General features: G+C 41.9%; 1 protein-coding gene and 2 long non-coding RNA genes across 4 annotated transcripts; 2 read left to right on the forward strand and 1 right to left on the reverse strand.

The window, feature by feature from the left end:
• Positions 1 to 29,376: 29,376 nt before the first annotated feature.
• LOC117528134 lies at positions 29,377 to 52,635 on the forward strand. Its single transcript, XR_004565679.1, has 3 exons — positions 29,377 to 29,458; positions 44,469 to 44,473; positions 52,622 to 52,635. It is a non-coding gene; the product is annotated as an uncharacterized LOC117528134 (long non-coding RNA).
• On the reverse strand, positions 30,111 to 86,758 carry nptx2a (neuronal pentraxin 2a). 2 transcript variants are annotated; one of them, XM_034190707.1, is made up of 6 exons: positions 86,601 to 86,758; positions 86,028 to 86,520; positions 74,613 to 74,856; positions 63,193 to 63,437; positions 50,440 to 50,619; positions 30,111 to 30,550 (listed from the first exon to the last, which is right to left on the reverse strand). In XM_034190707.1, the coding sequence occupies exons 1-6, from the start codon at positions 86,648 to 86,650 to the stop codon at positions 30,323 to 30,325; spliced, it is 1,440 nt and encodes a 479-aa protein (XP_034046598.1). In that variant the 5' UTR covers positions 86,651 to 86,758; the 3' UTR covers positions 30,111 to 30,322. The 2 variants fall into 2 exon arrangements, with proteins under 2 accessions (XP_034046598.1, XP_034046597.1); XM_034190706.1 differs by having other exon boundaries at positions 74,613 to 74,859.
• LOC117528133 lies at positions 84,586 to 101,536 on the forward strand. The gene is made up of 3 exons (XR_004565678.1): positions 84,586 to 84,599; positions 90,079 to 90,088; positions 101,460 to 101,536. It is a non-coding gene; the product is annotated as an uncharacterized LOC117528133 (long non-coding RNA).
• The last annotated feature ends 42,643 nt before the right edge of the window (positions 101,537 to 144,179 follow it).

Consider the following 144,179-nt stretch of genomic DNA (forward strand, 5'->3'; position numbering starts at 1 on the left):
GCCTTATTAAAGAGAACAACTGATCACAATCTGATCGGTTTGCTTCATGTTACACCCAAACACACCCATAAGAAAATAAGTGACAAAGTTAGGGTGATCAAACATCCTGTTTTCCCAGGACATGTCCTGGTTTCTCTGAGAAGCCAATCTGAATGTGTCTTTGGTATTTTGTAATATGACAATTTTCTATCAATACAGAGGAAGTATACTTTAAATGTACTGAAAATATAAGGAATGTTTGAGTAAACTTCGAGTATCTCATTGTCTTGGTTTTTCGTTAGTCAAAATATGGTCACCCTAGACCAGGGTTCACCAACCCTGTTCCTGGAGGACACTTGACCTGCATGTTTTCTAACTCTCCCCATTCCACTCCCAGGCAATTAACTCTATCAGGTATGCTCAGCCAATGAAGTGCTGGAAAACACCACTTTTAAAAAAATCTGGTGTGACTTGAGTAGGTAGATGTGGAAAACATGCATGAGTAGGGAGAGTTCCCATGGGATAAAAAAAAGCTTTTAAGCCTACCATCCCTGGTTCTCAAGACCAGGCACCTAGGTAGCTCTGTCTCTTCTTCTTTCTTCCTCTTTTTTCTCTTTCTCTTTTTTCTCTTTTTAAAAATATTTAGGAGTACCTTAGTATACACTAGTACAGTTCCACCTTAGATTTGGAATGTATAATAGAAGATATACCTTACAGAATTTTCATGCAGGGCAGGTGTTCTCCAGGAACAGGGTTGGTGACTCTTGCTCTAGGTAAAGTACAACTCCTTTGTGCACATATTATACGTTGTCTAAATAGCTCAGTGGAGTTGGTCATGGTCCAAATGCTCTTTCACTTTTTGCTTTAGACCATGCCCCACTGATCATCAAAATAGGATTAAATGGTAAATGGACTGCATTTATATAGCACTTTCACATCTGCATCAGATGCTCAAAGAGCTTTACAAATAATGCCTCACATTCACCCTGATGTGAGGGTGCTGCCATACAAGGTACTCACTACACACCGGGTGCAACTAGATTAAGATTAAGGACCTTGCCCAAGGGCCCTTAGTGATTTTCCGGTCAGGCTGGGATTTGAACCGAGGATCCTCTGGTCTCAAGCCCAATGCTTAACCACTAGACCATCACCTCCCCCATGGGTTCACCACTGTCTTTTTGCTGCAGGAAGGTATTTTCATTTTCCGTTTCTTCATGACACTATTCTCACAATTTGATTGCTTTTGTAGTTATTCTGCCTCTGTGGTGAACATAGGCATTGCTAATTCTGGCAACCTCTAAGCTACTTTGGAGAACCCACACAATGAAAAGATGTAAATTAATTCAGGATATACAGTACCAGTCAACAGTTTGGACACACTTTCCAAAGCCCAAATGTATGTCCAAACGATTGAGTAGTGTAGGTTGCACACTGTGGGTAATCCTGATCACCTCAAAGTAACTGGCGAACTGCTGTAATCCAGATGTTAAGTGGGTTTTGTCTTGACCTTGACCGGTTGCCAAGATCCTCAACAATGATACACCGACAAATATGATCCATTGCAAAATACCTGAATCAGCCCTGAGACGAAAAACATGGTCGAAACATCTTGAGGTATTTTATTATTTGTTTATGCAAATGGACCCATGTGAGGACAAAACTTCACAAATAGCCCTGAAAACAGTTGAGTTTGAAACTGCTGGTCCAACTGATAAAGAGAGAATCCTGAATTAGTACAAAATGTCATAATGTCTGAAGCAGTCATGACAATCATATCTCCTACTCAAACCCTCCAGGATTTTATCAGTACTAAAATCCCTCTTGGAAATTCTGCTGCAGTGGGAGTAAATTTCAATAAATGGAGCAAATCCCATCTTCAAACCCGGTGCACCAACAAAGTGTTGCTTTCTTCAGACACCCATGTACGTACGCACACTCTGTTTATCCTGTTGCATCATATGGTTGTCAGAGAGAGACAGATGATATCAGTAACACTCAAACACGATGCCGTTCTGTTAGATTTTATTAGCACGGTGCAACACCTTCGGCGTGGTAATTTGTCTTCAACATAATATAAAACAAACACGAAGAAGATTTGGTGAAATTAAGGCAAATGGAACTACATGACAGCAACAAGCTGATTATCACCCCCCCACTGCCACCCTCACCTCGCCCCATGCAAATCTACTGTTAAGCTTTGATCACAACATAAACAGATAGACACAATCCTGCTTTTGCATATTGCTGGAGGCTGCATATGTCACATGAACAAACAGACCTGAATGACCACAGAAGAATGTGAAGTCACAGTGAATTCACAAAAAACAAACAAGAGCAATTGAAGATTTATGACTGGTGTTAGGCCTTGGAAGACTCAAAATAACAGATATGTGATTCACATCATGACCTGGACTTTACCTGGCTATGGATTCCACAACACAATGCAATAATTGCATACTGGTCCAGAATGGTCCCACTGATCAAGCTGGTGCAAGGTGATATTTAATTCACAAGCTGAAACAAAATTCTCAGAACCAGTGGTACAGAATGGCTGGACACAAGTGCAGGGCTCAGACTCAGATGGGATTTGGCAAAAGGGTTTCACTGGTACACAAAGCAGGGTTGGGTATATGGAAAGGCAGTCAAAAATAGCAACAGTGTCAGAAACATTAGTCTAGGGTGTGGTACAATAAACAGGCAGGCAGTCCAAAAAACACAGCTAGAAAAACATAACAGGGCTATGAAACGATGATGTAAAGCACAACGATCTGGCGAATAAACAGTGCAACCCATGAAACTTATATACACCCTGGTGAGGAGCTACAGATTAGGAACAGGTGTGTGGGTTAGGGTGTGGCCCAACATTGTGCCCTGCCCACCACCAAGAGAGGCAGACAAGAGAGATAGGGACAGACAAAGGCCAAGAAAAAAACCAGCACGAGAAATTACATACATACATCAAAAAACCTAACTAAACAGAACAAACATAAAGCAACAAAGTCCAAGCCCTGACAAAATAGTGTCTTCCTGATCTTGGTTTTACATTGTGACGTTGTATCCATGAAGTAGTGATGTAATCCTTAAAAGTCTACAAAGTGAAATCCTGATCCAGAATCCAAGGCCTAACACCAATGTGTGGTGAAAATTTAGTGAAAATCTGTGAAGTAGTTTTGAAGTAGTCCTCAAAATCTGACAAAGTGAAATTGAAATACTGATCCAGAATCCGGATCACCTCCAAAATTCAATGGAGTCTCCATGCTCTAATATCTATCTGTGGTGAGAGTCCTTGCAGTGGTTTTGACATAATCCTTCAAAGCCTATAGAAAGTGACATCTTGATCTAGAATCCGGATCCAGATCATGTCCAACGTTCCGTGGAGTCTTCCATGGCCTAATACTTATCTGTGGTGAAAATGTGGTGAGAACCCGTGATGTAGTTTTGACGTAATCCTTAAAAGCCTACATAAAGCGCAATCTTGATCCTGAATCTGGATCCGGATCTGGATCACTTCCAAAACTGAATGGGTTCTTCCATGGCCTAATATCTATCTGAGGTGAAAATTTCATCAAAATCTGTGCAGTAGTTTGACATAATCCTGCTAACAGTCAGACAGACAGACAAACAGGCAGACATAAATAAACGTCAGTGATTTTCTTACGTCCTCGGCGGACATAATATACAAACTAAAATGTATAAATACTTTCTATGGGGACTTCAATGCCAAGGGGCTCTAACCATGGGTTTTGTGAAAAGACTGATTTACTTATTGGGAAAGTAGTAGAAGTAGAGAAAAATCAAGATAATGACAACTGGCCTCACAGATAGTTGGAGCATCAGTATACTCCGAAAAATGACCAGTTTCTCAAAATGTGGCTCTTTGAACCCTTTGGCAAATCAGCAAAAGCTGATATAGTAAGGAAAATACACATGCAAGGGCCTTCTTTCAACAACAGCTGATATAACCACATGGGCAAGTGATTACTTTGGGAAACCTTTGTCAAGCACTACAATATAGACTTACATTCCCAAATGGCACTTAAAATTTTACAGTACAAACAAAGGCAGCATTAACTTCTCTGGGCTTGGAGGCATCTGGGTTGGATCAACACACACAGTGGAAATGTGCACTGTGGTCAGATGAGTCAGTTTTCCAGATCTTTCATGAAAGAAATGGTCACTGTGTGCTCCAGACCAAACATGAAAAGGACCATCCAAACTGTTATTGGCAACAAGTCCAAAAGCCACGGTCTCTCATGTTATGAAGTTGTCAGTCCCCTTGGCAAAGGTAATTTGCATTCATGTAATGGCAACATTAATGGAGAAAAGTGCACTGAAATTCTAAAGAAACATATGATGCCTTCAAGATGACAACTTTTTCAGGCACCTCCATGCACTTTTCAGCACGACAATGCAAATCCCACATTCTGCACACATTACAAAGGTATGGCTGTGGGAGAGGAAGATGTGGGTACTGGATTGGCCTGCCTACAGTCCTGTCCCCAATAGAGAATGTGTTCAGAATTTTGGAACGACAAATGCAACAATGACACCGTACTCTTACACACCTTGAACGGGACAAAGTAACACCTGAAACACTTTATCGCTTGGTATTCTCAATGGCGAAATGTTTTTTAAGTGTTGTGAAAATGAATGGAAACATTATAAAAGTGGTAAATGCTTCAATGTCCCACTTTTCCTATTGGTACGTGCTGCAGGCCTTAAATGCAGGAAGGGATGTATCACAACAAATTAAATGGAGTTGTCTTGGGTCCATACTTTCTGCAATGAAATAAAATTCCAACTAAATTTAAGAATCACTGTGTTTTTGTAATTTGCATGTTCCATACTGTCTCAGCTTTCTCTGATTTGGGGTTGTACAAAACTAAAGGTGCATCCGTGCTTCAATTCTGCATGTCTCTTCCTATGGAAGTGTTGCAATGTTGTACATGTCACTTCCAATTTTGCCTGCGACTATATCCAACGTGATCTGACTCCGGTGTGGCTCCTTTGCACAGCCACAGCCGATGCAGAGTCTGCAGGAGATGTCTGGGAAAGAGAATTACTGCAGGCAGACTTTCCAGTGTTAGATTCTTTTTTAAATTATTGAAGCCTGTCCTGGAAGACCTCTCTGTGTGTCACCTATCCCCCAAGTATGTTTCCACTCACACTCAGTTTTGGGGTTGTAAGGAAAATCCAAACTATGTAGTGTATCTACACACACACACACACACACACACACACACACACACACACACACACACACACACACACACACACACACACACACACACACACACACACACACACACACACACACACACACACATATATATAATGGTCAGTGAGAATTCCATGTCTAACTGGTGTGCATTATTTTCATGTATACGCACACATAGTTCGGCGAGTTACGTCACTGTAATATCACTCTGCTCTGGTCGTCACCACAGCACCGCGCAAATCAGTTGGCACAGATCAGCTGTGTTTTGACAGGTGAATGACAGAAACGCGATAAAACATGGATTTCCAAATGAATTCTAATATTTTTGAGGAATGGGAAGAGGAGCAGAGCAAACGAGAAGAACAGCAAAAGCAACGGCATAAAGATTTAACATCGGACGAACTGGACAAAATTGAAGAGGGGAAAGAAGAAGAGAACACAAAAAGTTAACTTAAGTAAATATTTGTGTGTTAGCTCACTGTGTGGGACCATGGTATAAGTGGATTAAACAACTCGAAGCCGTGCATTATACAGTTTGAATGCACTTCGTGGAGTAACACTTTGTGTTTTAGACTCCGCATCGTGCATTCAAAACATTTAATGAATGGCTTCGAGTTGCTTAATCCTTACACACACACACACACACACACACACACACACACACACACACACACACACACACACACACACACACACACACACACACACACACATATATATATATATAAATTTGTGGCACAAACTGAATAAATTAAGCATGAATCTACCATCAAACTTTGGGTAATATCCCACTGACTGTTGCAGAGTTAGAGACACAAATTTGTGACAAAACGTGTGCATTGGTGACAGTTTTACAGTTGCAATTTCATTGAATTGGTACTTATGACATGCTAGTGCATGTTGCCTGAATGTGGGGTTAATGTCACATGGACTGGCAATGAAAATAGGGACAAAAATTGCAAGTAGTGTGCATGCATACAGTGCGAGTGCCGCTCGAATGTCACGCAATACTCTTGTGCCACTTGCGCAGCCTTCGCAGGTGCAAGGAATTGTGCACAAATGTTGCACGTCACTCTTACGCATATCAAGCACCACTCACGAGGCTGAAGCGATAATACTTTTGAGAACAAAGTGCTCAGGATGGCTCTGGGCTGTTATTTGAAAAGAGGCTGTGGAAATATCCCAGACTGTAGCCATGGAAGGCAAATCTCTGTGAATAATAAAAATAAAATAACAAATAAATAACATAGTAAAAAAGCATAGTGTGCTTTCCTCAACCCCCCCCCCAAAAAAACCCCCCAAAAACAGAATAACTCTGAATTATGTTTCCCCAACAAATTCCGTTTGCACTCTGTAGCAGCCCTGTGAGATACTACACTTAGGGTTGTATGGGCTGACATACAAAACGAGCGACAATTTTGTTGTTGGTATCTCACTGAAGTGGCCACTCGCAGCTGAAATGATGACACACTGTCACACAAAGTGTTCAGCTCTTATTATCATGCTATTATCCATGTGAATAGACTGGAAATTCCCCCGACTGTACCCAGTACCAGCAAAATAAAAATAAATAATAATAAAATAATAAATAAATAAAGTGATATTAATAAAGCCCAGTAATGCCATGGGGGTGCTGGAATTAAAGTATTTGTAGTGCAATGAACGACTTGCAGAATGATGTCCCTGCTGGATCTACTGTCCTCACTTCCATGTCCAGTATATTATCCTCTGCTTTCATGATCCTTTTGTCCTCAGCTCCAAATCTGCATGCACCACTGATCCACACGCTGGACCAGCCTCTTCTCTGAGATGCGACGATGTCCAGTGCGTGTGTCTCCTTTGATTTGATTTATTTGACAACAACATTGTAAGCTCCTTTGGCTGTTCCTTTCCTTTCACCCGGGGTCTCCATAGCAGATCCAAGGTGGATCAGCACATTGATATGGCACAGATACGTCCTCCTCCATCCTCCTGTGTTTTGGGGATTTTCATGTTATGCCATTTAGCAGAAAGATTTTCCTAGGACTTCCCAGGACAGAGCTGGCCTTCCTAATCACTTTCTCAAGTTTCCTCCTCTTGGCACTTGTGATACTGATGCTCCAGCAGACCACTCTGTAAAAAATGGCTGATGCCACTACAGAGTCAAAGAAGGTCCTCAGGAGCGCCCCTTGCACTCCAAAGGACCTGAGTCGCCTCAGCAGGTAGAGTCTGCTCTGGCCTTTTTTGTAAAATGCAGTAGTGCAGGAGTGTGCGATTTAATGAAAGTATGTCGTCATCTTCACAGTGAGCACATCAAGCAACTCCCAAAGTGACATGAAACGGACACAAAAAATTTAACATGTTTAACCCCTTAACGCCTGAATTTATATAGCTGTATATAAAAAATTGCATGTGTTTTTGCCTTTAAGTAGATGGTAAATAATGTTGAGATTATTAATTTCACTTTTGCACAAAGAATAAATAGTCATTTTGGTATTTTGGTAATAATTTATGTTATAATGTTATAATAATAATAATGGTATGTTGCAAATTTGTGACAACAGGCATACTGGTCAGTTTGGTATGTTGCATATTTGAGTCAAATATTGTAGCATATATGCGACAATAGGCGTTAAGGGGTTAAACATGTTTAATTTTTTTTGCAGATTTTCAGTGCAGAAAGGAAATAGTTTTGATGCAAGTTGAGGCAACTTAACAACACTTAACGTGACTGGATGCCACACCCACACAATATAACACTACCCAATGCCGATTTATGATTCTTGTTGTGCTCCATTGTTGTTGAGCTATAAATCATGCAGCCTGGCTGCAGCTCCTCGGCGCTCTTACATCCTCATGAGTTGTCTCACAATTGTGTTAAATAAAGTCCATGAACTCCTGCTCACAGACCGAGCGCCAGGTAGAGGACATGTCTACATCCAGTGTCCTCATGGAGGACATCTCCACGTTCACTCACGGACAGGTCACCCGCCAGCTGCAGCCCCGCGGTCACAGGAAGAAACTAGAAGAGAAATCAGAGTGCACACCTGCTCCTCTGCGCCCTCACCTCGTCAAGCTTCTCAACCCCTGCTCTGCGCAACTGATGCAGACATTCCTGCATTATTAGATACGCAGCACATGCAACTTAAAGCAGGCCCGGTGTGAAAGGGGCTTTAGAGAGAAAGAGAGAGAGTTCCAGATAAAAACAGATTAAAAACAACACAGTGCTGTGTGCTCTGCTCCTGCAGACTTGTGCTCCTCAATAAATAGAACATTAAATGCATAAGTCTAGAATGCTTAATCGGGAGTCCTGATGTCTGCTGCAGCTGTAGCCAGGCTGACCAGAAGTGACTGTTCCTCTCCAATCATCTCTGTTATTTTGGCGTGTTCCCCAGCAGCTCGTGCATGTACCTCCACCCCTCCCACATGAAGCTCTCATGTTAGGAGTTACAGCAACTACATTCAGAGGGTCGCATGATGGAGGAGCCTTGTCGCTTCACCAGTTTTGAACCGTTCCACATCCAGGCAAAACATTTGTGACATCCTTCGAGGGAAGAGCTCCACCAAGCAAATGTTGCGTGACAATCAAGTTATTTCCTTCACAATTGCTGTTTGCAGGCTCTCACAGCTCAGTGAGATACCACCCTTACAGCTGTTGCTTGAGATGAGCAGAATAAAGAACAATACAGAAACGTGAACATGAGAGATTAGTCACATTAAAAATAAAAGTCTTTGACCAGTCAGAAAACCCATTTTCACATGCACTGCACATGGTGGGTCTGTATGTAACAAACTCAAAGGCTGAAATGTGGTGAATGATACAGATTAAAGACAAACATACACACATTTCCTGTTATGATAGAATGCAGGGGGCTTCTAATGCATCACAGAGGTGATATCACATCAGCACACAGCAAAGGAGAGAAAAGACTCAGAATCACAGTGTCCTACATTTTGTAGCAGCTCATCTAATCCTCATAGGCTGATCCCCCCATTCCCACCTGGATGTGTGCCAATCCGAAGGATTTCTCCTCTGCTGACAGCATCACACTGGGCAGAAGAGAGTGGATGTCTTCTGTAATACATGCGGAATAATAAGGTTTAAATGTGATAAATCACCTGCTTTTTTATTCTGATGAATGTGACCAAAAATGTTTCAATAGTGAGGTAATCTTCATCCTCGTCAATGGTGGTTTCCATAAAAGATACATTTATGATGCACAACCTTCTCAATGTTTTACACAAACCACTTCACCACTAAAGCAACACTGAGCCAAATATAAGACAACCCTGATTACAGATGTGGAGTTGCAAAAGGCTGCACATATTATGGTATGGAAGCATCTGGTTCTTAGAATTCAAATAAAAAAGCAAATTTGAAAATTGAAAAGCATTAGCAGAAAGGCTTTTTAATTTTCAGTTTTGCCTTTGGCTCTGTCCAGGGCGGCACCTTGTTACGAATCCTGTTTGTAATATTCATGGACAGGATATCGAGGCGTAGTCGGGGGGAGGAGGGTTTCCAGTTTGGTGGGCTCTGAGTCTCATCACTGCTTTTTGCAGATGATGTGGTCCTGTTGGCTTCATCGGTCTGTGACCTCCAACACTCACTGAATCGGTTCGCAGCTGAGTGTGAAGCAGCTGGGATGAGGGTCAGCACCTCTAAATCTGAGGCCATGATTCTCAGCAGGAAACCGATGGATTGCCTACTCCGGGTAGGGAATAGGGCCTTGCCCCAAGTGAAGGAATTCAAGTACCTCGGGGTCTTGTTCACGAGTGAGGGGACAATGGACCATAAGATTGGCTGGACAATCAGCACAGCAGGGGTGGTGTTGCATTCACTCTACTGTACTGTTGTGATGAAAATGGAGCTGAGCCAAAAGGCGAAGCTCTCGATCTACTGGTCAGTCTTCGTTCCTGCTCTCACCTATGAGACACTCATGAGGGTTGGGCCATGACCGAAAGAACTAGATCACATGTACAAGCTGCCAAAATGGGCTTCCTTAGGAGGGTGGCTGGTGTCTCCCTTAAAGATAAGGTGAGAAGTTCGGTCATCTGTGGGGAGATCAGAGTAGAGTCGCTGCTCCTTCACGTTGAAAGGAGCCAACTGACGTGGTTCGGGCATCTTGTAAGGATGCCTCCTGGGCACCTCCCAAGGGAGGTGTTCCAGGCACGTCCATCTGGGAGGAGAACCCGGGGAAGACCCAGGACTAGGTTGAGAGATTATATCTCCACACTGGCCTGAGAACACCTTGGGATCACCCAGTCAGAGGTTGTCAATGTGGCCCAGGAAAGGGAGGTCTGGGGTCCCCTGCTGGAGCTGTTGCCCCCAAGACTTGACCCCGGATAAGCGGTTGAAGATGAGATGAGATGAATTTGCGTTTTGATTTGAATTGTGAGCACTGCTTGGTGCTGCTTTTTTAAATTAAAAAGCAGATGCCCTTTTCTTTTTGATTATGTCATAGAATGTGTGCACTTGAATATGAAAATGAAAATCCAAATAAGATGACTGAATTTAAATTGTATTTATGAGTCCTGGCATAGTTGTTTGAACTGATTAACTGACTTGATTTCTTAATGGTTTAACTATGTAATTGGGCCCATACACACACACACACACACACACACACACACACACACACACACACACACACACACACACACACACACACACACACACACACACACACACACACACACACACACACACACACACACACACACACACACACACACACACACACACACACACACACATATATATATATATATACAGAAACACAGTGTTCCTCTAATTATTGTGAGCAGTATATATACATGGGTAGAAATGATACTCGGTGAAGCCGGTGTAACCCAATTTTGTCCACAGGTGCAATTTTCTTTTCTGTGCTTACCACTTACAGAATGATGCAAGATTAGTGATGTACTCTGGGGGCTTTATGGACCAGTGAATACTTGAGAGCAGTGTTGGGAAGGTACTTTTAAAAAGTAATTAGTTGTTGTTACTAGTTAATTCCTACATAAAGTAACTGAGTCAGTAACTGAGTTACAGCATTATAAAAGTAATTAGTTACTAGGGGAAGTCACAATTGCACTCAAAAAACTGAAGCATTGGATTGGATTTCCATCTAATAAATATATGTAATCGCAACTAAATTAAATTATCTTGCATGGAGGTGCTTTTTTGAGTTGGAGCTTATTAGATGGAAATGCTGCACATAACTGAACTGAGTTCATCCTATGAGTCATTTTTTTTTAATGATGCTCACTCAACGGGGTCTGGAGGCTATTTCAGCAGTCATAGGGTGTGAGGCGGGGTACACCCTGGACAGAATGCCATGTCTGCCGCAGGGCCACATATAGACAAACAAGCACATTCACACCCACACACACACCTACAATTTAAACTTTCCAATCCCCTGAACCTGCATGTCTTTGGATGTGGAAGGAAGCCGAGCACCCGGAGTGAACCCACACAAACACGGGCAGAACATGCAAACTCCACACAGAAAGGCCACAGGTGGGAATTGATCGTGAGGCAACAGTGATAACCACTAAGCCATCGTGCTGCCCACTATTGCGTTACTTTTCAAAAAAATGTTCCAATATGTCAATGAATTTGGACTCTTCCTCCTTCACATGAACTTTATTTATTAAACTTTCTTCTTTTGACAAACAAAACCCGACATGCAGTAAAGCAAAATAGATGATAAGTTATACATTTAGTCCACATTCTTCATATTCCAACTGCATGTCAACGACCACCCCAACCACCTCCCAACCCAAAGGCCAAACAAAAACACGTACACACTCCTACAAACAAAATGTCGTATTACAGTAATAACAATATGGAAATTCAAAGACAAGGGAGAGAAGAAGAAGAAAACAACAGTAATAAAATCTAATAATCTTCCATAAAAGTTATGTGGAAAAAGTTACCTTAACTTTATCAATTAAACCCTATATTTTATTTCTTAGAGTGTAGGCTCTACTCAAAACATTAAAAATATATTTCCAGAAAGACCCTAGTTTGTGACACAGCCAACACACAGAGAGTATCTAGTAAAGCTTCTGGAGGTCGATTTGGGAAATGAGGAAACAATTGTTTTAACAAAGTCCCTAACCTGAAAAAAAAATGGAAAAGATGATGATTTGGGAGATTATATGTGGAAGAGAGTTGCTCGAATGAAGAAAATACACTGTCTGTGTATAAATCATTAATAGAATTTATGCCCTTATTTTGCCAGACTCGGAATGCTGAATCAGTTCTAGATGGTTCAAAAGCGCAATTTCTGTAAACAGAGGCCAAAGTAGAAGGGCCTAATTCAATTTAATCAATTTTATTAATTTAAATAGCGCCATCTCACGACAGAGTCTCCTTAAGGCGCTTCACAACACACAATTCATAGCAGCAGATGAATTAAAATCGAAAAGGGCACAATAAAAAGGTAAAACATAGTTGAATAAAAAGAAATTACAAAGCAAACATAAAAACATAATAAATTAACGATAAGACAGTCTAAAAAAGTGGGTCTTCAATCTTGATTTAAAAGTCTCCACCGTGTCGGACTCCCTTATAGATGCAGGTAGATCGTTCCAGAGAGCAGGGCCAGGCTCTATACGCCACAGACTTTTTATTCACCCTTGAAACACACAAAAGTCCTGCGCCTTGCGAACGCAAGGGCCACGCTGGTACGTAGGGCTTGACCAAGTCCGCCAGGTAGGAAAGAGCCAGTCAATGAACAATTTTATAGACCAGCAACAGGACTTTAAAATCTGATCTGGCAGAAACTGGAAGCCAATGAAGGGACACCAGAATGGGTGTAGGTTGGTCAAACTTTCTACTCTGAGTCAAAAGTCTGGCAGCAGCATTCTGCACTAATTGAAGTCCCCTAATGCTGGACTGCGGCAGACCAGAAAATAAAGCATTGCAGTAATCTAATCTAGAAGAGATAAATACATGTATCAGACTCTCAGCATCAGCCATAGACAGGATAGTACGAATCTTCGCTATGTTTCGCAGATGGAAGAAGGCAGTCCTCATATCTCTAATGTGGAGGTCAAAGGACAACGTAGGATCAAAAAGTACCCCTTTGGGCCTAAAAGCCCAAGTTGCTTTCTAAACTGATTCCAGATCTTTAAAGAAATTCGTACCACTGGACAACATGTCAAGCGTGAGAGAGGAAGTGGAAGCTGAGAGCACAAAACTGAACACAGCGAAAATGGGGATAAGCTCTTTTCCAGATGCACCCAACCAGGCAGCATACCCTTCTCTTCATACATCCAAAACAGAAGCCCTCAAGGGCGCAATTTAGAACTAGAAATTGAGGGGGACAAAGTGCAAGGCCTGCAGGGCCGAAGCCCATAGGCTGGGGGTCTGGGGGGCCGCCTTAGGCCCCCAGAAGCCAACGGTTTCTAGATAAGCTCAGATGCATTCTGAGCATCCAGAACAGTAATTTTAATGTTTGAGAAGACCATAAAGTGGACACCATTTGACTTATGCAATTTGAAACTGTGGATATAAGTACTTTATTCTGAGAATAGCCAGCATTGATTTTCTTAACATCCTGGTGTAAATAAGGTATCACCACATGTGTAGAACTCAAAAAGAATGATAAGTTGAGTTTTCATTAAAAAAAAAAACAACTGCAATGTGGCAAAATGAACTCATAAATATGAAAGAACAGGCTCTTGATAATTATTAACTATCGCATACTGTATTTTTTTTTCTCAAGATTTGTTTTTGCATAAGTTTGAAAAAACAACAGATCATAAGTTTAGGATAAATTACTTATCATGAATTTAATTTTCAAAGTGACACTAATGACAACACTCATACTGAACATAATTTTGCTTGCATAGACTGATTTTGGAGATCAAGGAATAATTGCAGATGGGCTTTCTGAGGTCCCAGACAGCTTTTCCTATTTCCTTTTCTAACTTTGAGAATTTAGTAAAATAGCATATGGTCCATTGATACTTATGTGTAGACACTAGTCCCTAGAGACAACTATTTTTGGTTTCAAATCTGGGCAAATGCAGTCCCAGAAAATTCCGAATGTAACAAACAAGAAACAGGTGTTGTCAATGTCAATTCAATGCTGCTAAAAATACAAACTTGCAGAAACAAAGATACTATTCTGACATGGTTTTGCACATAAGACTGACATGGTTTGCACATAAGACTGGCATAGCATGGTTCAAGTACACACATATATGTCAGAAGGTGGGGGGGAACATACCATATTCTGTCCCCCCGGTTGAAAAGGTGTGTGTGTGTGTGTGGGGGGGGGACGTGTCCTCCCTATCCCCCACCAAATTGCGCCCATGGAAGCCCTTGCATATTGGCTGCCCAGTAGTAATACCTAAATAATGGTAGGGCAAACCCTCCATTATCCTTAGGAGATTGCAGAAGTGATAATCAGATTCTCGCTGGTTTGCCAGCCCATAGAAAAATAGAAATGAGTCTGTCCAAGTTATCAAAAAGGATTTATTAAGAAAGTCTGGAAGGTGCTGAAACAAATAAAGAAACTTTGGAAGAATTCCCATCTTAACCAGATTTATCCCACAAGTGAGAGAGGCAAAGTCGACCAGCATGCAAAGTTCCCCTCAGTCTTGTTGATCAGAAGAGCAAAATTAATGCGATACAAATCCGATAGAGATGTGGAAATTTGAATGCCCTAGTATCGTACACCACCAGTTGTCCACTCAAACTGCACTATAGAGGGAGGAATAGCTTTAGCAGAATCATATTAATAAATCATATTATAAATTGTAGGAAAAGAATTAACGGGGTCAGAGACATAAAGTATAAAGTAATCCACATATAAAGAAACCTTATGAACAGTATCTGAACTTGTTATACCTTTAAAATTACCCTCTGAATGAATTCAGAGGGCTAAAGGCTCAATTGCCACAATAAATAACAGTGGGGCAACCTTGAAAGAGAAAGAGGAAGAGAAAGTATCATTTATCCAAATCGAAGCCCTCAAAGAAGAATAGAGTAGCTTGACCCAGTCCACAAAAGCTGCACCCAGCCCAAATCTACTCAACACACTGTACAAGAAACCCCATTCAACCCTGTCAAAGGCCTTCTCGGCATCAAGGGATACCACAACCTCTGGTACTGAAGAATTGGTGGACGTAATAATATTAAAAAGGCATCTATTATTAAATCTGTTTGATCCAGTTCAATAATGGCTGGTAAGACATGTTGTAGAGGACATGCAAGAACCTTACAAAGAATTTTAAAATCAACATTTAAAAGTGAAATTGGCCTATAACTACCACAAAGAAAAGAGTCCTTATCTTTTTAAGAAGCAGAGAAATATTGGCCTGCGACAGGGTGTCTGGGAGACGACCACAAACTGAAGCTTCATTGTACATATCTTTTAATATGGGACTGAGTGAAGGAGAAAATCCTTATAGTATTCGGCAGTGAAGCCATCAGGTCCAGGAGACTTGCCACTCTGGAGTGCACTAATAGCCTGATGGACCTCTGCCACGGTGATGGGGGCACCCAGTCTTTCTGCAGCCTCATTATCAATATGAGGAAAGTCCATATTATTTACTATCACGTCAGAAGAATAAGGACAATCTGAAATATAAAGAGCTACATCAAATAAGAATATGATTTACCTCTATTGGATGGGTGAGGGTATCCCCTGAGGGAGACTTTATCGCTGGAATAAATCTTGAAGACACCTCAGCTCTCAGCTTGATGTGAAAGGAGCTTTCCGGCTTTGTCACCAAACACATAAAAGCGGGCTCTAGTTGTTAAAAACAAAGTTTTGACCTTAGTAGTAGAGGCAAGATCAATCTCAGTCTGCAAAGAAACACACCTCATATACAAAGTAGCATCCAAATCCGTAGCATATTATTCATCAATTTCTTTAATGTTCCTAAGAAGCCCAGTAATATAGGAGGTTTCAACCTTTTTCCTACTGGAAATAAAGGAAATGAGTTGATCCCTAATACAAGCTTTTGATGCCTCCCAAAGAATACTTCTTCTTATACCAGGTAAATCATTCAATTCAAAGTATAAAGAAATCTGAGATTGTATGAATTGTTTGTAACACTCTTTTGCCAGAAGAACAAATTTAAACAGCCATATTCTCAACCGACCAGGTCGAGCAAATAAAGCTAGATCAAATAAAATTGGAACATGATCTGATATCACAGTGCTGTGGTAATCAACTTTTGACAGTAGTCTAAGATCCAAAAGCAAAAAAGTCTATACGGAAACACATATGGTGGACATGAGAAGAAAAGAAAAAGCTCTAGCCCCGATGAACAAGATCGTGTTGTTGGGAGAAGGTGAGCCAAGTCCTAGCACAGGAGTGGCAACTTGTTCCAGAAAGGGCCAAGAGAGTGCAGGTTTTCTTTGCAGCCACTGACTCCACAGCTGGAAGCTCCTGTTTACTACATAGCATGCAGCAGTGAAACAGTTGAGAAGAGCAGCAAAGCTTAACTATCTACTCAATAGCTGTGCCACCGTGAGGCAGAGGTCTTGGAATATAAAGCAGTGCTGACTTATGGTTTGTGATTTATAAATAAAATTAATACGGATAAAAATAACTCCATTAATATAATTTCTGTCATTTGTACAAAGTTAAAATATAACACACATCTTTTAATTTTAAATAATGCACTAATTCTGAAGTTTTGTAACAAACACAAACACATGCGAAAGGGATTATGGGTAAATGAGCCTCCACTAACACTGATTGGTTGACTCATTCATTCTATGTAAAAACCAACACGTTAATGTGAGGTGACTTGTGTGCTGGTATTTAAATATGCTTTTGTAAAATATGCCATTTTATTTATATGTTAAAAAAAAGCCATTTGCAAAAGCCAACTAAGTCAAGTTGTGATTTGAAAACATCTGATGTAACCGGGGTCAAAATGCATAGAACACTGCCATCTACTGGCGCCCAGATGCTCAGCCAGTTACCCATAATCCTTTGCGTACCAGTTTTTTTTAAACAACAAAATCCACAACGACAATTGTAAATGAACATTATACAACCAAAATGTATACTTTTATTTCTTTAGCTGCAGTAAGAGGCTGCAACAACTCTCAGGTGCCCCAACCAATTATAATTTATGGGATATCTCATATTAGGGCGAATACTGCCATGAACAATACTGGCCAGTAGATGGCAGTAGAGACACAACAGACAGAAAAATATTGGAAAAGGAACCTGAGCTGCTTCTGACATTTAAAACAAACACAATAACAAGTAACGACATCTATAAACCCAGAGAATACGAGGTCTGTTAGAAAAGTATCTGACCTTTTTTTTTTTCAAAAACCATATGGATTTGAATCACGTGTGATTGCATCAGCCAAGCTTGAACCTTCGTGCGCATGCGTGAGTTTTTTCATGCCTGTTGGTTGCGTCATTCGCCTGTGAGCAGGCTGTGTGTGAGCAGTGGTCCACCCCTCTCGTCGGATTTTTATTGCGAATAATAAACGATTTGGAGCTTTGCTGCATCAAATTTTTCCAGAAACTGTGAGAGACCTCCAGGTGGACACCATTCGGAAAATTCATATGGCTTTCAGCGACGATTTTATGGGGATTACACAGATTAAGGAGTGCTCCAGCCGGTTTAAAGACCGCCCACAGCATCTGAGAGCACGGCGCACTCCGAGCGCTGATCGACAGGCTGACACCATGCTGAAACAACCAGATCATTTCCAACGTGAAGGCTTTGTTGATCCGGGATGTCGTCTGACTTTCACAAAAAAAGGCAGAAGGCGCGGACATCAGCACTTTTTCGGCACATTCCACTGTTACAGGAGTTTTTTCATGGAAAGAGGAGTGGAGGGATGCGCCACCGTGCCGCTCATGGCGCGGCACAAAACCACCTCTGTGTTGGTCTCACAGGACGGCTTTCAGATGGCTCAGATGGTTTTCGGTGGCTTTTCAGTTGTGTGACTATCCGAGAAATTGTGCATGAGCTGGACATGCCCCAACATGTCCTGTGAGGCTTCATCACGGCGTTGCTTTCCGCCATGCGGCTCTGCCGCGACACGCAGAATTCCTCCGCTCCTCTTTCCATGACAAAAACTCCTGTAACAGTGGAATGTGCCGTTCAGTTCTAAACTGGACGCTGTGTTGATCCGGGACGTCGTCTGACTAGCACAGAAATTGCGGAAGATGTGGACATCAGCACTTTTTCGGCACATTGAGACAGACGTGCGGAGGAATTCCGCGCATCGGGACGTTTACGCATGGTGCAAAGCAACGCCGTGATGAAGCCTCATGGGACATATTGGGGCATGTCCAGCTCATCCACAATTTCTCGGATATTCACACGACTGAAAAGCAACCGAAAGCCGTCTGAGCCATCTGAAAGCCGTCCTGTGAGACCAACACGGAGGTGGTTTTGTGCCGCGGCATGGTAGTGCATCCCTCCACTCCTCTTTCCATGAAAAAAACTCCTGTAACAGTGGAATGTGCTGAAAAAGTGCTGATGTCCATGCCTTCTGCCTTTTTGTGTGGAAGTCAGACGACGTCCCGGATCAACAAAGCCTTCACGTTGGAAATGATCTGGTTGTTTCAGCGGGGTGTCAGCCTGTCGATCAGCGCTCGGAGTGCGCTGCGCTCTCAGACGCTGTGGGCGGTCTTTAAACCGGCTGGAGCACTCCTTAATCTGTGTAATCCCCATAAAATCGTCACTGAAAGCCATATGAATTTTCCGAATGGTGTCCACCTGGAGGTCTCTCACAGTTTCTGGAAAAATTTGATGCAGCAAAGCTCCAAATCGTTCAGACATTTATTTGCAATAAAAATCGGATGAGAGGGGTGGACCACTGCTCACACAAAGCCTGCTCACAGGTGAATGACGCAACCGACAGGCGTGAAAAAACTCACACATGCGCACGAAGGTTCAAGCTTGGCTGATGCAATCACACATGATTCAAATCCATATGGTTTTTGCAAACAATAAAATGGTTGGATACTTTTCTAACAGACCTCGTATATTCATGAGAGTTTTAGGCATAATATATAATATAGTCCGTGTGGAGCCTGATCAGAGCGTCCCAAATGCATTTCTCCTGTCATGACTGTACCCATAATGCACTGGGCAGCAGAGCATCTCCACACTAAAACCTTCAAAATTACTGCAAAATTAAAATATTAACCATAAGTTAAAACTGTATGCCTCTGGATGACTTGGGTGATATTGCCGGTGAATTAATATAGTGTCAAGAGCAATGATATTGTGACCAGTTTACCTCTGACTGCAGAAGATAAAGTGGTTTCTCCCTAAACCAGCTATCCTCTGTTTACAGAGAACAGAGCTGTTTATCTGCTACAAAACAAGTAAGTACTTAAAATCTTTGATATCAGATTTAACAAAGGTTTTTATCTGTTAAAGCTTTATTTACTTCGCCTGCAAAAATATGTTTAAAAATTATCGGACCAAAATTTATCAGAAGATAATTGGTCTGATGACAGTTTTCAAAGTTATCTGAAAAGCTAATCCGATAATGAAAACAATATCTTTGATGATTAGCGATTAGTGGAACTGTGCCCACCACTGTTCATAACACTGGAAGCCTTAAACAGTCACAGACTCACAGTTCACAGAAGGGTTGTTGTTCACAACCCTTCACAGTTGTTCACATTTCAGGGAATAATGTTCTCCTCTTAGGAAATAAGGTTTACTGTTCAGAGAGAGTTCACAGTTCATTAATTGTCTCCAGAGGTCAAGTGCTGCGTTTTTGTGATGCAGTTCCAATTAAGAAGGACTTAGACAGCTGGGCTCTTAACAGTTCAATATCAAAGTTCATGCAGTTCTTAGGAAGAGTTCTTGGAACAGTTCTTAATCATAGCACAGTCACTGACAGGGACAAGTGAGAACGGAATCCAACTGAAACGAGAAGGAACTTAACTGGCGTGAAGCAGAGCCTCGCTCCGAGCTGAGAGCCAAGGAGTTCAAAGGTGACGTTGCTGTGCAGGCAGCCAGGAGCCAAGAACCAGAGTAGCATGGGAGCCACTCAGGAAGGTGTCTGGAACACCAGGAAACACAGTTCTCCCTAATACAGGAATTAGAGAGTTGGCCAGGTAACCTTGAGTTTAGTTGTGGGAAGCTCTGATGTCGTAGGCGCATGGGAGCAGCAGGAAGACGGGGTCAAGGTCACAGAGAAGCAATCAGTTTTGGTCCTTAAGAATGGTCTGGATCATGGGTCATGGATCATGGAAGAGTCCGTCACAAACCTGGCTCCAGGAAAGGTACACCAACCAAGAATCCACCTCTACTAATCAGAAAGTTTGAGTTTATATAGTTTGCTGCTCATACACTCCAGGTGTGCGGCAGAGCTGAGTGGTAAGGAGCAGCCGGTGTAGAATTCAACAGAGGGCGCCATCTAGGGGAAAAACTCACACCCGACAACAGGTTTAAAAACAGAATAAAAACCAGGGATCAGGGAGAACCATGACATCAATAGTTCTTAAAGGAAAACAAAAGCCAGTAAACAGAAAAACACCCTATATTAAGAAGAAATTTAACATAGCAGCCAAAACATAGCAGCCAGGCCGCAACTACTAGCTACAATGCTAACATATTCACGGTAACCCCCCAAAAGTTAATTCATCATGACGATCCCGTGTCACGTCGCTCCCAAGAACCAGCAAAGTCCATGGCTTCCTTGACCGAAGAGAGAAACGTCCTCGCACCGTCATCAAGCACAATAAATAGCTTAGCAGGGTATCGCAATGCAGGCTTGAGGCCCATATCGTACAGCCTTTTCATGACGCCTCGGTATGGGGTGCGTTGCTCCAAAACCTCGGGCTATAGTCTTCAACAATATGGATAGGTAAATCATTATACTTCAGCTTACCCCAGAGTTTACGGGCCAAACACACCACCATTTCCCGGGTTTTTAAAATCATGAAAACAAACCACAATGAGCCGCAGCCTGTCAGAAGGGCCTGTCTTAGGAGCTAGCATACGGTGCTCCCTGTCCAGCTCCAGGAGAGAGGTGAAACCAACCATGAAAACAAGACAGTTGGCATAGAACCTCCAATAGTTTCTGGAAGACCAATCATTCAAATGTTGTTTCTGTGACTTCTGCTTTCGAGATCCATCACCTTAGCCTTTAGTTAGCAACACTTTGAATACATTGGTAAGGCTGGCCGATTCTTCTCGTTCTTGGTCTTCTTTTCTGCTCTTTTTTGCCATTGTTCAAAAAAGAAAAAAAAAATAACAAGAAGCACTCAGAGAGTGCAAACCTCCGCCAAGGCCATGGGGTCACTGACGCCATAACATCTACACGCCGTGGAATCATTGAACCTAAAAAAGTCTAACAATGATGTTTGCTCAGTAGTAAAAAAAGTTTCATCTGCTGTGACTGGATAGCATGTATCCTTAGCGCTTGGCATCACAGTTTATTGCAACTTGCACCTTTCCCAGAAGCTACTGTCATCTGAGCACTGATATTGATATTGCATGTGCTTATAGACAAAAACAAATAAGAGACAAAATTCAATTTATTATTCAACTAAACTGCAAATACTCGTATATGAATTTTTAAACATTTATGAAACACTTCTCTAAGCAAGGCCATAGGGTCACTGACCCTAAAGAGATTCCCTCCTTGGCACAGTGATGTATTTCTTTTTGTCTCTTTCTCTAAAATTGCATATAATAATCATTAGACTATTAATATATAAACAAAAATAAATTTAAGAAATATTACAATTTGAAAACAAATGCACCCGAACGTGATGACAGCTGCAACTGCTTAATGCTAACTTTTAACATTGAAAATGCCATAGACATGCTAACACATTAGCATTGGGATCCGGATCGTGATCCGGATCACCACTAAAATTTAATCACTTGTTCCTCTTGTCATTTCCAACCACTCCACAAAATTTCAACAAAAATAAATTTAAGAAATATTACAATTTGAAACAAATGCACCCGAACATGATGACAGCTGCAACTGCTTAATGCTACCTTTTAACATTGAAAATGCCATAGACATGCTAACACATTAGCATCAGGATCCAGATCGTGATCCGGATCACCACTAAAATTTAATCACTTGTTCCTCTTGTCATTTCCAACCACTCCACAAAATTTCATCAAAATCCGTTTCAGACTTTTTGAGTTATCCTGCTGACAGACAGACAAACAAACAAACGCGACCGAAAACATAACCTCCTTGGCAGAGGTAAAAAGAGGTACAAATCAGTCCAAAATAGAAAACTCTACCCAAAAATATGATCAAAATAGGTGAACAACCAAGCAGAAGTTATAAAAGTTCAGGAGCACTAACAAACACATTTACTCCATTAGCTTAAATTCAACTGTATGTTCAATTATTTATAATAAAACTGAGTATTAAATATGTTTAGTGAATTAAATGGACACTTAATATAATAAATTATTAATAGTAAACATTGTACACTAATCCACACTATTTTAATGTTGCTGTGAGACAATGTGAGACAAGACGCCAATCAAATTTAATGCATTATTGTAGATATTATCATTACTATGTTTATAATAGTAGAACAATCAAACATAATAGATATTTTAGAACATTTGACATTTATTGCATGTCATCAATAGGCCATAACCCATCAAATAAATCTAAAATGATATTATGCTCCTTCACATGTACATTCTTGCCTTTTGTCTCAGTGAAGGGAAAGTCTGCAGTCTGTAGTTCCAGTTGAAAAACACCTCTGGTTGGCTTACCATGAAATTTTACTCTTCCTTAGCCAATCACCATCACTTATGCAGCTGCCCCGCCCCTCCCTCACCAAGGAAAAGCAAAAGAAACAACTTTGCAGCTTAGCTGTGGCTGAGAGAGATGAAAATGGCTCCAGCAAGCTTAATTTTAGTAACTCGCCACAATTTATTGTCAGTAACAATAACGGTGTTGCAATGATGGAAACAGTAATTAGTTAGATTACCAGTTACTGAAAAAATAACACCATTTGTAACATCAAGAAGAACACATCCAGGCTGGACAAACTGATCAGGTGGGTTGGCGCCATGGTTGGCATGAAGCTGGACTCTCTGGTGACAGTGGCAGAGAACACTAGACAAACTGCTGGACATTATGGATGATGCCAATCACTCTCTGCACACCGTCATGAGCAACCAGAGGAGCCTCTTCAGCCACAGACTGCTCCTTCCCAAGTGCAGGACCAACAGACTGAAAAACTCCTTTGTCCCTCAGACCATCAAACTGTACAAATCTTTACTCAGGGGGAGGAGGAGTAACACGAAGACAGAGGATGGGAAGGACAGGAACAGTAGTAGCCAGTAAACCAGTAGCAAGCAGTATTTCTGGTATTTATATTATTTATATTTGCATTTTCTTTTTTTTTAACTTTCACTTTTGATACTCTGCATGCTTCTTACCCTGTGTGCTGCTATACAATGCTGGTGGAACCCCAATTTCTCTGAGGGAGTCTTCCCAAGGGATTAACAAAGTTCTATCTAATCTAACCTAATCTAATCTAGTCATTTATTTTAATGGCATTATACCCATCAGCACTTAGAAGTCTGCAGAGATTTTCCCATGAAGGTCTCTGCTGAAGTCGAAGTGATTAAAGAGATTTTAAGCACATTTAAGAAATATTTAACTGTTTTTGATGGTCAGAAACAAGTAGAATGAGGAGTTATTTTATAAACCACCGCTCCCTGTTACACAGTCTGATCCAGGAAGTCAAAGATGACAAAATAAAAAGTTAACTACGTGGTGTGATTCTGCTTCTCTTTTTATCAAACTAAAATCTTTCCTGATGCAGTTTGAGTAGCAAAAATAACATAGACCCATTGTTAAAATAAAATTGGGACAATAGGCGCTACTTTCTGCATTTCAAATAGCCTGAGAGGACAACTATATGGCTATCATGGCTTATGACTATTATCTGTGGATGTATATAACATGTAAAAGTCAAAACTATTAAGTGTAAGGCAACACCATTTTCACATGTACTTCAAGGAGGGAAAACACTGTTTTGTATTCAAACCAATATGGCATTTACATGCTAAAAACATTCTACTAAATTACTTACTGAGACACTGGAACTTATTCAGCCTTTTATTGGACGGGAAAAGGACATTCAAATACATGGAAGAAAGGTGCAAAATGTAAATAGGCAGTACACACGATGGCGAGTGAAAAACAATAATTGCAAAACATTTTTTCCCTGTCCAATCTCTTGCCATCTTTGCCGCTGCAGCTTTTGAAAACTTAAACAATTTGAACTGCCCACAAGCAAAAGCACACAAAGGTCTCACAAAAGGCCATTCGCTATTTTTGATTCTTGCCGATGGACAAATATCATGAGCACATAAAATCAAGAAAAATACACTTTCTACAGGAAGGAAATTTTGATTTTTCTTTCCACACTGGTTTTAAAAAGGACACTCAAGTAAAGAACAATCACATGTTGGTGACACATTCAAGTCATGACAATGTGGAATGCTTTGACATTCTGATCTATCCAGTAACCTACTGCATCATGGTTTTTCAAATATTTTTTAAAAAGTTTGAATGGAACATAAACCAGGACAGGAGGACGTCTTTGTTGAAATATTTAATAGTGGCAAGGCACACTGCCATAACTACAATGAATGAATTCCCCGTTTATCAAAAACAACACCAAAGTCCACCATTAAAGAAAGTATTAAGAACATGTATTTATTTAATGGTGGAACAATGAATGTATTAACTGCATTATCTGTAGTTTTCCTGATTCCAAAATCTATTAATTGATTCTTTCAGATTAAAAAATAGTAATAAAACTTTATGTTCCTGTGTCAAAATAACTTTTGTGATGGTTGGTTAAGACCACAGTCAGTCTGACAGCAGTTTTCGTGATGTCCCTAGAGGTCAGAAGTGTGACACCAAATATCTACAGCAATGTTGAAACTGGTTCTGTACTATCTTTATAAATACAGTGGGGCAAAAAAGTATTTAGTCAGCCCCTGATGGTGCAAGTTCTCCAACTTAGAAAGATGAGAGAGGCCTGTAATTTTCATCATAGGTACACTTCAACTATGAGAGACAAAATGAGGAAAAAAAAAAAAAAACAGGAAATCACAATGTAGGATTTTTAAAGAATTTATTTGTAAATTATGGTTGAAAATAACTATTTGGTCACCCACAAACAAGCAAGATTTCTGGCTCTCACAGACCTGTAACTTCTTTAAGAAGCTCTTCTGTCCTGCACCTGTTACCTGTATTAATGGCACCTGTTTGAACTCGTTATCTGTACAAAAGACACCTATCCACAGCCTCAAACAGTCAGACTCCAAACTCAACCATGACCAAGACCAAAGAGCTGTTGAAGAACACCAGGAAGACAATTGTAGACCTGCACCAGGCTGGGAAGAGTGAGTCTACAATAGTCAAGCAGGTTGGTGTGAATAAATCAACTGTGGGAGCAATTGTAAGAAAATGGAAGACATACAAGACCACTGATAATCTCCCTCGATCTGGGGCTCCATGCAAGATGTCATCCCATGGGGTCAAAATGATCATGAGAACTGTGAACAAAAATCCCAGAACTACACGAAGGGACCTGATGAATGACCCGGAGAGAGCTGGGACCAAAGTAACAAAGGCTACACACTACGCACAGAGGGACTCAAATCCTACAGTGCCAGGCGTGTCCCCCTGCTTAAGCCAGTATGTGTCCAGGCCCGTCTGAGGTTTTCCAGAGAGCATATGGATAATCCAGAAGAGGATTGGGAGAATATCATGTGGTCAGATGAAACCAAAATAGAACATTTTGGTAAAAACTCAACTTCTCGTGTTTGGAGGAAGAAGAATGCTGAGTTGCATTCCAAGAACACCATACCTACTATGAAGCATGGGGGTGGAAACATCATGCTTTGGGGCTGTTTTTCTGCAAAGGGGACAGGGCAACTGATCTGTATTAAGGGAAGAATGAACGTGGCCATGTATCATGAGATTTTAAGCCAAAACCTCCTTCCATCAGTGACAGCATTGAAGATGCAACATGGCTGGGTGTTCCAGCATGACAATGATCCCAAACACACCGCTCAGGCAATGAAGGAGTGGCTCTGTAAAAAGCATTTCAAGGTCTTGGAGTGGCCAAGCCAGTCTCCAGACCTCAAACCCATAGAAAATTTGTAGAGGGAGTTGAAAGTCCATGTTGCCCAGTGACAGCCCCAAAACATCACTACTCTAGAGGACATCTGCATGGAGGAATGGGCCAAAATACCAGCTACAGTGTGTGCAAACCTGTTGAGGACTTACAGGACAGGTTTGACCTCTGTCATTGCCAACAAAGGACATGTTACAAAGTATTGAGTTGAACTTTTGTTACTGACCAAATACTTATTTTCCAACATAATTTACAAATAAATTCTTTAAAAATCCTACAATGTTATTTCCTGGATTTTTTTTTCATTTTGTCTCTCATAGTTGAAGTGTACCTATGATGAAAATTACAGACCTCCATCTTTCTAAGTAGGAGAACTTACACAATCAGGAGCTGACTAAATATGTTTTTACCCCACTGTACAACTTTCCACATGATCAGATTTGTAGCGATTTTCCCCTTGATGTTGTGGTTTTACCTCATCAGAAAAGTAGAATGTCGACGAGGCTCTTGTGAATAATTTCATATTCCCCCTAGCAAAGGTTTGTGTAGAACCAGCCAAGCAGTTGTCAAGAAGCTGTGACGTCATCACTTTGGAGCTTTCTGCATTCTGTGTATGCAGGAGTGAACAAAAAATGAGGAAATTTTAAAGCTATGTGTGGAATTTAGTGTCAGTTATTGGTCAGGTTGCAGACTGCACTGTCGTTACCAGTCAGTTTTATTTTCCTTCACATTTAAATTGTGTAGGCAAGTGTTGATCCTCCATTTCACAAAAACAAGGCTTCTCAAACTTGTTAGCATGCACGAGTAACCACTGATCCCTCTCCTGTTTTTCCTTCAGTCCTCCGGCCATGTTGCAAATGCAAAATACAGAGTATGTCCCTTTGGGGCTACTGTAACAACATGGTGCTGCAACATGGCAGCCTCCAAGAGGGGGGCTACTCCCATGCAGACACCAAAAGGCTCATTCTGTGCTCATGAAAATGCATTGATTCATTGTTGCAAGTAATTTAATGAACTGATGGTCAAGAATGCAATATTTAATTTCTGCTAATGAGCGTCCTAAAATCCTGCACACTGTAGCTTTAAGGATTTGGTTGAGTTTAAATGCATTTACCTGTTAGGTAAAAGTATAATACTTTAATTCCTGAGAAATGAAAACACCAAAAAGCATCAAATCTGAGTAAAGTCAGTATCAAATCACAGCTCAATTTAAGTGTCAAAAAGGAGACATCCACTGACACCCATAAGATGGAGATAAAAGGGATGTTCGGAGAGTTTTACAAGTTGTACGAGTTTGAGAGGAGCAGTAAAGCTGTGAATTAGTGAGCCAGAGAGGATGGAGAACATATATTTTAGGAAGCAGATGAACAAAAAAAAAAGAAAAGAAAAAGAAAAGAAACGGAAAACAGATGAGGAATAGCAATCAGAGTGTCATAAAATGTGTACCACCTGAAAGTTCGAGAACTGACCGTAAAAAAATATGTGAACCCCTGGGTACTGTGGATTATCATTTCACTTTCAGAAACCATTCCATAATATATACTCAACAAAAATATAAACGCAACACTTTTGGTTTTGCTCCCATTTTGTATGAGATGAACTCAAAGATCTAAAACTTTTTCCACATACACAATATCACCATTTCCCTCAAATATTGTTCACAAACCAGTCTAAATCTGTGATAGTAAGCACTTCTCCTTTGCTGAGATAATCCATCCCACCTCACAGGTGTGCCATACCAAGATGCTGATTAGACACCATGATTAGTGCACAGGTGTGCCTTAGACTGCCCACAATAAAAGGCCACTCTGAAAGGTGCAGTTTTGTTTTATTGGGGGGGGGGGATACCAGTCAGTATCTGATGTGACCACCATTTGCCTCATGCAGTGCAACACATCTCCTTCGCACAGAGTTGATCAGGTTGTCAATTGTGGCCTGTGGAATGTTGATCCACTCCTCTTCAATGGCTGTGCGAAGTTGCTGGATATTGGCAGGAACTGGTACACGCTGTCGTATACGTCGGTCCAGAGCATCCCAAACATGCTCAATGGGTGACATGTCCGGTGAGTATGCTGGCCATGCAAGAACTGGGACATTTTCAGCTTCCAAGAATTATGTACAGATCCTTGCAACATGGGGCCGTGCATTATCCTGCTGCAACATGAGGTGATGTTCTTGGATGTATGGCACAACAATGGGCCTCAGGATCTCGTCACGGTATCTCTGTGCATTCAAAATGCCATCAATGACATTGACATCAGAAAACCGCTCACCCACACGCCGCCACACACGCTGTCTGCCATCTGCCCTGAACAGTGTGAACCGGGATTCATCCGTGAAGAGAACACCTCTCCAACGTGCCAAACGCCAGCGAATGTGAGCATTTGCCCACTCAAGTCGGTTACGACGACGAACTGGAGTCAGGTCGAGACCCCGATGAGGATGACGAGCATGCAGATGAGCTTCCCTGAGACGGTTTCTGACAGTTTGTGCAGAAATCTTTGGTTATGCAAACTGATTGTTTCAGCAGCTGTCCAAGTGGCTGGTCTCAGACGATCTTGGAGGTGAACATGCTGGATGTGGAGGTCCTGGGCTGGTGTGGTTACACGTGGTCTGCGGTTGTGAGGCTGGTTGGATGTACTGCCAAATTCTCTGAAACACCTTTGGAGACGGCTTATGGTAGAGAAATGAACAGTCAATACATGAGCAACAGCTCTGGTTGACATTCCTGCTGTCAGCATGCCAATTGCACGCTCCCTCAAATCTTGCGACATCTGTGGCATTGTGCTGTGTGATAAAACTGCACCTTTCAGAGTGGCCTTTTATTGTGGGCAGTCTAAGGCACACCTGTGCACTAATCATGGTGTCTAATCAGCATCTTGATATGGCACACCTGTGAGGTGGGATGGATTATCTCAGCAAAGGAGAAGTGCTCACTATCACAGATTTAGACTGGTTTGTGAACAATATTTGAGGGAAATGGTGATATTGTGTATGTGGAAAAAGATTTAGATCTTTGAGTTCATCTCATACAAAATGGGAGCAAAACCAAAAGTGTTGCGTTTATATTTTTGTTGAGTGTAAATATTTGAGCAACCAGTGCTGCACTCATTCATAAACACAGATGACTGCTGCTACAGGGATGCAGAACTAAAGATTGTTCTTGAAGGTCAAACCCAGTCTGAGTCTTCACCGGGTTCTCGGCCGATGTTTATAGCTCCTTTTATGTCGGTCCCGGGCAGCTGAGCGATGCTGCTATTAGCCTAAAGCAGAGCCAACCCATCCACAAAGCTGTGGACGGGTTGGGATGTGGCAGCTGTTCAAGAGGCAAAGAGGTATTAAACATAGATTTACAATAACGACAATATCTCCAACCCCTGTCATAATCTGTGACAAGACAAACCCTGGCATAAACAAACAAAACACGAACACATGCAAGCACACACACATTTACATAATTTCATCACATTGCATTTGTTGGCGGCACTCCATGTGTGTTTTTTCTGACAAGAACCTTCACTGTCATTTGTGTTTTTCGGTTCGCTGCTCAAGCAATAATCGGCCATGTCAGGATGTCTGAAAATTACCAGTGGTCACAGTTTTTCTGGTCCATTTGCTTCACATTTGATGAGGAAGTTACACATCAGTCCACAGCACAGCAAAAGCCTGTTGAACCTTACAAATACAGTGCAGCATCATCAGCATACAGAATGCAACCAACAAAGCTGTTTTCAAGGAGACGTTAAATGAAAGCACATCTAGTGAAGAGAACACAGACTGGCCGGCTCACAGTAAACAGCATCTTCAGATGAGTAAAGTGTCCCGTAGTGGTTTGAGGATCAAAATCAAATGATGTGCAAAGCGTTGACTTTGAGTCCACTAAACATGGGGTCTTCCAGAAAATGTACTCAGGCCTTATAGATATGTCATAATGGTGCAGTGGTAATGCTTTCTTTGGGATTTGATAGAAGCAACAGTGGAACAGCTTCTTGATCCCAGTGACTGTATTACTGGTCACCTTCAATCACGTCCTTTAGGAATCAAATGCACGATCTTCACAAATCTCCAGTGCAGCTTTACTGGCGCCGCCAAACACTTCAACGTTAGCGTCGATCCAAGGAACTACGTTTCCAGGCATGTAAGCCGAACAGTTGGCTAGGCCCACGATGTCCACAGGTCGCAGCACTCTGTCCCACATGTTGAACTGGCTCAGCTCGCCTACAAAGGCCTGCGTGGCATCAAAGCGACCTCCAACTATGTCCTTAATAGAGACACAGCAGCTTAACATCAGTAAGGCAAGAATGTGAAGTCACAATTTGAACTGATGACAATCAATATTGTTTGATGTGTTTTGATATTACAGTTTTTCTTCATTGGTTTGGCTCATTTCTTAGAAACTGAGATGACATGGACAAATCCCCAAACTAACGTGCGGTTTCTCAAAACAGAATGGCATTTCTCATTGCTTTCATCGCATTTCAAATGCCTTGTACATGTTCCAAGCACTTAGTACATCTTTGCAAATGGTTATGTACAAGTGGCCTACATTTAACACAATCAGCCTACATTTAGAACATTTTTCAAAAAAGTGCATCTTGCTGATCTGTCCCAATTGGTTGGTTCTCAGTGTAATGGTTGTTCTTTCCAAAACATGTCAGCACAATTTCATTGTATAAGTCATCATCTGCAGAATAGTCTGCTCAATTGTCAAAATTAGTTAAGAAATTGGAATACAATACAGCACACATATTTTGGAACATTTCATACATTCATGACAATCAGGTGAGTAGGTAACAGGTGAAAGCAGGTTTTGACGAGGAGGAGTGTCCCACATTACAGGTGACCAATCCATCAGTTTGTTGAGTTACCTGACAGGTGTTGTCTATGATTTTGAATGCTGGCATTGCTGTATATATACAGCTTGGCCTGGTGCTATTACTTTTTCCAATGTCAACATGGAGAGACCGCAAGTACAAGGCCAACCTCCACCTGGAGGAAGGGAAGGAGAAGGAAGAGCAAGAGGAGGAGGATTGAGGGTGTGTGGTGGAATAGGAGGAAGAGGAGTTCGCAGACATCATTCTGTCCCGGATGAAATTCGGGCCACCATTATTGACCATGTAGTCAACCATCGCCTCACAATGGCAGAGGCAGGGCGCCGAGTGCAGCCTAATGTGCCACGCTCCACAGTCTCCTCCATCATACAAACCGTTCACCGGGAAAACAGGTATGCACTCAGGCAATGACGGAACTACAGAATTCTCTAAGAAACTTACTGTACTGTTACCGTGTTTGATTCAGTGTGTGTGTGTGTGTGTGTGTATGTGTACGTGTGGGCCCATAGGCTACTGCAAAATCTCACCTCAATGTCACAGTATGATACAGCACACTATTGTAGCATGACAAACAAAATATGGTTGTACTGTAAATTAGACAAAATACAGCGTTGCAGTTTACAGTAGTATTGCAGTGCATTTGTAAGTACAGTAGCCTACAAAAGCTATAGAATGATAGCAGAATGAAGCAGTACGCAATACAGTCATTACAGTGATTGACAATATGTAACAAAGACATAAGACAAACACTACAAATAGTCATGTTGTCTGTGTCTATGAGCAGGATTGGGCGACAGCATCATATAGGTGGGAGAAGACGACTGCACACCGATCCCCAAGAAGGAGAGATCTGCAACATGGTCATTGCAAATAATGCAATCATACTAACACAGATCCGTGACACAATCTTCCAAAACAACACAGTCTTCCAAAACATCAACTCCATCAGCATATCCACAATAGACCGGGTACTGAAGAACAACCTCATGACCATGAAGCAGATCTAGAGTACCATTTGAACGGAACACATACAGAGTGAAAGAGCTGCGGTACCAGTATGTGCAGGTAAGCCAATTATTCATGGTCTATCAGTTTGTATAGCCTACACTATGCAGAGGTTCCAATTTCTGAGGGTTACCAGTATCCTCTTTACCTTTGGAATCCAGCTTTACAATACAGTATCTGACCACAGCATTTTTCCAAACCGCAGAACCTCTGCATATGCCTGCACTCTAGGTTTGGAACCACAGTGGGTTATATTGACTTTGTGAAGAGTATTACTGCTGTGACCGTGTGACCCATCTATATGACTGATTTGGTTTATTTTTCTCTTTTGTAGAGAATCCTGGCACTAGAGGGGAATGAAACCCCCCATATCCTAGTATTTGTTGATGAGGCAGGGTTCAACCTGGCCAAGGGCCGCAGGCGTGGCCGAAACATCATTGGCCAGCGGGCCACAATGGATGTCCCCGGCCAGCGGGGGGGAAATATTACCATGTGTGCGGCTATATCTGAAAATGGTGTGGCCACACACATGGCAAGCTTGGGCCCATACAACACTGAGAAACTCCTCCATTTCCTGGACCGTTTGTATCTGGATTTAGTTCCAGAAAATGAGAGGGATCTCGAAGGGCCCCACCCACCCCAGTTTGTCGTTGTGTGGGACAATGTCAGCTTTCACCGTGGCCCACGCATCAGGGCATGGTTCGACACGCATCCAGGGATGCATAATGTCCCACTACCTCCATATTCTCCATTCCTTAACCCTATTGAGGAATTTTTCTCCGCTTGGAGATGGAGAGTGTATAAACATCATGCTCAGAACCAGAGGTCCCTCCTCAATGCGATGGATGCTGCCTGTGATGATATAACAGGCGATCAGTGTAGAGGATGGCTCAGGCATTCACGGCGCTTCTTCCCACGGTGCATTGCTAGAGAGCACATCAGATGCGATGTTGATGAGAATTTATGGCCATACAGACTGCAGTGGATGGATGGCCAGGAAGATGAGGAGGGTGACCAGGAGAGAGAGGGGAGTGACACAGAGTAGTCAGAATGTTACTGTATTTTATTTGTGATGCTTGACTGTTTTTTTTTATATACTGTAATGTATTTTGTTTTGTTTTTGCAGGTTTTTGTATTTTGTATACTTAGTATATTGTATACATTTTTCTTTGTATTTTTTTTCTTTCCTACCTACAGTAATGTGTAGAAATTTACTTGTGAATAAAAATAGTTACAATTTCCTCAGCAGAATGAGTGCAGTGTGTGTGGTGTGAAAATTGTATTCCTTTAGCTAGACCTCTGCCATAAAGACAAAACATCTAAGCATTTTGACTTGCAGTACTTACACAATGCCAAAGGGACAATGCATTTTGGGGGCACTGATGATTTGTGTGAGAAAGGTATTTAGTTTTGACACATGGGTAAACTGTTTTTGGAGCGATATGAGCATGTGATGAGGATCCATGTAGTTGTGCTGCACCGTCCAGTTTATTTTGACAGGAGGACGACATGAATGAAAATGTGCCAAAGCAATTGAGAAGGATCTATGCCATTTTTATGATACTGACTATTTATATGGGAGAGGGACTTCATTTTGAAGCAAGAATGAACGTTTTGGGAGACATATGACATTTTGCTGGTTATCTGAAGTGTTGCGAAGAACTGTAAGTCTGTTTGGCCAATTTACCTTATAGTTATAGGAATGTCATCTCACTTTCAAGAAATGAGCCAAATCAATGGAGAAAAACTGTAAATATTTTTCAATGGGGCCACTTTGAATCAATGTCTGTGGTTCCACCAGTAGTGCAATGACACATTTCAGGTGGGTAGGTAACTACATAGACCAGTGTGGACCACAGCTCCCTGGGAAGCCATGAGGACACTGAAAGGGGACTGTAAGATCTTATACAAAAAAATAACAAAAACAAAACAAAACAAATGTTTATATATATATATATATATATATATATATATATATATATATATATATATATATATATATATATATACAGTATATCACATATTACAACAAAAATCTGCCCAGTTTTACTGCCCTGGAAAGTGTGGCAATAAAATCAGGGTGATACAAATATTAAAACAGGGTGATAAAAAAAAAAAAAATTAAAATACCAGGATTTGTATCTCCCCCCCTTTTCATCCAATCAGGAACCCCCATTTTTCGGCCCCACCAATGACACCCCCCCATTTTATGTTACCCTGGTGACAAGTGTACGATCCTGATACAGAATCCAGATCATTTCATTCAACCAAGATGTCTGATCAAGGTGAGAGAGTTTTAGCCTCCCCAACAGGGAGAATTCTACAGCTTGTCTCATACTGAAATTGTGAGACATCAGTGAAGAGGACATGCATGACTTTATAGAGAGACATAAGAACAAGAACATCACCAGGAAAACAGAGAGTGATGTGAACTTCTTCACTGAATGGCCGAGTGGAACCAAGAAGGAGAAGAGAGGGCTCCTTGTTCTTTCTTGACAAATGGTGTTGACGATAATTACACTCAACAAAAATATAAACGCAACACTTTTGGTTTTGCTCCCATTTTGTATGAGATGAACTCAAAGATCTAAAACTTTTTCCACATACACAATATCACCATTTCCCTCAAATATTGTTCACAAACCAGTCTAAATCTGTGATAGTGAGCACTTATCCTTTGCTGAGATAATCCATCCCACCTCACAGGTGTGCCATATCAAGATGCTGATTAGACACCATGATTAGTGCACAGGTGTGCCTTAGACTGTCCACAATAAAAGGCCACTCTGAAAGGTGCAGTTTTGTTTTATTGGGGGGGGATACCAGTCAGTATCTGGTGTGACCACCATTTGCCTCATGCAGTGCAACACATCTCCTTCGCATAGAGTTGATCAGGTTGTCAATTGTGGCCTGTGGAATGTTGGTCCACTCCTCTTCAATGGCTGTGCGAAGTTGCTGGATATTGGCAGGAACTGGTACACGCTGTCGTATACACCGGTCCAGAGCATCCCAAACATGCTCAATGGGTGACATGTCCGGTCAGTATGCCGGCCATGCAAGAACTGGGACATTTTCAGCTTCCAAGAATTGTGTACAGATCCTTGCAACATGGGGCCGTGCATTATCCTGCTGCAACATGTGGTGATGTTCTTGGATGTATGGCACAACAATGGGCCTCAGGATCTCGTCACGGTATCTCTGTGCATTCAAAATGCCATCAATAAAATGCACCTGTGTTCTTCATCCATAACAGACGCCTACCCATACCATAACCCCACCGCCACCATGGGCCACTCGATCCACAACACTGACATCAGAGAACCGCTCACCCACACGACGCCACACACGCTGTCTGCCATCTGCCCTGGACAGTGTGAACCGGGATTCATCCGTGAAGAGAACACCTCTCCAACGTGCCAAACGCCAGCGAATGTGAGCATTTGCCCACTCAAGTCGGTTACGACGACGAAATGGAGTCAGGTCGAGACCCCGATGAGGACGACGAGCATGCAGATGAGCTTCCCTGAGACGGTTTCTGACAGTTTGTGCAGAAATTCTTTGGTTATGCAAACCGATTGTTGTAGAGAAATGAACATTCAATACACGAGCAACAGCTCTGGTTGACATTCCTGCTGTCAGCATGCCAATTGCACGCTCCCTCAAATCTTGCAACATCTGTGGCATTGTGCTGTGTGATAAAACTGCACCTTTCAGAGTGGCCTTTTATTGTGGGCAGTCTAAGGCACACCTGTGCACTAATCATGGTGTCTAATCAGCATCTTGATATGGCACACCTGTGAGGTGGGATGGATTATCTCAGCAAAGGAGACGTGCTCACTATCACAGATTTAGACTGGTTTGTGAACAATATTTGAGGGAAATGGTGATATTGTGTATGTGGAAAAAGTTTTAGATCTTTGAGTTCATCTCATACAAAATGGGAGCAAAACCAAAAGTGTTGCGTTTATTTTTTTGTTGAGTGTATATGGTCCTTGTTCTTTATTTTTGTTGTAATATGTGATAAATATCTTTTTACATCTGTTTACGTATCACACCCTGTATCATGCCCAGATGTATCTGTATAAGCCTGAGTCCAAAGCTGATGTGATAAGACATGTGATAAGGTATACATATAAACTTGCATGTAATGGATTCAGGTGGACCAGTGAATTTTGTCCATTTATAATCAAAATCTGCTATATGTATAAAACAGACAAAATGGACAAACTCTGCTATGTGTATGTAAAGGATTAGTTACAGTTAGGAGGCACCGAACGATCTACAAGAAATCCTCAGCATCAATTAGGCTTACATATTTCCCTGCTTAAACGCCTGACCTTGAATCGGGACCTGCCTCATTTAATGACCGGGTCAAAACTTCATCTGAAAAAAATAAAGGCGTGCCTTAAATAAGCACCAGGCATTATGTGCATTAAAAACATTTAGTCAAGTCACTCTTTTTTCTAAGTCCACTGCGGAGTGGTACCTTAAAATCCTAAAGCCTGATTTATGCTTCTCCAGCTCTGTGGCCATGCAATGACGTTGACATGCCCATGACCCCTTTAAAGTTCTCCATCATGTCTTTATGTAATTTACCACAGGAAAAGTGGCCTTTTCTGGATTATTTTGTCCCTCAATGAGCTCCACATCTTTATACAAATATCAACCTCCAAATCAATGGTATTGACCAGGCCCAGATTCAGACCAGTTTGGACCGATGCAGTTGCAGATTTTTTTACACATTGTTCATCATTGGGAAAAAAAAACCCCTCAAATAATCCAGAATAGTGCCAAACGTGTCCCTGCGGTGAACACAGCTCTTGATTTGATTCCACAATGCATCATGCAGGTGTACACAAGAAAATTCAAACCGGATCAAACAAACATAGCATCAGTCCAGTCGAGTCGATGATCATGGCATCCAGGAAAAAAGTTTTGCAAGGAAAATTGGGTGCTTATTTCAGCAAGAAACGGTGAGTGGTTTATAAATAGTTTTCAGACAATAGTGTGAAAGGCATTCTATGATGAGTGAAATTACATTTTTGGTGGTTTTCCGACCACATGTCAACCTATACGGATTGTCCGCAAATTATATGGATTTTTCCGAGTTTCAGAGTCATACGTACGTACAAATAAGGTTGGATATTCAGGGTTTGGTCTGCAGCGGGTCTGTAATCAACCGTTTCTGCAGCGCGACTCCACTTTGAAGCCGTGAACCACTGAAGCAATGCTTCGATCCACTAGCTCATTGGTTCTTTGATTCGCTGCTCTTCAGAAATGGCAAGTCCACTTCTTAACCCCTCTCAAAGCCATTAAAATATAGTGAGTCACTTTTGTGTGTATTAAAGTCACTAACTGGGACTCTTGTCTTGTTGCAGTCAAGAAACGAGAATCGTCCTCCGTTACGTTCACACAGCTCGAAATGCTGCGTGGCCGGTCGGTATTAATGACTTCAAAACGAATTGCTGCTTTAAATAAAATGACACCTCTAACAAACATTGTAATACAGACAAGAAACTACAATCGACTAAAACGTTTTTTTCCTCCCAAAATGAGACGTGCTGTATTTCTTTACAAATTCCTGACGTGCAGCACAGCCAGCTGCAAGAGCTCAGTTCAGATATATGGAAAGACATTCATGCCAATAATGCCTGAAAGGATTCAATTTAATCGGCTTATAAAGCACCAAATCACAACAAAATCTATCTCAAGGCACCTCATATAGAACAGTTCAACATAAAACAATTAAAATAAATAAATATAAAAAAATTCAAATACATAATTAAAAACAGAAGTAAAAGAATAAAACAGATAAAAAAAATAAAAACTATTCATAAGAAAGAGAATAAAAATAGGCTTTAAGTCTTGACTTAAAAATGTTCATGGACTCTGACTGTCTCACGGTCGCAGGAAGACCATTCCATAGAACAGGTGCACAATAAGAAAAGCTGAATAAATATTGAAGATTACTGAATAACAACATGCGTACAATTTTTATTTTGTCATTGGGCAAAAATGCATCTGTCAGATTTTCACTCTGGATCCAGCCCTGTGTACATGTAATTTCTCTCCATGAATTGCGGGCCATTTGAGCGTCGTTTTCTGACTCTGTGTTGTAAAGTTGGTCATATCTACAAACTTTACTGCCAAATGTATTTGATCCATGATTGAAATGTAATCTGAGGGCGCACTGCAAAAACGTGATGGAAGAGGAAGGAATGAAACTGGAAAATTGACAAAGCACAGCCTTTTCAGTCTCCGTCATTTGGTGAGTGCGCATCATGCTATGGAGAGGGTTCAACAGAGGGCTCTGATCGAAAGTGGTTTTCTTTGGTTCAATACATTCCACCCACGGGATTCGAACCTACCAATTTACAAAAGCTCTGATTGCCAGCCACAAACTGTACCACTGCGTTACCATTGCTGGCCTGTAAATGGTGTGGAAAAATGCCTAAAAAAAACAAGGACATAGAAGTGGTGTGCTGTGTGCAGCCACTGAAACCTGGTGCAAAGCCTAAAGATGTTTTATGTATTTCCACGTGAGACAAGCAGGCAGAGACACGCATCATGGAGGAATGTTGTAAGTTCACCATACATGTTTGCCAGCTGGGACGTCCGGGAGCACACATTACAACAGCAGCCTCTGTGAGCAGACATGCCCCCCTGTCCATTCAGTGCCCAGATCAACGTGTCACTCTCTGTGTTATGTTATTATTCATTTTTGTTATTTGTTATGTAATTGTGTATGCAGGTATTGTCGTAATTATTTATATAACTGTCCCAGCGGTGGTTTCTGTGTTGTAATGTGTGCACTGAGCCATCATCCAGCTGTCAGTGTGCTGTGATCAGCTGACAGGCACCTCCCCATGCTGTGTGTGCTTAGACCTCGCTGTCCGGCCCCCATGTGATCAGATCTATAAATACATATAAGTATTTTATGCATGTGTGCTCCCCCCGGCATGCCACGTGTTGGAGGGCGTGGAGGAGGGGGGCGCGAGACACATGCACCACATGTGCGTTGCTGTTTTGCAACTCCATAGTCGTGGGGGCACTTAGACAAATTTCACATTCAGCTCGAAAGTGATCGTCTGCTGACTGATTTCATGTTAATGAATGGCCACACATTGTCTAAGTGCCAAGTCAGTGGTGTTAGATGTTCGTGTGTATCACCTGGAATTTGGCCGACACCTGCCGTGAGAGGGATGAAATGAGCTCTCACAGGGCACACTCTGTCTTTTAGCCAATTTTACACGTATTGCATATGATTCTTGTTTCATGCACAGTTCATGTGCAATTCGACCACATTCTTACTATGTGTGGAGGGGCCCTTAAGAAATCACACATACATAAGCACAGTGGTGGGCACAGTTCCGATAAGCCGATAACCGATAATTATTGTTGTGTGGGCCGCTGAAGAGGAGGTACTGCTGGCCCACCACCACCAGAGGGCGCCCTGCCTGGAGTGCGGGCTCCAGGCACCAGAGGGCGCCGCCGCCTCGCGTGAGCAGCTACGGTGACAGCTGTCACCCATCACCTGAGACAGCTGACGGCAATCATCTGTGGGGTATATCAGCAGGACGGCACCTCCACCTCATTGCCGAGATATCGTTTCTACCTATGAGGTAACGTATCAAAGCTGACGGAGTGTATCCTTTTGGATTAGTGCATAGCTTGTGGATTACTGTTCCAACGAGAGGTGGAGGTAACTTCCCTGCTGTTCGGAGTCTTGGGTGCAAACGCGCCCCCATCTAACTGTTCTTTGTTTCTCGCCAGCAGTACCAGGTCCGACACGCGGAGGCAGTGGCCACCTGGGAGTTCGGGACTTGGCGGCTCCAGTATTTCCGGGGTCCTGTGGCGGAGGAAGCCGTGTGGTTCAGGTCTTACCTTGGAGAGGCGTCTCCTATCTTCGAGCCTGCCCACACGACACTTTTGTGAATTGACTGTTGTCCATTTCGTGATTGGTTGTATTCGTTGTGCACGTTCACAACAGTAAAGCCTTGTTATTTGACTTACTCCATTGTCCGTTCATTTGCGCCCCCTGTTGTGGGTCCGTGTACTGACACTTTCCCAACAATTATAATAAGATAATTATTAAGATAATGTTTTCATTATCGGCTCATCTTTTTAGATAACTTTAAAAACCATTATCGGACAAATTATCTTGCGATAAATTTTTGTCCGATAATTTTTAGACCGATAACCTGGTAAATAAAGCTGAACAGCTACAAATATTTATTAAACTTAAAATCTGCAAAACAGAGAAGAGCTGCTTTGAGAAGGAACCGCTCTATCCTCTGAAGACAAAGGAGAAGTGTTTAGCAGAGGCACATTTTACCCAGAATCCTTTGCGATCTGTCTGTGTTTGTTACAAAACCTCAGAATTAGTGCATAATTCAACATTAAAAGATATATGCTATATTTTAACTTTGTACAAATGACAGAATTGACACTAATGGAGTTATTCTATCGGTATTAATGTTATTTATAAATCAAAACCATAAGTCAGCACTTCTTTATTTTCCAAGACCTCCGCCTGACCAGAGCATTGTCATTGGGTAGAGAGCTGAGCTTTGGTTGCTCTCAGCTTGCTTCTGTGCTGGAAGCCTTGTAGTAAGCAAGAGCTTCCAGCAGGGGGCAAGTGGGCTCATTGTTTGGGTCTGTTGTCGCTTTTGATGCTACCAGAAGCGATCGTGGTGTTAAAACTCAAATTGTTTGTTAGTACGTAGTTGCAAATGTATCAGAGACAATACTGGAATTCATCGGTTATTTGTAACTTCCGATACATTTTTGGGTGGTTTATTGTTTTATCTTTATCAAAGATAACTTTTCAGTTATCTGATTGTCTGTTATCGAAGTTAATTTTTTACTTATCTGTGCCCACCACTGCATACGTATTCACAGCCTTTGCTCAAAACTTTGTTGATACACATTTGGCTGCAATTACAGCCTCAAATCTTCTTGATTATGATGCCACAAGCTTGGCGCACCTATCTTTGGGCAGTTTTGTCCATTCCTCTTTGCAGCATCTCTCAAGCTCCATCAGGTTGGATGGGGAGTATCGGTGCACAGCCATTTTCAGATCTCTCCAGAGATGTTCAATTGGATTCAGGTTTGGGCTCTGGCTTGGCCACTCAAGGACATTCACAGAGTTGTCCTGAAGTCAGTCATTTGATATTGTGGCTAGGGTCATTGTCCTGCTGAATGATGAACTATCGCCCCAGTCTGAGGTTAAGGGTGCTCTGGAGCAGGTTTTCATCCAGGATGTCTCTGTACATTGCTTCATTCATCTTTCCCTCAATCCTACATAGTCTCCCAGTTTCTGCTGCTAAAAAACATCCCCACAGCCATGATGCTGCCACCACCATGCTTCACTGTAGGGATGGTCTCAACAGACCAAAGAATTTTTAAAGAGTCTTTTAGGTGCCATTTGGCAAATTCCAGGTGGGCTGCCATGTGCCTTTTACTAAGGAGTAGCTTCTGTCTGGCTACCCTACCATACAGGCCTGATTGGTGGATTGCAATAGAGATGGTTGTCCTTCTGGAAGGTTCTCCTCCCTCTACAGAGGAATTCTGGAGTTCTGACAGAGGGACCATCGTGTTCTTGGTCACCTCCCTGACTAAGGCCCTTCTCTCCTGATCGTTCAGTTTAGACGGGTGGCCAACTCCAGAAACAGTCCTGGTGGATCAAAACTTCTTCCATTTACAGATGATGGAGGCCACTGTGCTCACTGGGAACTTCAAAACAGCAGAAGTGTGCCTCATGACAATCCTGTCTCTGAGGTCTACAGACAATTCCTTTGACTTGGTTTGTGCTCTGACATGCACCATCAACTGTGGGACATTATATGTAGACTGGTGTTTGTCTTTCCAAATTCTCTTCAATCACTTGAATTTACCCCAGGTGGACTCCAATTAAGCTGTAGAAACATCTTAAGGGTGATCAGTGGAAACAGGATGCACTTGACCTCAATTTTGAGCTTTATGGTAAAGTCTGTGAATACTTATGTACATGTGATTTCTTAGGTTTTTATTTTTAATAAATTTTCAAAAATCTAAAAACAAGTTTTTGACATTGTTATTATTTTGAGGAAAAAAATTATCTATTTTGGAATAAGATAACAAAAGTGCTGTGAATACTTTCTGGATGCACTATATATATAGCAATACAAATATTGCACAATATGTATACACATTATATATATATATATATATATATCGTCCGATACAGGTTAATTGGGGCATGATACATGGTGCGATATATAAACAGAGATGTAATAAGATATTTATCACATATTACAACAAAAATAAAGAACAATAATCATACACATGAATCATGTAGAACAAATAATGCAGGTAAAGCATGTAAATATTTTCCTTCTCACTGTCGCCAAGTGCTTGCTCACAGGGGGTCGTTTTGACCGTTGGGGTGTTTCTGTAATTATTGTATGGCTTTTGCCTTACAATATAAAGCGCCTTGGGGCAACTGTTTGTTGTGATTTGGTGCTATAAAAAAAGAAGAAAGGAAGAAGAAATATGTAAATTATGGAATGTTCTTATGTCTCTCTATAAAGTCATGAGTGTCCTCTTCACTGATGTTTCACAACTTCAGTATGAAACTCAAGTTGTAGAATTCTCCCTGCTGGGGAGGCCAAAACTCTCTCACTTTGATCAGACATCTGGGTTGAATGAAATGATCTGGATTCTGTATCAGGATCCTGCACTCGTCACCAGGGTAACACAAAATGGGGGTGTGTCATTGGTGGGACCGAGAAATGGCGGCTCCTGATTGGATGAAAAGCGGGGTGTTACAAAGCCTGGTATTTTCAATGTCTTTTCTTTGTATTGCCGTTTTAAGATTGGTATCAAACTGATTTTATTGCCACAGTTTCCAGGGCAGTAAAATTGATAGGAAAAGTGTATTATTGATCAGCTCTGTTTTTTTCTTGTATCTTATGAGGGCTGTTTTTTGAGTATAGGGCAGATTTTTGTTGTAACATGTGATATTAAAGGATTATTAAATGACTGTGAGGTCTGTATGGGGAATTATCAGACCGACATGTTGTCAGTACAGACCAAGCAAGTGAGGTTAATAATTCATTTATTATATGGCTATTATATACATAGACACGCAATCTTACATTATCGCCCGAATATGAAAGTTGCTGACGGCTTGTAGTCTGACTTGTTCGCTTCACCTCCATGAAGAGCTAGCTAACACGTGGTTCGGTCGTTAAGCTTCAATCTGTGTGTTTTTTCAGATACTCTTTAGATATTTATGGAGTACGTTCATGTCCGACATGCTTTTTCTAACTGCATTTTAAGCTTCTGGTTTGTAAAGAAAATATGCGTTTCGGACTGAGTGTCATGGAAACTGGTCCGATGTGGTAAAAATCTGCCCAGTAATCAGCCAATCAGTGCGCGCATAGCATCGCAGCCATATATCCATCCAAAGACGTGTTATATTTTAACTTAGTACAAATGACAGAATAGACATTAATGGAGTTATTTTCCATCCATCCATCCATCCATTTTCTTCCGCTTTATCCGGGGTTGGGTCGTGAGGGCAGCAGCTCAAGCAAAGCCGGCCAGACCTCCCGATCCACACATACCTCCCCCAGCTCCTCCGGGGGAACCCTGAGGCATTCCCAAGCCAGCTGAGAGACATAGTCCCTCCAGCATGTCCTGGGTCTTCCCCGGGGCCTCCTCCCGATGGGACGTGCCCGGAACACCTCTCCAGCGAGGCGTCCAGGAGGCATCTGGAAAAGATGCCTGAGCCACCTCAGCTGGCTCCTTTCAATGTGGAGGAGCAGCGGCTCAACTCCGAGCTCCTCCCGAGTGATCGAGCTCCTCACCCTATCTCTAAGGGAGTGCCCAGCCACCCTCCAAAAGAAACTCATCTCAGCCGCTTGTACTCGTGATCTTGTTGTTTTGGTCATGAGCCAAATTTCATGACCATAGGTGAGGGTCGGAATGTAGATCAATCAGTAAATCAAGAGCTTTGCCCCCCTGCTCAGCTGTCTCTTCACCACGGCGGTCTGATACAGCGACTGCATCACTGCAGATGCTGCACCGATCCATCTGTCGATCTCACGCTCCATCTGTCCCTCACTCGTGAACAAGACTCGAAGATACTTAAACTCCTCCTCTTAAGGCAAGGACACTCCATCGACCTGAAGAGGGCAAGGCACTTTTTTCCGGTTGAGAACCATGGCCTCGGATTTGGAGGTGCTGATTTTCATCCCGGACGCTTCACACTGGGCTGCAAACCACCCCAGTGCACGCTGAAGGTCCTGATTTGACGAAGCCAACAGAACCACGTCATCCGCAAACAGCAGAGATGAGATTCTGTGGTTCCCAAACCAGACCTCCTCTACACCCTGGCTGCACCTAGAAATTCTGTCCATAAAGGTAATGAACAGAACCGATGACAAAGGGCAGCCCTGGCGGAGGCCAACGTGCACTGGAAACAGGTTTGACTTACTTCCGGCAATGCAAACCAAGCTCCTGCTGCGGTTGTACAGGGACCGGATAGCCCTTAGCAAAGGACCCCGGATCCCATACTCCTGGAGCACCCCGCCCTCAGGGTGCCTCGAGGGACCTGGTCAAACGCCTTCTACAGATCCACAAAGCACATGTGGACTGGTTGGGTGAACTCCTATGAACCCTCGAGCACCCGATGGAGGTTGTAGAGCTGGTCCAGTTTGCCGTGACCAGGACGAAAACCACACTGCTCCTCCTGAATCCGAGGTTCGACTATCGGCCGAATTCTCCTCTCCGGTAAGGAATAGACCTTACCGGGGAGACTGAGGAGTGTGATCCCCCTATAGTTAGAACACACCCTCCAGTCCCCCTTCTTAAACGGAGGGACCACAACCCCGGTCTGCCAATCCAGAGGCACTGTCCCCGACCACCACACGATGTTGCAGAGGTGTGTCAACCAAGACAGTCCCACAACATCCAGAGACTTAAGCTACTCAGGATGGATTTCATTGCTGGGGAGCAATGAGCAATGCGACCCCAGCTCGCCACCTCTCTCTGTGGGCAACGCCAGAGAAGTGGAGCACCCAGCCCCTCTCCAGGAGTTGGGTACCAGAGCCCGAGCGTGTGCATGGAGGTGAGCCCAACTATCTCTAGTCGGTACCTCTCAAACTCCCGCACAAGCTCAGGCTCCTTCCTCCCCCAGGGAGGTGACGTTCCACATCCCAACAGCCAGAGGCTGTGAGTACAGACCGGTCCGCTGGGCCACCCACCCTCGATTGCCACCCAGTCCTCTCTGCACCCGACCCCTATGGCTTCCTCTGCAGGTGCTGAACCCACAGGAGGGCAGGCCCATGTCACTTTCGGGCTGAGCCCGGCCGGACACCGTGGGCTAAGGCTTGACCACCAGGCACTCGCGCGCGAGCCCCAACCTCAGGCCTGGCTCCAGGGTGGGGCCCCGGCTCTGCCATACCGGGCAACGTCTCGGTCCTTGATATCACACTGTTCATAGGAGCTTCTGAACTGCCCTTAGTCTGACCCGTCACCTAGGACCTGTTTGCCATTGGAGACCCTACCAGGGGCGTGAAGCCCCCGACAACATAGCTCCTAGGATCATCCGGGTACGCAAACTCCCCCACCATGATAAGGTGGCAGTTCAAGGGGGAACGCAGCCATATCACTCAACAAAAATATAAACGCAACACTTTTGGTTTTGCTCCCATTTTGTATGAGATGAACTAAAAGATCTAAAACTTTTTCCACATACACAATATCACCATTTCCCTCAAATATTGTTCACAAACCAGTCTAAATCTGTGATAGTGAGCACTTCTCCTTTGCTGAGATAATCCATCCCACCTCACAGGTGTGCCATATCAAGATGCTGATTAGACACCATGATTAGTGCACAGGTGTGCCTTAGACTGTCCACAATAAAAGGCCACTCTGAAAGGTGCAGTTTTGTTTTATTGGGGGGGGGGATACCAGTCAGTATCTGGTGTGACCACCATTTGCCTCATGCAGTGCAACACATCTCCTTCGCATAGAGTTGATCAGGTTGTCAATTGTGGCCTGTGGAATGTTGGTCCACTCCTCTTCAATGGCTGTGCGAAGTTGCTGGATACTGGCAGGAACTGGTACACGCTGTCGTATACGCTGGTCCAGAGCATCCCAAACATGCTCAATGGGTGACATGTCCGGTGAGTATGCCGGCCATGCAAGAACTGGGACATTTTCAGCTTCCAAGAATTGTGTACAGATCCTTGCAACATGGGGCCGTGCATTTTCCTGCTGCAACATGAGGTGATGTTCTTGGATGTATGGCACAACAATGGGCCTCAGGATCTCGTCACGGTATCTCTGTGCATTCAAAATGCCATCAATAAAATGCACCTGTGTTCTTCATCCATAACAGACGCCTGCCCATACCATAACCACACCGCCACCATGGGCCACTCGATCCACAACACTGACATCAGAAAACCGCTCACCCACATGACGCCACACACGCTGTCTGCCATCTGCCCTGGACAGTGTGAACCGGGATTCATCCGTGAAGAGAACACCTCTCCAACATGCCAAATGCCAGCGAATGTGAGCATTTGCCCACTCAAGTCGGTTACGACGACGAACTGGAGTCAGGTCGAGACCCCGATGAGGACGACGAGCATGCAGACGAGCTTCCCTGAGACGGTTTCTGACAGTTTGTGCAGAAATTCTTTGGTTATGCAAACCGATTGTTTCAGCAGCTGTCCGAGTGGCTGGTCTCAGACGATCTTGGAGGTGAACATGCTGGATGTGGAGGTCCTGGGCTGGTGTGGTTACACGTGGTCTGCGGTTGTGAGGCTGGTTGGATGTACTGCCAAATTCTCTGAAATGCCTTTGGAGACGGCTTATGGTAGAGAAATGAACATTCAATACACGAGCAACAGCTCTGGTTGACATTCCTGCTGTCAACATGCCAACTGCACGCTCCCTCAAATCTTGCGACATCTGTGGCATTGTGCTGTGTGATAAAACTGCACCTTTCAGAGTGGCCTTTTATTGTTGGCAGTCTAAGGCACACCTGTGCACTAATCATGGTGTCTAATCAGCACCTTGATATGGCACACCTGTGAGGTGGGATGGATTATCTCAGCAAAGTGCTCACTATCACAGATTTAGACTGGTTTGTGAACAATATTTGAGGGAAATGGTGATATTGTGTAAGTGGAAAAAGTTTTAGATCTTTGAGTTCATCTCATACAAAATTGGAGCAAAACCAAAAGTGTTGCATTTCTATTTTTGTTGAGTATATATATATACACACATATATATATATATATATATATATATATATATATATATATATATACACACACACAGTGGGGAAAATAAGTATTTGACCCCCTGTCAGTTTTGCAGGTTTTCCCACCTACAAAGAATGGAGAGGTCTGTAATTTTTATCATAGGTATACTTCAACTGTGAGAGACAGAATCTAAAAAAGAAATCCAGTAAATCACATTGTATGATATTTAAATAATTAATTTGCATTTTATTGCATAAAATAAGCATTTGACCCCCTAGAAAAACAGAGCTTAAGAATTGGTACAGAAACATTTGTCTGCCATTACAGAGGTCAGACGTTTCCTGTAGTTCTTGACTAAGTTTTCACACACTGCAACAGGGATTTTGGTCCACTCCTCCATATAGATCTTCTCCAAATCTAGATCTTTGAGGTTTGGAGTTTCAGCTCCTTCCAAAGATTTTCTATTGAGTTCAGGTCTGGAGACTGACCAGGCCACTCCAGGACCTTGAAATGCTTCTTACGGAGCCCCTCCTTAGTTGCCCTGGCTGTGTGTTTGGGGTCATTGTCATGCTGGAAGACCCAGCCATGACCCATCTTCAATGCTCTTACTGAGGGAAGGAGGTTGTTTGCCAAAATCTCGCAATACATGACCTCATCCACTCTCCCTTCAATACAGTCCAGTCGTCCTGTCCCCTTTGCAGAAGAGCACCCCCAGCGTATGATGTTTCCACCCCCATGCTTCACGGTTGGGATGGTTTTCCTGGGGTTGTTCTCATCCTCTAAACATGGTAAGTGGAGTTGATTCCAAAAAGCTCTATTTTGGTTTCATCTGACCACATGACCTTCTCCCATGCCTCCTCTGGATCATCCAGATGGTCAATGGTGAACTTCAAACGGGCCTGGACATGTGCTGGCTTGAGCAGGGTGACCTTGCTGCCCTTTAGGATTTTAAACCATGACAGCATCATGTGTTACTAATGTAATCTTTGTGACTGTGGTCCCAGCTCTCTTCAGGTCATTGACCAGGTCCTCCTGTGTAGTTCTGAGCTTTCTCAGAATCATCCTTACCCCACAAAGTGAGATCTTGCATGGAATTCCAGACCGAGGGAGACTGACAGTCATCTTGTGTTTCTTCCACTTCCTAATAAATAATCATAACAGTTGTTGTCTTCTACCAAGCTGCTTGCCTGTTGTCCTGTAGTCCATCCCAGCCTTGTGCAGGTCTACAGTTTTGTCCCTGGTGTCCTTAGACAGCTCTTTGGTCTTGGCTATGGTGGACAGCTTGGAGTGTGATTGATTGAATGTGTGAACAGGTGTCTTTTATACAGGTAGCAAGTTCAAACAGGTGCAATTAATACAGGTAAAGAGTGCAGAATAAGAGGGCTTCTTAAAGAAAAATTAACAGGTCTGTGAGAGCCAGAATTCTTGCTGGTTGGTAGGGGCTCAAATGCTTATTTTATGCAATAAAATGCAAATTAATGATTTAAAAATCATACAATGTGATTTTCTGGATTTTTTTTTTTTTAGATTCTGTCTCTCACAGTTGAAATATATATATATATATATATATATATATATATATATATATATATATATATATATATATATATATATATATATATATATATATATATGGCGTCGTCTCGCTGTTTCAAGCTGAAAACTTCCTAATTTCAGGCTCTGTGGACCCAAGACCTCGTGAGATAACAGAGAACTTTCAGAAAAATTCGGGATCAGGAGTTTATGCGGACATTCCACTGTTAAAGGAGATTTTGTAATGAAAGAACGTGCGGGCAGATTCGCATGTCGGGCCGGACCCAACCGCGGGGGGTTGCGACAGGAAAAACACCTCCATTGGAAACCTTAACAGACAAGTTGGAACATGCCCAGCTGTTAAACAATTTCTCAGATACTCACTTGTTGAAAGCCATCAAAAGCCGCCTGAATTTTACAAATGGTTTTCAACACGGAGGTGTTTTTTATGTCGTGGTGCAGACGGATTTGCATCGTCGTCATGGAACCGACTCGGCGAATTTGCCCGCACGTTCTTTCATTACAAAATCTCCTTTAACAGTGGAATGTCCGCATAAACTCCTCATGTCGACTTCTTCTGAAACTTCTCTGTTCTCTGACGATGTCCTGGGTGAACAGAGACTTAAATTAGGATGTTTTCAGCTCGAAACAGCCAGACGGACGCCACCTCCGACCCCGCCGCGCCGATCTGCTTTGTGAGCTGTCCTTAAAGCGAAAGAAACTCCACAACCTCTCATCAGCCGTTAAACTTTTCACCGAAAACCAGCAGAATTTCTCGAATAGTGTCCACTCGGATATCCCTCACAGGTCCTGAAAAACTTTTGATAAAGCAACGCGCGCCGTCTGCAACAGCGTCTCAGACAAAGGATTTCAGCCAAGAGGGCTGGACCAGTGCTCACTCAAAGCCTGCCCACAGGCGAATGACGTCACCGACACACATGAAAAAAACTCACGCATGCGCACGATGGTTCTAGCATGTCTGGTGTAATCACACGTGATTCAAATCCGTATAGTTTTTTTTTATCTTTATCCATCTTATTTTTAATCCATCTTCTTTTTTTTTTCGTATACATATTATTATAGTATATATTCAAGTATTTTAGTGGTTGTACAATCATCAGAAACTAACTGAAAAACAAAGTTACATGTATTTAATCTTCATACAACTCGTACAATGACAAATGTACTAGTTTGACTTCATCTCAGTGCGAATTAGTCATTCTCCACTGTGTATTTCTTAAGTCTATACTTGATGGTGTAATGGAGTTAATGGGTAGAATGGTGCGCTCAAGGGCATCGCAGTGTTGTTTAGACCAAAATGAATGAGCTCATTGTAAAAGAGCTGTGGTAGCGTGAGAAGAGCTCCTCTGCTTCCTCTCCCCTGTTCCCTGATCTGCGCTGCTGGCTGAATACACACGAGGATCTCAATGAAATCAGGAAAACACACACACACTCACACACAAGTGCAACAGCGAACACCATCGCTACCTGTACCATCTCTCTACTGCTCTTACCTGCTCCTGGCCCAGGATGATCACCCCACCGGGTTTAATTGGGTGCCAAGGGGCCAGGTTGTCCCCAGTGCCGAGACGCTCGCCATCCTGGTACGCCTCCCAGAAGCCGTCTCTGGTTGTCCAGGTGATGCAGATATGGTGCCATCGACTGTCGCTCACGGACAGAGGAAGCTGGGCCACCTATGTGGAAAATGATCGCAAAGGGGGAGTACATCGGGTGAGGGAGGCCGATTGAAGAAGAAGGAGCAGGGAAGAGGTGAACAAAGAGGAAAGATCAGCCAAGATGACTCAAGAGAGATTTGAGATTAATTGCACTGCATTAGAAATGAGGACAGCAATTAGATGTCCTCTACATGTCGAGAATTCTCCAGAGGAGCCGAAGCAACTAAAATTTAAATTACCCAGGTGACAACAAGAAAAAGAACATCCTTCAAAGCCGTTGGGCAGCCGAGAGCAGCGTCCTCTCCTGCTTCTGCGCTTTGTTCACAGATTAAAAAAAACAAAAAAACAAAAAACAACCGGTGTTATTACAAAGCCAACACAATGACACTTTGTCCACAGGGGATGTTGCACAACACATGAACAGCAAGTGTGTAACTCATTAGTGCCCTGCTCTAGAGCGCACAAAACTACATCACACATTCATTTGTTAGAGGCTACAACGAAACTTGAAAAGTTTAACGGCTCAGTGGAAACATGGGGAATTACAGATGCGATTGACCTGGTAGGGGGGCAATGATTTCTTCATCTGGTGGTGGATTGGGATCTTTTTCTCCTTCGGCTGCTGTGTGTCAGCGATGAGGGCTTTGTCAGTGTGGACAATTCCTGATGATTCAAAATTTTTGGACGTGACCTTCCTCTTTAGATCCTGACTGCCAGTTCAGATTGGACCAGAATTTGTACATGCACCCACAACACACGCACCCGCCACACACATCCAAAACTTTGAATCTTCCAGAATTGTCCGCACGACGATCCCTCCCAAAAACGGTCAAATCAGAATTGACTTTTGCAGGTAGTCTAAATTTTTGGAGTCCACAACTTGACCACGATTAAAACTGAATCGCGACTTACACGTAGGTGAGTTAGGGCCACTTCACACATAGTGCGAATACGTACAACTCAGAGTGACTCACAGTGGTAGAGTTCGTACCAGCGCACCACGAAACATTGCGCCAACTGGCAGGCATGCACAATGCCGGTACGACGGTTTGTGCACGTGACGGTGTCTTTCGAGCAGAAACACAGCTGCACAGCAGCTGCAGCTGCTCGCACTGTGTTCCTGTGTTCCATGGGACGAGGTGCACCACATCGTGCCGCTGATGTGGAGAAAATAAAATAAAAACCAGCTGTATAATTAGTGAATATCACTGGGTTGATATAAATAATACATAAAAGGGGATGAAATACAAAAAGCCCACGGTTAAATAACCCTCGTTAAAAAAATAAATAAAAAATACCATTCACAGGATTTGAACCCACACCCTCTGATTACCAGATGGAAACGTCACCACTGCACCACAATTACTGTCTTGTAACAGGAGCGTGAAATGGCTAAAATCAACAAGCAGATAAATGTATTTTCTAAAAACAGAAAAAAGCGCTGTGATAACTGACCAAACGGTGTTTGGTATGACGCATTTCTGCTGGTACGTGACTGAAAGTGGCGTATTTGTCATGCTGTTGGTTTGTCCTGGTCCTGCGGCACGCTGCTCACAGCCCTCATGGCCCGACATGCGTGTCCCGTCAGACATGACATTCAGATCGCCTGCTGCAGTCTATTTTTTTATATTTTTATTTATTTCCACACAAACACACAGATGCACGCATCTGTCAAAACACGGGATGTGTGCTGCACAGTGCTTAATTTGTAAAGTGGGAGGTCCCGGAGCACAGAGGATGGGTGGCTCCGGTGCAGAAAAACAAGAAGGGTGGGGGGGGCTTGCGAACAATTCTGTGCGCCACACTTAAAATAAACTGCACACCCACACAAACGCACACACACCTTCACAAATGACACTAACACCCTGCCTTTTCCTCAAAAATTACTACATTTATGTTTGCTGTCTGTCTCTGTACGTTTCTGTCACTTTTGCGCTCTTTTTCATACTTTTCCCTCGTTTCAAAAGTCATGAACGCACTTTACCATAATATATGCAACATATAGCATACTGTTGGAAAGCACCGGTTCTTGGCTTGCTGTCAGTGTTGAAATTTTTCAGAGTGAGGGCTTACATGAGAACTTACGGTAATGAGAATCAGCGGCGCACTAGTGTGAAACTTCCGTGTTTTTCCTCTGCGTTATGACATCACAGGCTTACGTTTACCGTAATACACTATATATCATTGGAAAGCCCTTGGTGTTAGCTTAACAATGCACTTTGATACATATGGAAAATATGGCGTGGTTGCCATCGCCGTAGATAAAGGGATAAATAGCTGGCGGAGCCAACGTCAGAGGTTCCGGAGTGCGCGTCCGAGGTTCTGGAGCGTGCTCCGGCTTGCTCCCCCTTAAATTAAGCCCTGGTGCTGCAGCTCTGATGTCCAGAACCGGAAATGTCTCAACAGCTGTGGGCAGCCAGCCACGCCCCCAGTCCTGTCAGCGCAGAGACCAAGATGTCACTCTGTGATTAGATAAGAGATGCCTCACCTGCGGGGGGGCACACGAACCACACGCACGTTTGTGGGGCATATTTTCTATGTGCCAAATAAGCAGTGCTAGATGTTCGTGCGTGTCACCTGGAATTTGGCTGACACGTGCAACAAGAGGGTTCGATGGGCTCGCACAGTGCACACTCTGTATTTCAGCCGCTGGTGTGCGCAAATATACTCAACAAAAATATAACCGCAACACTTTTGGTTTTGCTCCCATTTTGTATGAGATGAACTCAAAGATCTAAAACTTTTTCCACATACACAATATCACCATTTCTCTCAAATATTGTTCACAAACCAGTCTAAATCTGTGATAGTGAGCACTTCTCCTTTGCTGAGATAATCCATCCCACCTCACAGGTGTGCCATACCAAGATGCTGATTAGACACCATGATTAGTGCACAGGTGTGCCTTAGACTGCCTACAATAAAAGGCCACTCTGAAAGGTGCAGTTTTATCACACAGCACAATGCCACAGATGTCGCAAGATTTGAGGGAGCGTGCAGTTGGCATGCTGACAGCAGGAATGTCAACCAGAGCTGTTGCTCGTGTATTGAATGTTCATGTCTCTACCATAAGCCGTCACCAAAGTCGTTTCAGAGAATTTGGCAGTACATCCAACCAGCCTCACAACCGCAGACCACGTGTAACCACACCAGCCCACGACCTCCACATCCAGCATGTTCACCTCCAAGATCGTCTGAGACCAGCCACTCGGACAGCTGCTGGAACAATCGGTTTGCATAACCAAAGAATTTTTGCACAAACTGTCAGAAACCGTCTCAGGGAAGCTCATCTGCATGCTCGTCGTCCTCATCGGGGTCTCGACCTGACTCCAGTTCGTCGTCGTAACCGACTTGAGTGGGCACATGCTCACATTCGCTGGCGGTGGCACGTTGGAGATGAGTTCTCTTCACGGATGATGCGAAGGAGATGTGTTGCACTGCATGAGGCAAATGGTGGTCACACCAGATACTGACTGGTATCCCCCCCCCCAATAAAACAAAACTGCACCTTTCAGAGTGGCCTTTTATTGTGGGCAGTCTAAGGCACACCTGTGCACTAATCATGGTGTCTAATCAGCATCCTGATATGGCACACCTGTGAGGTGGGATGGATTATCTCAGCAAAGGAGAAGTGCTCACTATCACAGATTTAGACTGGTTTGTGAACAATATTTGAGGGAAATGGTGACATTGTGTATGTGGAAAAAGTTTTAGATCTTTGAGTTCATCTCATACAAAATGGGAGCAAAACCAAAAGTGTTGCGTTTATATTTTTGTTGAGTATAGTTGTAGCAAAAGGTGTACGAGGCAGCAACGATTTTACATGTTTTGCCCACGATTCCTGCTTCATGCGCACTTTAAGCACAAATTGACCAAATTTGCACTATGTGTGAAGGGGCCCTTAATGGGGCTCACTTGTACACAGGGGCACTGCCAGAGATTTTGGGCCACATGAAAAAAAATCTTACTGGGCCCCCCGCAGTTTTTGATCCCATATTACATAAAAGTATGCATTTTAATGACATTTTTGACTATCATTCCCATATTTGTGAAAAGAAAAACGTGATTTGACAGTTACTCGGTAGGTGAAACACTGAAAATACAATGAAATTCATTTAGATTCAATTATTTGCTGTGAGACTGATAAGACTGACAAAAATACATATATGAGGCTGGTTGTTGGTACTTAATCTTCTGATTTCAAGAAAATGTAAACATTTCTCTGATTGGATTGAGAGCAATCACCCAGTCTGCACGCACTAGAAATGTTCTCTATTCGTACTGCAATGCAGGGGGTGACAGTCTCAAACTACTGACCAAACATTATATTTCAGTGACAGCTGATGCTTTTTAAACCATTAAAATCATTCTGAAATTAATACAGACTATAGGCTTTTTATTTCAGAACAATATTCTTTCATTTTTTTTTTTGTCATAATAATCTATTAATTCAACACACAGCTGCTCACCTCACGGGTTCCTGGGCTTGTTCAGATGGGTGGGGGGGGGCTGACGGACGTGCTACTCTTCCCAACATGTCTGTGTGGAACATGAGTCTTTTTTTTAGCAGTACAGCTTGCTAAGTATTTGCCTGCATTAATTAACTAAAACAACAGCGAAATGTATAAATCCAGAGTTTACTGCAGAGATATGAGCTAACATGGGGAGCTAAGTGAGCTAGCTTATGGTCAAAGTTAGGAACAGACAACAGGCAAAAATTCCAGAACTTTCCATCACAGACCCACCTTGCCCATGAAAGAACTGGGTGATACAGTGTCAACCCTTCGCTTCTTTCTCCTGTTGAAGCTTTTTATCTTTTGTTTTTTCTCTCTGAGCTCTTTGAGCCGTCTTGCGTCTCCTCCTGCACTCACTGCAAAAGTTTCTGAAGCAATCTGAGGGAGCAGGTGGACTGAACCATTTTATGTAAATACGGGTGGCAGCGGGGGGAATGAGCATTGAGAAATGTTTCCCAAACAAGTAAACTTAGTGTTACCAATACATTGCAAATAAAATCTATATGTGATTTTAAGTTTATAACTGAGTCTCATATTATTTTGTCAGTATTATAATTGCATTAGGGGCCTCTCTGGGCCCCTACCAATAATCGGCCCCTAGAATCTTTCTCCTTATTCTCCATTTTTCTTCTTCCATTTTTTACCAACAAACATCATCAACCGGTCACCGGGTCTTCATCTTCTATTCTTTCATTTTCTTCTCCTCCTTTTTATTTTCTATTCCTTCTTCATCATCTTCTTCTTGTTCTTCAGCTTCTTCATTTTTGTTATCTTCTCTTTTTCAGGCATTTCACATGCAGCTTAAAGGGGCACTGCCACCACCTGTAAAGAATTCTCAAGGAGGCAACAAATGCTGTTTATCTGAAGTCATGTGGGCTGGACTCTGTTGCCTTGGTAACTGGCAAAGAACTGAAAACATGAGTAAATTCTGCACACCAAGTGTATTACAATGAACTCCAGAAAAGTATAAATTCATCACTTAATTTGTACTTAAACTAATATAGATATGTGATGAACACAAATTCCTTCAGCTTGAGTCATGACTACTCAATAATGCAAGGAAAGACACGTTTCACGTTTACACTGCAATGATGGGGGAAAGAAAAAAAAACAGAAAAAAATCCCATGAAGGCCACTTTGTGGCTTCCTGCAAGTTTACAGTCTAATGTACGTACAACATAAAAAAATCACGTCTCAGTGGATTCTGTTCTGACGACTCCGGTGTTGGGATGATGCTCCTGCACATATGGTAATCACACTCATTCATCTTTCTCTTACGCTACTGCACTTCGGTTCTTCTCGCTTTTGCTATGTTTCTCCATCCGGCTCCATCTCCGGTACATTATGGCTCCACTTTTTTTTCCCTTCAGCATCCTCTGATCTTTAATGTGCTCTCCTCGCTCTTCTCGGCACTATCACCTCCAAAGCTCTGTGCTTTTTTTATTTCCTACCTTTTCCCTCACTTATGTTGCTCCTGTCCACGGTATTCTCATCTGCCTCACTTCGACACATGTATAATGCATGGTGAAGGGATCACAGTGAGGAGACCTGCCTGTGCCAATAACAGCCAACATAAACACACTGGGATAAAAAAAAATAAAATTCCACCGATCCATCATTACCGCGTTCCAGATGCCACATCAATCCTACACACCGGGTTCTGCTAACATAACAACCACAATTATTTTATTCCTTTTCAGACTCAATGAAATTAAAAAAAAATCATGCTTGGTTCCTGCAGGTTATTTTTCTCTTGTGCTAATGAAGTACAGTGGATTGACTGAATGGCTGCGCCTACAGAAAAGCAGGCATGGCCTTCAAATAGGCACACGTGGCACTTTTCTAATGAATTAATGAATTAATGTTATTCAGCATAGTGCGGGAAATGTGGGTCACTGGTATTAAATGTTTATGAGGTTCAAAATGAACTATTCAGAGTTCATGGTCAGTGTAGCTCCTATCATTTGCATGGTAACTGTTCTGTTCTCTATCACAACACATACCATCTTCTCAAACATTTTCTTTCTGTCAAAGCATTTCTTTTAAAATCATTATACATTTTGGCTGAAATACATAAAGGCCCATAAGTATTTGGACACTGAAAAATACTACTCCTGTATAGACAGTCCAAGTGTTTTAACATTAAAAAAAGGATTTTTTTTGCAGAATAAGCTGAAATTTTCAGGATAAAAAATGTGTAGAATCACTATCAGTCCTTGAAAATCCCCCATGTGGCTTTTTCAAAATCCAAGATGGCGTCCAAATGGCCACATTTTAAAAAATGCATGTTTCTGGAAAGGTTAAAACCTAATTTAAGTGTCTAAATGCCTGTGTTAATGCATCAGAACCTCTTTGCAATAATTATGAAGAGGTTTTGAGTACTGGAAATGCCAGAAACTAAGATGGTAACCATACTGGAATCCAAAGTGTCTGACATTGTTTATACATTTGTTTATTTATTTTAACATATTTTTTTATTTCTGGAAAGGCGAGACAGATGACTTAAGTGTCTTAATACATGTTTTAAAGCATGAGAAACTCTTTGTCGTCATTACGTGAGGTTTCAATTTTTGGAAAGGTCAGAAACTAACTAGATGATTCCAAATTTTAATCAAGATCACCACAATTTCATTTCATTTTATTTTTTGATAAACCTGACTATGATATCAGAAACATGGCCATTGAGGATGAATTTCAACAACACACTCCACATACCATTCCCCTCACTTTTCATCTTGAACCAAAGCAAATAAATGCAGTACAGTGCATCATGTTAAAGAATTACTCATGTCTAAAAACATATATTTAGACATTTTAATCACAATCATAACTTTTCCAAAAGCAGTGGATACATAAAAACAAAACAAGAGTGCTCTGAGAGCATAATATCCCCCACTGGCAAATGCTGCTTTGGTACAAGTGCTTGCTACATTTTGATATTTCAAGGTATGTGATATTTGATTTCGGAATGCAGATACCCACTCATGAAAATGGCAGTGTCTAGGTTTGTGAATCAAAGGCCATAACTCTGTCAAAATGTGTCAATCTTGTACAATATTACAATATGTGTACTACCAACCTAAAACAAGGTATGATACCACTTTTAATAAAATTCCTCCTAATAATGTGAAAGGAGTTGATTTCAGAATGCAGACACCCACTCATGAAACTGGCAGTGTCTAGGCTTGTTAATTAAAGGTCATACCTCTGCCAAAATGTGTCAGTCTTGTACAATAATATGTGTATTATCAACCTATAACAATGTCTTGTACCAAGTTTAATGAAATTCCTCCTAAAAATGTGAGAGGAGTTGATTTCAGAATGCAGGCATCCATTCATGAAACTGGGAGTGTCTAGGTTTCTTAATCAAGAGCCATAACTCTGGTAAAACTTGTACCATGTTTCATGAAAATCCTCCTAAAAATGTGAGAGGAGTTGATTTCCAAACTGACGGACAGACAGACAGATGGAAATTGCCACAACATAATCCCCCTTCAGGCCTTCAGCCAGCAGGGGATAAAAAAACGGCAGCAAAACGGTAGGCATTTGGACACCATCTTTGGATCAAACATCAATATATGATGAGTTCAGCAGCCCCATTGCATCACTAAGTGGCATGCAGAGCGTGCAGTTACCATGCAGGCTACCCTAACCCTAACCTTAACCAGAATGAAAGCATAGATGAATATTCCCCAATGACACGGAAGTGAAGCAAGTAGTTCTGTCGGCTGTCAGAGAAAAGTGATGCTGCTGTCACTAAATGATGCAATGATGCTACTGAACTCATCACATAGTGATGGAAAGGGGCACTGATCCGGCACAGAAATGTGACAAGTTGAATGTGACAACACGTTACAACTGCTTCACCTCAGGGAGCTTTTGTGGATTCTGTACCCATCATTGATGTACTGCACGCTTTGACCCTTTGCATGTATAGATCAGATATGTTGCCAGAAAACATCTCACTTCTTTCACCTAGTGAGTTCACCAGTAAAACAGCCAGATTCAATGGCACATGACTCTTAAAGGCAATGTAGGTGACAATCTGATTAGGAAAAAAACAAAAAACAAACAAACCCTTGATTATTTCATGGACTAAATACAATGCCCTACAACTCCATAAGTCTTACATTGTGCTCAGATTAGATGTCATGCCAAAAGCAAAGTGGAGTTAAACATTCCCCAAATGCACTTACACTGTGCACTTTTGTATGCTTTAGATGATCAAGAATGGGTCATACCAACAAACCAGGTCGTGGAACAACTGACCAGCTCTTCACTCTCACAAGGATCCTGGAGGGTGCCTGGGAGCATGCCCATCCAGTCTACATGTGTTTTGTGGACTTGGAGAAAGCGTATGATCGGTTACCCTGTGAGATAGTCTATGAAGGCTGCAGGAGTATGGAGTGAGGGGGGTCCCTTCTGAGGGCCATCCAATCTCTGTACTCACAAAGTGGGAGCTGTGTTTGGGTGCTCGGCAGTAAGCTGGACTTGTTTCCAGTTGGGGTTGGCCTCCGCCAGGGCTGCAGCAGACACTGCAGCGGCTGCATGGACAGGATATTGAGGAGTAGTCAGGAGGAGGAGGGTTTCCAGTTTGGTGGGCTCAGGGTCTCATCGCTGCTTTTTGCAAATTATGTGGTCCTGTTGGCTTCATCGGCCTGTGACCTCCAACACTTACTGGATTGGTTCGCAGCCGAGTGTGAAGTGGCTGGGATGAGGATCAGCACCTCTAAATCTGAGGCCATGGTTCTCAGCAGGAAACTGATGGATTGCCTACTCCGGGTAGGGAATATGGTCTTGCCCTAAGTGAAAGAGTTCAAGTACCTCGGGGTCTTGTTCATAAGTGAGGGGACGATGGAGCATGAGATTGCCTGGAGAAATGGCACAGCAGGGGCGGTGTTGCATTTGCTCTACCGTACTGTTGTGACAAGAAGGGAGTTGAGCCAGAAGGCGAAGCTATCGATCTATTGGTCAATCTTTATTCCTATTCTTACCTATGGTCATGAGGGTTGGGTCATGACCAAAAGAACTAGATTGCGGGTACAAGTGGCCAAAATGGGCTTCCTTAGGAGGGTGGCTGGTTTCTCCCTTAGAGATAGGGTGAGAAGTTCGGTCATCGGTGAGGAGCTTGGAGTAGAGCCACTGTTCCTTCATGTTTAATGGATCCAGCAGAGGTGGCTTGGGCATCTGGTAAGGATGCCCCTTCGGCGCCTCCACAGGGAGTTGTTCCAGGCACTTCCATCTGGGAATAGACCCTGGGGAAGACCCAGGACTTGGTGGAGAGATTATATCTCCACACTGGCATGGGAAAACCTCAGTATCCACCAGTCAGAGGTTGTCAATGTGGCCCAGGAAAGGGAAGTCTGGGGTACCCTGCTGGAGCTGTTGCCCCTGTGACTCGATCCTGGATAAGCAGTTGAAGATGAGTGATGAGTGAGTCGGATGTGTGTTGCTCCATTAATAAGTACTAAAAGTGACTGGAAAATTGGCTGTCAAATTCTTTCACAGCCATGAATGCATTATTACTTTATTGATAGGTCAACAGATTAAAAATGCACTGTGTTGCATATTAAGACTAGAAGGGACTCTGAGAGCACATACTTCCACCAAGGCCACATATTGCTTAAAATCTCTTCTGGATCCAAAATATTTCCATTTCAATTTATTTCATTTATACACAGCTGAGCTCAAACGTTTACATACCCTGGCGGAATTTTAGTTTTTTTGGCCATTTGTCTGAGAATATGAATGATAACACAAAAACTTTTTTTTCACTCATAGTTAGTGGTTGGATGAAGCCATTTATTGTCAAACAACTGTGTTTACTCTTTTGAAATCATAATGACAACACAAACTACCCAAATGACCCTGGTCAAAAGTTCACATACCTCTGTTCTTAATACTGTGTGTTGCCCCCTTTAACATCAATGAAAGCTTGGAGTCTTTTGTGGTAGTTTGTGGACGAGGCTCTCTGATGGTAAAGCTGCCACTGAATATGTCTTGGACTTTATTTACATAAATTATGAAGAAATACAAACACTAAGGCACTCTATGGTAAATCTGCATGGAGTAGACAGTTCTCAAAAACCGAGTGACTGTGCAAGAAGGAGAAGAGTGAGGAAAGCCACCAAGACACCCAGACAATCCAGGAGAAGTTATGGGCTTATGTGGCTGTGATTGGAGAAACTGTGCACAGTGCAAGCTTTGCATTTTGTATCACTACTCTTAGCTTCATAGTGGAGTAGAGCAGAGAAGGATTTTCTTTCACCAAAACAGATCAAATCCAGGCTTGCATCTCAGATGTACCTTCTGATAATTTGTAGCTAAACTTTCAGGTCTTCTTTTTAAGAAAATCCTCCTCTATACTACTTCATCATGAAGATGGATAACTGGTGATACAAAATGCAAAGCTTGCACTGTGCATAATTTCTCCAATCACAGCCACATAAGCCTATAACTTCTTCTGAGATGTCTGGGTGTCTTGGTGGCTTTCCTCACTTTTCTCCTTCTTCCACAGTCACTCAGTTTTTGAGAACTGTCTACTCCATGCAGATTTACCACAGAGTGCCATATTGTTTGTATTTCTTTGTAACTGATGTCAATAAAGTCCGAAACATATTCAGTGGCAGCTTTACCATCAGAGAACCTCGTCCACAAACTACCACAAAAGACTCCAAGCTGTCGTTGATGTTAAAGGGGTCAACACACGGTATTAAGAAAAGGAGTATGTAAACTTTTGATCAGGGTCATTTGGGTAGTTTGTGTTGTCATTATGATTTCAAAAGAGTAAACCTGGTTGTTTGACAATAAATGGCTTCACCCAACCACTAACCATGAGTGAAAAAAAGTTTTTGTGTTATCATTCATATTCTCTGAAAAATGGCCAAAAAACAAAAATTCCGCAAGAGTATGTAAACTTCTGAGCTCAACTGTAGCGCCAAATCACAACAAAGCTGCCTCAAGGCGCTTCACACGAGTAAGGTCTAACCTTACCAATTTACCAAAATATGTTCAGAATCAAATTCAGAATAAAATCCATCATTCTCTAGGTCATTATCCATCTGCTCATCAAATTTCATCAACATCACACACACACACACACACACACACACACACACACACACACACACACACACACACACACACACACACACACACACACACACATCTTCAACTGCTTAGTCCAGTTAAGGGTTACTACAGGTTAAGGGTTGGAGCCTATCCCAGAAGTTATAGAGCACGAGGCGGGGAACACCCTGGACTGGACGCCAGTCTGTCGCCAGGCCACATAAAATATTTGAGTTACATGTTGCTATGTGCCAAACATTCTTCTGGATCTCAGTTCCACACAATATTCTAGATCACCTCTGAAACTGACTCACTTATTTCCTGGAACATTAAATTTCAGCTCACCAAATTTCATTGAAAACTATTCTTTACATTTTGAGGTATCTTGTAAGAAGACAAATAAACAGACAAACACAACTGAAAACATTACTTACTCTGTAGCAGTAAAAAGGACAGAATTTAGCACATTATATTCAATCTGCAGACAAAGTGAGTGGGAAGATGAGTGTCTCAGTGATTTATTTTAACTCAACTCTCAGGGATACACTTGTCAGCAGTAACACTTGAAATCAACTGTCGCCCTTTTATCTGCTAACTTATCAATGAAAGAAACAACAGCATAACACACACACACACACACACACACACACACACACACACACACACACACACACACACACACACACACACACACACACACACACACACACACACACACACACACACACACCTGGTTGTGAAAGAACAAATACCCAATCATACACAACATGCACTGTAATTCCTGCAAATTTTGGATGTGAAAACTCTTGAATTAAGGCTTACATTCATTATTTAGTTTACATTTCATTGTGTTGTTATTGACAGTTGTTTTTTTAACAAATGAATAAAAAAAGACCCTATTTTTTTGATGTGGCAAAGCAAATAATAAATTAAACAAGTTTAATTGTACAACCTCATCTTTGGCTCCTGTCTGAGGTTCTTGTGCTGAAGACAGACATTTTGGACCCACCTTATCATTAACTAGTAGCTCAATGGGGTTGGTCCCCCATTCGATGAGGACTATCTCATTGGCTTGGCCAGGGACGCCGTACGAGAATGGTGTTCCGATGCCAGGGCTAGCGCTGGACTTGAGCCACATGCACACGGTGAAGGCGTACATTTCTGGGACACTCTTCTTAATCCGCCCATATAAGTAGTTGGTGCGCAGAGGGAGAGACACCTTAAAATCCTCAGGTGATTTGAATGCGTTATTACCTGTTGATTAAAAACTTGTGGTTATAAATTCATCGATAACCTATGATTAAAACTGATGAAGAAGGGCTTTTAATCTTAATTCTGATCATTGCAGAAAGCTTGAAATGCAGTTCGCCAATAGATGGACGAGTCCACTTCATCCACCTGGTTACACAGAAACTCAAAACAATAAAAAATATCATCTTATAAATTAACAAGAGCAATCTGAGATTTCTGACATCTGCCGAGGGTTGACGAGGACTCAAAATATAACAGATATGTGATTCACATTGTGATCTGGACTTTACCTGGATCCGGATTCCACAACACAGTGCAGTAATTGCATATTGATCCAGAACGGTCCGACTGATCAACATGTTGCAATCTGATATTTAATTCACAAGCTGAAACAAAATAGTATCTTCCTGATCTTGGTTTTATACCATAATGTTGTATCTGTAAAGTTTAATTTGATGGAAACACCAAAGAAGCTTGGTTGAGAATTAAGAAAGATGGAAGGTTTTGTAAAGAGAAAGGAATCCAATTACACATGAATAAACAACACGCACGTCATGCTATAAATCTGAGAAATGTTTGTGTGTTTGCTCATTCTACTACTCCTCTGAGGTGTTTGGGTCAGTTGTATTTTACCAAAATTGCTGTGTGCATGTAGGTTGGCCCCAGAATTACCCTTAAGGGGTTTGTATTGGCAATGGTCAAGGTCAGTTTGGTGAAAGGTCAAACCTTTGATTGATCTACCTTTTTGCTACTTCACCCAGGTCCTTTGGTTGTTTTCTACCAAAATTGATATGTAGACAACCCCAGAATTTCACTTTAAGGGTTCGTTTTGACAAAGGTCAAGGTAATTGAGGTCAAATGTCAGGTTTCATAGTCCTGACTGACTTAATGCAAACAGATACTGTTGCCTAGTCATACTATGAGAAAAATTTGTGACTTTGTTACCCTACTCCTCCCAGATACTTTTCGTTTGGACGAAAACAGCAAAACAGCGCAAAACAGTTCGAAATTAGCGCACGAAACATTGCGCTGATGGGCAGGCATGCATGAATCTGATGTGAGAATTCGTGCACGCGCCGGTGTCTTTGAAGCAGGAACAGTGCCAGGCGCGGCACATTGCACCACTTATGTGGTATAAATAAAAAAAATAACAACCAGCCGGTACGTGTGGAACCACATCGCGCCACTTATGGGGAATAAAAAAAAAAGAAGAGAAAAACACACCACCCACTGGATACAAACTCACACCTTTTAAGAGCTCTGATTACCAGTCAGAGACTTTACCACTGAGCTACGGAGCTGTTCTTTGAAAGCTGCGGGAAGCTGCCTCATATCAGGAAGGACATGGAAGTATTACAAAAATAAATTAAAATCCCACACCATATGAAAACACCGCATTTATCAAGCGAGCAATACAAATATGATCCCTCTGTTCCTCTGGTGATGACCCATGGTCAATGACATACAGTCATGAAATGACATGAATGAGAAGCAGTGTGCTCTGATGTCCACATCTACTGGTCAGGTGCGTCCAGTCGGCCGCGCTTGTGCTCTGCCCGACACGCATGTCTTGTGGACGGCGCGCCACAGCACAGACACTGCGTCATGTGGAACAGAGCTCACATGGTGACGCGATGGTGAGATCACCCGCTGTGTGTTCTGATCTGACGGTCCGTTTCAACCTGGGGGGCTGTCAGTGTCCGCTACGTGCACACGCTCACTTGCTGCAGCTTGTTGCCACAGCGATATATGTTTTTATTTATGTCCATGTAAATACAGCAATCAGACACACGTGCCTCACAGTGAACAGCTGTTTGTCCATGTCTGTCCAAACACAGTAGGTGTTGTTTAGCTTCAATGTCCAGAATGACAGATCACCACAGCTGCTTCTGTCAGAAGCCACGCCTCCCGTGAGTGGAGTGCACACACCCACGTGTCTGTGTGTTTGCAATGTCACACTCGTGTGGGATTTAGACAAATTTCACAGCAGTACAACAGTGACTGTCTGCAGTCTGTTGTCATGCGTGGGAGGGTGCGATGGGTTCGCACAGCGCACACTTTGTCTTCAGCCACTTGTGTGTGCAAATAATTGTAGCAACAGGTGTACGAGCCATTGGCGACAGGGACGACATTACACGGTTTGCACACGATTTCTGTGTCATGCAAATGTGCACTTCTTCCAAATTTTGCACTATGTGTGAAGGGGCCCTTAAAAATGACACTTTCCCTCACATGTCCACCAAACCTGGCACACATATCTAGGTGGGATCAAATTGACCAAAAATCAGTCATTGGAGTTGTCATTGGGGTTGACAATCAAAATTTAAGTTTTTAACTCTGATTTGCACTAAAATTGGCCTGGTCCTTTTGTGTGGGGTTTGCACATTGTGTGGGTTCCCCCCCAGGTGCTACAACTTCCGCCCGCCTCCAGCGGCATGCAGGTTAGGTCAAGTGGGGACTCTAAATTGACTGGAGGTGTAAATGAGTTTGTCTGTCTGTATGTGTCGGCCTTGTGATAGACGAGTGGCCCGTCCAGGATGGACCCCACCAGTGAATGCTTAGATACACCCCAGTGACCCTTAACTGGAATAAGTGGGTTTAGAAAATGAATGAATGTAGGTGGGCTCTGGAACTTCTCAGGTATGATCAATTTAGGTCAATTATTGGGGTCAAAAATCTAAATTTAAGTTTTTCACTCTTACCTGCATCAAATTTGGCACATGTGGAGTTCTCGAAATGCCCAGATGAGGTAAAATTCCAGAACGCACCTCCATCAATGTCAGATTTATTAAAGGTCAGTCATTGAGGCCAAGGTCATGTCTGCATATCTGTATGCTGGTCTTCTCCTACATCCTTTTGCTGATTTCTTCCAAACTTGGTATATCAGTGAAGGTTGACCCCATAATTCCCTTAAATAATTAAAATAGGTAAAAATCAAGGTCAAGGAATTTCATTTTCAGTCTCCAGAAATGTTTTGGAAAGGTCAGCCAGAGGTCAATCATTTGAGTGAAGGTCAAGGTCATTGGGGTCAAATGTCAGATTGTTGTAGACCTTACTGTCTGCATGCCCATGGGCATTATTATGTACGAGGTCTGTGAGAAAAGTATCATACCTTTTTATTTTTTTCAAAAACTATATGGATTTGATTCATATGTTTTTACGTCAACCAAGCTTGAACCTTCGTGCGCATGCGTGAGTTTTTCCACGCCTGTCGGTTGCGTCATTCACCTGTGGGCAGGCTTTGAGTGAGCGGTGGTCCACCTCCTCCTCGTCGTTTCATTGCGAGGAAATGGCGGAATGATTTGGGCTTTTTTTCCATCAGAATTTTTTCAGAAACTGTTAGAGACAGGCAGCTGGAAACCATTCGAAAAATTTATCTGGCTTTCGGTGAAATTTTTACAGGCTTCACAGAGAATAAGGAGTGTTACTACAGCTTTAAGGACGGCCCACAATGGCACACGGCGCAGCGCGCTCCGAGCCGCCATCGAGAGGCAGAAACCACCACATCATTTCTAAACGGATGGCTGTGTGGAGCCGGGACCATCGTGTGCAATTTCTCTGGTTATCACAAGAGCTGGACATCAGCCATTTTCTGGCAGATTTCACTTTTAACAAGAGATTTTGTCATGGAAAGCCGCGTGGAGGCTTCGCGCATCACGACAGAGCCGCTGATGGAGCGAGACAAAGGAACACCTCCGTTTCGGAGTGTTAGAGGACAAGTTGGGATATGCCCAGCTCTCCACAATTTCTCTTATACTCACTCGACTGGTAAGCACTGAAAGCCAAGATAGACATGTCCCAACTTGTCCTCTGACACTCCGAAATGGAGGTGTTCCTTTGTCTCGCTCCATCAGCGGCTCTGTCGTGACGCGCGAAGCCTCCGCGCGGCTTTCCATGACAAAATCTCTTGTTAAAAGTGAAATCTGCCGGAAAATGGCTGATGTCCAGCTCTTGTGATAACCAGAGAAATTGCACACGATGGTCCCGGCTCCACACAGCCATCTGTTTAGAAATGATGTGGTGGTTTCGGCCTCTCGATGGTGGCTCGGAGCGCGGCGCGCCGTGCGCCATTGTGGGCCGTCCTTAAAGCTGTAGTAACACTCCTTATTCTCTGTGAAGCCTGTAAAATTTTCACCGAAAGCGAGATAAACTTTTCGAATGGTTTCCAGCTGTCTGTCTCTAACAGTTTCTGAAAAAATTCTGATGGAAAAAAAGCCCAAATCATTCCGCCATTTCCTCGCAATGAAACAACGATGAGAGGGGTGGACCAGTGCTCACTCAAAGCATGCCCACAGGCAAATGACGCAACCGACAGGCGTGGAAAAACTCACGCATGCGCATGAAGGTTCAAGCTTGGCTGACGTAAAAACATATGAATAAAATCCATATAGTTTTTGAAAAAAATAAAAAGGTCTGTTACTTTTCTCACAGACCTCGTAGTATATTTAAAATTTACAAGTTGAAAAAAAAAACAGGGCTAATAATCCAGATGGCACAAATCAAGCATTACTAATTAATAAAATTAGCTCCAGCACAAGACGACACACCAGAAATAGCAGCCACTAGAAAGACGGTTTGTCCTGCTCATGTCGTTCAAAAGGTGGCGATACAATTTTTAAATATTCAGCATCCATATCCTTATCTCTAAAATATAACTGTATAAATATAATTATTTTATAATTGTTTTTAAGTTGCAAGCTGGCAATCAGACAAACAAACAAAGCAAAAGCATGACGCCTTTGATGGAGAGTTTGTTCTGTCAATGCTGATGATGGTGATGATTAAGTCCTCAGTCTGCAGGAGGATCAACACAAAAAAAATTTAATGGGCTATCATTCATATAACAACAAACATCCTGAACAGCACTGACAGAAAGTAAAGGTTGAAAAGCTTTTACACAATCCTGTTTAAAGCTAAACATGGCTGAGGTAATTATGCGGTGAGTTGGAGGAACATTCCTGAACTTTTAACGTGAAGAAGGAAAAACAAAAGAAATGCAGAAGAGATAAAACTCAAGGTTCATCACTGCAAATCTCAGACTGAAAATAAGAGCCAACTTTAGTTTACACAAAGCAAACATTCTGTAAGATGATGATTGATGCAGAAATGTGGCAGAGATGACGTTAGTATCAATATTAATTATAGACGTCTCTGGTGGTGTGGTTCTTCAGCAGTACAGACGTAGTAATCTGAACAAATGCTGGAACCAGTCATCTTTATCTCGCACATTACCCAATAAAGAAATGGGATGGGGGAAAAAGAAATCCGACACCATATGAATGGGAATAAAATTGTGTTGAAAGTAGAATGATCCCATAGCAGCACACCTCAGCTTCATGTTCTCTCTTTTCCTCTGCCAGCTAAATGCTTCTCAGGATCACAGCGTTCTGGGGCCTGTCGCAGCATATTTTAAGGTCATGGCTGGGAGACATCCTAGGGAAATTACAGGTTCAATGTGGGCACATGGTCACATGGTCTGGATAGACAAAGCTGCATATACACACACACACACACACACACACACACACACACCACACACACACACACACACACACACACACACACACCACACACACACACACACACACACACATACACACACACACACCACACACACACACACACACACACACACACCACACACACACACACACACACACACACACACACACACACACACACACACACACACACACACACACACACACACACACACAACAAAATTTGTCCTATGCATGTCAGGCTGGTCATCTGGGTTTGGCATCATACCACTTAGCCTATTTACAAATAGCAGGCATGCAGGCATGCACATAACTGGTACTCATGGTGCTTGTGCATGCTAAAAATAAATGATGCGCAGCAGAAAACACAAGGGAAGCACTTCATAGGGGGGAAAGCAATGACAGATTGTAGGAAAAGTGTTTCCCTCTGTGTGCTGTCTGCTGTGCATCAATGATTTTTAGCACACACGAGCATGATGAGTATCAGTTATGTGCACCCCTGCAAACAGGCAGATTTTATGTTCATTCTGATGTGAGATTATTGATCATCAGCCTTGAACCTGATTGTGAACTTTTTGTGTTGTTGTACAAAGCTTCAGCAATTCATGTCCTCAGTTCCCAAACACTTAATGAGTGTTGTTAGAAGGAAAGGTGATGTAACACAATGGTAAACATACCACTCAGTCGGTTAATAATCCTTTAATATCACGTTACAACAAAAATCTGCCCTATACTCGAAAACCAGTCCTCATGAGATACAAGAAAAAACAGGGCTGATAAATCATACACTTTTCCTATCAATTTTACTGCCCTGGAAACTGTGGCAATAAAATCAGGGCGATACAAATCTTAAAATAGGGTGATACAAAAATTAAAAGACACTGGAAATAGCGGGCTTTGTATTGCACGTTGTGTACATTTCACACAACATCCCAACTTCAATGGAATTGGGGTTGTACAAAGGGTAATAATATATGGCAACATTTTTGGTTAAAGAGCTGCTGAACTACGTCAGGAGCCAAGTTGGCCATGTAGGCCAGATTTGACATCGAGCAATTTACTGACGGCCCTGCAAAATCTTAAGATATCTCACAATTGGCCAACTAGATAAAATCAAACATTTTACTAAAGTGAACATAGGCTATAAATAATCCCTGATGATATTTATGCTAGCATTCAATAAACATTCACAGAGACAGGACACAGTTGTTGGTTGACTCCCAGACCATTTTGATTCCTAATCATTAAGTAACTAGCAGTGAATCCTGTTGTGATTGAACCTTGCAAGTACCTTGCTTGGCCAATATTCCTCTACTTATTGCGACCCTTTCCTTACCGGTGAGGGACAACAAGTCCTTTCTTTCAGTCAGCTAACTTGATACCTGCCTTCCAAATGAAAGCCAAAATTGCTTGCAATGCCAGGAGATCAGCAACTCCACCCCCTGAAGGATTTCAGCCCTGATACTGCAGATCCCTCCACCTTTACACAACCTTTAACTGTTTCACTATCGGAACAATCTCACTGGAGAATCACCCACCAGAACCCCGGCACCAGAACATCAAATGGTAATGAATTAATTTAAGATATAACAGCAGATTTTGGGTATTGGGTATTTTGGGTATTTATGTTCTGATCTAATAATCTGTACTCCAGATTTTAGGGCCCCTTCACACATAACATGATTGAAGCCGACTAGTGCACGAAGGAGGAATTGCATGCCATTTGTGAAAAAAAAATCAAAGCTGCCTCCAACACCTCATACGTCTGTCGCTACAATAATTTGTACACACCAGTGGCCGAAAGACAGAGAGTGCCCTGTGAGAGCCCATTCAATCCCTCTCATGGCAGGTGGTGGCCAAAATCGAGGTGACACACACAAACATCCAACAGCACTCGCTGGGCACTTAGAAAATGTGTGGCCATTCGCACTGTCAGCACAAAAACAGTGAGCAGACGATCACTTTTGAGCTGGATGTGAAATTTGTCTATGTGCCCCCATGAGTGTGGCACTGCAAAAAGCAACATACATGTGGCGTGCATGTTTATTGCACGTGTGCGCGAGTGTCACGCCCCCGCCCCCTCTCCCCAAAACACATGTGGCGTATGTGTGATTCACGCACCCCCGCTTCCCCCTACACATGTGGCGTGCAGGTGGGGGCACACTTGCATAAAATGCTTACGTGTATGTACAGACATGATCACATGGGGGCCGGACAGCCACGTCTTAGTGCACACAGCATGGGGAGCCGCCTGTCAGCTGATTGCAGCACACTGACAGCTGGAAATGACTGCCCAGTGCACACGACATGTCAAATTACAAACAGAGACCACCGCCAGGACAGGCATATCAATAATTATGACAATACCTACATATACAATTCCATAACAAATAACTAAAATGAATAACCACATAACACAGAAACAGAGTGACACCTAGGTCTGGGCACTGAATGGACAGGGGGGCGCGGCTGGCTGCCAAAGCTGTTGGGATCTCTGCTCCTGGACGTCCCAGCTGGGGAACATGTACTGTGTTTTGAAGGACATCAACTTACAGCTTTCCTCCGTGAGGTGCATGTCTCTGTCTTCTGTCCTCATGTGGAAATACATGAAACATCTTTCTGCAGCGGCTGCACACAGTGCACCTCAGCAGGCTGCGGGCTGGCCTGATGTGTGTCCATACATCATCTAATTTCTGTTTATTGAAAACATACATTCATCTCCTTGTTGATTTTAAGCATTTCACAATCCTGTTATAAGACAGTGATTGTACTGCAGTGGTAAAGTTTCCATCTGTTACTCAGAGCTTTTGTAAATTGCAGGTTCGAATTCCACGAGTGGCATTTATTTTTTATTTAACCAGGGTTATTTACAGTTGTATGTAAAAGTTTGGGCACCCCTGATGATTTTCCTTTATAAATCATTGATTGTTTGGATCAGCAAGTTCAGTTAAATATATCATATAGCAGATAAACACAGTGATATTTGAGAAGTGAAATGAAGTTTATAGGATTTACAGAAAGTGTGCAATAATTCTTTAAACAAAATTTAGGTAGGTGCATAAATTTGGGCACCCCAACAGAAAAAAAAACCCCATCAATATTTAGTAGATCCTCCTTTTGCAGAAATAACAGCCTCTAAATGCTTCCCTGTTATGTCCAAATAATTCAATTTTAGTTTCATCAGTCCACAGCACCTTATCCAAAATGAAGCTGGCTTGTCCAAATGTCCTTTAGCATACCTCAAGTGACTCTATTTGTGGCGTGTACACAGAAAAGGCTTCCTCTGCATTACAGCATCATACAGCATTTCCTTGTGCAAAGTGTGCTGAATAGTTGAATGATGCACAGAGACACTAGCTGCAGCAAGATCATGTTGTAGATCTTTGAAGCAGGTCTATGGGATGACTATGACTGTTCTCACCATCCTTTGCTTCAACTTATCTGAGATTTTTCTTGGCCTGCCACTTCGGGCCTATACCGTGCCTGCGGTCTTCCATTTCCTCACTATGTTCCTCACAGTGGAAACTGACAGCTGAAATCTCTGAGATAGCTTTTTGTATCCTTCCCCTAAACCATGATGTTGAACAATCTTTGTTTTCAGGTCATTTGAGAGTTGTTTAGAGGGTCCCATGTTGCCACTCATTAGAAGAGATGCAAAGCGCCACCTTAAATACCCTTTCTGTTATGTGTTGGACGCAGCTCGGAGAACCGACCAGCGTTTGAAGGACCCAGTGTGAAATAAGCAGAGCACGGTACAAAGGCTAACTGAATTTAATACATAACAGTGATACAAAAATAACAGAAAGTGCGGTCTGGCGTGGTGCGCTCCCAGCAGCGCTAACGGTCCGGAGCCAGAAGCTGTTCGGACCCAAGGACCCCGCCGACACCCCCCAGGTGGACGCAACAAACCGAGTCTGTGAAAGAAGGAACCATTATGTGAGTCCACACTCTACACACAGAGAGAACACTTAAAGGTGTACAAACAGCAAACACTTCCTGGCTTGATTACTAATCAGCTTCCCAACCTGCAGGCATGGAACATCCAGTTCACAAAACTCCACTGCAGTGGAAGCCGATACATGACTAACATACAGCTCAATATAATAAAGGTGTGAGGGACACCACATTTACTGACTGCATAAATGTTAGTCACAAAATCTAACGTACCTCAAGAAGTGTGCTGACGAGCGTGAGACCTCACCCCCTCCTCTTTCACAGACCGTGCATCAAACCCTGGACGTTCTCTGCATCCACTGATGATGAGATGGCTCCCGAGACAACGATCTCACCCGTCTGGTCACAAGGTCGAGTCTCTGGCAAATACACACTGTGCACTCCAGTCTTAAATGCCAACATGCTCCAATCCATATAGATGCACCTCAGCTGTGAGTCCTGACGAGCCGCAGGTGATCAGGGTGAGGTCCTGATAACCTCAGCAACACAGCCACTCAGTCCCAAATGCAAGCCACCTGGAAGGAGAAACAAAGGACAGAAACAAAAAGGCAGCCAGGCCCCCCAGCCATATAACACTTTCTCATGATTGGATTCACCTGTGTAAGGAGGTCAAGGGTCAGTGAGCTTACCAAACCAATTTTGTGTTCTAATAATTAGTGCTAAATGTATTCTCATCAATAAAATGACAAGGGTGCCCAAATTTATGCACCTGCCCAATTTTGCTTAAATAATTATTGCACACTTTTTGCAAATACTAGAAACTTCATCTCACTTCTCAAATATCAGTGTGTTCGTCTGCTATATGATATATTTAACTGAAATTCCTGCTTCATTCATGTCATTTCATGACTGTACGTCTGTGACCATGGGTCATCTACAGAGGAAAAGATGGATCATACTTTTACTGTCCGTTTGATAAGAGGGATTCAATAAAATGCTGTGTTTTTATGGTGTGTGGTTTCTATTTTTTTCTCAGCAGAGGTGTGATGTGGTGCAACCTGTCTGACCTGTGTGACCGTGCGTCACTCACGACAGCAGGTGGAATGGTTCGTCGTTCCCCATTTCGTGTTTGGTTCTCAGATTTTCTCCGATTTCTGTGTCTTTCGTGCTATGTGTGAAGGGGCCGTTAGTTATGATAACAAAAGTTCCTCATTTTGACAGCACTTCAGCCTTAATATTTGTCATTTTTCCTGACTATTTGTGGAAGCAATGTGTTCTAATCTGAAACTACAAATCACTGGGATTCGAATCATCTGTGCCTGAAACAAGGCACACACAGCAAAGTAGGAACCATCCTGTGCCCCCTGAACCCCTAAAGGATAGAATTTTCTTTTTTCTTTCATCTTCTTGCAGCCAGCTCCCTTACAATTAACGCTGGTGACTGTCAAACAGTCATGACTGGAATCCAGTCAACCTTCAGGCACGTGGGCCTAACGGGAATGTCTACTCAGTGATAACCTAAATTTTTTGTCCTCGGGGCCGGGATATTCATGTTATTTTGATATCTACCATCAAAGTGATACCCGGAAGTCTGGACATCTCTCTAACATTTCTTAAACTAATTAGGCATCCTTTTAAAAGCCATCCTTTTAGTTTCAAGACCAAAAGCTGCTCTAAGAAACAAAAGAAGTCATGATTTGAGATTCATAGTTGCCTCATCAAAAACTATGCAGAAGGTTAGACTAATTAGTGCATTCATTCTGGCAGTCATTGTATCGCTTACTCTTCTCAAGCTCTGTGATCCTCTCCATCAGGGAGTTGAGGGCGCTTTCGGTGCGTTGGCGGTGGGCTGCTGTTTCATTGTAAAGCTGGCTCTTCTCTTCCTCCAGCTCGGCCACCTTCCGGAGGAGCTGGCTCTCTAGCGCCCCCAGACGCTGGCGCAGAAGCTCACGCAGCTCTGGCGGCAGGGGAGTCAGAGCCGAGGCCGCCCCGGCTGAACTGTTGGCGCTGGGCAGACGCAGGCTCTGCTGCTGATAGCAGGGACAGGCAAACAGACAGGAGGACAGATAGACAGGCAGACAGACAAGACAAACAGGCAGGCAGGCAGATGGTCGAGATGTTTAATCCACTTAATCCTGTCCACTCTAAGATACGTTTTAGGCCACATACCCTATTGGCACCGTTGTTATTAAAATGAAAACAGTATGTCCCTGTGGCTGGCTTTGGTTGGTGACCTGCCAAAAAACCCAACGGTTCCTCTGGACAATAAAGTTTGACTCAGCATGTGATGTCACACAGAGATTATTTCTGTTCAATATACCCTACCGTTTTTATCCATCCGCATCACTGCAATAGCATTTAAACAAACAAAGCTGCACTTTTGAAATTGCTTTGGAAAAAACCCCACTAAAGCTCAAGGGCATGCTACTCTCTTTGATGTGTTTTTGTCAAAGTTAAAGTTCAGAGGAAACAAACCTCAGATTATTTGTGTTTCAGCAATTGAATAAGAATTCACTGACTCATTGCTTATTCCTGTGATGGGTAGGGTTGCCAACCGTCCCTTGAAAAACGGAATCGTCCCTTATTTGGAAATAAAAGTGTGCGTTCCGTATTGACCTGAAACGGGACGCAGTTTGTCCCGTATTTCTGTGAGAATCAAAAGTCTGTAAAATGTCAGTGGAATTGACTGGCGCTTTATATGGAAACTTACGGTAAATTTGATCCCAGCCTCTCTCCTGCTTTTCACCAATGAGCTGACAGACACAAGTTGACGATACAGAATCACTCTTATCTCATTGGTCGAGGGACATCTGCTCGCAAGAAGATACCGACGTCATGAGCCGACGACGGTCGCTGGACGACAATAACAAAGCGCAGCATGGCTGATATCGATACAGACACCGACACTGGCACTGCAGATATGCCTACGGACAGCAATGTCTGTAACGTCTTTACTACTAAAAAAACAAACAAACAAAAAGAATGCAAAATACAGGGGCGAATGAGAAAAGGAAAATGGCTGGGTGGAAAAGGTGCGCGACAACAGCTAAGTATTGTAAGTATTGTTTACTTTTCAGACTTTATTTTTTGCACTTTTTATTAACACTAAATATGTAAATGTGCACTGTTACATTGTTTTGCACTGTTACATTGTTTTGGATGATGCAAATTTTCTATTGTTTTTCTGTTAATTTATACAATTTTAAGTTAAGCACTACAGAGAGATTTATTTTTAAAGATTTTTATTTTATTTTATGCTTTGAAGCAGGACAGAATGCTCATATTGAAATTGTGAATGAAAATATATTTTGAACTAAAAATAAATTGCTAAATAATTTCCACGTGTTCATATCAGAGCAAATGCATGTATGCATCTACTTAAGTTCAGGGTCAAGTCAACAGTCAAATGGTTAAAAATCATTTCACACAGACGCTGGGAAGGGTGAAGGCAATGGTCGGTCAGCCCTGGCGGTGAGGTGTCCCTTATTTATTTTTCAGAGAGTTGGCAACCCTAGTGATGAGTCACGTGGGGTTGGAGCCTATCACAGCTGTCACTGGGTGAGGTTGGGTCCATCTTGGGCAGGCCTCCAGTCTGTCCCGGGACCAACATTAGACAAAGAGAATCACACTCACGGTCAATTTCAAATCACCAATCCACCTAAGCTGCACGTCTTTGGACATGAGAGAAGGCTAGAGCACCCAGAGAGAACCCACACAAACATGGGAAGAACATGCAAACTCCACACAGAAAAGACCAGGCAGGAAGTGATCCCATGTCCTTCTCACTGTGAGGCAACAGTGCTAACCACTAAGTCACCCTCCGCCCTTAATAAGAGTTATGATGCAAATATAAAGACTGAATGGTGTGGTGGACAATTGGTTAGTGCACTTAATTCCAAAAAAACTAAAGTTTCTTGGTTCAAGACCACCCACGTCATATCTTCATGTAATGCTGAGCTGCGTTCGGAAGGGCATCCGGCGTAAAACACCTGTGCCAAATCAACATGCAGATCCATAACATGATCTGCTGTGGTGACTCTGAAAATACAAGCAGAAGATGTAAAAATGACATCAAGATAAAGACCTCACTCCTGGATTTCACAGTGAAAGATGAAACTTTGTAAAACAGAGGGACACTCCTAGCGCACACCTCTGTCGAGGTGCAACACTCAGTTAGCTATTCTAAACTTTTGATGTTTTTTGAAGGATTTAAAAAAAATGTATGCATAGACTACATTGCATTTTCTGATACACGAAGCAACCAAAGCCGTTAAAATATGTATTTATATTTAGTTAAAATATTATATATGGAATATTTAGATTTTTTTTTTTTTTTTTTTTTTTTACAATTATACAGTTTAGTCTGTATTTTGGTCGATTTTGGACAGCTTTTGGGCTGGAAACAATCAGCTGCATCTGGCAACACTGATGCTTGAGCTTTGCTTGCAGCACTGTAAAGGTTGTCAATTTTTTGTATTTGTGTTCAATAAGAAACTGTAGTTTTGTATAAATTCTGATGTTTCAAAAAAGTGCAAAAACCAGATCAAAGGGCTTAATGCCCCCATTGCAGCAGCTCCATGCTTTTCTGTAGCGTTGCGCCCTCAGCCAGACATGATCAAGCTGTTTAACTTTGAACAAAAACCACAACAAACATTCATCGGGGCTGCTTCGGCTTCAGATTTTGACCCTGATTAAGTATGCGCTGTAAAAAAAAGTCCCTTGTTTTTAAGGAAAAATTCTGGCAGCTGTGGTTACCAGGAGAATTCTGTTAAAAAAAATACAGTGAATATGTAAATGGTTTTACATAAAAGGTGTATTACAGTGTAAACCTGTTATAATTTTATTGCCTGTTTAGAAGATTAAAATCTCTGCAAAACGGCCACCTTATGTTTAATTATCCTCAAAATGTAGTTTAATGAGACAATCACCTCTTTTTTCAAACCCTTAATTATCAGTATTTTACTGTATTTGTGAAAATTCTGATCTGTAAAATCTAACTGTATTGTACAGTTTTTGGTATTATGGTTTTTCTGTGTTTAAACTACAGTGATTTCTAAATTCTACAATGCTATATGATTATTTTAACATATTTGTACTGTTAAATTCACAGTTGATATTCAAAATCTATTTTGAATATTTTTCAGATTTTAATTACAGGAATTCACTGCACTTCCTTACAAATGCTAAAATCCCATATAGAATAAGCATGAGTTTAGGGACAATCAGCAAAGATTTCATAAGAAGTTGGGAAAAAAAAAATTACTGTTTCTTGGGTAAAAGGTTTCTTGGGTTCTCTAATCTTCTGTGTTATATAATCGCATTTTGAACAAACTGAATAAGCACATTTGTGTTTGAAGCAATAATATTGTTACATTAGACAAACCACAGAGGAGGGCTGGAGGTTATGTGATCAATTCCCTCTGTGAGCTCATCTGTGTTACAGGAAGTCTGAATAGATTTCAGTGACATTTTCTGGCACAATGTCTGTTGGGTTTGGGTGGAGTTGTCAAAGTTTTGAGGTGACACAGAAGTTGTTCTTTTTATCATTTCTTTACCATTCTTGACTTATCACAAGAAAAATATGGGCAGATATAAATAAATAAAATAAAATAAATTAATAAGTCAGAATTCTGATCGCCATACTCTGTGCAGTTGGCAGAGATAGCAATTGCTTGTTATGACCTTGGCTGAGGGATGCAGTCTCTGAGTTCCCTTCATTTTCTCCCTATTTGTGTAGAAACATAATTCATGAAGCAGGAAAACCCCCCTGTACTCTGTAAAATCTAGAGGGGCCCCTCCAGCTGTCAACATAATAACTCAAAAACAACAAATGCTCTCATCTTGTAACTCATCAACTTAAAAGGGCAGAAAATGAAGATAGATGGACCAGATTAATACAAAAACTATGTTTGTTTTACAACCCCAAATCAGAAAAAGTTGGGACAGTTTGGAAAATGGAAGAGGAAGAGTCCCCCCACCAACCCCCCACAATGATTCTAACATTTTCTTTGAGTTCTGTTTCATTGCAGACAGTATCAACCCAAGTTATTTCATGTTTTATGTGGTCAACTTCATTTAATTTGTTCATATACATACATCTGTTCTGCCTGCAACACATTAAAAAACCCACATTTGAGATAGGGCAATTTCGGGCAAGTAACAAAGTTAAAACAAATTGAATAATGATGATATTTTAAACAGATGATGCAAACAGTTGATGGTAATCGCATGTTGGTATAAATGCAGCATCCATGAAAGGTTGAGTAAGTTCCAAAGATGGGCAGAGGATATCCGGGTTGTCAACAAATGCATGAGAAAATGATTGAAATTGTTAAAAACAATATTTCTCAAAGAAAGATTGAAAAGGATTTGCATATTTCTCCCTCTACAGCCCATAATATCATTGAACGATTCAATGAAACTTGAGGATTTTCATTATGTAAAGGGGAAGGGTGTGATCTCTTATCCCTCAGATGGCCCTGCTTCAAACCTATTATTCATCAATAGCTGATAGAACCACTCGGACAAGTATCTCCTGTGTGCTTGCTCTAGGGGTTGGTAAGATTAGACTTTACTTGTGTGAAGCGCATTGAGCCAGCTTTGTTCTGATTTGTGCTATATAAATAAAATAAATTAAATTGATTACTTTGGGAAAACTTCATCAAGCACTACAAATAAAGTTACATTCATAAATGCCATTTAAAACTTTATTGGGCAAAAAAGAAGCCTTTTGGTAAACTTGTCTACAAATGACATTGACTTGTTGGACTATCACACAGTAGAAACATGTACTGAGGTCAGATGAATCAGTGTTCCTGATATTTTTTGAAAGAAATGGATGTGTATGCTCTGGACCAAAGATGCAATCACCATCCAGACTGTTATGAAAAAAAACAAACAAAAAAAAACAAAACAAAAAACAAACTTCTAAAGCCAGGGTCTGTCATGTAGTGTGTCAGTGCCCTTAGCAAGTGTAATTTACACTTCTGTGATGGCAGCATTAATGCAGAAATTACATTGAGATTTTAGAGCAATATATGCTGCCTCCAAGACAGCATCTTTTCCTGGGATGTCCATGTATTTTTCAACAAGACAATGCAAAACCACATTCTGCACACATTATAAAGGCATGGCTGCAGAAGTGGAGGGTACGGGTACTGGACTGGCCTGCCTGCAATGCTATTCTGTCTCCAACAGAGAATGTGTGGAGAATTTTGGGGGGGAAAAAGCAATAATGACATAAACCCTGAACCTTTACAATTGTTTTTAGGAAGAATGGAATAAAATAACACCTGACGTACTTCATTGCTTGGTACCCTCAATGCCAAAATGTCTTAACTGTTGCGAAACGTAATGGCAACATTCCACCTTGGTAAATGCTTTAGTGTCCCCAATTTTTATTTTTTATTTTTTTGCTTTAAATGCAGGAATGGATACCGTCTGAAATAAAACCGAAGTTAAAGTAAATGTAAGACTCGTGGCATTTTTTTAAACTAGCATTTTCCATGTTGTCCCAACTTTTTCTGTTTTGGAGTTGTACTTATATAACATACCATAGGCTTGCCATCCACTGGACACTGGCTTGTTGCCAGAAAAAATGTTGTTACATGCATGATCGAAATTCAACACATCTTTCAGTTGCCCTCATTCAGTCAGGGTCACCACAGTACAGATCCACATTAGGATGTCGAAAAGGTTTTATGCTGGATGCCCTTCCTGACACAACTCGAGTATTACCTGGAGAAACACACGCAGGCCCTGGTCTTCCTAAGAGGTTTCTCAGTCAAGTACTAATCAAGACCTCCACTGCTTGTCTTCTGAGATCTGACACAATCAGACATTCACAGACTCATAATAGCAAAGAAAACTCATAAAGAAAGCAATTTAACAGCATACCCATGTGCCCGAAAGGGTGTAGGCAGAAGCAAAAGCTAATAAACACCCACCCCTTTAACCAAAAAAAAAAAAAAGTATACATACAGTATGCATATATAATTATACATATACACATCAAAATTCAAAGTTATTTATTAGTCGTCTCCTTTTGGAGAAATTTAGTTTGGTGCATGAGGGGGCTCACCTGCACAGACAATAAAAACAGGACCAGCCTTTACACAATAAAAGCCACAGAAATAAATATCACCGACATAAATAACCAAAAATAACCTTAAAAATCACTGTAATCAACCCACTATATACTACTAAAACCACACAGCCATTTACTACTCGCCATTCAACTGAAAAAATGTGCAAAATTTATCCTATGACATAAGTTGGAGGTTTCTTCCTGTTAAAAGGGAGTTTTTCTTCCCACTGTCGCCAAGTGCATGCTCATAGGGGGTTGTTTTGACCGTTGGGTTTTTCTGTAATTATTGTATGGCCTTGCCTTACAATATAAAGCGCCTTGGGGCAACTGTTTGTTGTGATTTGGCGCTATATAAATATAATTGATTTGATTTGATTTGAAGTACAGTTTAAGCTTGTTCATTAATAAGCTTAATAGACAACGGAACAAATGAGTGTTTGTACCAATTACATTTGCACAAAGGAACACAATATCTCTTTCCCGAGTTTAACAAGATATACTCTGAATGCAGAACATGTGAGCTGTCCATTAAGATGTTTTTTGCTTTTGTAATGGTTGCTCTGTCAGAGAGTTCTTGAAAACTGGGAGGAGTGTGCTTTCAATTTGACTGGAAGGTTCCCAGACCAGCTAGTGATACCATAGCGGAAAATGAACTCAGTCGTAGCTCTGTAAAAGATTAGCATAATGTTCTTGCAGACCCCGAATAAACGGAGTCTGGGCAAAAAGTGCAACCGTTGGTGAATTCTGACACTGACAGAAGTAACATGTGTCTGCCAGCGTAAGTTACTGTCAATATAAACACCAAGATATTTGTAAGAGGTCACCTGTTTAATTGTGAGGTTATTTATGACAACAGGACTATGGTCACCGGCTGATCTGGGATCCAGCATCATCTCCACCGTCTTGTTTGTATTTATCTGGAGTTTATGGTTGTCACACCAAACCACAAAATCATTCACAGCAGCCATGTAAGAAGAAGCATCAAGTGACCTGGAAAGTAAACTCAGAATGACGGTATCATCAGAAAACTTCACCACATACTGATCAGGCCCAGAGCTAACACAGTCGTTAGTATCCAAAGTAAACAGGAATGGAAAGCTGATGCACCCCTGCGGAGCTCCCGTACAGCTCACCACTGTATCTGAAAGTGTTCCGTTTATTTTCACTTGCTGTGGTCGATCCGTCAAAAATGAATGATACCACTTAATTAAAAAGGGGTTAACTTTCATTTGTGCCAACTTCCTAAGAAGAATATGTGGCTGAATAGAGTTAAAAGCAGAACTAAAATCAATAAACAACATTCTAGCATATGTACCAGGCTGATCAAGGTGCTGTAATGTGAGGTGCATCAAAGTTGTTATAGCATCACTTGTGCTGCGTTTCCTTTTATAAGCAAACTGGTAACTGTCTAAAAATGGCTCCACATCAGTTTGAAGCACATCTATAATAAGTCGTTCCAAAACTTTACAAACATTTGAGGTAAGTGCCACTGGCCTATAGTCATTGTCTTCCTGAAGACATGACTTTTTTTGGAACTGGAATTATGATGGGTTTTTTTTTTCCAGATTTCTGGTACCGTCTGTGTGTCAATGGAGAGCTGAAACAGCTGCTGCCAAGCAGGCAATAGCTCATCTGCAAATGTTTTCAGGAGAAAAGTGGACATCTTATCCGGCCCTGTAGCTTTTTTCCCACACATAGATTTAAAAGTTTTTTCCACAGCATCGGCATCTATCAGAATCCTGTTCTTCGAATCACGTCACATCCTTAAGGACAGCACAGCAGTCCTTAGTGCTATCAGTTTCAAATCGTAAATAAAATGATAAATAAAAATGATGACAAATACAAAGTATAAATTAATGACTGAACTAAAATTTCAAAACACATCCATGCAAACAACAGTGCACCATGCACAAACCCAAAAACAACAAAATTGATAAACTTAATTCATCTTGCTATAACAAGGAATTAAATCATTTTTATTTAATTCCTTATTTTTTATTTAATTAGAGCCTTTAAAAGCCAACCACATTACCAAATGATTTAATGTTATCAGGACACTTATTCCAAATATTTACACCTTTAGCAGAAACACAATGACTTTTTACAGTAGTCCGAATCTTTGATGATAATAGTATGATATGGGATAATAGTATGATATGACAGGTATAACACAAACATCTGTAATAAAATGTATTTTATTACAGTCTTTGTCATGTGTGTGTGACAGAAGCCAGCAGGAGTCGCTGTGTAATAGTAGTCATTATATATAACGGCTGAGTGGATCCTTGTCATTTGATTGGTGCTTTGTACATCACATGACATGGATTAATTCATCCCATTTGTGTTGCATTGCATTCAGAGTGCAGCTTGGTTCCATTTAGAGTGCAAATTTGGTTCCATACATTTGGTACATTTGCACTCTGCACACAGACACATGCATGCGTGCATGTCCTTGTGCACACGCGCATGTCCTCGTGCACACATGCGCACATGTGCTCGTGCACGCGCATGTTTGCACCCACACATGCTTGCGCCCTTACATGCGCATGCTCACACAACATGCACGTGCACACACACACAAAACAAATTCACTGTGCTGTCTGGAGGCTGCTGGCAGGAAGTTGGAATGAAAATTTGATTGAGTTAACTGACGCTGCTAATTCTTGTAACATACACACAATCCACTCCGCTGTAAGCTGTCTGGATGCATGAAGATCTGTTCACATGAAACGCTGACATCATTTTTGGCTGGACTGAGGAACAACACACAGTCTTTTTTTAATGGAAGTCTGAAGTCAGTGCACAGCATCACTGGACTACACGTTACAGTGGAACACCAAAATGTAAGTCTCTTTTCTGTTGTTTATAAATGAATAAAATATCAAATGACAAGGATCTATTTTAGCCATTATATAAAACAAATAATGAATGTTTTTACATTTTTTTCAATGGAATGAATATTTAATTTGGTGAAATATTCGTACCACTGAACTCATTATTTGTATAATAGGCCTCACTCCCCCAACAGCCAAAGGATACTCTGGCCATACAGGTCAATGACTGGGTTGACCAACTGGTCAGGTCATCGCTGTTCCATGCCCAACCTGGTCTTACGGCAAGTCATGATTCAGCAGCACGAAATATACATTAATCTATTGGTTCATGATATTGTGACAAAAAGCGCCTTATTCTCATCACAGCAGCACGAATTCATTCTAATTCATTCCGTGACTGCTGCACGAAATTAAAAGTGAAGCGGGGGGTCGGGGTGGTTATGGGAGTTGGATTAGGTGATGGTTAAGGTTAGGGTTGGGGGTAGGAGTAGGGTTAGTAAAAGTTAGTTAAAAAACCTCACGAAAATTTGACTCATTTCATGATGGGAGGACAAAAAATAAATGTGAGACTGGGCTGGCCATGCCAGACACTGGGACTTTGCATCTTGAGGGTAGTGAGTGGGAGGAGCCAAAAACACAACACCATGCAGAGAAAGCTGCTACATATAGGTGCATGCTTTTATCTTTATAACTGCACTGCAAAAAAAAAAAATCAAAAGTAAACTGTAATTAGGGCAGCACAGTGGCTTGGTGGTTAGTACTGTTGCCTTCCAACAAAAATGTCATGGGACTGATCCCCACCTGGGGCCTTTCTGTGTGAAGTTTGCATGTTCTGTCCATGCCTGCGCTGGTTCCCTCCGGGTGCTCCGGCTTCCTCCCACATCCAAAGACATGCAGGTTAGGGTGGATTAGAAAATTGAAATTGTAAGTAGGTGTGCGTGCACGTTTGAATGTGTTTGTTTGTCTATACGTGGTCCTGAGACAGACTAGCATCCTGTCCAGGGTGTACCCCGCCTCACGCCCTGTGACTGCTGGAATAGGCTCCAGCCCCCCTGTGACCCTTAACTGGAGTAAGCAGTTGGAGATGACAGAGTGAGTGCAAACAGTAACTCAGCATGAATCCCTTTGTTTTTTTTTTATCATAGACACAAACCAATGAAGCAACTCCACAAAAGGCCAAGGAGTAACTGGTGTGCTGCAGTGTTTTTTTTAAGGAGATTACTACTGTGCAGACCCATGCTGACAGGTGGTGCAATCACTCTGCCACAAAATGCTTTCATTGTCGGTGGTGACGCTCCCCTGCCTGCTGCCAGCTTCACTTTGGGATTCACTTTGTGACATATTCATGGAGTTTGATGAATCTGTCCTGACACAGTAGAACGCTGAGATGATCATTGGTAATCTGGCACTGAAAGCTGAAAATAGCACGTCTTGGATGCAGTGTTGATACATGCATATCTGATTATTGGGCAACTCTGCTCCAGGGGGGCCATGGGATCAGTGTTGCACTAATCATTATGTTAAGCAGATACAGATCAATAGAAATGTGATTAAACTGTAATGTATTATGCATCCTCTCAGCTGCAATATCTTCTTTTGATCTGAGGTGTTAAAGATGGGAGGATGATAGAGGGATGGATCAGCAACACAACTGCAGAAGATAGAACCTTGTGTTTGAGCATCCGGGCTTGTCTGCTCGCAAATGATAAAATAATATAAAACGGGGGCTTAACATATCCAACAGATTTGTGGGCTGGATGCTCTTGCAGAAGTGAGGTATGGGTCAGAATAAAGGCCAGGCTGCAATGAAAATGTCAATTCTGCAGGAACATGAATTACTGAAGTGTCAAAATGTGATTCACTGTAAAATTGCGGGTTTGTGCAGCCGTGAATTTCATCAGCTGCTCTGAATAATTAGTCAAACGGCTGAAAAAAAAAAAAAAAATGGAACACACACAGAACCTCATAAATTATTCAAAGATGCTTTGCAAATCCCCGCACCACACATGCACGATCGCACTTCTGGCAGGGTTTTTGTTGCTGTTCTGTTATTAAGGATTCGTGCGCAGTCGATTTCACCGTCAGCAGCTCTTTAAAAGTGAGCTGACGCTTCTTTGGTGACACTTTGATCTCAATAATCCCCTCAGAAACGTAATTCTCTCAAAGACATTACCAATATGGGGTAAGAAAAATACAGTAAAGCTTTGTACTGACGACACGCAATCATCAGACGTTTCTGTTTTCACTATGTCGCGTTTTACGTACGTGTGCGCCATACCTCCAGGTTCTCCAACCGACCCTTGAGACTCTGCATTGTCTTTCCCAGCTGGTCTATAGTGTCGCTGGGGTCCCGGGGCAGATCGCCCATGGTATTCTTGCCGTACTCCTTCCGTCTGGAGCCCTGACCTCGGGATTTGACCTGCGTAGTCTCGTCCGCGGCCGCCTCGCAGCGCGCCAGCTTGCTGTTGAGCTCCTTGATGGTTCCCTGCTGGTTGACGATGGTCTCTTTCTGCTGCAGAATGGTTTCCCGGAGCTGGATGATCGTGTTCCGCAACTCGTCCTCCACGGGGCTGCTGCCCTGAACGCGGTTCACTCCGAGACCATACCCACAGCCCGGCTCTGCGCCCGGGGGGATGGCGTTGCACACGAAGCGGCTACCTGTGGCATCCTGAGTGCGCGCCGCGCATCCGCTGACCAAACACAACAGTCCAAGTGTGAAAGTGAACATTCCGACTAGATGCTCCTGCTCCTCCAGAATGAGCGCGTAAAACCTGCAGCACAACGGTTTTAGATCGAAGAAACTTCTTTCAATGCGGACTCAAAGTGAAGTGGCTGCGGACATGTTACGCACTTCCAAACTAATAGAAGTAGAAAAACAAGTTCACGGCGTAGAAAAACCATTGACTTAATCAAAACAGAGTCCGCAGTGAAAAATCTGATCAAACATCCAACAAGCACGAGGACGGATCTGCTTTGAACGAGCGATCAAATCGAAATTATGACTTTAAAGCGGTGAAAACGGACTAAAAATACATTTCACACCGACTCCACTAGATTTAAAGAAAGTTATAATCTGGATGGTTGTCGGAGAAAACGATCCACAGCAGGTTGCGGTCAGTGTTGCCTCTTCGTTCGGTTGGTTTGTCAGTGAGTGGTGCTGAAAAGACAGCGACGCTGCTCACTCACGTTATTATAGGGTCGTGCGCACTGGCGCTTCCGCTCATCATCCGTGCGCTCCGCGATTCAGCTTAAACCTACGTCACTGAGTTCCAGCGCGTGCAAGTCAGGCCATCTCTCATCACCTCAGTGAGGCTTATCACGATTATCAAAAACACAAGGCTGCGTAAAATTGTGCACTGGTCACGTGGAAGATAACCTGGCACGCGCTCTTGCGGCTCTGGCCGCATCTGATTAACAGAATCAGGTGCGCTCAGTTTATGAAGAGCTGGAACTGGTCAATCTGTGGGTAAGCTGAAACTGAGAGAGCGAGAAAAAAGGGACAAAAACATTCAGATAATCAGAAGTGGGAAGAGCAGAGGGAGGTGGGAGTTATGGAGTGAGATGAGTCTCCATGGAGCAGGAGGCGCACTGAAGGATCAGGTGCTTCAATCCTGCAAGTCTTTGGGGAAATGTTACTCTGTTCTGCTGTGATGATCCAGATGTTCCAATTCAGAGGTTTTGGCTCCTGCTTGAATGGTTTGAAAACGTCTAGACATGTTTTTTGTTTTGTTTTGTTTTAAATAAATAAATAAATATATAAAATGTGGTGAAAATATTGGTTGAACAGGGTATTATCAGGAGTCTGGATACAGATCAGTTACAATATTAATTGTTGAGCATTGCACTATAGGGCAGACAGGTGCTGGTCATATAATTAGAATATCATGAAAAAGTTGATTTATTTCAGTAACTCCATTCAAAAAGTGAAACTTGTATATTATATTCATTCATTACACACAGACTGATATATTTCAAGTGTTTTATTTCTTTTAATTTTGATGATTATAACTGACAACTAATGAACATCCCAAATTCAGTATATCAGAAAATCAGAAAATTACTTAAGAATAATACAAAAAAAAAAGATTTTTAGAAATGTTGACCAACTGAAAAGTATGAACGTGAAAAGTCTGAGCATGTATAGTACTCAATTTTCATTTCCAACCACTCCACAAAATTTCATCAAAATCCGTTCAAAACTTTTTGAGTTATCCTCCTGACAAACAGACAGACAAACAAACAAACGCGACTGAAAACATCTCCTTGGCGGAGGTAAAAATCTAAAAATATGTTCAGCTGAACTCAGTGAAAACATATTATAGTGAACAGTTTTATCAAGGTATATATATATATATAAAAAAAACAATTAAAAGTTGTTTCGTCTTAGGTTCTGGATTCTGGATCAGTTTTAAATACAAAGTGAGTTTTATTTTTTCCATTTTCATTTCTTTCTGAAAAACAATCATATTAATTCTGACAACCTGTCGTATCTATCTATCTATCTATCTATCTATCTATCTATCTATCTATCTATCTATCTATCTATCTATCTATCTATCTATCTATCTATCTATCTATCTATCTATCTATCTATCTATCTATCTATCTATCTATCTATCTATCTATCTATCTATCTATCTATCTATCTATAGCTGGAATAAGTATTGAACATGGTGCCATTTTTCTCAGTAATCCACATATAAAAAGAAATCAAAACAAATAAGTACAGAAATTAAGTTATGTGTAATAAAATTTGAATGACACAAGGAAAAAGTATTGAACACGCTTACTGAATTTTATTCAGTGCTTTATAGAAAAGCGTTTGTTGTTAATGACAACTTCAAGACACCTCCTGGATGGAGAAACTAGTCACATGCATTGCTTTATGCATTATGTTACCTATGCCATTCATCTTGTATAGGTAACATAATTATTATGCAATTCAAACAATATACTTTCTGTATTTTAAGTAAATACTGTCATTATTACTGATTTAGAGTAATTATATTTTATTAATACTAAATACATAAAGCTGAGGATTATGCTTTTCAAATAAATAGGATTTATTACAGTAATGAATATGCATCATGGTTTATTTGGTAGGTTTGTATTAAAATTACCTAAAACAGTAAATGGGAACTTGTCATGTAATAAATTACATAAATCTTAAAAGTTAGGGTTAAATATTTCTGTGAGTGCAACCTCAATCCACATTTCCATTATGTGATTTAAACCTCTTGCATCCAGGCAATTAAGTGTGAACCTGCATGTATGATAGATAGATAGATAGATAGATAGATAGATAGATAGATAGATAGATAGATAGATAGATAGATAGATAGATAGATAGATAGATAGATAGATAGATAGATAGATAGATAGATAGATAGATAGATAGCTAGCTAGCTTTTATTATCATTGTCATTACAACAACGCAGCCAGGTCTCACGTTTTTTTCGTGCTCCCGTCATGAGATGAGTCAAATTTTCGTGACAAGGTTTTTTTTTAACTCACTATTACTAACCCTACTCCTACCCCCAACCATAAACTTAACCATAACCTAATCCTACTCCTTCCCCCAACCCTAACCATAACCACCCTGCTTCACTTTTAATTTTGTGCAGCCATCACGAAATGAATGAGTATGAATTTGTGCTGCCGTGACAAAAATGAGGCACTTTTTGTCGCAATATCATGAACCAATAGATTAATGTATATTTTGTACTCCTGAATCATGACATGCCATGAGACAGGGTTGCAGTACAAGTATGATCCATCTGTTCCTCTGTAGAAGACCCATGGTCACAGACGTACAGTCATGAAATGACATGAATGGAGTGGGGTGCTGTTATCATGTCCACATCTGCTGGGCTAGTGTGTCCTGCCGGCCCCGCGCATGTGTCCACCCCGACAAGCGTGTCTTGTAGATGGTGCACTGCAGGACAGATTCCGCGTCATGTGGAACAGAGCTCACGTGGGTGACATGTCATTCAAATCACCTGCTGCGTGTTATGATCTGATGGTCTGTTTCACCTGGGGTAGCCTGTCAATGTGTGCGGCATGCGCTCGCTCGCTGCAGCCCATTGCAACAGCGATATATGTTTTTATGTATGTCCACGTGAGCACAGCAAGCAGACACACACGCCTCACAGTGGACAGTTGCTAGTTTATGTCCGTCCAAACACGGTACGTGTTCTCCAGCTGCGACGTCCAGAACCATAGATCTCCACAGCTGCTCCTGTCGGTGAACACCCCCCTGTCAGTTCAGTGCACACACCAATGTGTCACTGTGTCTGTGTTATTTGAGCTGTCAGTGAGTCTGTGGTCAGCAGCTGACAGGTACCTTGCTATGCTGTGTGCACTCTGACCTGCCTGTGTGGCCCCCATGTGATCATGGCTGTGCAGCATATATATCAGCATTTTATGCAAGTGTGCGCCCCCAGCATGCCACATGTGTTGGGGGAGCACGACACATGCGCACACGTGCAATACACATGCAGACCACATGTGTGTTGCTGTTTGCAAAGGCACAGTTGTGGGAGCACTTAGACAAATTTCACATCCATCTCAACAGTGATTGTCTGCTGACTATTGTTGTGCTAATAGTGTGAATGGCCACACATTTTCTAAGTGCCAAACGAGTGGTGTTAGATGTTTGTGTGTGTCAGGTGGAATTTGGCAACACCTGCCGCGAGAGGGTTCGATGGGCTCTCACAGCGCACACTCTGTCTTTCAGTCGCTGTTGTAGCAACAGGTGTACGAGGCGTTAGAAGCAGCTACGATTTTACACGTATTGCATATGATTCCTGCTTCATGCACACTTCATGTGCAATTTGACCACATTCGTACTACAGTACTGTTCAGAATAATAGTAGTGCTATGTGACTAAAAAGATTAAGCCAGGTTTTGAGTATATTTCTTATTGTTACATGGGAAACAAGGTACCAGTAAATTCAGTAGATTCTCACAAATCCAACAAGACCAAGCATTCATGATATGCACACTCTTAAGGCTATGAAACTGGGCTATTAGTGAAAAAAAGTAGAAAAGGGGGTGTTCACAATAATAGTAGCATCTGCTGTTGATGCTACAAACTCAAAACTATTATGTTCAAACTGCTTTTTTAGCAATCCTGTGAATCACTAAACTAGTATTTAGTTGTATAACCACAGTTTTTCATGATTTCTTCACATCTGCGAGGCATTAATTATGTTGGTTTGAAACCAAGATTTTGCTTGTTTACTAGTGTGCTTGGCGTCATTGTCTTGTTGAAACACCCATTTCAAGGGAATATCCTCTTCAGCATAAGGCAATGACCTCTTCAAGTATTTTGACATATCCAAACTGATCCATGATACCTGGTTTGCGATATACAAGGTCTGTTAGAAAAGTATTGGACCTTTTTATTTTTTGCAAAAACCTGATGGATTTGAATCACGTGTGCTTGCATGAGCAAACCTTGAACCTTCGTGCACATGCGTGAACTTTTTCACGCCTGTCGATTGCGTCATTTCCTGGTAAGCAGCCTTTGTGTGGGACGTGTGCTGTGCGCTCAGCGGATTTTCATTTCAAGGAAAAAGACGGAACGACTGGAGCAGCGCCGCATCAAATTTTGCCAGAAACTGGGCGACAGCCAGGTGGAAACCATTCGGATGATTCAGACGGCTTTCGGTGATGATCCTGATGATCCTCACACAGATTAAGGAGCCGTACAACCAGTTTAAAGACATCTACACAACGGTGGAGAGCGCGTCACGCTCCGGTCGGCCATCAACATGCTGAATTGACCAGATCATTTCCAAAGTGAACGCTGTGGTGATGCGGGGCCATCGTGTGACTGTCCGAGAAATTGCGGAAGAGGTGGACATCAGCACTTTTTCAGCACATTCCACTGTAGAAGATTTCCACTGTAGAAGACAGAAGATTTGGCCATGAAAAGAGTGGCTGTGAAATTCATGCTGCTTCTGATGGGGGAGCAAAAGCGCCTTCATGTTGAAGTCTCACAGGACATGCTGTGACATGCCCACCTCTTCCACAATTTCTCGGATAGTCACATGACTGAAAAGTCACCGAAAGCCGTCTGAATCATCTGAATGGTTTCCACCTGGCTGTTGCCCAGTTTCTGGCAAAATTTGATGCGGCGCTGCTCCAGTCGTTCCGTCTTTTTCCTTGAAATGAAAATCCACCGAGCGCACTGCACATGTCCTCACACAAAGGCTGCTTACCAGAAAATGATGCAATCGTCAGGCGTGAAAAAGTTCACGCATGCGCACGAAGGTTCAAGGTTTGCTCATGCAAGCACACGTGATTCAAATCCATGAGGTTTTTGCAAAAAATAAAAAGGTTCAATACTTTTCTAACAGACCTCGTATAGGCCCAACACCATAGTAGGAGAAACATGCCCATATCATGATGCTTGCACCACCACGCTTCACTGTCTTCACTGTAATCTGTGGCTTGAATTCAGAGTTTGGGGGTCGTCTCACAAACTGTCTGCGGCACTTGGACCCAAAACGAACAGTTTTACTCTCATCAGTCCACAAAATATTCCTCCATTTCTCTTTAGGCCAGTTGATGTGTTCTTTGGCAAATTGTAACCTCTTCTGCACATGTCTTTTGTTTAACAGAGGGACTTTGCAGGGGATTCTTGCAAATAAATTAGCTTCACACAGGTGTCTTCTAACTGTCACAGCACTTACAGGTAACTCCAGACTGTCTTTGATCATCCAGGAGCTGATCAGTGGGTGAGCCTTTGCCATTCTGGTTATTCTTCTATTCATTTTGATGGTTGTTTTCTGTTTTCTTCCACATGTCTCTGTTTTTTTTTTTTGTTTTTTTTTTTGCCCATTTTAAAGCATCGGAGATCATTGTACACTGTAAATGCTAACATACAAATGAATTAAGTATGATAAGTGAACCAAACTCAGTTTTCATCAACCTGTTATGAACACTCATTTTAAATAAGTTAGTAAGACTTTGAGACTGGAAGACCTGCTTTACTTGATGTTTCCCATTTAAGACAAATTAGAAAAAATAATTTTTCATATCCAGTGTCCTTTGGGGCATTCTTTCAAACATGTGCAGATCTGCCTCACTTACTTTGCGCATTCCCGCCCACACACGTCCATGGTAAGCCCATGTTTGGACCACCAGTGCTCTCTCCAACCTGTTTTTCACTCACTGATGATAAACTGTCTGGAATTAGTTTGGTTTATAAATCAAAACCATAAGTCAAAACTGCTTTGCTTTTAATGTCCTATGTGACACGCCAGTACTGTTCCATGTTGAAAGTAAAGAACTTGTCCTTACAGCAGTGGGCAGAGCGCTCAAAGACAGCAGCTCTGACTCGTTGTTTGTGTTGGATTTGTGATCGCCTTTGTTTTTCCTCAGAAGTGTCAGCGGTGCTTAAACACAAAAATGGCTTGTGTAGCTGACAGTGTACCAGAGTCAATACTAAAAGTTAGCAGTTAGCTGTAGCTTCAAGAAAATTAAATTGACGTGAATATGAAGGATGAACAAAACTAAAGAGAATTACGCTGTCATTTGTGCACTGGATGCTCACAGTAAATAAGTTACTGTAATCTAATTTATTTGACTACTGTAAACTCAAAATTAACAAGTTACTATAATCTAGGTTTATAAGTTTATTTGAGTACTGCAAACTCAAAATGAATAAGTTACTATAATATAATTTATTTAAGTTCATTTGAGTACAGAGAACTAACAAAAAATTAGTTAATCATATCTAATTTATCTAAGTTAACATAAATTATTTTTTTAAGGCAACGACTTTGCATATTTTTTTAAGTAAAGTCAACTTATTATATTTTACAGTGTAGATGAACAGCCTATAAGTTTTTGCACCTGCGTATACGTTTTCCCCTCTCTTTAATCAAACTACGCTCTTCTTCTGAACAATGTCTTGAACGTCCCATTTTCCTCAGGCTTTCAAAGAGAAAAGCATGTTCAACAGGTGCCTATTGTTGTGTGGGCCGCTGAAGAGGAGGTACTGCTGGCCCACCACCACCAGAGGGCGCCCTGCCTGGAGTGCGGGCTCCAGGCACCAGAGGGCGCTACCGCATCATGGGAGTAATCTGGGGGACAGCTGTCACCCATCTCCAAACACAGCTGTTTCTACTCAGCACCGAGGTATATCAGGAGGACGGCGTCTCCACCTCAGTGCCGAGATATCGCCTTAAGACTGAGGTAACATTCTCTGCCTTCATATTCTGAATAACCAGCTAAGATTTGTAAACCGTTTCAGGACTGCTGACTACTAACAGCTAAATTGCTTGAATAAGTACTCACCTTCCTGCTGTATATTGTCAAGAGGTGGAGGCGGCTTCTCCCCTCTCCGTGGCTGGGTGCTGTCGCATCCACATCTGTGTGTTGTTGCTCTCTCCTGCCAGCAGTACCGGATCCGACGAGCGGAGGCAGTGGCCACCTGGGAATTCGGGACTTGGCGGTTCCAGTATTTCCGGGGGTCGGTGGCAGAGGAGATCTGGGTGGTTCCGGTTCGACTGAGACGGACGTCTCCTACCTTCGAGCCTGCCCACACGACACCAGTGGAATTCGGTGTAAACCCAAAGTGTCAATTGTTGTATTGGTTGTGCATTTTCACAACAGTAAAAATTGTTATTTACTTTCTCCATTGTCCGTTCATTGCGCCCCCTGTTGTGGGTCCGTGTTCCTACACTTTCACAACACCTATTTAAGGATGAAGCCATCCTTAAATAGGGGACACCTGATTCACACCTGTTTGTTCCACAAAACTGACGAACTCACTGACTGAATGCCACACTACTATTATTGTGAACACCCCCTTTTCTACTTTTTTTTTACTAATAGCCCAATTTCATAGCCTTAAGTGTGTACATATCATGAATGCTTGGTCTTGTTGGATTTGTGAGAATCTACTGAATCTACTGGTACCTTGTTTCCCATGTAACAATAAGAAATATACTCAAAACCTGGATTAATCTTTTTAGTCACATAGCACTACTATTATTCTGAACACTACTGTATGTGTGAAGGGGCCCTCAGTTTAGTGGAGATTTCTGATGATATGTCTCTTTGTTTCAGTTGCTCATGCGTCCACTCAACTGACGTCTACTCTGCCACATGCTGGAACCCAATGCAACAAGACTGTGTGGTTTCATTTTTGTAAAGTTCTGAAATCATTTCCTGTGCAGACAATCAGTGACTTTAGTCTGGGATCTGTACGTGCCTTGATGCCTGGCTGAGAGTCAGAGTAAATGACTGGATTCGATGGAGATGTATTCATTTGTATTACATCTTAGTGATGATAGAATTCCAAAAACTTTGAGAAATTTGAAGATAACTTTCTGGAGCTGAGTGACAATGTACTTTCAGCACCTGTAGATATTTGAATAATTCTTGGTCCAATTCCTCTATTGAAACACAAGTTATTAGTTGATTCATCTGTGAAAAAGTTTCAGCAGTTGTCTGCTGCAGAGTTGGTACCATCTTCTGCTCAAGCCTTAAGCTTCCCTGCATCACCTAAAAGAATGGTTCTTTTATTGATAGCTCAATGCAAGGGCGTAGGTTTGGTCTCAGCTTTTGTAGGGACAATACCACACCCCCCCGGCCCCCCTGCTCACCACCATCACCCCCTAACCCACTCATACCATTAGATGCACAAGTACAGCATAATACATAACATATGACGACATAATGCTGAATAATTTAACACTTTATTTACAATATTAAGTGTGTAGGCAAACAAACAAATAGCTTAAATAACAAAATTGCACCCAAAATCACGAATCTATTCTATAGGCCTACACCTGAGAGAACAAGACAACAACAAAAAAAAAAAAAATACTTGTGGAGCTAACAAAAAAAAAAAAAAAAGTTTTTGCAAACAAGATGTATAATCTATTCTCTTCATCAATAATGCAGTTGTAGGTATCTGGCAACCTAATTTGCCAAAAAAAAAAAAAGGGATTTCCAATGATATATATGGTGTATTACGGTAAACGTAAGCCTGTGATGTCATAACGCAGAGGAAAAACATGGAAGTTTCACACTAGTGCGCCGCTGATTCTCATTACCGTAAATTCTCATGTAAGCCCTCACTCTGAAAAATTTCAACACTGACAGCAAGCCAAGAACCCGTGCTTTCCAACAGTATGCTATATGTTGCATATATTACAGTAAAGTGTGTTCGGTGACTTTTGAAACAAGGGAAAAGTATGAAAAAGAGCGCAAAAGTGACAGAAAAGTACAGAGACAGACAGCAAACATAAATGTAGTATTTTTTGAGGAAAAGGCAGGGTATTAGTGTCATTTGTCAAGGTGTGTGCAGTTTATTTTAAGTGTGGCGCACAGCATTGTTCGCAACCCCTCCCCCCCGCCCTTCTTGTTTTTCTGCACCGGAGCAGTGTTGCCAGATATGAAATATGAAACTATCGTACCAAAACCTCAAAATTATCGTATTTTGGGAGAAATTATCGTACACAAACAAAACGCATACAACGTAGCTATTTTAGCGTTTTTTTTTAAACAGTAATTATAGTAATGGGGAAACTATGGCACAAAAAGAACGCAAATGCACAAGCAAGACTGTGAAGTAACACAAACATGTGTTAATTACCAGACTAGAAAGAGTCGAATTCAACCTCGAGGTCGCTGTCGTCATCCGATGCCATGGCCACTTGTGCAGATTTTGTTGAAAAACAGAAAAAATGTTGACACCTCCATAAGGAACTTGAACTTTTTTTTATTTTTCTTGTCTATCTCTTTGCTCTTGTGTTTTGTTCGTTTGTTATTGCATTTGTTGAAATACAGTTTCGAAAAAAAAAAAAGATGGTTGGGGAATCTTCCTGTCCTGTCCTGCAGAGATTGGATGGGAACTCATTACTTTGTATGGGGAGGGGGCGGGCTTTCAAATGACTGTCCCGACAGCCCAAAGCCAGCAGCAGCCCTGTGTGTGGTGTGTCTTTGATGCCGACTGAGTGCAACGCCTGCAAAATGATTCTTGGGTGTCAGAGAGAGATGCGTGTTTGGGCAACCAACTGAAATTATCGTACATATTTGGTTTTTTTCCAATTATTGATCGTACATCGTACAGAGGGCAAAACTATCGTACAAATACGATAATTATCGTACATCTGGAAACACTGCACCGGAGCCACCCATCCTCTGCGCTCCGGGACCTCCCACTTTACAAATTAAGCACTGCCTGCCACGAGATGCGCTTTGTTTACGTCCGTGTGAGAAGAACGTGAGCCAATGAAATTGCAACATGGGTAACCCTGTCACTCTGGCACGTCGAAAACACAAAACGTGACGACTAAAATTATAGTATCGAGTTCGCAAAAAAATAGTGAATGATTTTGTTATATAAACAAAAATGCTAAATATTGGTAGGGACTATTTTGCCATCCCAAAATATTGGTTGTGACTTGTCCCTATGGTCCATATGCAAACCTACGCCCCTGGCTCAATGTGCAGAACCTTTGTCACCATTCTTGCTATTTTTACCCCATAACTCCATAACATTCATTCACAGAATGTCCAAACTACACCTTTTTGGAATCTTTATGATCAGATAAATAATATGGAATACATTTCAATATGATTGGAGCATTTTAAATTTTGACGCCTGTGTAACTCTTCAATTGACCCCTTGAAAACAATGTCGGACTCTGTTGTTTTCTCTGGGCCCCTCCCCAATCAGACCGGGAGTGACATGTTTAGCCGCATGTTCTCCTTGAATTGCTGGCTGTCTGAGTGGTGTCCAAAAAATGAGGTGGGCTTCATTGATAATTGGCAAAGCTTCTGGGGAAAACCTGGTCTTGTTAGGAGAGACGGCATCCATCCCACTTTAGATGGAGCAGTTCTCATTTCTAGAAATCTGGCCAATTTTCTTGGATCCTCCAAACTGTGACTGTCCAGCGTTGGGACCAGGAGGCAGAGCTGTGGTCTTATACACCTCTCTGCAGCTTCTCTCCCCCTGCCATCCCCTCATTACCCCATCCCCGTAGAGACGGTGCCTGCTCCCAGACCACCAATAACCAGCAAAAATCTATTTAAGCATAAAAATTCAAAAAGAAAAAATAATATAGCACCTTCAATTGCACCACAGACTAAAACAGTTAAATGTGGTCTATTAAACATTAGGTCTCTCTCTTCTAAGTCCCTGTTGGTAAATGATATAATAATTGATCAACGTATTGATTTATTCTGCCCTAACAGAAACCTGGTTACAGCAGGATGAATATGTTAGTTTAAATGAGTCAACACCCCCGAGTCACACTAACTGTCAGAATGCTCGTAGCACGGGCCGTGGCGGAGGATTAGCAGCAATCTTCCATTCCAGTTTATTAATTAATCAAAAACCTAGACAGAGCTTTAATTCATTTGAAAGCTTGTCTCTTAGTCTTGTCCATCCAAATTGGAAGTCCCAAAAACCAGTTTTATTTGTTATTATCTATCGTCCACCTGGTCGTTACTGTGAGTTTCTCTGTGAATTTTCAGACCTTTTGTCTGACTTAGTGCTTAGCTCAGATAAGATAATTATAGTGGGCGATTTTAATATCCACACAGATGCTGAGAATGACAGCCTCAACACTGCATTTAATCTATTATTAGACTCTATCGGCTTTGCTCAAAAAGTAAATGAGTCCACCCACCACTTTAATCATATCTTAGATCTTGTTCTGACTTATGGTATGGAAATAGAAGATTTAACAGTATTCCCTGAAAACTCCCTTCTGTCTGATCATTTTTTAATAACATTTACATTTACCCTGATGGACTACCCTGCAGTGGGGAATAAGTTTCATTACACTAGAAGTCTTTCAGAAAGTGCTGTAACTAGGTTTAAGGATATGATTCCTTCGTTATGTTCTCTAATGTCATATACCAACACAGAGCAGAGTAGCTACCTAAACTCTGTAAGGGAGTTAGAGTATCTCGTCAATAGTTTTACATCCTCTTTGAAGACAACTTTGGATGCTGTAGCTCCTCTGAAAAAGAGAGCTTTAAATCAGAAGTGTCTGACTTCCGTGGTATAACTCACAAACTCGTAGCTTAAAGCAGATAACCCGTAAGTTGGAGAGGAAATGGCGTCTCACTAACTTAGAAGATCTTCACTTAGCCTGGAAAAAGAGTTTGTTGCTCTATAAAAAAGCCTTCCGTAAAGCTAGGACATCTTTCTACTCATCACTAATTGAAGAAAATAAGAATAACCTCAGGTTTCTTTTCAGCACTGTAGCTAGGCTGACAAAGAGTCAGAGCTCTATTGAGCTGAGTATTCCATTAACTTTAACTAGTAATGACTTCATGACTTTCTTTGCTAACAAAATTTTGACTATTAGAGAAAAAATTACTCATAACCATCCCAAAGATGTATCGTTATCTTTGGCTGCTTTCACTGATGCCGGTATTTGGTTAGACTCTTTCTCTCCGGTTGTTCTGTCTGAGTTATTTTCATTGGTTGCTTCGTCCAAACCATCGGCATGTTTATTGGACCCCATTCCTGCCAGGCTGCTCAAGGAAGTCCTACCATTATTTAATGCTTCAATCTTAAATATGATCAATCTATCTTTGTTAGTTGGTTATGTACCACAGGCCTTTAAGGTGGCAGTAATTAAACCATTACTTAAAAAGCCATCACTTGACCCAGCTATCTTAGCTAATTATAGGCCAATTTCCAACCTTCCTTTTCTCTCAAAGATTCTTGAGAGGGTAGTTGTAAAACAGTTAACTGATCACCTGCAGAGGAATGGTCTATTTGAAGAGTTTCAGTCAGGTTTTAGAATTCATCATAGTACAGAAACAGCATTAGTGAAGGTTACAAATGATCTTCTTATGGCTTCGGACAGTGGACTTATCTCTGTGCTTGTTCTGTTGGACCTCAGTGCTGCTTTTGATACTGTTGACTATAAAATTTTATTACAGAGATTAGAGCATGTCATAGGTATTAAAGGCACTGCGCTGCGGTGGTTTGAATCATATTTGTCTAATAGATTACAGTTTGTTCATGTAAATGGGGAATCTTCTTCACAGACTAAAGTTAATTATGGAGTTCCACAAGGTTCTGTGCTAGGACCAATTTTATTCACTTTATACATGCTTCCCTTAGGCAGTATTATTAGACGGCATTGCTTAAATTTTCATTGTTACGCAGATGATACCCAGCTTTATCTATCCATGAAGCCAGAGGATACACAACAATTAGCTAAACTGCAGGATTGTCTTACAGACATAAAGACATGGATGACCTCTAATTTCCTGCTTTTAAACTCAGATAAAACTGAAGTTATTGTACTTGGCCCCACAAATCTTAGAAGCATGGTGTCTAACCAGATCGTTACTCTGGATGGCATTTCCCTGATCTCTAGTAATACTGTGAGAAATCTTGGAGTCATTTTTGATCAGGATATGTCATTCAAGGCGCATATTGGACAAATATGTAGGACTGCCTTTTTGCATTTACGCAATATCTCTAAAATCAGAAAGGTCTTGTCTCAGAGTGATGCTGAAAAACTAATTCATGCATTTATTTCCTCTAGGCTGGACTATTGTAATTCATTATTATCAGGTTGTCCTAAAAGCTCCCTAAAAAGCCTTCAGTTGGTTCAGAATGCTGCAGCTAGAGTACTGACGGGGACTAGCAGGAGAGAGCATATCTCACCCGTGTTGGCCTCTCTTCATTGGCTTCCTGTTAATTCTAGAATAGAATTTAAAATTCTTCTTCTTACTTATAAAGTTTTGAATAATCAGGTCCCATCTTATCTTAGGGACCTCGTAGTACCATATTACCCCATTAGAGCGCTTCGCTCTCAGACTGCGGGCTTACTTGTAGTTCCTAGGGTTTGTAAGAGTAGAATGGGAGGCAGAGCCTTCAGCTTTCAGGCTCCTCTCCTGTGGAACCAGCTCCCAATTCAGATCAGGGAGACAGATACCCTCTCTACTTTTAAGATTAGGCTTAAAACTTTCCTTTTCGCTAAGGCTTATAGTTAGGGCTGGATCGGGTGACCCTGGACCATCCCTTGGTTATGCTGCTTTAGACGTAGATTGTGGGGGGGGTTCCCATGATGCACTGTTTCTTTCTCTTTTTGCTCCGTATGCATCACTCTGCATTTAATCATTAGTGATCGATCTCTGCCCCCCTTCACGGCATGTCTTTTTCCTGGTTTTTTCCCTCAGCCCCAACCAGTCTCAGCAGAAGACTGCCCCGCCCTGAGCCTGGTTCTGCTGGAGGTTTCTTCCTGTTAAAGGGAGTTTTTTCCTTCCCACTGTTGCCAAGTGCTTGCTCATAGGGGGTCGTTTGACCGTTGGGGTTTTTCATAATTATTGTATGGCCTTGCCTTACAATATGGAGCGCCTTGGGGCAACTGTTTGTTGTGATTTGGCGCTATATAAGAAAAAAGTTGATTGATTGATTGATTCTTGGCCGCCTATTGAAAGTTCATGTGGCCACTCGGCATTTGTAAAAGAGTAATGTCTAAGGAGTATGTGTGCCAAATTTGGTGCTTGCATCACCATTTGAAGGATCCCTCAGTAAATATTTACTTATCTGCTGCACTATTTGGAGCCTCAAACAGAGGATTTATAATGTTTTATGTTTCAGCATAGTCCCCTTCCAACTCCACACACTTGTTCTATGTAGTTTGCCAGTCATTGATACCCGATCAGTACAAGTCAACATCTTGGTCCCCTAACGAGCCCTCCGCTGCAGCTCATTGTCATCCTCAAATCTCTGGCCCCAAAGGTATTTTTTCAGCCTGGGAAAGAGGTGGAAGTCGCTAGGGGCTAGGTCTGAAGAATAGGGTGGGTGAGGAAGAAGATCATAGCCACACTCGCACACAGCGTCCATGGCAACCTGGCTGGTGTGGACTGGTGCGTTGTCCTGGTGAAGCAGAATGCCACGACTGACACTGGAGGGTATGACTCTTCCGCACAGTGTTATTACTCAACAACTGAAGTGAGCAATATGATCCTACATGAAATAAGCAGCTAAGGCACTGATGTAGATCAGGTGTGTGATGCATTGTAATATCAGACTGGGAAAAATGTGTGAGGCTCAAAACGTTTTGACATCCCCTCGTATTTTCGTCACGATAAAGCCCTGGTTTTTTGCGTAAATGAATGTGACTAAACTGTAATCAACAATCTTCAATTCAATTCACAACATAACGCAGGACTCAGGTCTAACCTTACCCACCCCCTGAACAAGCGCATTGGCAACAGTGGAAATTTTACACAATAGAAGATGGAAAGTGCAGAGAAAGAAGTTCAGAACTGGACTGGATGGAGGCAATCCATCAGAAACATCCACCCACACTGTAGCACAAAAATCTTAAGATAAAGTCTGCTAAAAATAAAATATATCTATATGCGAGACTAAATCATCATTATTTTAGAAATGCGAGTGCCGGCTCACTGATCTCACAGGTCTGTATGGAGAAACACTGTGACCTTCGGTAGGAGGACATCTGTGCGGTCTGTCACGTCTCTGATGGGCAACGCTGAAAATATTCTGTTTCTCTCTTTCAGTGTAACCACTGCACATCTGCACGTGGGAGTTTTCCTCCGAGCACAGATTGTGTTGTACTATATGCACAGAATTAAGTCCTATCGAGGCATTTTAGTGATTCGTGGGATTTATAACTCAAACAGAACTGATACTAACATTGCAGTGACACAGCCTTAAAGCATTAACCAGGTTTTTCCTCATTTTTTGACATCATTACTTCCTGCAGTGGACACGATGTGAACAAAAAGTTCACAAAAACAATGGTCCTAAAAGTCTGGGTTGCAGTTGAATAGGGACACTTGACTCCAATATGAACACAGCTCCCGACTATGTCACAAAACATTTTCTAAAGCTCAAATCAAATCTTTGATGACATTCGTTTCAGCTGGGGATCTCATTCCATTTAGAAACATGTCAAACCCTGAGAGAAAGCCATCCAAAAAGCCTTTGGGGATAACACCTCAAAGTAAACCAGAGAGACAGAGCGACAGAATAATATTCCCCAAAATACTGAAGCGTCTTAATGCAGCATGTAGGACTGTTGCATGTGCAGTCAGTGCAATCCGTTTGAAATGTGCATGCATGAAAAGCATGCGAGAGATGAAACCATTAGCCTCGTTCACACTGGGAGAGATGGCAGCAACTTTTGTTTGTAGCTGCTTTCATGTGTCGTCAAAATGAGACAAGCGAACAGACTGCAGCTTAAAATGGTACAATAAGAACGGCTTCAAAGACAGACTTCAGATACGTTCAATATCATCATCACCGTCATCATTGTGGTTTATTTCCTCCTGAAGTCTGAGGCAGGAGAGTGAGACGCTGCCATAGTGTGTTGTGCTGTTTTATCATGCTGCCCATCATGGCTGTCATCTCCTATCAGCTCTGCGAGCTGATAGGAGCTAAATGTCAGCTGGCGTTAATGCACACTCAGTGTACAATGGAAGCACGGCGCTCGGACTGACAGGCAGCAGCCGGAGAAGTCACTGCTAAGGAAGGCAGCTTTTAATGACAGGTCCCCAGGAGAGGATGGGGGAGGGTGGGACAGGTAATCACCATGGTAACCTTATCTTTTCCGCGATTCCCCTCCCCGCTGTGGGGAGTGAGGAGCTGGCAGAGGTGAAGTGGGAGTACTGAAGACTGAGCAGAGATGACAACTTTGACTTCAAAGTTGACGGGATAAAGTTATTTCCCTTTGAAGTTGCAACTGGTGAGCTCTGGGGTGAAGCAACTTTACTTTTTTTAAAAAACGCTTTTAGCGAAGCTTAAGATGTCAGCAGAGATTCGGCTCTTATCCAAAATTAAGCCATTGACATTTCGCAACAACGTGTCTTTGCCCAAGTGTTGCAATACAGTATGTGTTAACGGAATTAGTTACAGGCAGCAGAAAGAGTTAGTGTTTCTATGTGTCACTACAAAACAAGAGATTTGATGTGTGGAGATTCATCCTGGGTCTGTTTTGGGTGTTACACGAATTAAACCAATTAGATTGTGCAGTTTTTAATTAGCAGGGTCAAGTGGGAGGTTTTCTGGTGAGGAAAAAGAGCTGCACACAAAACATCAAACCATGTGAACTGATCATGTGATCATGTAGCAGCCACCAAAGCTCCCTGAGGTGAAGCAGTGACAAAGGCAGAAAACTGCTTTGCCTGGCCAGTAGGGTCAGGGAGCCTTACAACAATAGTGCAGAAGCATAACAGGAAGATGAGGATGAAATGTGCACACGGCCCTCACTGTGATCATTCAGATCTGTGTTTGTGCAGTGCCCAAACATGTCGGTGAGTGCCATCCTCACCTGTTTTCCTCCTGTTTACCAAGCAAGTTCTGGTACATAGATAGAGCTGCGAGGGAATGTGGGGGATTTAAAGGGCCATGGTCCCTTTAAACAAAATGTCCACTTTGCAGCACTAATAATAATCACAATAATAAGAACATATGAATTGTGCAGTAATTGTAATATATTTGTTTATCTTCTTACACAGCAGCATTACACATCTTCTAAGGGCCCTGTCCCACTGGCGTTTAGGAGGATTTGCATATGAATTGCGCACAAAATTGGCTCATATTTGCTTAAAATCCGCAATATGCGTGAAACATGCTTGTATGAGTCGGCCACACCCACACACGTCCGCAATTATCTGCAGAGGCACGTTTTTCCGTTTCCAGGATTTTTGAGCTGCACAAAATTTTGACTGCGGATGACATCCGCATTACATACGCCATACATACTCAATACATACATAAACATACTCAATCTATGCGCTGTATATCCGCCGTCATCTGCTGATATCTGCAACTGACAGGGGTTTGCGGCTTGGCAGTGGACTGGGACAGTGTGTAAAATGGATATTTTGCATGCCCATCATGTCCACATCATGAACTAAAATAAGTTGTAGCGACTGCATACAGATTGGCCACGAAATAAAGTGTTTTTATTATATCTGCTTTGCATCTGATTTGCGGCGGATGCAAATCAGATGCATTGTGTTCATTAAAAAAATCTCCTTTAACAGTGGAATATCCGGATAAAATGCTGAAACCGACTTCTTCTGAAACTTCTCTGTTCTCTCACGACGTCCTGGATCAATAGAGCCTGAAATGTGGAGGTTTTCAGCTTGAAACAGGCTGACGACGGCGCCTGGGAGCGCTGCATGACGTCTCGCACCATGGGAAGTCCTTAAAGCGACAGTATCACCTCAAAATCTCTCATCAGCCGTTAAAATTTTCACCGAAAACCAGCTTAATTTTTCGAACCGTGTCCACTTCGATGTGTCTTACAGGTTTAGAAAAAATTTTGATCAAACAAAGCGCCAGTCTCTCAGCAACTTCTCAGACAAAGGAATTCCGACGAGGGGCTGGATGACTCCTCCCACAAGGAGTGCTCACAGGCGAATGACGTCACCGACAGGCGTGGAAAAACTCACGCATGCGCACGAGGGTTCAAGCATGTCTGACGTAAAAACATATGAATGAAATCCATATAGTTTTTGAAAAAAATAAAAAGGACCTATACTTTATTGACAGCCCTCGTATGTTTATAACCGATTTAACTTCTTGTTATAATCGTTCAGATGAGCTGCATTCTGACGCGATCCGCTGACGTCACCACTCGCTCTGTTCACTGCTTGTTTACTCCAATCAAACTTGTCCAAGTCCAGCAAATGCTCCAGAGGCTGTATTGTTGGTGTGAATAGTGATGCCGGTGGCCTGAGTGAGCTTCTTTTATGACCGCAATGCAGATGCCGTGCATGCGCAACACGTGCGCAATGCATTCATAATACACCTATAATACTGCCATGATAATCGCAAAGCGTTGGATCCGTTTCCTCACTACATGTGTTATATAACCACGACTGTTCATCATATATTCGCTATATATTAATATATCCATAATTCATACTGGGACATTTGTCATTTTTGGCCATTTTTGTTGTGGACGAATGCCAATACTTTGTATACTCAATTCATGCACCATTAATCCTCTCCCCAGTGGAACAGGGCCCTAACACACAATGAATCACTTTCCTTTATCAATATCGTGAATATTAGTTACTTAAAATAAATAGATAATTCTACATGTTTTAATGGTCTCCACTCACTTTAAGTAAATAGGGTAAATATTAAAATTATTCAGTTGGAAAAGTAGTACAGAATTCAGGTAAAGGCGCAATAGTGACGACAACAACAAGACAAGGCAACACACTGATGATGGTTAATGGTAATGAAAGCTGGTTGGAGGGGACCCCTGTGAATTTTTGCAGAGGGTTCAACAGACTTCACAATCACCACTGGCAGTAAGGTGAAATTTTATATTTTACCATTCATTTTTAAAATTTATTTACTGGCTGATTACCTGGCCCAGGGTGGGTTTGCTTCACAGACTGAAATGGAGACTTCATCTTCACAAACAAAGCTATCACCTCCAACCTGTCCATGATTCCAGAGAAAGATGCCTCAAGAAGAGACATCTGCTACTACTACTACTACTACTACTACAACTACTACTGCCACCACTATCACTACTGCTAATACTACTATGCTACTTACAAAAATGAAGAGGTAAAAAGTTCAATGGTAAAAGAAGAGAATAGAAAGGTGACACACCCTTTTAGCACACTTGCCAATGTTTATGCAAAGTGTCTTTCCCCTTATTTACTACTACTACTACGAAAGTAATCAAAAGCCTATGTAATAAGGATGAGCGAGTACACCACTTTCTGTATCTGTTCAACCATCTAAATTATCTGTATGTGTACTCGGAGTGGGCGGGGCCTAACCCGGAAGTGGGCGTGGTTTAACCAGAAATGGGTGTGGTTTACATCTGTACATTATGTTAAGTCTGAAATTGATATGGATTGATCAGAAGTTTCTACATTTATTGTTTATTTGACAATTATTTCCAGAACAGCCTCAAAATTCAGATTCAAATCAATGATTTTGATCACAAAAGTAAGAGAACTATTTGCAGAACAAGTTTTTTAATGAACTTAGAACATGAATATTCTTAAGGGTATGAATGAGTAACAGAACAGCCTCAGAACTGACTTTCAGTGTAGTAGGAAATTATGAACTACTAAGTATGCATGAACAAGAGTTGTCATACTCAACACAACTTTCTTTTTTATTATTACAACCCCTGGCAAAAATTATGGAATCACCGGCCTCGGAGGATGTTCAACTTGTGCAAGGAAAATTGGGCACTTATTTCATGTCTCCCCCGCACCTTACAGAGGGGGAGGCATAAGTTCTCAGTATAAAATGAATCACTTCTCATCTGACCCATGACTACAACCCCTGGCAAAAATTATGGAATCACAGGCCTCGGAGGATGTTCATTCAGTTGTTTAATTTTGTAGAAAAAAAGCAGATCACAGACATGACACAAAACTAAAGTCATTTCAAATGGCAACTTTCTGGCTTTAAGAAACACTATAAGAAATCAGGAAAACAAATTGTGGCAGTCAGTAACGGTTACTTTTTTAGACCAAGCAGAGGGAAAAAAATATGGAATCACTCAATTCTGAGGAAAAAATTATGGAATCATGAAAAACAAAAGAACGCTCCAACACATCACTAGTATTTTGTTGCACAACCTCTGGCTTTTATAACAGCTTGCAGTCTCTGAGGCATGGACTTAATGAGTGACAAACAGTACTCTTCATCAATCTGGCTCCAACTTTCTCTGATTGCTGTTGCCAGATCAGCTTTGCAGGTTGGAGCCTTGTCATGGACCATTTTCTTCAACTTCCACCAAAGATTTTCAATTGGATTAAGATCCGGACTATTTGCAGGCCATGACATTGACCCTATGTGTCTTTTTGCAAGGAATGTTTTCACAGTTTTTGCTCTATGGCAAGATGCATTATCATCTTGAAAAATGATTTCAAACATCCTTTCAATTGATGGGATAAGAAAAGTGTCCAAAATATCAACGTAAACTTGTGCATTTATTGATAATGTAATGACAGCCATCTCCCCAGTGCCTTTACCTGACATGCAGCCCCATATCATCAATGACTGTGGAAATTTACATGTTCTCTTCAGGCAGTCATCTTTATAAATCTCATTGGAATGGCACCAAACAAAAGTTCCAGCATCATCACCTTGCCCAATGCAGATTCGAGATTCATTACTGAATATGACTTTCATCCAGTCATCCACAGTCCACGATTGCTTTTTCTTAGCCCATTGTAACTTTGTTTTTTTCTGTTTAGGTGTTAATGATGGCTTTCGTTTAGCTTTTCTGTATGTAAATCCCATTTCCTTTAGGCGGTTTCTTACAGTTCGGTCACAGACGTTGACTCCAGTTTCCTCCCATTCCTTCCTCATTTGTTTTGTTGTGCATTTTCGATTTTTGAGACATATTGCTTTAAGTTTTCGGTCTTGACGCTTTGATGTCTTCCTTGGTCTACCAGTATGTTTGCCTTTAACAACCTTCCCATGTTGTTTGTATTTGGTTCAGAGTTTAGACACAGCTGACTGTGAACAACCAACATCTTTTGCAACATTGCGTGATGATTTACCCTCTTTTAAGAGTTTGATAATCCTCTCCTTTGTTTCAATTGACATCTCTCGTGTTGGATCCATGATTCATGTCAGTCCACTTGGTGCAACGGCTCTCCAAGGTGTGATCACTCCTTTTTAGATGCAGACTAAAGAGCAGATCTGATTTGATGCAGGTGTTAGTTTTGGGGATGAAAATTTACAGGGTGATTCCACAATTTATTCCTCAGAATTGAGTGAGTCCATATTTTTGTCCCTCTGCTTAGTCTAAAAAAGTAACCGTTACTGACTGCCACAATTTTTTTTTCTTGATTTCTTATAGTGTTTCTTAAAGCCAGAAAGTTTCCTTTTGAAATGACTTTAGTTTTGTGTCATGTCTGTAATCTGCTTTTTTTCTACAAAATTAAACAACTGAATGAACATCCTCCGAGGCCTGTGATTCCATAATTTTTGCCAAGGGTTGTATTATTTTTTGAATTTTATGATCAAACTGTGATTTTTTTCCCAATTATTTATTTATTTTAACTACCTAACATTCTTGGCATTTTGTTTAAGGTATCTGTGCGTGTGTGTGTCTGTGTGCATGTGTGTGTCACTGAGTGAGAGGGAGAGAGAGAGGTTGTCTGGAGTCTGTGAGGAGTCTGGGGGGGGGGGGGAGCTCACTCAGAAGTTGAAAAGCAAAAATAAATAAATAAATAAAAGGTGGAGAGGCTCTGCCTCCCCAGACCCCTTTTTAAGCATTTTTCTTTTTTTGCCTTTCAGCTGACCCCTCCTAATTACAGCCCTCTTACCTCCCTGCCACTTTAAGCATTTTTTAATGTAGTTGACAGTAGCGCTGTACAATATGGCCAAATTATTGTATATCAATATTGTTAAATCAATATGATATACGATATGACTATGATTTGACACAAAGTGCAGCAACAGTGAAAATTAAACATTCTTAAACAAAACAGTAATAATACCACACTCATTTTGCACTCATCATAACTCATCACTCATCGGATACTGTGCCCTCCAAAAGTATTAGAAAACGGTATTTCACACATTTTAATTTGTTTATGCCATTTTAAATACAAGAAATACAAAAAAAATAAAGAATAAAATTTCTAAAATTATCTTCCTCAAACTCAAACTGAAAGCAAATCTCTAAAACTTGATAAAACCTGTAAATAATAATAATCAGTTTTATTGCCAGTTTTCTTTAGACAAGTTAGGGGATGGAAACATGAAAATTTCCAAGTCAATGAATATGTCTTGGACTTTATTTGCATCAATTATTTAGAAATACAAAAGTTTCTTTCACCAAAACATCAAATCTAGGCTTTCATCTCAGATGTACTTTCTATCAAATTTTAGCTGAAATTTCAGGTCTTCTTTATAAGAAAATCCACTACACCACTCCATCAGGAAGCTGGATTTTATATTTTTAATTAATTTTTTTATCAAGTTGTAGAGATTTGCGTTCAGTTTGAGTTAAGGAAGATCATTTTAGAAAAAAATGTATTTGAAAAGGAATAAACAAATTAAAATGTATGAAATTCATGTTCCAATACTTTTGAGGGAAACTGAGAAACACTGAGGAGCAGCATCTTACATCTCATATATAGTCCAGCAGATAAGAGAATATTTAGAGTGGAATCCTGCATATGGTGATACAAGCATCAAATTTGGCACAAATAATCCATAGACATAAACTCTTTTGAAAAAACTGATTGGCCACTTGAATTTTCAATAGGCAGCCAGGTAGGGGTCAACTGAAGAATTAAACAGGGGTCAAAATTAAAGGATGCTCCAATCATGCAGAAAACTACACTACGTTTGTCTGATCATAAAGATTCCAAAAAGGTATAGTTTGGACAATCTGTGACTCAATGTTATGGAGTTATGAGGTAAAAGCAGCAAGAATGGTGTCAAAAAAAATTGTCAGTTTTAGTTTGTACAGGGGTCAAAAGTTAAAATTGCTCCATTAATTTTGCTCCAGCTGAATTTGATGCTTGTATCACTATTTGAAGGATTGTTTTAGTTATCTGCTGCACTAATAAGCCAACAGAGAATGAACCAGCTGCTGTCTGTTAGCTTAAACATGTGTATATGAGGCAACCTGAATTAAAGGAGAAATGCTGCTTTTAACAACCTGGACCTCATTTCTGTCATAAAATACGGTTGTTTACTCACCAATATAAGTTTAGCGTCATTAGAAGTTCAAATCTGAAGCAAACATTTTTCTTCTTCTACTAAGATGGATTAGAACTTTTTGTGGTACACAGCACAACCTACTGGACAGGAGGAACCTAGCAATCAATGTGACTCACTGATTTGAAAATGCAGGTCTTTCAACCAGACGTGTGGTGCCCTGACATGTCAATCATCTGTGTCCAATCAGATTTCAGGGGTGTCCAGTGAAACCCCAGCCTCTGCTCTAGCTCCACCCATGCCAGGAAGTGTTCAACATTTCCTGTTTCACTGTGACTGAAAAGTTGGCACTTCCTGTTTGAATGTGAGCTTGCCACTGAGTTCCCGTGAGATTCCATGGGATCTCGTCTGTCAGTCCAGGAAGTGTTTGACATTTGAACATTCCTTGTTATGTGTCGGACGCAGGACGGAGAACCGACCAGCGTTTGAAGGACCCAGTATGAAATAAGCAGAGCACGGTACAAAGGATAACAAAATTTAATGACATAATAGTGATGTGAAAAAATACAAACAAATAAGTGCGCGGTCTGGCGTGGTGGATTTGCGGTGTGCTCCTAGCAGCACAAACGGTCCGGAGCCAGAACCAGTTCGGACCCAAGGACCCCGCCAACACCCCCCCAGGTGGCCGCGACAAACCGAGTCTGCGAAAGAAGAAACCATCATGTGAGTCCACACTCCACACACAGAGAGACCACTCAAAGGTGTACATAAACAGCAAACACTTCCTGGCTTAATCACTAATCAGCTTCCCACCCTGCAGGCATGGAACACCCTGTTCACATTACTCAACTGCAGTGGAAGCTGATTAAACGACTAACATAACAGCTCAATATAATAAGGTGTGAGGGACACCACATTTACTGACTGTACTAATGTTAGTCACAAAACCTAACGTACCTCAGGAAGTGTGCTGACGAGCGTGAGACCTCACCCCCTCCTCTTTCACAGACCATGGTGTCAAACCTGGTATGGTCTCTGCATCCACTGATGATGAGATGGCTCTCGAGACGACGATCTCACCCATCTGGTCACAAGGTCGAGTCTCTGGCAAATACACACTGTGTACTCCAGACTTAAATGCCACCATGCTCCAATCCGTGTAGATGCACCACAGCTGTGAGTCCTGACAAGCTGCACTTGATCAGCCTCAGGTGATCAGGGTGAGGTCCTGAAAACTCAGCCACACAGCCACTCAGTCCTAAACGCGTACCACCTGGAAGGAAAAACAAAAGACAGCACAGAAGACAGAAACAAAAGGCAGCCAGGCCCCCCCAGCCATACAACATTCCTGTTTTACTGTGGATTTGAAAATTGGCACTCCCTCTTCAGGTCGCCCTGTACCATGAGTATTAATACTATTAATACTACCACTTTTACTAAAGTGCTCAATAGCCTATATCAGTCCCTGTATGTCAAAGTACATGTGTGGCAAATACTGCAGGGGTGATTAGTTTCAGTTGTCCTGGCTGCCACAGGTGTATCCAGTAATCACCTTCACTGAGAAGACACCTGACAGTCTGTTGAATGTCCAGCCCATTTGATGTGGACGTGTGTTCTCACATCTCCTCCAGGTAACATCTAGAAAATTTGCAGTGCATTGTGTAGAAACAGGTTTCTTTCTTTCTTTTTTCGTTCTAGGTCCATGTTTTACATCTTAATTTCGTATACAAACACCAATGTGGTATTTTAATCATTTGTAGAGTGGAGCCACACTCACCCTACATGACACAGTCAAATCGCTGGTGATCAGCCACCTTGTCATACTTTGAAATGCTGAGCACTTCTCTCTCTGTTCTCACTCCATCTCTCCATCTTTTGTTTTCTGCATACCTCCATCCCTGCAACCTCCTGTTGGGTTCTTGCTCAGCAACCTCCTGCAGCCCAACACTTGTGTGAATAGGTTTACTGACATGCAGAGAAAGTAAAATGATGTGTTTTTGTTTGTGGCTTTGGCTTTCATTCATAAAATGGACTGAAGGGCATTAAAGGACACAAAAGATGTTCTTGTTAACAAAAGCTGCTATTCATAACTGTGGTTCTGAAAATATCTGTAAAAATGTGAAGGTTATCTTCAGAAAATATCCTGCGCATAACTTGAAGACAGCATTTCCAAACTTTACTGTAATGGTACAAATTCTGAACAGTTGTAAACAAGAGATCAGAGACCGCAGACGACCTCTCGCCCCCCCACATCCCAATCAGTTCCCTGGTGGAGGACACTTGCAGACATGCAGGCTTAAAGCTCTGGTCACAGCGCTTTTATATTATTTGTTAGTTTGTTTGCCCGCATTTGATTCACATCTGATCATTTCTAAGAAACATCAGCATGAGAACTGTGTCATATTTGGAATTGTAAATGTAAATGAACTTAATTTCTGATCTTAGTGAGCAGATGAATGAAGCAATTAATGAAGCTGAGGCTTTGTAAAACACAAATTAACAGATAAGCTGTGACTCGGGCGATGAGGCTGAACTGATGAGAGAGAGAGAGAGAGAGAGAGAGAGAGAGAGAGAGAGAGAGAGAGAGAGAGAGAGAGAGAGAGAGAGAGAGAGAGATTTGAAGTATCATGGGAATAAAATGACCCATCGTGGGAATATACAGTTCATGTTAAGATCAATCAGTCAGGTTTTGGAATTCATCATAGTACAGAAACAGCATTAGTGAAGGTTACAAATGATCTTCTTATGGCCTCAGACAGTGGACTCATCTCTGTGCTTGTTCTGTTAGACCTCAGTGCTGCTTTTGATACTGTTGACCATAAAATTTTATTACAGAGATTAGAGCATGCCATAGGTATTAAAGGCACTGCGCTGCAGTGGTTTGAATCATATTTATCTAATAGATTACAATTTGTTCATGTAAATGGGGAATCTTCTTCACAGACTAAGGTTAATTATGGAGTTCCACAAGGTTCTGTGCTAGGACCAATTTTATTCACTTTATACATGCTTCCCTTAGGCAGTATTATTAGAAAGCATTGCTTAAATTTTCATTGTTATGCAGATGATACCCAGCTTTATCTATCCATGAAGCCAGAGGACACACACCAATTAGTTAAACTGCAGGATTGTCTTACAGACATAAAGACATGGATGACCTCTAATTCCCTGCTTTTAAATTCAGATAAAACTGAAGTTATTGTACTTGGCCCCACAAATCTTAGAAACATGGTGTCTAACCAGATCCTTACTCTGGATGGCATTACCCTGACCTCTAGTAATACTGTGAGAAATCTTGGAGTAATTTTTGATCAGGATATGTCCTTCAATGCGCATATTAAGCAAATATGTAGGACTGCTTTTTTACATTTGCGCAATATCTCTAAAATGAGAAAGGTCTTGTCTCAGAGTGATGCTGAAAAACTAATTCATGCATTTATTTCCTCTAGGCTGGACTATTGTAATTCATTATTATCAGGTTGTTCTAAAAGTTCCCTGAAAAGCCTTCAGTTAATTCAAAATGCTGCAGCTAGAGTACTGACGGGGACTAGAAGGAGAGAGCATATGTCACCCATATTGGCCTCTCTTCATTGGCTTCCTGTTAATTCTAGAATAGAATTTAAAATTCTTCTTCTTACTTATAAGGTTTTGAATAATCAGGTCCCATCTTATCTTAGGGACCTCACAGTACCATATCACCCCACTAGAGCGCTTCGCTCTCAGACTGCAGGCTTACTTGTAGTTCCTAGGGTTTGTAAGAGTAGAATGGGACGCAGAGCCTTCAGCTTTCAGGCTCCTCTCCTGTGGAACCAGCTCCCAATTCGGATCAGGGAGACAGATACCCTCTCTACTTTTAAGATTACGCTTAAAACTTTCCTTTTTGCTAAAGCTTATAGTTAGGGCTGGATCAGGTGACCCTGAACCATCCCTTAGTTATGCTGCTATAGACTTAGACTGCTGGGGGGTTCCCATGATCCCACTGAGTGTTTCTTTCTCTTTTTGCTCTGTATGCACCACTCTGCATTTAATCATTAGTGAATGATCTCTGCTGTCTTCCATAGCATGTCTTTTTCCTGATTCTCTCCCCTCAGCCCCAACCAGTCCCAGCAGAAGACTGCCCCTCCCTGAGCCTGGTTCTGCTGGAGGTTTCTTCCTGTTAAAAGGGAGTTTTTTCCTTCCCACTGTCGCCAAGTGCTTGCTCATAGGGGGTCGTTTTGACCGTTGGGGTTTTTCTGTAATTATTGTATGGCTTTTGCCTTGCAATATAGAGTGCCTTGGGGCAACTGTTGTTGTGATTTGGCGCTATATAAATAAAATTGATTTGATTTGATCAATATGGACTTTAATTTCTTCTCTGAAAATGCTACATTTAGATTTGTTAATGATCTAACTTCTTGTATAGACCATTTCTTTATTATAAGCTTATGTTAATTTACAGCAAATTAATTTTCAGAAATGAAAATACAGCAATAAAAAGAATCACTTTTAATTTCTTTAGGCCAGACTTTAATTTATACCTTAAGTACGTCCCTTTGGCTGCTCCCTTGTTTTCACTCGGGGTCGCCACATAAGATCCAAGGCAGATCTGCATATTGATTTGGCGCAAGTTTTACAGCAGATGCCTTTCCTGACGCAACTCCACATTACATGGAGAAATATGGCAGGGGTGGGCTTTGAACCAAGAATCTTCCACACTGAAGCCAAGCACACTAAACACTTGACCACCACACTTTAATTTATACTCTTAAAAACTCCAAAAATCAAAAATGTTTGAAAACCAAAAACATCTGTCATCATTTTAATTTATTACCATAAGGGTATTTATTATTTCATTTGTTCCATATGTTTAAATATAATTCAATGTGGATTTCATTTTACCTTTGCTTTATGTTTGTGCGGGGCCCTCACGTGTTCATGTTCATGTGTTTGTTTTTGTTCAATAAAGAGTTAAAACAAAAACTACTGGTGCCACTGAATTTTAAGTACAGAATATAAAATATGGTTAGAAAGAAGAACAAATAAAGCATTTTTGTGTAATCAGTATATTTAATAAAATATCAAAATGTATTAAACAACAACAACAAAATGTTTGCCCATAGTGAAATTAATCTAGACAAATGTATGTGTGACACATTTATTGACAAAATTTGATGAATTTACAGTAATCATCAGTTTTACAGCCAGCTTTCTTTCAATAAATCAGGGATGGATATGTAAACATTTTCATGAGGCTTCGTTTGCATTCATCATTAAGAAATACAGACAGTATGGTACTCTGTTGGAAATGTGTGTGGAGTAGACCGTTCTCAAGAAGGAAGGAAACTAGTGAGGGAAGCCATCAAGACGTCCAAGATTGGAGAAACTGTGCATCATGCAACTTTCTCTGTAGCATCACTAATGTATTCTTATGAAGCATATATTTTTGTGTATTGTACAACAAGTTAAGTGTGATATTTCATGTGTATTCTTACAAATTTCCACATGTAACGGGCATTTTGCGTTCAGAAATGCATGTTTGGGTTAACGTCAGAGTAGCAATAATAATAATAATAATAATAATATGAATTTTCTTCTTTTGTCAGGCACAAGATCTATCATCTTATTTCGGTGACATCATCACAACCTCCTGGCTGATATGTGAGATTTGTACAAATTTTTCTGCATTACTTTTCATACTTTTTACTGCAATTTTTTGTGAGGATAACCTGACCAGTTGTACAGCTTCATGGTGGAGGAAACGAGAATGAGAGATTCTAGCCTAGACTGGATCTGGTTTTGTTTATTAAAATGCTTCTCAACCATGTAACAGGTGACGCAATAGGCAAAACTTACACCTTTCACAGTCTCTCTAAATATCTTCAGAGTTATCATGGGTGTTTTGGTGGCTTCCCTCATTAGGCTCCTTCTTGTACAGGTACTCCAGATAGATATACCTCACAACACCTGTTTATACTCTTTGACTTCTTAATGATTGTTAAATATAAAGTCCCAGACATATTCAGTAAGGGTACTATCTCACTGGGTGGTGATGGCTTGTGAACGGCATTTGCAAAGGAATTCCAGAGATTTCACGTGACATTTGTTGGGTGTCACTATCTTCTCAAGTAAGTGGCAGGATGTCACACGCGTTGTGCCTGAATTTGAACAGTTCAAAGTTGAAGAGGCAACAAAGGTCCTCACCACATACTTATAGTCGTTGCAGGTGTTGCAAAGCCCTCTGAATGTAATCTCCCTCACTTAAAATGTGCAAAAAGCATGAGAGAACACTGTGAGGGGTTGATGCTGGATGAAACTACACTGTGAGTGATTCGAGAAAACAAAAATGAGCATCTGACATTCCTTGTTGGAGACACACACGATCTGCCCTGGGAGCACACCAAAATCACAGAGATGATTGGAGAGGAACAGTACTTCTGAATGTGGGTGGGCAAGTCTGGCAACCATTCTGCTGTGTGACCTGGACTTATGCTTTAAATTCCGTCTGCCAAGGACATAATAAAATCATTGGCATTTATTTATTTATTTGCCTGTCTGTTAGCAGGATTATGTCAAAACTATTGTATGGATTTTAACAAAATTTTCACCACAGATACGTATATATTAGGCCAAGGAAGACGCCATTACATTTTGGAGGTGATCTGGATCCTGATTCTGGATCAAGATTTCACTTTATATAGCCTTTGAAGGATTACATCAAAACTACTTACGTCAAAACCACGTCAAGTTGTGTGCTTCCTGGCCCCGGGGTTGGGCCTCACCTCTTGTCTGGGGGCTGGGCCCCGCCCTCGTGTTGCTCGGTGGTCCCTACCTGTGCTTTGGATTCGGTTGCGGTGGCTCCTTTGCCCCCTGTCCTTGTGGCCGCTCGCTCCTGCCTTCATGGGCCGTGGCCCTGGTGGTGTGGTTCTGGGGCTCCCCTATTGGTGGGCTCATGCTGGTGCCCTGTGTGCTTCCCTTGGGTATGGGGCTGCTCCCTGTGCCTCCGTGAGGAGGGGTGGTGTCGGGGGGGGGGGCATTCTGGTGCCGTCGGGCCGCTCCCGTTTGTCTGTTGTGCTGCCCGGTGGCTCTGGGGGCTGCCCTTCCTGGCCCCTGTGCCCTTCCACTGTGCTCACCATACTTACTGTATGGTAAGGATCTGTTCTCTTGTCTTGGCCCAACACACCAGCCACAGTAGGGATCAGATATTTAGCTGTGATCTGGGTCTCTGTGCATGGATGGTTGTGTGTTTGTGGCCATTACTACAATTTGGTTTTGGGTGCTCTCAAGGGGATCAAGACTCTGGTGTCCTAGATTAGGGTATGGATGCTCACTATTAGACAACAGACTGTTGCTGTCACTGTTTGTTCATGTGTGGTTGTTTGTCCTGGTATGTTGTATGGTTGGGGCCTCGTCTCCTCGGTGTCTCACGTCACAGTTTTTGTCTTCACCACTCGTCTTTCATTCTTGTCTGTCTTTGTGTTGTTTTGGTGGTCGGCCCTTCCTGATAGAAGTTGTTGGTTGGCTTTGAGTAGGATGTTGTAGGGTAATCGGGAAGGGCGGATGGGGGTCTCACACACACACACCACATTCACTCATGCACTACATACCTTCTGTCTTGCAAGAATAAATTGCATATATGGGTATTAATGTTCAGAAATGGTTCTGCCAGTGTGGCATTTACCATTACTATATATGCAGACGGGAAAAAAACACATCACAGATTCTCACCAAATTTGCACCACCAATATATATTGGATCGTGTTGCAGGCATCCATTTCAAAATGAGCAAATAAGTCTATCAGTTTAAACATTAAATATCTTGTCTTTGTGGTGTATTCAATTTAATATAGTTTGAAGAGGATTTGCAAATCATTGTATTCTGTTTTTATTTACATTTTACATAACGTCCCAACTTCATTGGAATTGGGGTTGTACATGTGGGACAACTGTGCTTCAGGGCGGAAAAAAACAGGGAGACTGATTTTGGTCCAAGCCTGCCAATTTCATTTGTTGGGGAGAGCGGCAAGAAGTCAAGGTGGTCAACAGATTCATTTACTCAGGGCACTATCTTATATAACGTAGCAGGGGTGGTGGCCAAGTGATTAATGTGCTTGGTTTCAGTTCAGAAGGCTCCGGGTTCAAATCCCACCCCTGCCACATTTCTCCATGTACTGTGGAGTTGCATCAGGAAGGGCATCCGGCATAAAACCTGTGCCAAATCAACATGCAGATCCACCTTGGATTTGCTGTGGTGACCCCGAGTGCAAGCAAGGGAGCAGCCGAAGGGACTTACTATCTTATAAAATGTAAAACGCACGGCCTAAAGTGCATGGAGCAGGTGTATTTCACCCGTGGCCAACTTCACTTTGCTATATACACGGTGTGTAATCTGAGTCCAAAGTTAGGTGCAGGATACAAAAGGTTTGTATTTAGTTACTTCAATTATTTTTTCCATGGGTTTGATTTAGAGGTAATATTAATGAAACAATCACACTGTCATCCATCACCCTGGCTTCAGTGTGTAAAAGTCCTACCATTTACTGCTTCTGCCTGTGCACCTAAAACAGGTGAATTCTATGATTAGCTCCTCTACCTGCCTGAGGAGTTGAACAAATTAGAATCAGTTGGTTTATAGGGTGGATGGAACAAATGTGTGGTTGGGCTTTTACTCCCTGAAGCTGAGGTTTTTTTTAAGAGTGGTGTGCAGCTGAACTTGGTGCATTGCTATTCAAGGGCTCCTTCACACATAGTGTGAATTTGGTCAAATTGAGCATAAAGTGCGCATGAAGCAGGAATCATATGCAAAACGTTTAAATCCATAGCTGCTTCCAATGCCCGTACGACCTGCTGCTACAAATATTTGCACACACCAGCAGCTGATGGCAGGTGTCGGCCAAATTCCAGGTTACACGCAAGAACATCTAACACCGCTCGCTTGGGACATAGAAAATGTGTGGCCATTCATGCTGTTAACATGAAAACAGTCAGCAGACGATCACTGTCAAGCTGGATGTGAAATTTGTCTAAGTGCCCCCTGAGTGTGGCTTTGCAAACAGACACAGTGACACGTTGGTGTGTGTGATGAACTGATAGTGGGTGTGGCCACTGACAGAAGTAGCTGTGAAGATCTGTGGATCTGGACGCCTTGGCTGGACAACACATACTGTGTTTGGATGGACATGGACTAACAACTGCTCACTGTGATGCACGTGTATCTGCTTGCTGTCCTCACATGGACATAAGTAAAAACATATATTGTTGTGGCAATGGGCTGCAGCGAGCGAGTGTGCGCATGGTGTGCACATTGACAGGCTGCCCCAGGTTGAAACGGACCATCAGATCATAACGCGCCATCCAAAAGACACGTGTCGGGCAGGTCACATGCATGGGGGCCGGCTGGACACGCGGCAGCAGATATGGACATGATGAGATGAGCGCACTGCTCCATTCATGTCATTTCATGACTGTACATCTATTTGGAATAGTCAGCTCATTTGATATTTCATTTACCAGCGATATGCACTTTAAAGAATGTGAAAACTGGATGTGAAAATGACAACTGTGTTGGCTGAAAACCAGCAATGACAATTTTGTTGCACTGTGCTGTTTTGCACCAGCCCTCGAAATAAGTACAGTATGTGTGCTCAACGGTCACTGCACTTATGTTGATGTTTGTCAAGCTTTGTGTTGAATCTGGCCTTGAAAATATATATTTCTGATTATAACATGACAGGATAGATTAGAATAATTAACTAATAGTAATTAATAAAACACTTCAACCATGCCAAACTGCTGATTAATTGATGAGCATCACACGTTTTTCATTAGTTTCCTATGAAAGATCTATGTTGCACTCTCCGTGTTGTTTTTCTGTCCCTGTAGTTTTGGCTTTGGGCCTCCAACGAGGGGGCCATCACACACTTTGGGAACCACTGGTGTGCAAAACATCAGAAAATCATGACAAATATTCAGCACACAAAAAAGCTCTGTCACTTTTGACAAGCTGGAATAGATTTTTGGCATTACTGCATATTGCAAATGATAACCAAAGTAGTTGTTGAGTAATTATCTGCTAATCAATAATTTGGCTAATCATGTATCACTTTAGCTCTAGCTGATATCTGCTTAATTTTTCCCCAACCTCAGGGTGTGTTTGCAAAGTTTGTTGACCTGGGTATTAAACTATTCATTTATTTCACAGATTAGAATTCTTATTATTTTATTTTTTTTTTCTAGGAGCTAATGATTGTTCTGAGCAACAGTTGTATTCTCCATGACGATGAGGTTAAATTCACAGCTTGTGGGTCAGCACTTGTCTCTTACTGATGTCTTTCAATCAAAACAAAGACTTATGTAACTGACACACTGCACTAATGGGCAACTGTTCATGAATACTGCATGGTCTGTCAAAAGCCCCAGGCCACAAGAAAAACGCCTTTAGTTTGTGTCTCTGTTCTTTGCTGTAAATGTTCTTATTCATTATTTTAATGGAAAATTGATTTCCTGAAGGCCATCTATTAAATTTTTCTTTTATTCCCTGTCTTGTCACTAGTTGGGGTCAAAGGTGTTGCAATGGATTCCTGTGAAATTATGCAGGAGGAGATGCAAAAACATCCCTTTGCAATATCACTTAAATGTCAAATCATGTCATCCCTTAAAAGTGGTGCAGCTTAGCTAAAATTTCCATACAAATTCTTCATTTTGTGATAAAAGCATGGAATTTGGCACACATATTCTAAATTAACTGTCTATTTTCAGATATGGAGCCATCCTGGAGCTGACCTCTAATGAGCTACAGGGGTCAATAAAGAACATAGGGGTCCAAATTAAAAATGCTCCAATCATGTTGAAAACTATACCCCATTATTTGTCTGATCATAACAATTACAAAAATGTATAGTTTTGACTGTCTATGACTGAATTCCATGGAGTTATGGGGTAAAAACAGCAAAAATGGTGACAAAGGTCAGTTTCAGTTTGTGCAGGCGTCAAAAGTTAAAGTTGCTCCAATTTTGTTAAAAAAAATGATGCAAATTATTGGTTGAGTTAATAGCATTTTATAAAGGAATAGTTTGCACCATCTGTCATGCTTAGTTATCATGTTACGGGGTAACATATGTCATACGTTGTAGAATCTAATGGACGGATGTTGACATTGTTTGACCTTTAGCTTGGAAACCAAGCATTCAACACATTCAAAACTATTCCATTTATTAATCCTGGCATGCAAGGGTGGAGGAGCACACGTGCATGACATGTTGATAATTATGGACAGACAACATCATGTGCGAACCGGCCAGCCATGTACGCACACAGCATGGCAAGGCGCTTCTCAGCCACTCACAGATGGAAGTGACGATGTGTTAAATTAAAAACACAGAGAGCACAGCCAAGACAAGTACATAAATAAACTATTACTAGAACTATTAGAGGTACTACAATAACTACATACACAATTACATAACAAACAACTAAAATAAATAATCACAGAGCAAAGAAAAAGAGAGTTACACTGATGGGCATGTCCGCGCCGCTGCTGTTGTTGAGATCTCTGGACCTGGAAGTCACAGGTGGAGAACATGTACTGAAGGACATGACCTTACAACTGTCCACCATGAGGGAAGTGCGTGTGCCTGCTGTCCTCACGTGGAAATACATAAAAACATATATGTCACTTCACCCACGTCAGCTCTGGTCCACATGACATGCTGTCCTTCAGCATGCCGCTCACTGGACAGGTGCGTGGGGACGGCTGGACATGCGCGCAGGGCCAGCAGATGTGGACATGATAAGTGTGCACTGCTTCATTCATCTCATTTCATGACTCAACGTATATGACCATGGGTCATATACAGAGAAACAGAAGGTTCATACACTCAACAAAAATATAAACGCAACACTTTTGGTTTTGCTCCCATTTCGTATGAGATGAACTCAAAGATCTAAAACTTTTTGTTGGGAAAGTGTAGGAACACGGACCCACAACAGGGGGCGCAAATGAACGGACAATGGAGTAAGTCAAAATAACAAAGCTTTACTGTTGTGAATGTGCACAACGAATACAAACCAATCACAGCAATGGACAACAGTCAATTCACAAAAGTGTCGTGTGGGCAGGCTCGAAGATAGGAGACGCCTCTCCAAGGTAAGACCGGGAACCACACGGCTTCCTCCGCCACAGGACCCCGGAATACTGGAGCGCCAAGTCCCGAACTCCCAGGTGGCCACTGCCTCCGCGTGTCGGACCTGGTACTGCTGGCGAGGAACAAAGACAGTTAGATGGGGGCGCGGTTTGCACCCAGGACTCCGAACAGCAGGGAAGTTACCTCCACCTCTCGTTGGAACAGTAATCCACAAACTAAGCACAAATCCAAAAAGATACACTCCGTAGCTTGATACGTTACCTCTCTGGTAGAAACGATATCTCCGGCGATGAGGTGGAGATGCCGTCCTGCTGATATACCCCAGTGATAATTGCCGTCAGCTGTCTCAGGGGATGGGTGACAGCTGTTACCGAGGCTGCTCCTGTGGGGCGGCGGCGCCCTCTGGTGCCTGGAGCCCGCACTCCAGGCAGGGCGCCCTCTGGTGGTGGTGGGCCAGCAGTACCTCCTCTTCAGCGGCCCACACAACACTTTTTCCACATACACAATATCACCGTTTCCCTCAAATATTGTTCACAAACCAGTCTAAATCTGTGATAGTGAGCACTTCTCCTTTGCTGAGATAATCCATCCCACCTCACAGGTGTGCCATATCAAGATGCTGATTAGACACCATGATTAGTGCACAGGTGTGCCTTAGACTGCCCACAATAAAAGGCCACTCTGAAAGGTGCAGTTTTATCACACAGCACAATGCCACAGATGTCGCAAGATTTGAGGGAGCATGCAATTGGCATGCTGACAGCAGGAATGTCAACCAGAGCTGTTGCTCGTGTATTGAATGTTCATTTCTCTACCATAAGCTGTCTCCAAAGGCGTTTCAGAGAATTTGGTAGTACATCCAACCAGCCTCACAACCGCAGATCACGTGTAACCACACCAGCCCAGGACCTCCACATCCAGCATGTTCACCTCCAAGATCGTCTGAGACCAGCCACTCGACAGCTGCTGAACAATCGGTTTGCATAACCAAAGAATTTCTGCACAAACTGTCAGAAACCATCTCAGGGAAGCTCATCTGCATGCTCGTCGTCCTCATCGGGGTCTTGACCTGACTCCAGTTCGTCGTCGTAACCGACTTGAGTGGGCAAATGCTCACATTCGCTGGCGTTTGGCACGTTGGAGAGGTGTTCTCTTCACGGATGAATCCCGGTTCACACTGTTCAGGGCAGATGGCAGACAGCGTGTGTGGCGTCGTGTGGGTGAACGGTTTTCTGATGTCAGTGTTGTGGATCGAGTGGCCCATGGGTGGCGGTGGGGTTATGGTATGGGCAGGCGTCTGTTATGGACCAAGACACAGGTGCATTTTATTGATGGCATTTTGATGCACAGAGACACCGTGACAAGATCCTGAGGCCCATTGTTGTGTCATACATCCAAGAACCTCACCTCATGTTGCAGCAGGATAATGCACGGCCCCATGTTGCAAGGATCTGTACACAATTCTTGGAAGCTGAAAATGTCCCAGTTCTTGCATGGCCGGCATACTCACCGGACATGTCACCCATTGAGCATGTTTGGGATGCTCTGGACCGGCGTATACGACAGCGTGTTGTCAGATCCCGTTATTTTCTTTAGATACACGGCACACGCTCACCCTCCGATGAGTGTGTTTGTGTACTAAAACCAGCTCTCCGTTTCTGGGGTCCGACCTTGACCTCTGCTTGAATTTCAGCTTGAATTGCTGGCAGACTTTGCTCTCTAGATCCAGCAGGAAAGTTCTGATTTGGGAGGCTTGCTTGTAATCCTGACGATGGTGGAATTGTTTCTCCCTCATCATCCAGATTTTCTTCATTGGTTTCTCTCAACACTTGCCGTGACCAGCGTAAAGCTGCTGTTTTTAGTTTTCTCAACATCACATCATGGGCAACGCCTAAATAGGCAACTCTGAAGTTATTTGTTAATTCTTTACAGGCAGTCAGTGTGGAATAGAAGGGCCACATTAGTATATTAGCCCACTCTCCAACAGTAGCTGTTACCTCGAGAGTTTTCTTTTCATCTTGTCACTCTATCCACTCTTCTGGGATGTCATACCCAGTTTGTCCAACCTCTGGAGCATAGGTTTGTCACTTATCTCGGGTCTCCACTGGGTTGACCCTGACATCTCTTGCAATTCTCTCAGAGGCTACACGCACATTATACACCCCAACTTCTTTCTTTGTCCTCTGTAGCGTCCAGTTCGTAGTTCTGGGCGTGAGACTTCTCTTTCCCCTACCACAGATAGCGGTTCATCCTCTTCTGAGTCTTGTGGATTGATCTCCTCTTCAGACTCTCTTTCCTTGTCCTCATCCATATCAGATTCATGGGGAGGACGTGGGTCTTGTGGTTGTGGGTCCCCGTTTTGTTCTGACTTTCGGGGTGACCCAGTTGCTTCAGTATTTCCGACTGGTAAAGGAATGAATATAGGATCCTCTTCTCCATTATCCGGCGGAGGAGCCTGGAAAGGCTCTTTCATCCGTGATTGGGAGCCTGTCGGGTGTATGATAGTCTGGAGCCCACTTGCAACTTGTTTTAATGTTGGTCGTGGGGTTTTAATCCTTAATCGCTGCACTCCCACAGCATGTACTGATCTTTTCTCACTTGTCGCCATGGGAATGGGCTGCATCACTAACGGGGGACTAGTTGCCACTCCACTTGCTCCAACTGCACTCTTCTTTGGACCTGCTCTATTTGGTCCTAGGTTCACCGCTTCAAGTGCCCTTCTCACTCGATCTTGCTCCTGCTCATTGCTAGTGACCACCACAATCTCTCTCATTGATCCCCATACTCCTGGGGTACGCATGTGTAGGTTCACGGCTGACATGGCAACCTTTTATGCCTCTTCCCATGTCATATGTCCAGATCGTAATCCGTCCACACATATCACTACCCGCCGATGCTGGCGTTCTTTGGCCAAATCAATAGCTGTTCCCAGAGTTTTCAACATTTTCTCCGTGTATTCGATTGAATTTTCTCTCCCTGGGTAGCTTTCAAAGGGCACATGTATAAGTGCATGATAATCCATTCGTGGTGCGCTTGTTATCACCATCGATTTTCCGTCCAGACTTCTCCCCTTTATATTCTTAAGCTCTTTTTGTATTACTTTGCCTGCCCGCTCCTTGAGCTTTGCTCAGAATTTTCGGTTGGCAATTTTCAGTCTGTGATTTGTGAAGACAATGAGACTATCTCCATCTATATCCCAAGGACTGCCAAAATAATGATATGCCCGTCTTCCATCTTGAGTCACCATTTTTTTGGTTCCTTCGGGCATAGGGTTCAAGTCCTCCATGTAGTCAGATTCAATGTATACATGGTGGGTTTTTGCTTTAGATTTTTCTAAAGATTTCTGCGAACAGCCCTTCCTCTTTAATATGGTAACTCGGTCCGGCAACACATTCTTCAGATTTAAGCTGTCCCAAGCTTCTGGGCCCACATTCCGGCGATTGATGGAATATCTGTCCAGACACTCCCTGAAGGCTTCTTCGTCTTTTATCCTGTTCAATCAGGCGTTCTGTCTGTTTTTTAACTGTTGAGGTTGTTCCTCTCACACTTCCTAAGGGCAAATTTGCCACACCGGGTCAAAGCTTGTGTGGAGCTGGTCCGGGCTTTTATATTCTTGACCATTTCCCCCAGAATTAAGACCTCCCGGGGATGTCAATTCATCTCCACTTCCCTCTAGCTTGTTTTCCTCATCACTTTGTTCGGGTCCGACCTGGAAATCTATCTTGCTCTCGTCTTCATTGTCGAAGACCTGACTTCCATTCCTATCTTCTATTATAGGATATTGTTCCTTAAGTATTCTTCCTAACCCCTTTAGTCTTTCTGCCATGGACTTAAACTCAGCATACACAGACGCTGATTTTGCTTTAACATCTACCAGGACCGTCTCTACTCCCAACAACCCAGCTGTAATTTTTACTACGGAGTCATAACTTTTCTCAGGACTTATTAAGGTAGTGATTTGTCCTCTTTTCCACTCTTCTCCGAGAAGTTTGCACCACCACTCAAGCCACTCTCTGGTCCCCGTCTTGTCCTTTGGGACTGGTGGGCTCTCCAAAACGGCCAGGATCTGCCCCTCTTTATGCTGACCTGGATAATATATCCCTAATGTGTGTATAGTTCCTACCATAGCTTCTTTGAAACTTTCTTCATCAGTTTCTACACTTTGATCTCTGACATATTTTTGAACTGTTTCTGCCCAAGAATCATATCCTCGTCCATACAATACCACTCTGTGTGGCCGAATATTCACTTCTTTTTCCTCGTCATGTTCAGATTCAGGGGTTGCTACGGGTCCTGACTCTTCTTCAGCCATATTTTCACTGCTTGTTTTTAACACTAACCTTACTGTTTCGTAATGATTATTCTCTCTTTATTCTCTCGATTGCTGAGATTGTCGATTCCACCACTGTCGTCTCCTTGACTTCAGCTATGGTCCTTGTTGTCTCGAGTCGTCTGCCTCTCAAAGCTTCTCTTGGCGCCTTGAGTCAGGGATGAGTGACAGACTACTTGGCTATTCAGCGCTAATTCCAGAGGGTTAACTCCAAATCAGCTGCTCCTTTTCCCGCTTCTCCCCTCATGGAACTCACGGGTTGATGATCCTATTCTCTCTTGTAGATCACCATTTTGCACGGTATACTCTCATACTGCTCTCTTGACGATCCGATCCAGCAGGCTCCCTCGCCTGCTTCCCTTCCCTCGTCGTTTCGTGACGATCCAGCAGGCTATCTCCGTCTGCTTCTCGTCCCAGTCCAGACGGATCCAGCAGTGACACGCCTGCTTCTCGTCCAGTTCAGACGATCCAGCAGTGACACGTCTGCTTCTCGTCCTTGATCCCAGCTCCCTGGGATACTTTCTCCTGTTGTCTTTACTTCGTCCTTCTGGTGGTCGCCTCCAAATTTTCACACCTCTGGAAAACAGATATGTTTCAAGCCGTTACTGGACCTATACAGGCCATCAGCCGACACTCTCCACAACACTGTCTCCTTTGGTGATCCACTCAGGGGCTTTTCACCTATCCAATGGCAAAGACTCTCCTTTGGCCAGGATTCTTCCTCGGACCTGACTACACTTCGTCAGGTCCCTGTTCGGGCGCCACGTGTCAGATCCCGTTATTTTCTTTAGATACACGGCACACGCTCACCCTCCGATGAGTGCGTTTGTGTACTAAAACCAGCTCTCCGTCTCTGGGGTCCGACCTTCGTGTCTCCACGGGTATTACCCGGCAGGGCTGCACAAAGGCTGTTCAAGCTGGTGGCGAGGAGATTCGTCTAGCCGCTCACTGCCTCCATCCGGACGTCCACCCCGCTGAAGCTGATCTCGCACCCCGGTCGAATAGCCTTCTCTGGAACCAGGATACGAGCTGGCCACGCCCGTTAACGGCAGCTCTCCCCTTATGGATCAGGGCTCTTGGAATGTTGCTAGATTTTGAATTTAGTGACTCGTACAGCGAGTCCCCAGGATGCGTTAATTTCATTAAAAACCAGACTAACCTTTTAGAGCATTTTTTGATGTTGTACACCCAATAAACTTTAACTTTTACACTTTAAGAAGCATCAATAAATCCAATGTCCGAGCCTTAACACTTTAACTGCATGCTTGGAAATTTATTGCAGGTTTTGCAAGTGCTGACAACATAATCAAAATAGGCTATATGATGATAATTTCACAACAGTAATTCAAGTATAATTATACTCAACAAAAATATAAACGCAACACTTTTGGTTTTGCTCCCATTTTGTATGAGATGAACTCAAAGATCTAAAACTTTTTCCACATACACAATATCACCATTTCCCTCAAATATTGTTCACAAACCAGTCTAAATCTGTGATAGTGAGCACTTCTCCTTTGCTGAGATAATCCATCCCACCTCACAGGTGTGCCATATCAAGATGCTGATTAGACATCATGATTAGTGCACAGGTGTGCCTTAGACTGCCCACAATAAAAGGCCACTCTGGAAGTTGCAGTTTTGTTTTATTTGGGGGGGATACCAGTCAGTATCTGGTGTGACCACCATTTGCCTCATGCAGTGCAACACATCTCCTTCGCATCATCCATGAAGAGAACACCTCTCCAACGTGCCAAACGCCAGCGAATGTGAGCATTTGCCCACTCACGTTGGTTACGACGACGAACTGGAGTCAGGTCAAGACCCCGATTAGGACGACGAGCATGCAGATGAGCTTCCCAGAGACGGTTTCTGACAGTTTGTGCAGAAATTCTTTGGTTATGCAACCGATTGTTCCAGCAGCTGTCCGAGTGGCTGGTCTCAGACGATCTTGGAGGTGAACATGCTGGATGTGGAGGTCCTGGGCTGGTGTGGTTACACGTGGTCTGCGGTTGTGAGGCTGGTTGGATGTACTGCCAAATTCTCTGAAACGACTTTGGAGACGGCTTATGGTAGAGACATGAACATTCAATACACGAGCAACAGCTCTGGTTGACATTCCTGGTGTCAGCATGCCAATTGCACGCTCCCTCAAATCTTGCGACATCTGTGGCATTGTGCTGTGTGATAAAACTGCACCTTTCAGAGTGGCCTTTTATTGTGGGCAGTCTAAGGCACACCTGTGCACTAATCATGGTGTCTAATCAGCATCTTGATATGGCACACCTGTGAGGTGGGATGGATTATCTCAGCAAAGGAGAAGTGCTCACTATCACAGATTTAGACTGGTTTGTGAACAATATTTGAGAGAAATGGTGATATTGTGTATGTGGAAAAAGTTTTAGATCTTTGAGTTCATCTCATACAAAATGGGAGCAAAACCAAAAGTGTTGCGTTTATATTTTTGTTGAGTGTAGAATAATAATTGGCAGAGATTTTTGTTTTTAATTCAATACTGCTGTCCGATCTTACTTTGACTGGACTGGATTGATTTCTTAACAATTTTTCTAGGAGTGAGGGAAGGAGGTTTTTGATGTTAAAGTCCCCAGCTCGATGAACTTGATTTCCTCTTCATCAGCTATTAGTCATTAGCTGACCACGATCCTTGTGTGATGTTGTAATCCTTCAGGAAATTAATCCACATAAGAGTTTATTCCTTCTTCAATCAACCAAAAGTTGATCTAATCCATTCTGGTATGCTGTGATGTTCCTTGAGAGAGAAAACGTTGAAACTTCCCCACTCAGACTTAAGGCCAGTGATTATTCTCCAATGCTCTGCTACTCCGTGACTGGACGGCCTGAGTGGGAGTTGAAAACTCTCTCAAATGATCTCTTATGGCTCCAATCCTCTCACTCCGCGATTCCAATTGCTGCTCACAAGATGGTCAAGTCTTGTGATCTCCTCGTAGCAGGGGAGAAGTGACAACAGCACCTCTCCCTGGAAGAATAACCCCGTTTCCTGGTGTTTTACAGTTTATATACTTTGTATTTAGATGAGCTTGGTTACCATGGGGACGCTGGTGACTCAAACCTCCCCCCTTCTCCTTCCCTTACTGGAAGCCATCTGCGGCCCTTTGCCAGTAACTTATTTCTCAAGTTCCTCTTTTCTGTTAACACTTCAGCTTTTCTAAAAATTCATTATTTTAAATCATTTCTTTAGAATCACATCAATCATATTCAATCATTTCATTACAACTCTCTTTCACATAAAAACAATTCATATGATCATATACAAACATTTTCATTCCTTATTATTCATTTGCATATTTTACCACATCTTAATCATTTGATCAGTTGTTTATCATCAGCTCTTCTGCCTTGTTGCAACATCACTTCTTCACTTCCTCTTTCTCTCTAACTGCACTCTTTATGAAAAACAATTTCTTCACTTCCTCTTTCTTCTGACTCTGCACTCTTTATGAAAAACAACTCATATAATCATTCATTTCACTTATTTGTAACATACTTTTTCTAATACTTTTTCTAATCAACTCTTAATTTTATTACATTAATAGTTCATTTAATCATACTTGTCATTTCAGAATCATCTTAGACATATTCCATCATCTTCACCACTGAGTGCTGAGCGCTTGTACAGTTAGCTGCTTACCTTTGCGTCTTAACCTCCAGCTGGTGCTGCTCCCCACTGAGAAAGTATATATTACCTGCTGAGGAGTGGCTTGTTCCAGAGGTGGGACAAAGTCACCAACAAGTCATTCTCAAGTCATGAAGCGGCAAGTCTCAAGTCAAATCTCAAGCCATAATGACCACCAGTTGTTTGCAAGCTGACTTGAGACTTGACCTGAGAATTAACTTGAGACTTGCCAACTCATGATTTGAGAATGACTTTACAGTGACTTAGTCCCACCTCTGCCTTGTTCTGTAATATCCCCCATGCGCTATAACCAATGATGTTAATGAGCTGGTTAGACCATGGCGGTGTTTGCTTTCTGCATAAAGAATTCATTTTTGTTCCCAAGTGATATGATGACCCCAAAAACATCTACAAATAGAGCCTACGTTGAAAAATGTTGAACATTGCCTTTAAAAGGAGCCATTGTAATGATGAGAGTGAGGCAGGCGGACGAAATGTTCCACTAATGTTAATAAATGTTGTGGTCCACTTTGAGCAAGGCCGGAAATATATTAGACTCTTGCAGTCACATGGGAAACATTACAGGTAAGAAGTTTATAGAAATGTTTCAAATGCCCCCAAAGTTTTATGTTTTAATGTCTTTTTTGGGGGGGTGGGGTGTCTAATCTTTATAGGAAAGGTGGGTGGGGGGATAGCCCCCATAATTCAAACCATGCTTCTTCTTTTCTTTTTGCTCATTCCTGTCCACAAGCCCTTAAAATAATTCTTTGGGGTGCACTCAGCAGCTCTGACTGGTAAGAACATAAAACATACTCAACTTTTTATAGATTGTCTCCTTAGTACACCGTGACGAACATTATTAACTGCTGAGTATTTCCTACTAAGGCGTTATTTTAATGACCAGCCTGTGTTTGGAGGTTTGCTGCGGGTGCACAGCTCAGTCCTCAGAGAACTTTTGGCCTTGTCTTTCAGCGGCATGGTCAGAAAAACAAACTCCCACTTTAAAATAAGCAACTGAAAATCAATTAACCTCCAAAAGCAAGAGAAATAATTCCCAGGAGCGTTGAGGCACGATTTTGGCGAGACGTTCTACGGCATATTGGAAGATGATAGTCATTTCTGCACTCCTGTTGTGAGCTGTATAATCAGTTCACGCCAATGCACCATCATCTAAAAATACTGGATCTACGTGATTATCGCTTTCTGCAGAATACTGATACTGTTTCAGACACCTTATGGTCTGTGAAGGAACTGTGAAATGCTCTTGAGTCACAAATTAACATGCAATTAATACAATAGTTTGTTTGTACATGAGCCACATGATTTCTGGGACACCACGAGACAGATTTTGATCAAATCATACTGGAAACAGTATGTCAGACAGGAGCCACAACAAAGGAGGAGCAGAGGTCAAAACAAAGTGGGTTGTCTCCTGGTTTGCACAGAGGAACACAACAAAAGAATCTTTATAGAATGTCTATGTTTTCAAAGAGCTTGAGCTGCAGTGTCAAAGATCAAGTGAAATGAAAACTGCACTATTTCTTTAGTGGACTGTTGTTCATGATACGGGGGAACACACACCAAAAACAGAAACTGATGCCTGAAAACAACAAAACAATAATACACAACTGTGTTCCCAGCTGAATGCCGTTCTATGTTCCACTGGATGCCACACATTGTGTTCTGGATGCTACCAGGGCCGGCCCAAGCCTTTATGGGGAATTAAGCAGAATTTCATTTGGGGGCCCCCCTACCATCACTTCAGCACCAGCTGCCTCATTATTCCATAGGCTACACTGTTATGTGTGTAACGTACCCACAATCATTAGCATTATTTGTAATTATCTTACATCATACAGGTGTCATTCTTGTTTTTAACCTTAAAGGGGTAGCAAACTCATAAATATGTTTTAATTAACTTCTACATACAGAGTGATGTATAAGTATGGCTCATTAATTTAACCATTTGAAAGTAACATCAGCAGGCAGGAGACTGCATTTATACACTCAACAAAAATATAAACGCAACACTTTTGGTTTTGCTCTCATTTTGTATGAGATGAACTCAAAGATCTAAAACTTTTTCCACATACACAATATCACCATTTTCCTCAAATATTGTTCACAAACCAGTCTAAATCTGTAATAGTGAACACTTCTCCTTTGCTGAGATAATCCATCCCACCTCACAGGTGTGCCATATCAAGATGCTGATTAGACACCATGATTAGTGCACAGGTGTGCCTTAGACTGTCCACAATAAAACGCCACTCTGAAGGGTGCAGTTTTGTTTTATTGGGGGGGGGGGGGATACCAGTCAGTATCTGGTGTGACCACCATTTGCCTCATGCAGTGCAACACATCTCCTTCACATAGAGTTGATCAGGTTGTCAATTGTGGCCTGTGGAATGTTGGTCCACTCCTCTTCAATGGCTGTGCGAAGTTGATGGATATTGGCAGGAACTGGTACACGCTGTCGTATACGTCGGTCCAGAGCATCCCAAACATGCTCAATGGGTGACATGTCCGGTGAGTATGCCGGCCATGCAAGAACTGGGACATTTTCAGCTTCCAAGAATTGTGTCCAGATCCTTGCAACATGGGGCCGTGCATTATCCTGCTGCAACATGAGGTGATGTTCTTGGATGTATGGCACAACAATGGGCCTCAGGATCTCGTCACGGTATCTCTGTGCATTCAAAATGCCATCAATAAAATGCACCTGTGTTCTTCGTCCATAACAGATGCCTGCCCATACCATAACCCCACCGCCACCATGGGCCACTCGATCCACAACATTGACATCAGAAAACCGCTCACCCACACGACGCCACACACGCTGTCTGCCATCTGCCCTGGACAGTGTAAACCGGGATTCATCTGTGAAGAGAACACCTCTCCAACGTGCCAAACGCCAGCGAATGTGAGCATTTGCCCACTCAAGTCGGTTACGACGACGAACTGGAGTCAGGTCGAGACCCCGATGAGGATGACGAGCATGCAGATGAGCTTCCCTGAGACGGTTTCTGACAGTTTGTGCAGAAATCTTTGGTTATGCAAACCGATTGTTTCAGCAGCTGTCCGAGTGGCTGGTCTCAGACGATCTTGGGAGTGAACATGCTGGATGTGGAGGTCCTGGGCTGGTGTGGTTACACGTGGTCTGCGGTTGTGAGGCTGGTTGGATGTACTGCCAAATTCTCTGAAACGCCTTTGGAGACGGCTTATGGTAGAGAAATGAACATTCAATACATGAGCAACAGCTCTGGTTGACATTCCTGCTGTCAGCATGCCAATTGCACGCTCCCTTAAATCTTGCGACATCTGTGGCATTGTGCTGTGTGATAAAACTGCACCTTTCAGAGTGGCCTTTTATTGTGGGCAGTCTAAGGCACACCTGTGCACTAATCATGGTGCCTAATCAGCATCTTGATATGGCACACCTGTGAGGTGGGATGGATTATCTCAGCAAACGAGAAGTGCTCACTATCACAGATTTAGACTGGTTTGTGAACAATATTTGAGGGAAATGGTGATATTGTGTATATGGAAAAAGTTTTAGATCTTTGAGTTCATCTCATACAAAATGGGAGCAAAACCAAAAGTGTTGCGTTTATATTTTTGTTGAGTGTAGTAAACATGTTAAATAGTTTAATTTCTATCAGATGTGCAATGGTGTGCAAAATGTTCAATATCCAAATACAAAATAGAATCAAATGAAATTCACATTATCTTACAGAAAAATAAAGTTGTAAAATTAAATACTTAAATAATAAATACAATACTTAAATAATCTCCAAAATGAACATAGAAATCCACAACATAACAGCAATGTTTGTGCATAGCAATGCACAAACATTGCACTGGGGGCTATTGCTTTAAGTTTGGCCTGCAAACCATTGAGAGCTGAGCTACTTTTCCCCACCTTTTGCACCAAATTAATCTGAGGAGTTGATCGGCCCTGCTGTTTAACTATGTTTTTCTTCGTAAGGAAGACTATCAAATGGTTTCGCCAAAATCCGGTCCACAACATTCAAATTGTCTGCCATTATGTGCAGCTTGCTACTGGCGCGAGGCTAGTGTGAACTTTGTCCGCCTGTGAGTGCTTTGTGACGGTGGAAGAGCTCAGCAGCACCCGCTGCTCGGAAACTGCGATAGAAGTCAGTCTCCAAACACAAGCAGCTACAAAAAAAAACAAACACCAGAAATAGAAGCTCGATTTGTCGCTAGTTGTTTTTAACAAAGAAAATGCTGATAAGAGGATTAGGAAAGTCTCCGGTTCAACTCAGAACAGAATGAAAATTAAAAAATGCTCCCACGGATGTTTACACCAAAAGATCGCTGATTCGCTCATTTCGCTGTCAATCAAAAAGGGATTCAGCCTCAGTCAGATCAATCATCATGCAGAAGCTGAGCGTCTGAGCCAGCCGAGGCCAGCCCACTGCCCCATAGACCCCCAGACACGCCGAGCGTCCGATAGGCGGGACAAAGCCCAGCATTTATCCAATGACTTGTCTCGTTTCGCTGCATGCTTTGTGTCGCTATTGAAGTCTGTGGACTCAGCGTCCACACTGTTTAAAGCACTGTGAAGCTGCTGGTTTGAGTGAGAGAAAAGCCGCGTCGTTAGTGATAAGAAGCTGATTCTGAACAAAAGTTGAGCGCGTTGTAGCGCATATTTAGTCAATGACATGTACACACAACAGTATATATTTGATCACTTATTTTTTGACATTTTAGGGGAAGCTGAGCTTCCCTTGCAGTCTTAGAGCAATCGCCTCTGACTTTAAGACACCTAAAGCACTTTACACTACAACCCCTGGCAAAAATTATGGAATCACCGGCCTCGGAGGATGTTCATTCAGTTGTTTAATTTTGTAGAAAAAAAGCAGATCACAGACATGACACAAAACTAAAGTCATTTCAAATGGCAACTTTCTGGCTTTAAGAAACACTATAAGAAATCAAGAAAAAAAGATGGTGGCAGTCAGTAACGGTTACTTTTTTAGACCAAGCAGAGGAAAAAAATATGGAATCACTCAATTCTGAGGAAAAAATTATGGAATCACCCTGTAAATTTTCATCCCCCAAATTAACACCTGCATCAAATCAGATCTGCTCATTGACATTGACCCTATGCCATGACATTGACCCTATGTGTCTTTTTGCAAGGAATGTTTTTGCAGTTTTTGCTCTATGGCAAGATGCATTATCATCTTGAAAAATGATTTCATCATCCCCAAACATCCTTTCAATTGTCCAAAATATCAACATAAACTTGTGCATTTATTGATGATGTAATGACAGCCATCTCCCCAGTGCCTTTACCTGACATGCAGCCCCATATCATCAATGACTGTGGAAATTTACATGTTCTCTTCAGGCAGTCATCTTTATAAATCTCATTGGAAAGGCACCAAACAAAAGTTCCAGCATCATCACCTTGCCCAATGCAGATTCGAGATTCAGCAAACTTGACTAATGAACTGTGGTTATAGACGGTAGACATGGAAAACATGCAGCTCATATGACCTCCAGGAGCAGGATGGTGACTCCTGTTATACATAATTGAGTTCCGGGGCACCGAATGCATTAAAAAAGTTTGCATCAAAATATGGCATGCATTTTCCCAAACAGAAACTCACATAAAGTATGAAATAAAAATATGCAGTGAAAATATCTTCACTTCAGGTTTTGTATAAAACAAATCTTTTTACTAAGGCCCCAGGAAAAAACAAAACAAAATAAAACAAAACAACAACAACACCCACATGCCGAAATTGGCCCCCATCAATTTTATTTTTTATTTTTTGGTGAATTTCATTGACACATGGCGGCGAATATGCTTTGGCCGAAGATGGGCCCGGAATTTGCCGTTTGTTGTCATTGACAACCACATAGTTAGTGGCGCTGTCTCACTCACACAGTATGATGTTTATCATGCTAGTCGCGTGCAGTACATTGACTGTATTCAACATGGAAACAAGATTTATTTTAAAAATAGCTGATATTTTTAGTTCCTCACTTGGTATGCAAGTGCTGTGTGTGTCACTTTTCAGGTTTGAAATGACGCTGTACAGCGTCATTCCAAGATTTCAAGATCAAAGTCCTGTTAGAAGTGGCTTTTCATAAGTTAAATTAGATGTGATGAAATGTCAGGAGTATGTATTTTGTTCATGCACTTGAATCAAAGTTTTTGTGCTGTTGTCAGGGTTTTTTTTTTTTTTCATAATTTTCAGTTTCTGAATTCTTTTTCAGATAATTTTCACAGAACATTGGTTATCTCTGCTATGCACAATTTGTCCTTGCTTTTTTTGTACTTGGTTTGCAACTGATAACTGATAAACAAACAGGCCAAAAATTGGAACCTCCACCCAATTTTGGTGGCGTAGGTAAATCCATAACAGAAAAATGAGAGTGACTGAGGCACATTTGATTGAGATATAATACAAAATATACACCAAATGGGCTTTTCAATATTAAATTCAAATGTCTACAAAATCCATAATGTAAAATATACATTAAATGGGGTTTTCAATGTAAAATTTAAATGGCCAGAAAATGTGTAATATGGATCAGATCCAGATCATACTTTGTCAGTGGATAAAGGATATCACCCTAACTAATACTCTCAAATATTAAACAAATTTGATCTTTTTTGACAGAGTTATGAATTTTGGAAAATTTGTTCAATGTTGTTGTTCCAAATTTCCAAGATTTTTCCTGACTTTGACCTTTGACCTTGAAAATTGAATTAGTTCTTGCTCATCATGATATGAAACTTCAGTAAAAATTTCATAATGACATATGAAAATTTGTGGGCTCCAGACTGTTCAAAAACAAATAGACAAACAACAAAAAGGGGCGAAGACATAACCTCCTTAAATTTTGTTTGGTGGAGGTAATCAGTGCCGTGTCTTCAGTTTCAGTGTTCTAACTGTATTAATTTAATAATAGATGCTACACATTTAAAACATTTTATGATAGATTACAACACTATTATTTGTAGATGCTATGTCCTATGATAAAATATTGCATTGGGCAATAGTGGCAGTAAACAGACATTCTTCTCATGCAGGATGGTCGAGGATCACTGCATGTACTTTGTCTGTCAAACAATAATTTGATGAAGGTTTCATGCACTAACAAAATATTCTTTATTAATCTGGCAATAAAACATAATACGTACATTCAGAACTATTGGCCAGTATGTTTTAAGCACAGAATTTAAAATGTGTTCAGAAAAAATGGCACTTTTGCATAATCAGAATATTTAACATGTCCCAAGTTACTGAACAAAAATAACAAAACAAAATGTTTTCATATTGTGAAATAATAATAAAAAAAATACAAAACATATACAAAACACAGTATTTTTACCATTTGATGGTTCAGTGCATGTCTTGAATTGGTTTACATCAGTCATTCAGAAAAAGAAATGGTTAAATCTATATTCAGTTCTTAAAAACTGATGGTTCCAATGCACTGTGAATCTGTGTCAGTGGTGATCCATCAAATGCTTAGTTTTCTCACAAGCTTATAAATTCATCATTGTCATTGGTCTTTTGGCAGCTTCCCTCACTAGTTTTCTTCTTGCACAGTCGCACAGTTTTTGTATTTTGTAATGATTGATGTAAATGAAGTACAAGACTTATTCAATGGCCGGGCAAGTGATGATTTAGTGCAAATTCAAAGTGTGCCAATAATTTTGTCACATTTTATTTCCTTTTTCTTCACAATCTTGTTGTTGTTGATATTGCTCTATGTATTTGGACATTTTGTACAATATTCTACTGACAGTGGTTAATTTGCTTTTGTCAAACGTATTTGTTGGTGGCATAGTGAATTAGTGGTTAACACTGTTGCCTCACACCAAGAAGGTCTCAGTGTTGCAGACCGAACGGTCACCCCTAAAAATCGGTCCACCCTGCCTTCACTGCGTAAGCGTCATTAGCCGCGTTTCATGGATTATGACCTCGTTTCTGCTTAAAACTGCACTCCAGTCATCATCTATCTCAGCAGCAGTTATCTGAAGCTTTTGTACAACAATCATTTCCACATAAATTCAGCACTATTTCATCATAAAAGACGGAGGAAGCGATCAGAGCGCCATGGCTACATGAGCTGCTAGCTGATGCATTCACTGCACGTCGGTCAAAGTGTCACCAAGTATCGCCTCGTTTCTGCTTAGAACTGACTTTAGAATGATTTAAGAGGTTTTACCTTGTCATCTGATGGTTAATAATCCCATTAATCCATTTGATTGCTTTGGGTGAAGAGACTGAGACTGCTGAGCTCCAAAATGATGCATGCACAGTGGAGGCAGGGCGGATCAATTTTTAGGGGGGACCGTTCGGTCTGCGACACCAGGATCACTTCCCAGGAGTTGTGGGGAGTTTGCATGTTCTCCCCGCAGTCATGTGTGTTCCATCCAGGTGCTCCGGCTTCCTCCCTTTTTCAAAAGATGTGCAGATCAGGTGAAATGGTGACTCTAAATTGAGTTTCTTTGTCTATATGTGGCTCTGCAATAGACTTGAGTTCTGTCCATGGTGTACCCCATCTCATGCCCCATAACTGCTGGGATAGGCTGCATGAATGAAATAAATGAATTAATTTCTGGTCAACATATCAAATGACATTTAAAGAGGAACTATGCAACATTTTTACCTTCATTTTGCAGTTTTGGAGCAATTGTAATCATTAATGACCAGCAAGTGTCTTGTTGTGGAAAACCAACCTTGCAACTTTAGAGACGCTGACCCAATGTCTTTTAAATGAGAGCCTCGGGCATCATGAGAAACATGAACTGCTTTACAGCACTGCAGCAACACATAGACACCTCTCTATCGAGGCACCGGTGAGCAAGCAGCTATAAGAACCAGTCAGTGAAGGCTTTATTTGTTACATGTTCATCATCTTGGCAGAGCTGGCAACAAATCAGAAACAAACTGCAGTTGGAGGAAGACAGGAAGTGAAAAACATCATGTAATAGAGTGATCACACATGGGTCAACTTTGATTGGGCTTTCTTGGAATAATGAGAGCTGAAAGATAAAGAAATGTGCAAAACGGATGCAGACCTGGACTTCTTGTTACTACACTTGTAAATATATTGAGATAAACTATATGTTCTTTATGTATTTCTGTGTATTGTCGCGCCACTTCACAGATTGCGCTCACTGGTTCTGTTGAAAACAAATGCACAACTAGAGCAGGAGAAGAGGGGAGAGGGCAGGGCCGGCAGTGAGTTTTTACGACTGTTTTGTGACACGTACTCCCAAGATGTAGGTGGAGCTCTTTACAGAATGTGGCCAAAAATAAAGAAAAGAAAAACCAAAATGACAAAACAGCGAAAAAATGACCACCGTTCCATTGTTCTACTTTAATGAGACACAATCGCCTAACAACTAAAATTTCAAGAAGATATGCCAGTGGAACAGTGTCAAGATAACCTCATATTCTACTGCAGTTTAACTTGCTTGGTGAATGTGTTTTATATTAGGTGTAATTAAATATTTGAATTAGAAATTAAACAAATATTTGTTAAGCTTTTGAGTTTTTACAGTAAATCTTTTACATTTTGTGCTAAAGACATTTTTGAGATTTTTGCAAATTTATTAAAAATAAAAAAATAAATAAATCACATGTACATAAGTACTCACAGCCTTTGCCATGAAGCTCAAAATTGATCTCAGACTGGGGTGACGGTTCGTTTTTCAGCAGGATAATGACCCTAAGCACACAGCCAAGATCTCAAAGGTGTGACTTCAGGACAACTCTGTGAATGTCCTTAAGTGGTCCAGCCAGAGCCCAGACCTGAATCTGATTGAACATCTTTGGAGAGATCTGAAAATGGCTGTGCACCAACACTACCCATCCAACCTGATGGTGCTTGAGAGGTGCTGCAAAGAAGAATGAGCAAAACTACCCAAAGATAGGTGCGCCAAACTTGTGGCATCATATTCAAGAAGACTTGAAGCTGTAATTGCTGCCAAAGGTGCATCAACAATGTATTGAGCAAAGGGTGTGAATACTTATGTATGTACATGTGATTCCTTAGTTTTTTATTTTTAATAAACTTGCAAAAAAAAACAAAAAACAAACTTTATTCATGTTGTCATTATGGGGTGTTGAGTAGAATTTTGAGGAAAACAAAAGAATTTACTCCAATTTGGAATAAGGCTGTAACATAACAAAATGTGGAAAAGTAAACTGCCCAAAGATAGGTGCGCCAAACTTGTGGCATCATATTCAAGAAGACTTGAAGCTGTAATTGCTGCCAAAGGTGCATCAACAAAGTATTGAGCAAAGGGTGTGAATACTTATGTATGTACATGCGATTCCTTAGTTTTTTATTTTTAATAAACTTGCAAAAAAACAAAAACAAAAAAAACAAAAAACAAAAACAAAAAAACAAACAAACAAAAAACAACTTTATTCATGTTGTCATTATGGAGTGTTGAGTAGAATTTTGAGAAAAAAAAAAAAAAAAGAATTTACTCCAGTTTGGAATAAGGCTTTAGCATAACAAAATGTGGAAAAAGTAAACTGCCCAAAGATAGGTGCGCCAAACTTGTGGCATCATCAGACTTGAGGCTGTAATTGCGTAAAAGCGATGTGGAAGTGAATACTTATGCGTGATTTCTTAGTTTTTTTTTAAAATTGATTTGCAAAAAAAAACCCCCCAAAAAAAAAACATTTTTCATGTTGTCATTATGGGGTGTTGTGAGTAGAATGTTGAGAGGAAAATGTATTTACTCCATTTTGGTATAAGGCTATAACATAAAATGTAGAAAAAGTGAAGAGCTGTGAATACTTTCCAAATGTATCGTCCTTCATATTTTTGCATCTGTCGAGACAGTATACACACACACACACACACACACACACACACACACACACACACACACACACACACACACACACACACACACACACACACACCAGCAACAGCAAAATGTTATCTGTAGCCCCACCACTAGATGACACTAAATCCTGCTCACATCACCTTTAAATTCAACCTCAACAGCAACATTTCAATTGGTTAGTTTTTAAGATGGCTGAGACTACGTGCACACAGTATTGACAAGAAATACAAGAAACTCAACAGCATACAGCTTGTCTATGAAACTGAACCTTCACAGCTTTTGGTGCAGTTGTTTTTCATTTAACAAATCAATGATTTGTGATGCATCAACTCTCCCCTCCCCAGTACTGTTTTTGAAGTCTTACTTTAGTTTATTTTCTTCACATTTTGTAAGGTTTGAAGAAAGACAGGATGACCTTGAGTGAGCCCACAAGGGAACATTTCATTGAGGCAGTAGCAGCAGGTGCACAATGCAGCATGTGAAAAGATAATCCAAACAGGAGTGGAGGTACTATGGACCATGGCAGTGATGTGCTTGGAAAGAGTAATTTCTTGTTTAAATTCTCAGCTGAGTTCTGGTATACTCTACCTCCCTAACTGACAGCTCAACAGGATTTGAAAATGTCTGCTGCTGTCTCATAATATCATAACTGCAGGCACTGTCTGCCTGCCGTGACTATTTCTGATTAGAAGTGTGCCACAGGGGATGCAGAAAGCCAAGGTCCAGCTGCAGCATGTTATGCCAGCTACAAGCTTGGCAGCATGTCCACCCGAGGGAAACAGGAGGCTGACGCAACCTACTGGATACGTAAGGTTGCCAGATGCTGCCTGGACCTAACGGTAAGCCAGCAGGATCCGCTTACAAGGAAGCTAACAGCTGTGTAGCTATTTAGTGACTACACTATTTGAACTAATGAGCCCCTGAGTTTATCAAGTTTGGCTTTCTCACAACAGAGCTTGTGGAAAGTTGTAACTTTTTTGGATTATTCAAATTAAAGTTGGAACAGAAAGTGGCCAATCCATCTGTTAACTCCTATGCAGATCCTGAGGCCCACTGGACCGATGCTAATCTCAAGGCACCACAGCGTCAGGTGGAAGAAAATCTACAACGCTCCCTGGATGGGACATCAGTTGCCAGTACCCATTTACAACTGGGTGGACTGGGACCATGAAGATAAAACATCTTGTCTAAGGACATAAACAAAAAGCTTGAAGCATGCATTTGGGATTGAACCTTGGCCTATATATTGGTAAACCAACGCTGAAGCCACCTACTCTGAGATTACAAGGTGAAGTCCAAAGCAACACAATACTTAAGTAAAAATGAAATATTAGAATTGGGGAGATGGGTATAACTTTGGTTGATGTCAACAGCTAGCTTGAAAGCTCACCTAGCTCAGCCATTACTAAAGGAGCGTATGAATGTAGGACTGGTATGAATAGTTGAATCGCTGTGGGGAGTCCAGTAAGAACTCAGCTGAATGCAGAATCAGATGGCAGAGTATGGGACTTTAATGAATGGAATGCTGTTTACAGTGGTCAGAGGACATGGGTGTGGTTTCCTATAATAAACAGAATAATAAACAATATGAATATTAATGGGAATAATCTATATACAATACAAATGTCATCACATCAATACAATAACAAAGAACCTCAGACAAATAGATATATAAAGCTAAACTATAACACTGCAAACTTATTACACATCCATTAGCTAAAGTGTGATGATGCTGCGCCTCTATTTTGAGGAGTGCTCACGTGACAAAGGCTGTGCAAACCACGGTAAAAAACGGGTAAAACACAACTTCTTATTTATACACACGTTCAGGACCATACTTACTTTCAATCACGCACACAATCTTGAACTCTGGCAAGAAAGAGAACAGCACACTTGAACTTAATACAAATAACTCAGTCTGCAAAACTCCGATGCACTTTCTTCTCCCTTTTTCCTCTCCCTCACTCTGGCCACTGTGCGTGTGGAGAGCGCAGATCTGTGGTGTGTCTAAGCTCCGCCCCTTAAAGGGCCAGCATGACAGTCTCTGCCACAGTCTTTTCAACAGCCGCCCCCGGATTCACCTGTGAATACGAACAACTGAAAAGGCTGTATTAAACATGTCAATCGTCCTTGGGGAGTGCAGGGAGGCTGATGAGTTTTGCCACCGGTCGGACGTAGGTTCTCCCTTTCACCGTGACCTCCGCTGATCTGATCCGGTCATCTAGACCTGAAAAGACCTGGGATACTCTACCCACAGGCCACAGAGCCCGTGGTAGCTGGTGGTCTACAATCATGACCACTTCCCCTATCTGCAGATTGGCTGATTCAGTCCGCCACTTCTGGCGGGCTTGGAGTCCTGGCAGGTAATATCTCAGGAAGTGTTGCCAGAAATGATCAGCTAATACCTGGCTGTGCCTCCATCTTCTCCGTCCGAGAATCTCTGGGCCCTCATAGACGACCTGTGGCAGTTCGCTGCCCCATGAGGAGACAGTTGGGGGTCACAGGGTCTGGGTCTGCTACTTCAGAAGAGGTGTAGCCGAGGGGTTTTGAATTGAGCCTCCCCTCTACTTCAATGAGGACTGTGCGTAACACCTCCTCTGTGACTGTCTGAGCTCCTATGATGACCTGAAGTACCGTCTTGAGAGAACGGATCTCACGTTCCCAGCACCCACCAAAATGAGGTGCTCCAGGAGGATTGAAGGCAAACTTAATCTGTTGACTGGCCAACTGCTCTCTGAGATCCGAGTGGAGAGCCTGAAATGCCTCCTGCAGCTCATGCTCTCCTCCTCTGAAGTTAGTCCCCTGGTCACATAGAATCTCC

Source organism: Thalassophryne amazonica, chromosome 16 (genome assembly GCF_902500255.1).
Source record: "Thalassophryne amazonica chromosome 16, fThaAma1.1, whole genome shotgun sequence".
NCBI classification, from domain to species: Eukaryota; Metazoa; Chordata; class Actinopteri; order Batrachoidiformes; family Batrachoididae; genus Thalassophryne; species Thalassophryne amazonica.

Coding starts and splice junctions, on each gene's coding strand:
- nptx2a (XM_034190706.1), bottom strand. CDS start 86,650: ATGGTTTTTCTACGCCGTGAACTTGTTTTTCTACTTCTATTAGTTTGG. Junction 86,521..86,600: donor CTACTTCTATTAGTTTGGAA/GTGCGTAACATG, acceptor GTTGTGCTGCAG/GTTTTACGCGCTCATTCTGG. Junction 50,620..63,192: donor AGCTACTAGTTAATGATAAG/GTGGGTCCAAAA, acceptor TTTTCCACATAG/GTGGCCCAGCTTCCTCTGTC.